At 42.2% G+C, this 144,179-nt stretch overlaps 1 protein-coding gene and 2 long non-coding RNA genes across 6 annotated transcripts in view; 1 reads left to right on the forward strand and 2 right to left on the reverse strand.

Moving 5' to 3' along the window:
- The first annotated feature begins 6,348 nt into the window (after positions 1 to 6,348).
- On the forward strand, positions 6,349 to 118,921 carry SEMA6A (semaphorin 6A). Of its 4 annotated transcripts, XM_015849990.2 has the most exons (20): positions 6,349 to 6,963; positions 56,951 to 57,088; positions 59,670 to 59,787; positions 63,981 to 64,041; positions 65,841 to 65,903; positions 66,732 to 66,833; positions 68,938 to 69,028; positions 71,768 to 71,887; positions 72,930 to 73,018; positions 73,912 to 74,129; positions 77,215 to 77,346; positions 80,003 to 80,158; positions 81,599 to 81,775; positions 82,476 to 82,616; positions 82,712 to 82,792; positions 84,880 to 84,938; positions 86,436 to 86,456; positions 86,605 to 86,655; positions 93,218 to 93,382; positions 113,226 to 118,921. In XM_015849990.2, exons 2-20 carry the CDS (start codon positions 56,989 to 56,991, stop codon positions 114,413 to 114,415), a joined length of 3,135 nt encoding a protein of 1,044 aa, XP_015705476.1. In that variant the 5' UTR covers positions 6,349 to 6,963; positions 56,951 to 56,988; the 3' UTR covers positions 114,416 to 118,921. The 4 variants fall into 4 exon arrangements, with proteins under 4 accessions (XP_015705476.1, XP_015705477.1, XP_032297445.1 ...); XM_015849991.2 differs by lacking the exon at positions 86,605 to 86,655; XM_032441554.1 differs by lacking the exon at positions 93,218 to 93,382 and having other exon boundaries at positions 6,350 to 6,963.
- Positions 94,144 to 103,450, reverse strand: LOC116652561. Its single transcript, XR_004305718.1, has 3 exons — positions 103,347 to 103,450; positions 99,785 to 99,993; positions 94,144 to 95,244 (listed from the first exon to the last, which is right to left on the reverse strand). It is a non-coding gene; the product is annotated as an uncharacterized LOC116652561 (long non-coding RNA).
- Positions 118,922 to 143,836: 24,915 nt separating the features above from the next.
- The window catches only part of LOC107306681, a 2,118-nt gene continuing 1,775 nt past the window's right edge, over positions 143,837 to 144,179 (reverse strand). Inside the window, exon 2 of the long non-coding RNA XR_001552235.2 lies at positions 143,837 to 144,179. This exon is cut by the window's right edge and continues 695 nt beyond it. This is a non-coding gene — a long non-coding RNA (uncharacterized LOC107306681).

Below are 144,179 nucleotides of genomic sequence, written 5' to 3' on the forward strand. Positions count from 1 at the left end.
ACACTGAAAGCAATGGTTTTGACTTATTAAACTAGCCACTTCTTATTATTTTAAATTGGATTTGCTTTCGGTGTGATCCTCTAAATGTATTTAAAACATTTTTATTTTAATACTGACTTCTTCCAGCACTGTCTTTTCACTTATGGTCATTTTACATTTTCCTTAGTTCCCCCACCTAGATCTGAAGCATTTGTTGATGCATTGGAAGCCGTGGCAGTGGTTCAATTTGCACCACATTCATCCACTGTAAGAACACAGGAAAAGCCAAAGTAAATCTCTTTTCTCACCATTTTCCTTAAGCTCTTGAACAAAAGCTCGATTCTATGGAGTCCTGATGAGAACAGACGATTTACCCCAGGAAAACAGTATGAATTTGGCTTAACTTTCCAATCAATACTCATTTTGCATGTTTTCAGGGAGTCCCTCTACACCTCTTTCCTTGCCCTGCAGACAGCTCAGTAGTTAAGAGTCCAACCTTAATCTTAATGAAGAGAAACAGCAGGTGAGAAATGTAGTTTACTCTGTTTGGTTCCTCACTGTACTCAGAATGGATGCAACGACTAAGTACAAAGGTGAAAAAGCCAGAGTATTAGAAGGCATTTATAAAAAATGGAATTAAATAAGGAGAGCACCAAACTTTGAACTAAACCACCACGAAGGAAGTGAGGATCATGCCACTTTCTCCTATAATGAAACTCAGGGGAAAGGTACCCTGGAAAGTCTTTTAAGACGCTTCCTTTGACAGTTTCTGATTAATTAACTTTCCTCTCAGAAACTCTATCTAGAATTGATGTGAGTTCATAGAATCATAGAATGAATGGCTTGGGTGGAAGGGACCATATAGCTCCTCTGGTTCCCTGGGCAGGGTTGCCACCCAGCAGATGAGGCTGCCTGGGACACCATACAACCTGCCTGGCCTTGAGTACCTCCAGGTATGGGACGCTCACAACTTCTCTAGGCAATGTCTGCTAGTGCCTCACTACCTTCTAAGTAAAGAATTTTGTCCTAACATCTAATTCAAATTTACCCTCTTTTAGTTTAAAGCCATTCCCCACCGTCCTATCACTATTACACTGGGGGCCCCAGGCCTGGACACAGTACTCCAGATGGGACCTCAGAAAGGCAGAGCATAGGGGGACATTCCCCTCCTTCTCCCTCCTTCCATGCCTCTGTTGATGCAGCCCAGGGTACCACTGGCCCTATGAGCTGATAGAGCACACTGCTGGCTCATGTCCAGCTTTACATCCATCAGGAACCCCAATCATCCACCAGGACTCCCACATCATCAACAGATCAATCCATTGTGTGAAGAAAGTGAGTCTCCCATTACGGAAAAGTCTGATAAAGTTCAATAGCAAATAATTTTTCCATCTATGGAATTCAACAGATCTGTTATATTCCTGTTATGAAGCACTGTAGGGTAGTTAAAAATTATCCTACAGTCCTTTCCCAGTGAGATTTGACAAAACAGATTGTAAGCAGGTGGAAATGATACGGATGCACTGACATTAATAGGATTATGTTAATTTACACCACAGGAGGATTTGACCTATATGTGTTAGAAGTAATTTGATAACAAATCTATATAAGTTTCCATTAGTTTTAACAGTGTTAAATTCTTCATCACTTTCCCATACTGATCTTCTAGGCTCAGTTATTTTGGTTTTTAATAAGGAACCACTCCATCACGTAGGTCACTACCCATGGTATTCTCTTCTAATTTTATGGTCACGTAACAGACTCTTCTGGGAACTAGAACATGACACAGCAACATGTGAAAAATGTTCAAGGTAAAAAATGAATTTCGGCTGACTTTTCTGGTATAAGGTAGCAGGGACTGACCAGTGCAGTCACAAGCTGGTTCAATTCCCAAAATTCCCATAGTTGCAAGCACCACCCTGCACCAACTGGCACAGAAGGACTCTCTTCAGTGGATTTCTAGTGAATATTCCAGACTACTTTTATGAATTTCACATACTTTGAGTGCCTCTACTGAGTATTTTCCCAGTCAGCCCATGGTCATCTCAGTATCTACGCTTTATTGGAAAAATGTGTGAACAGGTTAAGAAAAGTAAATCCATGCATCCTGTCCAACAGTACAAAAATCAGATACTTTTGTAAACAGCTTGAATACAGAACAATTTTTTGCAGGGATTCACAAACCATTAAAAATCATATCCACAGAATAAACTCATGGCCTACCTGGTCCTAATCTAATCTCGTTTTATTTGTCAACAGTGGTCTGGAAAACATTATAATCCTGAACTATGGCCCTGACCCTGCAGGAGCTGCCTGGGAGAAAGAGCCATTGTTCTCTTATGCTAAGAGACCAAGGAATGGGCCCGTGCTGTTTTTCTTTAACTGCGTGCCCAAGAACAGCTATGTGCAGACTAAAATACTGCCCACTTCCAACCACATTTTCAGAGTACAGCTGAGCTTAGTGAATTCCTCCGAAGCGATTAAAATAAAGATCTTTTCTGTGCGTAGGAGAAATTACTTTGCCAGGCTTTCAATAATGTTGCCTCTACAAAAATCATATTTACCATTTGATGAGCTTTCATTGTTGCTGTGAGATTAAAGTCAGCGCTTCTGTATGTTAAGATATATCTGCGCTCAGCATTTTATTTTTATTTCTGATAAGGTATAACCCCCCTGTAAAGGTATTTCCTACGTTGCTGGGAGAGGGAAAAAGGAGATCTTCCTAGCACTACATGCTTCAAGTGCCTCCTGGACATCAAAGCCATCTCCTACCTTCTTTGGAGCCACTCATGTTTCTCAGACTATGTAAAAATCCTCTGCTTCACCACTCTTGTGGGTTGTTTCTTGTCAGCGCAAAACTGTGCTGTACTTTGAATTTCTGAAATAGGGGCAAGAAGGAAATAAATTGAATCTAATCACAACAACTAATGCAAAAAGTGGAGAATGTGATATGGGAAAACAATGAATGTGGATGTGTTCAACAACTGCGGTGCATCGTTGCATCACTGTGACACACCAGATCCTCAGTACTTCCACAGAAATGACAGAGAAGAAAATGAGTGCATATTCAGCGTGGGGCTCATGCACTGCTTGGAACTGAACTTCACACAAGCCAGATAGATGAGGTAGCTGCCAGCAACCAAAGAGATTCAAGTGTCCTTCCCCAGCACAGTATGAGCATCCCAACAACATCAAGTCAACATATGTATAGAATCATAGAATGAATCACAGAATAGCCTGGGTTGAAAAGCACCACAATGATCATCCAGTTCCAACCCCTGCTATGTGCAGGGTCACCAACCACCAGCCCAGGCTGCCCAGAGCCACATCCAGCCTGGCCTTGAATGCCTGCAGGGATGGGGCATCCACAGCCTCCTTGGGCAGCATGTTCCAGTGCGTCACCACCCACTGAGAAGTGAAAAACTTCTTCCTAAGATCCAACCCAAACCTCCCCTGTCTCAGTTTAAAACCATTCCCCCTTCCTAAGATCCAACCCAAACCTCCCCTGTCTCAGTTTTAAACCATTCCCCCTTGTCCTATCACTATCTGCCCTCGTAAACAGCTGTTCCCCCTCCTGTTTAAATGCTCCCTTCAAGTACATACAGGCCACAATGAGGTCTCCCCAGAGCCTTCTCTTCTCCAAGCTAAACAATCTCAGTTCCTTAAGCCTTTCCTCACAGGAGAGGTGCTCCAGCCCTCTGACCATCTTAGTGTCACTCCTCTAGACCTGCTCCAAGAGCATCCAGGCCTGGACGCAGCACTGCAGATGGGGCCTCACAAGAGCTGAGTAGAGAGGGACAATCACCTCCCTCTCCCTGTTGGCCACTCCTATTTTTAATGCAGCCCAGAACTTTGTATTCTATGTGATTAGGTTGGAGCTTGATGATCCTTGAGATCCCTTCTAACCTAAGCCATTCTATAACTCTATGATTAGGAAGCAAAAGCAGAGGTAATATTTTCACATCAACTCAAATTAAATCTTTGATAGAGATCCTGTCCAAAGAGGAGCTGGAGAACTCTGCAGCTTGCACAAATCTTTCAGATAATGCACAGCTCCATGGATACCTCACCAAGAATCCCTAACCAGATGGAGACTGGAAAACCCACCAGTGCAGCTGCCAAAGAGCAGCCACTGAAAAAATATGCTCCCAAAAGTAAGAGTAATAATTCCCTTCCTCAGGCCAGTGTGAATAGCTCACAGTTTTTAACTAGTCTAGGCAAAAACAGATAAGGCTGTGCTGTGTTTTCAGAAAATCTGACAGCATGGAGAATTGAGACTGTTCCATAAAAACAGCCCGATATGACTTGGTGGGGGAGAAAACATGAGGAGAATAGTTTACCATTCTGGGTACAGAGAGCGAAAGGGGATGAGGAGACAGGTAAAAGAAAAGAGGGTTGTTTCTTTAAGCCATAACACTCATCTGATTTTGCAGAGTTATTTGAGTAAGTTAAGAGCAGAAGGAGCAGTAGGGGAATAAAGGACAGGAGAGCTGACAAAAGTTCTGGCAGAAGGATAAGTGAAAACGGTTGCAGTGTGTGTGTTTAAATGATGAAATAAATCAGTGCAGGCTTGGAAATTAAATACAGGGAAAGAAAGTGGATGAATGAAAAGCACTTTTGTAAAGAAACCTCAACAGAAACTTCTCACAACCGGTGCTGTAGCTCATACCAAGGTATGGAACACGGGATTTTTCACTGATTTCTGCTTCTTCCATAAACTAAAAATCTGGCACGTGTTTTTCAAAACCATAAATATAGGGGGAAAAAATGTTCTCTGTTAGAGAGCCTTTCTGATTAATGAGGAAATCCAAGTGTAAAACAAACTGCTCAGTACTGCAGAAATACTTTTGAAGCACATGAGTAGGGCTCGATTGAGATCTGCTTACAGTTTAAACCACAACAAAGTCAGTGGAAGTCCTGAGCACCTCAAAATGTATGTAGCAGTTGAGGATAGCATAATGATGGAAACTTCCCACAAAGCCAGACTATGTTATCTCTGTTCTCAATTCCTGACACAGGGAGATGCAGTAAGAGATGATCCAGAGCCTCCTCTGGGAAGATAAAGGGGTAGGGCTCTTGGCAAACCAAGGTCCATTCAGTCTGGTTTATTCTTCTGACACATGGTTGGGTACCCAGAAATTATTTGTACTAGTCCAATTCCTCTAATTGCTTTCAGATCTAGCATACGTTTGTTGAACTAAAATTTATCTCTTACCAGCAATTACTCTCTTCAGTGCAGAGCCCTCTTCTGTTTCAGATTTTCAGGGCAAGGAAGAAAATATATACGAAATCTTAGTTCATTTAGTTAGAAAATCATCCTAAGTATACATTCAGTATAAACTGTCTGAAAGAAGAAACTTTTCCCCAACACAGATGGATGTTTTCCCTTGTAATCTACCAACTAGAAACTGAATGAACACGCGTAATTTTAGACCCCAAATCAAATACTGAACCGAAACCAATGTCTCAGAGTCCTTTCATTATCTGAAAATAAAAGGCAAGGGAAAAACAGCTGCCATAAACAAGGAATTATTTTAATGTTAATGACACCCCTTTGTGGCCTGACAGTAAATCCCTTTGCTCTATCCCGTCGTTTCACTTATCTGGTTTGGAGGGGAAATAAATAAATAAATAGATAGATAGATAAATAAATAAATATCGTGTTGAAGCAATTGCACTTGTAAAGCGACTCCTGTTGTGGAGCAGATACCTCCACACGGAAACTCTCCTCTCAAACCTCACTCTAGTGAGAGCTACAGGATACAAAACGCTGTTAATCCCATGCTACGGCTGAGGAACGGCTCTGTCTGTCCCCGCACCCGGAGCCCCCAGAGGTCAGCGATAGGGGCCGGAGGGTCGGATCCACACCCGAGCGTGACAGCCGGGAGCGACCCGACCGGGTGCACGACCGCAGGGCTGGGGTGGGGGATTAACATATTAGCGCCGCTCTCTCCTGCCTCTCTCTGGATCGGCTCCGAGACGGGGATTAACGCAGCCAGCGGCCGCCGGGACGAGATTTGGGTGGAGGAACGATGGAAAAGGAAGAGATGAAGACGGCCGAGATGGGTGCCGGCGGCACCCCGCGGAACCGCAAAGCCGAGATGCTCCGGTCGCTCGCGGGCATCCCTGGGGCGGCGATGCGGCGCAGCGCGTGGATCATGCGGCGGCGGCGGGTGCCGACGGTGCCGACGGGGACTCCGCTCCCGCGGGGCTCAACGCCGCATCCACCCCTCCGGCGGCACCGCCCGCAGCACGGCGGGGCGGGACGGCTGGGCACGTGCCTGCGGGGCGGGGCGGGGCGGGGCGCGGCCGCACGGAGAGATCCAGTCCGGGCTTTGTCTCCGCCTCCGGAGCCGCGTCCCAGGGGTTGGGAGTGGGAGCCGGGCGGAGGCAGGGCAGCGGCGGCGGGCGAGAGGCTTCCAGTCCAATGCCCGACAGCCTGGGGCGAGCAGCGACTGCGCCTTCTTGCCGCGGCACGGCGAGCGCCGCACAGCCTCGGAGTTTTCCTGGAGCAGCTTTAGCACCGGGAGCACTTTTGGTAGAAGGGGAGCAGGACAAGACCCCGCAATGACTTACCTCCCGAGGCACGGCTGAAGGGGACTTACTGGAGTGGAATCGTAGTGGAATTTGGGTTCGGAGAGGAGTTGCGAACGCTTTTTTTTTTCTTCTTCTTCTTTTTTTCTTTTTCTTTTTTTGATATACATATATATTTTTTCACTCCTATTCCCTCTTTTTTTTTTTCTTTTTCTTTTTTCTTTTTTTTTTTTTCCGTCATTGGAAATGAACAAATTGCACTTGCAATTCAGAAAGTAGAAATATTAAAATATTCCATCCCCTGGGAAGCACATATGTAGTAATGACAAAGGATTGCAAAGGAGAGAGTGGCTCCAGTTTCCCAGAGAGATCCCCTTAAATGGATTACTAAATGGGACACACCATCAGCTAGTTCTGTCCTCTAGCTGCCCAGATAGATGCACCGAAAAGGTACAGTACTCCCCGTCCGTATCCGATGTGTTGGGTTGCGTGGAAGGAAGGCACCCGCCTCGCCCGGCCGGTCGAGAGCGGTGGGGACGGCGGGCGGCGGCTGCGGCTGCTTCGGCAGCGCCGATGGCATTAAGCGAGGAGCTGCCCGCAAGCGCACGCGTTGTGCTCGCCGCTGCCACTTTCCAGGCATCTCGTGGCTTCGTCTCTCTTTTCCTTTTTTCCTCTTTTCCTCTCCCCCGCCCCCAGGCTGCTGAACGCGCCGGCGCTCCCCGGCCCACCGGCACCGTTTGCATGCACGGTGCTCGAGCTCCTGTCCGCATTCTCCCGTCTCCCAGCCCCGCTCCCTGCCCGCTGCTGCGGGGGGTTTCGTGCGGGGCCGGATCAGCGCTGCCCGCGGTCACCGCGCGGGGCTGTGAGCTGCCGGGGTCTTTGTTACAGGCACAGTGCGGGAGCTTCGTGCAGAGGCGTAACCCACGGTTTCCTCTCTCAAGTGCGGGATTGTGGTGGTGTCTTCTATTTTGGTGGGCTTGGAGGTGTGTTTCGGGATTGGGGTTTTTGTTTGTTGGCATTATTTTATTTTATTAAATTTTCAAGGCTGAAAGAAGAGGCCGGCAACCGAGAAAACTTCGGTTTCCCCGGGTGCTACAGCGGCTTTGTTCGCGAGGGTGGGCTGAGGCCGTGGGCTCCCCTCCCCGCCGCACCGACCTCTGTCCCCGCAGAGGGGCTGCGGGCTGCTCGGCTGCCGCGGCAGGGAGAAGAGAGGCTCCCGGGCAGGGCCCCTTCCCCGCCCCCTTCTCGGCAGGGTGAGGGCTCTGCTCTTCGCTCGCTCTCCTGCCCGGGGAGCCGAGAAACGGCGGAGAAAGTTTTTCTAGGGGGAAGAGCGGGGCAATCCGGCACGAAGGAGCTGCTGCAGCCCCTCTCGGAGCTGGGCAGGCGGCTCCGAGCGGCCGGCAGCGGGCAGCTTCGTGCCGCTGTTGAAGAGAAGACGGTTTAGTTACCCTCAGCCCAGCCCGTGTAGGGACTGCGGGCGAGGCGTGCTAGGAACACACCGCTCCCCCGACCCGTGCTGCCCGGAATGAGGCAGGGGGTCAGCGCTGCCCCGGGTCCTGCCGGCGTCCCCGGGGAGGGTGGCAGAAAGTTTGGCTTTGCTTCGCGACGGAGAAAGTACCTGCAAGAGCTCGGCCGTCCCTCCGCCCCTCCTGCCCGAGGGAGGCGCTTCCTGGGGTGGCTGCAGGCGGGGGAGCGTTGCGAGCGCGGACCGTCGCGGAGGCGATGTCGTTCTGTCCGCTGGCACTGCGATGTCCTGGCAGCCCCTGGCCGGGTGAGTGCCGGGCTGAGCTCCGCGGACGGCTGTCTGTGTCTTTGCCAACAGCGACCGCTTGTTCGGAGGGAAATTTGCTCTCCTTCCACTCTTTAAGCAAATTGCTGCTTTGGAAGTTTGTAAACCTGTGCTCGTGTGCCCGAGGTCTGTGCAGCACACATCTTTGGTAGTTGTGGACGGGAAATTGTTCGACTAATAGACCTGCAGAAGCAAAGGCTTGAAGTGGCCCGTGGTAAAACACGTTAATTCTAGGCTTCGCTACAGGAACACTTGGTCCTCCAAAGGGGTGGACGCATGGGCTGTGCGTAGTAGTAAATAGTGAAGAGCTGAATCTCCACGACCATTTTCTGCCACAGAGCTGTGTGCAGTGGCTAACTGTCGTAGGTTGGGCTAACTTTTGTTCAGTATCATCTGGCACCTGTATTAATTATTAAGCTAACCTCGATGACAGTGGGGAAATCATGCCCCTTGCTATGCTGTCTTGGCAAACACTGTCTGTGTGCGATTCAGTGTTCTCATGTCAGTAAGCTTTACTTGCCGGGTAAATCAGCGTGAGGAAGTCCAGCTGAGCGAGGCTCTATCACAAAACTTGTGGAGATTCTGACAAGTCTGTGGCAGCTCTCTGAGAATAGGATTTATGCAGCCACTGTAATGTTCAGGGCTTGCTTTGCCATTTGTTTTCTGCAAGCTGACTGTGCTCTGGTTAACTTTGTTGGGTTTTCTGTTTGTTTTTGATGAGATTGATCTAGTGTGTTGTGGGGAAAAGTGGGTTTCCTACAGCAAACCCTTTCTTTCATGGAATTGCCTCATGTGGAGTACTGAAAGGAAATGTTGTAGAGTCAGTAAGATTGGGAAGGTTTGCCTCAAAAAAGTGCAGTTGCCAGAATGTTTCAATGTCTAGGGTATAATTTTGTCTGAAAGGATCCTGTTTTTCATGTGGTAGCTTATCCAAAGATATAATGCAAAGAGAAAATACACTAACTCTCTTTAAAGCCAAACAATTTCCTATGCATAAAAATGTTGATCTTGGTTCTCTCCCACTCTTCACTGAATAAAATCTCTGTCTTTGAAGTAATTTTATCTCAGGAGTGGAATGCCCAGAAGAAGTTTCTGCCTGAATGCAAAATGAATTTTAAAATAGCAATTAATACCATAAAGTATAATTGCACTGTTTGCTTTTCCTGTAGTGGGAATCAAGTGCTTGAAGCATGGATGAGTACTTAAAAGGAAAACGAATCATATGGTCGCAGATGTTCTTTGTATTCTGAATTAGCCTACATCAAAACTGTTACTCTGACTTCCAGTGGCAAAGCCAACCTTATGAGATAAACTTGTCATTCTTGAACAAAACAAAACAAAAAAATAGTTGGGTGCTAATGTCTGCAAGAAATATGTTGATCTATCATCTCCAGCTGCTTGAAGATGGAAGTGAGTATCAACCATAGTCTCCTTGTAATGTTTGCAAATTAGGGCATGCAGTTATTGCTGTTCAGCGTGAGGAAGGAGGTAGGTCAGGTTTGGGAGAAGGTGTTGTCCTTGCTCATTTATTATTATTATTATTTTGGAGGGAAGGGGGGAGGTGGGGTAAGAGTGAGAGAAAAAGGGAAATCAGAAGGATCAGATTAATGACCTGTGTTAAATCCAGAATAGAACTGTTTGCATTGAAAAGGAAGTAGGTTATTGTGAACTTGCTTGTGCGTGTTTTGTGAAGGGAAGGGGAAACTTGTCATCTTGTTTTGAAGAGCCATACATAAATACGCATGAAAAGAGTTCACATGGTTTGCAGCAGGAGAGACATAAAATGTTTTCGGATTAAATTGACCTGAGCTAATGTATGTCTTGCATCCAACTTGTTTGCAAGGACGCATTGTTACACTTCTCGGTCAAATGCTTTGTATCTGATTCCCATGCACTATTACCAGAGCACTGAAAAGAAACAACGTGGTAAATTCTGCTACATAAATATCTATTCTTTTAGGCACAGAATATGCTAGAGTAAAGTTGAACTATACTAGAACAGAAGTTTTCACTATCTTAATTTGATACAGATGCTGCAGTATTTTACCTCCTACTATTCATTTATTAAGGAGGTAGATCTTTAGCTCTTGTCCTTTCCAGTCTTGCTTGCCCAGCTCTGCTCTGCTTGTTGGAGTAATTGGATGAAAATAAAGGCAGTTGCTGAAATATTAGTCAATTAGGGCCATTCTTCCATAGCGTGGTTCCCCCTGCTTTCTGGTGGGAATCTATGCTTGATGAGGACGTGCAACCGTGGTCCTTTTGCTGTGAATCAACCTTCATTATTCAGGCAGACTTCTGTCCACATCTTCTGGAGCAATCAGCATTTAACACAGACCTACAGCAGACTGTGGCAAGCCTTGTCTGGGCTGGGAAAGAGAAGAAAGAGAGTAGTAAGCAATGCTTTCTTCTGCACTATAAATTCTGTGCATCAGACTACCCTGAGGTAGGTGAGGAGTGGGGTGGTAGGTAGTAAAGAGATCCAGCAGTGGTATCAGGTCCTGCAACATAGAGCAACCAGAAACAGGCTTTAGTGGCAAAAATAAGCAGCTGAGAGAAAACTCAGGCCTGAGTATAAAACCTCTACATATGAATGTGTTCATTTTGAGCCTGTTGCATCCATCAGTAAGGAAAGAGCTTGGACAGGCTCTGCAAAGGCAGAAGTGCGTGTCCTGGTTGAAGTGCAAACTGGACAGTCTGGAGTCTTTATTCCCTCTGTATGCTGTCTTCTGAGAGAATGAAGCCATGAAAATAGCTGAATGTTAGCATTTATACAGTGTAGAGGGTTGTTTAACTGGTCTCAGAAAATGAGTCTTTGAGCTTGGGTCTTGCCTGTAATGTGACAAGTATGGCAGCACAGCTCAAACACTGCTTTAGGATTTAAAGGGAAGAGTGCCACCTACTGTGTTGCAATTATACATATTGCATGTCCTGCATGTCCCCTGGAGTCCCTAAGGTGCCCACTTGCCACTCCTATTTTAGCAACTGGGTAGGAAAAGTTTCAAAATTCACAGTGATATGGGAACTGGAGAAAAAAAAATAGAGTATCTTGTAACATCAGAGTATTCAGAAAGTCTTGGAAATGGTTTATTGAAAGACATGCATAGCTGTATTTGCTATTTTTGTCACTTAAGACTTATTAAAGCTGCAGCCAGTTAATGGTGGGGGCACAAGAAATAGGGGAGAGGGTTGGAGTTCTAAGCCACCCCCCATGAATTTATCATATTCTCAGCTTTCATGAGCCAGGAGAACGTACACGAAGCTGCCAGATTTATGTCCTGTGGAATCTAAAGTTTAGGTCCACTGTAGTAGTTAAAAAAGAAAAAAGCAAGATTCCATCTTTTGCAAAATAGCTTCTAAAAATGATGAAGAAAATCTGTAAAAAAAGAACAAAAAACAAACCACCATGAGACATCTCATAATTCACTAGTAAAAAATGCTCCTGATAGTTAACTCTTTCCCAGTGTGGAACTGTAGTTATTTATCAGTAAGGAAAAGAGGTGTGTTATACTCTGTGTGAATACAGAACCATTTCTGCCTGGAAGGAATTTTCCCTCAGTCCCCAAAGTGTTTCTGTACTGGCTGAAACAGAGATGTAAAATGAAGAAGATAAACTAGCTATTAGCAGAACTGCCAGTTGATGTATCTCTGGAGTGAAGACATATGGTAACTCGCTGCATTCTGCAATGACCTTCTCTTTAAAAGTATTGTCGATAAAAGACATTTCTGTGTACAGTATTTATGACAGACCCTTGAAATTCATATGTTGCGGGCTACCCCATGCTTTTTTCTTTTTAACCACTGTGAAGTGCAAATGAGGGTCTTCACACAGAAGCAGTTTTACACCTTTCATGGCGTATTCATGGCATACGGAAGGTAAGCACCTCCAGGGCAGGTGCCCAGCATTGCATGCTTCTTGTATCCCTCCCTCCCTCCCCTAGTGAAACCATGCCTTGGCTGCAGGGTCGTACCCTTAGTGATAAGGGCAAAAAATGTATTCCTCTGCTTCTCTCATCTCAGTAGCCTTTATGTGGAAACTTAATGTTGATGCAATTGGAAATAAAGGATGTTCTTATTACATCATTTCGCCTTAATCTGAGACCATCTAGTGGATGGGGAGTATAATAGTGATTTATTTATTTTATTTTTTATTTTTTTCCTGTAGATAATAGTGGGAGTTTGATTATCTGCTTCTAAAAAAGCTATTCCTAACCTCTCACCAGTTTTGCCATGACCCCGACAGACTCATGGGGCCTTCTAGTAATGAAAATGCATAGATAACGTAATAGATGTAGTAGGGGATTCTGGCTCAGCAGATGGGGAATATATGCTCTTACATGAATCTCCAACACAATGGGAAAAACAGTGTCCAAATGTATTCCTGACTGCAGCAGATGTTATTTCTGCTTGATCTCCGTCTGCTCACCTTCACTCAGGTGTTCTGTATGTTCTATACTTTGAGCATTTTTACATACGACTTTGATAGTCTGCTGGAAATGTGCTGTGTTGGTTCCTTCACTGTTGCTGATGGACACTGACCCATTGCTTGCACTGGGGGCAGTCGTTCACTGACATGTTAATAAGAATTTGAACAGTTTATAGTTCCGTCAAATATTTTCTCTTAGAAGAAAAATAATGTGGTTTTGTTGATGCCTTTTGAAATCTACTTTTTATTGGTAGAATGCGATGGATTTTATGCTAATTCCTTTCACATTCCTGAAATATGGCCTAGCTAGGCACTGTCGCTGGGATCTTCATCTATTAATCATGGAAGCTGCTTTCTTATTCGGTTGCCATAGTTTCAGTGCCTCAGATAGTGTTGGGGTGCCTTGGGAAAGGCTTGAGATATACTTGGACTTGCAAGCCTTGCAGTTATTTTGGCAGTGGTAGAGCTCTGAAGGAACAGAGAACAGCATCCAGCATTATTCAGAGTTGGATTAAAAGAGGAAACTTCTGGATATGTCTCTCTGGACCTTGTTATATGAACATCCAGCTGATACTTACTCCCAAGATTTGCTTTCTGTTTTGTCTTGCTGGTAAAATCGTGCACTTCAGAGACTTAATGGCTGCCTTCATGCCCTGCGAGAGCAAGAAAGGCTTTTGATTAGTTCTACTGATAAATGGTTGGGTAAATTAAGGGATTTAGGGCTTCCTAAGCAGTCAAGGTAATTTGTTCTACATTCTCTTTTAACCTATCTTCATAAAACATGACATCATGTTTGAGACTGACTTAATGTGTATTGTTTCCATTGTTACCTTAAATTTAATAAAATGACAATGAGTACACTTTTGTTAGCCGGAGAACAGCTTGAATTACAAAGTAGAAAAGGGGAAATAAACTTCTGTCAGAGCTGGTGTTCTTTCAGCTCTGTGTTGACATTGGCAGTATTTTTTTAATTACGTTTCAGTATCTGTCTGCAAATTCGGCACTAAAACGCGTATTTTCAGAAACGCAGAGCTGTTAGTAGTTGAGAATGGCTTTTTTCTTTGACAAATGAGAAAAGTGGTAAAGTAGTAAATAGTTAGAATTAATCTAGCAAGAAAGTAGCTGGAAGACCGTGACTTTTCATCCTGTGCTAATCATTAGCAGTTGTGGTTGGCTGCAGATAGTATGGAAACGCAAACGTTGTTCACAAGGAAATCAGAGACCTTTTTCTTTTCCCATTGAGCACATAAAAATGAAACCCATCTCCTCCACAAGGCACATGTGTGAGTAGATATCTCAGATCCATTTTCATTCTGTTTTACATGATAATGTCTCCAGCATTAAGTGATTTCCCTCTAGTTTTAATGAAACTATTTGGTTCTTGCACAGATAAGCTTGACAGATATTTTCTGTTCACAAGAAAAGCCTTAAAATTTCACATCAAACAAGGAATCAACTTAAAAGCTGTGTAGTTTAACTTAAAGAATACAGTATAATTTGAACTAATCTTGAAAATTAGCCACTTTTAAAACTTTCAAATGGCTAGTTTGCCTTCAAAGACGAGTTTTAAAGCTTCATTCTGGGACTTCACTTCCCAGTCTTGTCAATTTTTCAAGTCAGATCAACAAGCAGATTGAGAACATGTGCCTATTATTTGTAATCCACCCTCAGGACTCCTACCAGCTGAGCAACTTTGAAGTCCAAAACTTTCGCATGAATTTTAATGATGACAAAGTTTGTTTGGTGGTGGATGTACAGAAAATCTGTATTTCCAGCTTTGAACTCTCACGTAGTTTCTCTTTTGCAGTCTGGCTTTTGCATACGCTGTCGTGTTTGCATATTTTAAACAAAATGAATCCCACATTTTTTCCTGTTAAACCCGGAATGGATTTGTATCTAGCAGACTGACAGTCTGATAGGGCAAAGTAATATGCCCTGGGCATTTTGGAGTTGCGTTTAGAAGGGAGCTTATGATTGCCTGAAAAATTCTGAGTACTGAGAAACATTGAGGTCAAAAGCTGTAGAAGCACAAATGCAGTTGTTGGGATTTGGGGATTCTTTCTTTTTTTTTCTTTCTTTGGATCCTTTTTTCCTCAAAGTTTATTACGCTTCGTCCATTTTCAGATTAGGCACAGGAATAGAAATTAATTTAAATGGATCTGTAATGTACTACTTTATGCTTATGAACATCAAAGATTTCTCACAGAATCATAGAATGGCCTGGGTTGAAAAGGACCACAATGATCATCCAGTTCCAACCCCTTGCTATGTGAAGGGTCACCAACCAGCAGACCAGGCTGCTCAGAGCCACATCCAGCCTGGCCTTGAATGCCTCCAGGGATGGGGCATCCACAACCTCCTTGGGCAACCTGTCCCAGTGAATCACCACCTTCTGAGTATATAGCTTAGCTTGTTTATTTTTTTGCCTCCGAAATATTGAGATATGAATGGCAAGTAATTGTGTTCTCAATATAGGGGCTCAGCCTTTTGCCTGTAAGAGAGTAAGAAAGAAATTCTACTGAATGCCTGAGCAGGAAACCCTTACTCTACTCACAGTCCAGCATAGCTCTATAAGTTTTGTTTTTGATTGGCCATAAGTGTTTCACATCTCTGAGTATCGATATACTGATCCCATTAAAGAACTAAGATTATTATTATTATTGGAAAAATGTTATATCTGTGTCCATCTCTAGGAATTTTTTAGAGTCTGTTTTGGAAATCTAGTATGCATTGAGTAGCATCTCAGTGCCTGAGTATTTCTGGAAGGCTAAGGCTTGATTTAGGTGGGGTAGTAGTGAAGGGACAAGATGGAGGAAAGGTCCTCCCCAGTGCAGCCACTGAGCTCCCCATTCCCCATTGTCTGAAGGCAACACACAGGTTGAGTTCCACAGGATCATATGTCTTTAGCAGTACTTAATTCCAAGAGCATGGCTAAATGCCTCCTGGTATTTAATTCAAAATGCCTTTTTTAGTACACAGGGAGGAACATGGGCTGCTTAACTGCTATCTTGGGCCTTGGGTCAAAGTCTGTATAGTAATGGCTTTTCATCATAGCCCTCTATTAAAAGAAGGTCACAATGTATCAAAATCAACTTTTGATTTTTATATCTATTTTTTTTTTTTTTTTGTACGAATAGGGTTTGATGCTATGTGTATAAACTTCCAGTAGGGTTCAACTCATTCTACTTCTGAATAATTTGTACTTGTTAATTACAAGCACTTGGCTTTTGCAATTGCAGCTTAGTAATCTGGGCAGCCTGGTCTGGTGGTTGGCACCCTGCACATAGCAGGTGGGGTAGAAATTAGATGATCACTCTAGTCCTTTTCAACCCAGGCCATTCTATGATTTTAACAAGCAGAGAAAAACGGCCTAAGTTAAAAAAATGATTTTTAAAATTCACTGTCATCTGTTATAGGGAGGCGATTATGTAACATGATTTTAAGGACTGTGTCCAACCAGTAAAGTTTTCCCTTATAGAAACAATTCAGGCATAAAATTTTCTGCTTGAAGAAGGAGCAGACAGGAGAGTAGTTTGGGGTTCTACAAAGAAGGAAGAGGACAAACATTTTTCTAATGCTTCTTTGGGTTGCTTTTTGTCTCACCTGGTGAAATTACTGTTGAATTTGAGTAGTAATATGTCTTTCTTTACAAAGAACACAAGAACTGAATCCTTAAAGAGCCATCGTGGGAAGAGGAAAGATTTTTGCATGAGCCACTATGCTTTTTTCATTTTTATCTGCAAGGTGTTTCCTTTTAATTTTGTTGTAGGGAAGTTCAGCATGTTCAGATAGGCTGATTAATTCCGTCACGAGACGTGTGTGTTGTAGGGTGGTGTCGTCTTTTTTGCTTTATCCTGTTATAAGCGTAAGTCCTAGAGATACTGCCAGAACGCTTCCTTTCCCAAGATTAAAAATAAATAAATAAAATAAATCCTGTTCCTGTTCAACAGCATGAGTAGTCCAAGAGGCATATATAGCCAACCTGGAGCGAGTAGTCTGAAGGGATGAGGTGAAGGCTAGTGACTATGAGCATAATGCAGTTTTGATTTGTTAGAATGTTTTTCTGTGTGCTATACAACAGTATTAATGTGTCTACCAAAGGAAAAATAAAAACTCTACAATAAAAAGCATTGTCCAATGGAGTAAAGTTCCCTGACACACAAGTTTTATATCTTTTTTTGTAGAATCATAGTTTGAATCACAGAATGGCCTGGGTTGAAAAGCACCACAATGATTATCCAGTTCCAACCTCTCTGCTTTGGGTAGGGTCACCAACAACCAGACCAGGCTGCCCAGAGTCACATCCAGCCTGGTCTTGAACGCCTGCAGGGATTTGGTGGCATTCTCTACAGCGTCCTTGGCAACCTTTCAGTTGCGTCACCACCCTCTGGGTGAAAAACTTCCTCCTAATATCCAACATAAACCTCCCCTGTCTCAGTTTTAAGCCATTACCCCTTTTCCTATCACCATCCACCCTCATAACAGCTGTTCCCCCTCCTATTCATACGCTCCCTTCAAGTACTGGAAGGCCACAATGAGTCTCCCTGGAGCCTTCTCTTCTCCAAGCTAAGCAGTCCCATTTCCCTCAACCTTTCCTTGTAGGAGAGGTGCTCCAGCTCTCTGATCATCTTAGTGTCCCTCCTCTGGACCCTCTCCAAGAGCTCCACGTCCTTCCTGCGCTCTGGGCCCCAGTCCTGGGCTCAGTACTGCAGATGGGGCCTCACAAGAGCTCACTTTTTGTGTGTAGTTTTTTTTTTTGTTTGTTTGTTTGTTTTAACTTCCTTTTCAGGTTTTTCACCAACTGCTTTCATTCGTGCTTATCTGTGTTGATGTTGTAAGCTCTCGCCTGTAGCCAAAATCAAGGCGGTAACATCATCTGCCCAAATCACCATTCACTCCCACCTCCAGTGCTCCGTTCGAGAGAAGCAGCTCAGCCTGGCCCTTCTGGTAACACGTTGCTGCCATAAGTGCTGGTGGTGTCCGGGGGGTGGAAGGTGTGGGCTGTTTAGTGTCAGAGTGAGACGTAAAGAGAATCTGTAAGAATGCTTGTATTTATTTACCTTCACTAGCAAATTGGTTCTTTAGATCATTTTCCCCCAGAGAAGTTCAGCAATCAACTTTCACTTGAAACAGGTAAATGTATCCACTGTTGTCACAGTGAAAGAACTTCAAGAACTTTTCAAAGCCTACCAGTCTGCTCCCACCTCGGGGGGGGGGGGGGGGGGGGTTAAGAGGACTAATCCAGATCTCCTCCTTTGTGCCATGCTCCCAAAATCTGAATATTTAGGTTCCTGCTGTAAGCTGTGTGTGGGTTTGTCATCAGAACCAATTGCATTACTCATATAAGAGAGTGTAGACAGGTTGGGCTGAGGCATAAAACTATGTCTTAGCAGGATGTAGCTTTTGAGCTGTCTGCATTACACAGGAGAGCAAGGACACAGTTTTGCTTCAGACACTGTCTGTGTTTGTGTCACTAGGCATGAGGCTTGTCTAAAAAGGCTGTGCTCCACCTCGTCCTAATGGTGGCATAACTCCTGCTGACTTCAGCAGCTGCTGTTAATTTCTGATATTTAAAATCGTAGTAGGGAAAGATGTGGACTCATGTTCGTGTTAATATTGGAATATCAATGAGGCATTGTTCTGCTGTGTAATGACACCTATATTGTAACTTTATAGAATCTGCTGCTGGAGGTTTTTTTCAGAAGCAGAGAGCCTTGCAGTCGCCAGGCTGTCCTGCTGCTCCACAGCTGTGCTTCCCAGACAACTGCTCATGTTAGCCTGCTGTAACAACTGTCTGCATTTAAAATAATACAGTCTTGTGTAAGATGGAACAAAAATCCATTTACGCAAAGAGGGGTGGTCCTTAAGGATTGCATGTGGCATTAACTTAGCCGTGTTTTCCTTGGATTGTAGGTTTGAAATACTGAAAAGTTGTCCTTGCTGTTGTACAGCAGCCTTAGAATTTGCTCCAGTTCTGAAGAGAAAAAGGCCTTTCAACTTTTGTCACCATTTCTAAATCCAGGGGCAAAGCTAACTGATAGCATACAGTCTGAAGAAACAGAATCTGGGCTTGGTCACATGCTTTTGTGCTGAAAGAGGGCAATGCTTGTCTTTTAAAGCTTTTCTGCAGCTTGTTCAGCTGGGCTGTTTCATTGTGAAAACTAACAGGAGACTACACTCTGCTTTTTCCTTTGCATGTACCCTGCCCTCTTGTGTTTTAAAATCTCAGTGCAGACACTTCAGGCATCCAGATGATAACTGGCGTAGTGAAAAACATTGAGCAATAACAGGAAGTGATGGACACAAGCCACGCTCTTCATGCTGTCTTGCTGTTTACAGCATAAGAAGCTGTATAGCTTTCAGCTTTCTCATGCAGACACAGAGGTGTTTGAAAGTGGGTTATCCAAACCGATGTGCAGAAAAGCTGTAGGAGTCATTTCACATCAGTGGGTAGAGGCCATAATGCATTTGATTAAAGCAAGGCACGCTGACTACACAAGTTGTTGCTAACAAGGTTCTTTCATGTTTTTCATGTCTTAACCCTGCTTTTACAGAAAATAAATTCATGTTTAGTTTCAGTGGTTGAACAATTCTGGTCAGATCTACGGGACAGATAAGATAATCAAACTATACAAGTGCAACCAGTTCAATGTAAAATAATACAATTTGTGCTGAGCAGAAACCGTGACTGAGAATATTAGCAAAACATTGTCCTGACTTAACATTCACTTGGTCTACCTTGTCCTCCTTCTGCTTAGCTTTTTAACGGCCACAGAGAAAGGTGACTGAAAGCACAGGTTGTGCTAAGCCAAATTAGCTGTATCTTTTAAAGAAGGAAAGATAGAAAGAGGTTCCATCTCCTTCAAGCTGTATTTTTTTTTTCTTTCTCCTGCTCAAACAAGAGGGTGGAATTTGCTCCAAGCTGTTAAATAGTTTCTGGCAGTAGTCCTTGCACTTCCCCTTATTCGTGTGAAGTATATTTTATGCTGCTTAAAAGAGTCTTTATATACTCTCATGTTTAAAGAGCCTCCAGAACTTAGAAATACATAAAAAGTCTTTGCAAGATGAAGAACAAACTGCAGCAACTTCATTCTGTGCCAGTGTTTAGAAGAAGCAGTAATTCATGTAATTCTTCATTTTTAGAAATCAGATAGAAATATGTGGACCAGACTTAACTAAGGGCATTTAATTTTCCATTCAATTTTTTAACTTTTTGAGAGAAGATGCACACTTGGAATTTACCTCAGGTCAGTCCAAGGACAATTCAGAGCTTGCTTCAAGCCCGTTTATTTCTCTATTGCTGAGATGCTGCATTTTTCAGCCTTCATCTTCTTAAAAATAGTCATACTGTGGATCCAGAGCAGGTAGAATGCACATTGCAGAAGGGATTTTTAGCCATCTTGCAGTGACTTCTGGCCTTATGGACTCAATCCCAAGTGCTCAAGTGTTAACAAATAGAACTTGGAGGGAATTAGATATGTTTTTTGTTTTTCTTTGCATTGTTTTGTTCAACTTCAAAGTAGCATATCCACAAAGGGAGTTTTGAGTGTTTTGAAATAATTCTGCTCTCACTCCTGCTGGAGATCTACACATACATAGAAATCAGCAGAAGGGTGCAGCCGACTGTCAAGTCACCTAAGTTCATGCTGGTTTGTGGGCTACCAACTTGCCCTCTGTCTTCACCCTCATGCTTCTACTGAGTCTGCTTTGCCTGTTATGGTCTCCTGGGTGGTACTCCAGTAATCCACAGAACTGGGTTGTCCATGGAGGAAGACCAGTTAGGAAAGGTGTTGTGTTAGCATCCACACACTACAATTTCTGTAAGGACAGATGATTCAGAGAAAACTTCTTGCTTTTCAGCCACATTCACACCTCTTCTTATCCTCAATCTGTGTTTCAGTAGTAGATCTGTGAGCCTGCATTCATTTCAGACAAAGTCCTGGGTAGAAAGCTGTTGTCAAGCAGCCGGCATTGTGTATGGAAAAAAGGGTATGCGTGCATAAAGAAGGCTCCCAGCTATTTGGTCTGGTCTGACTAGGTCTCACTTCTTAAAGAAGACTGAAAGCAGACAGTTTTTCCCACTATGCACCATAGACTTTGTTGGCAACTGTCCTAAGCTCATCTCAATAGACGCTGAATAGCCCGGGAAGTGGAGAGTGTGTGCTGGAAGGGACACTGGGTTTTCACTGAGACCAGTGCAAGGTGAGAAGGGCTCACAGATTCAGAGAATAAGAAAAGGTGGATTCTGTAACTGTGGTGCTCAGAAGAAACAGAGGAGCCACAAAGTGACATGGTGGTTAATTCTAACTGGATACTACTTTTTTAAGAACGAGATGGGGCATTCCATTAAAAGTAGTGCACTTGTGTTGGAACCTATGATTTCCCAGGAGCATATGCAGTACTTCCATTGACATCAGTGGATGTGAAACACTGACACAGTTTGGCTGTGGCTTGAAGAACAATAGGGCATCTTAAAGTCACTACTGTCATTCTTTGCTTTGAACTACACATTTTTTATTACAGTTTGAGATACAAAGGTATTAAATGTTTTTCTGATCATACAAGACAAAATGGAAAACTAAAGACAAGGTGTTTCCCTGGCCTGCAGAAAAATCCTTACATTTCATCACTTTAAATTAAATCCGCTAGAACTCAGTGCTGTTTGCATTAACTCAGCAGGTTAAAGGATGGGAAGCTGTGTTGTCCTGCTGAAGGATATGTTGGAGGAGAATAAATAATACAGAATTTATCTGCATCAATATTCGTGGTGTCTTTGAAGTGTTAATAATGCTTGGAAAAGTTTGTATGTCAGGTTAATGCCTGCTCTGAAAGCTTGTGGGAGAAACTGCAAGAAAGCTGTGAATAATTTCCAGAAAATTGATTTCTTTCTTTCTTCCATAGCAAAACAGCAGAAGTGGTCTAGATATTGCTATCTTGACCATATTTTTTTGGACTCAAGCTTTAGTCAAAATATTTTAACAAAAGAAGAGACTTCTAGAAACTGAGAGTCCAAGGGAACAATTGCAGGCATTTGTCTGCCCTGGTACAGAAGGACAGGGGGTAGCAAGGTAGAGGAGAGGGATGGAAATGCTTTAATTCATGACAGGCCTACAGTCTACAATGGAGTGATGCCTTTGTGATAGAGAGTCTCTGTTAAGGCTATATACGAAGCTAAGACTGAAAAAAGTGGATGGCACAGCAGAGATGAAAGGGACATTTTTTTTGTCTCTCCACACAATTTCATGTTCTTTCACATAGAGTTTGGTAGGTAATGGGGATAAAGCCCCAAGGGGGACTCTCCTGTGTCCCCATGCCCATTCCTTGCACTGGAAAGTCTCACAGTTCCTTTGACTTCTCTCTCAGACTGCTGGTAGAGGTAAGAAAAAAGGTTTCCATCACTGCCAAGCCTATCTGGTGATGAGCACCTGTGAGGCAGAGACTGGTGCGCAGTAATTATAATTAGTAAGAGGTAAAATGAGGTCTTGTAGTATGTGCATTCTGAGAAGAGTTGCTGAAGGGCTGTGTGGTTTTCTTGCTGCTGGGCCAATGTTGAGGTTAGGCAGCAGCAGCCTTGTGGGAAGGGCATTGGCATCACTCAGTGCGGCTGGCTGGTCAGCTGTGTGAAACAAGTTCATGGCTTCCATCCAGTTTCCACTGAACTAATAAAACTTCTTTAAAAAAAAAATAAAAATGCTGCACCAGGCACTGTTAGGGGAAACAGTCAGCAGCCTCAGTGGGGAGGCAGAAGCCTGGGTCAGCACAAAGGTTAAACTCCCACGGAGTTGAGATTATGATGTGTTATGCCTTTTTTGTTTTAAAATGTATCCCATGTTTTGAAGCTGGTGGCTCCGCAGGCAGCAGGTCCCGAGCACTGTTTGCTATCTATGGTGGACCTGAGCATCTCGCTGCAGTGCTTGTCCTAGGGCAGATGACAAGTATGGGATTGTGCTTGGTGGTGAGGTAAGGGCATCGTGGCCAGCATCATAACTTCAAGGCATAGCAATGTAAGTCCTGACGTGCCCAGATGAATGTACAGCCCAAAGCCTGTTCTCCAGCCCAGGTGCTTGAAGATCACAGCAGTTACACCTCTGGAGCCAGCCAGGAGTGCTGTGTGCCAGCAGTAGCAGGGCAGTCTGCATAGCTGCCTGCCTGTCTTGTGGCATACGTGAGCAATCTGGTATTTGTCACAGGTCTTAAAACTAAAACCAAGCATAAATAACACACCCTGATGCAAGTGAGTAAAATTTTTTTTAATAGCTGTTTCTAGGAATGAAACCAAACCTCAACCATGAGAGAAAATACTCTCTGCCCTATCCAAAGTTTGTGTACAGAACTTTTTCAAATAAATGCTTTGTAAAGATGATTTAACTCTGCTGTGATTGTGAACTTTCGCAAACATGCTGTTTCAGATTATCTTTAAAATAAATTTGATTTGTAACAGCTGTGCCTCCTCAGACCCATTAGGCTCCCTCCACCCCCACCCCCCCCCACACACAAACACAGTTTTACTTATTTATTTTGAGAGAAAAGAGCTCAATCCTCAAATTAATTTAAATGAAGATTTTGTTCTTATTTTAAGCTCAAATTTGCCCTAGCGTCCTGTTATTAATCAGATAAATGTTCTTGCAGTTGGATAGGCTGCAAAGAGCCTATCTTTAGTTCAGGCAGTTCAGGGAGCATCAGGAGAGTGTTGTTTGCTGTGTGTTGAAAACATACCACAATGTAGCTTACTTGTTAATGATGCAGCTGGGTGTCAGACAACTTGAACCAAGCTGCCGCCGCTGCATTGTGCGTTAAACCACATCTCATGCTTCACACGTATTTTCTGTTGGTGATGGGGTTTGGCTCACAGCTCAGCTGGCTTACTCACAGCACTGTGCAAGAAGGCAACTTTTGGACACTAAGGAGCAGGTTTGCAGGAGGCAGCCCTGGTTCAGTGTCCTCTGTGTTGTGGTTTCTGCAGCTTGGTTTTCCCCTGGAGGTGCCAAATCTCACTTGCTGAGGCAGTGCACTGCAGCGCTCCAGCTGGGTGAGGAGGACAGGTCTCCCCACTCCCAGTTCCCCCAAGCATATTTTGGCATGTGTGACTGCAGCCTCATTCACTGCAGTTCCTGACATGAGCAAGGGCTGCAGGCATGGTATGCTGCCATGCAGCTCTGCTAATGAGCTTGTCATTAGGGATGATCAAGGGATGCATTAAATAAAATACAAAGTTGGCAGTGCCTTTGATATTTGGTTTTCAGTGTGGCTCTTTTGACTTGTTTAGAGTTTCAGGGTGGTCCTGAGGGAAGAGGTTTGCTAAGCAATTTCTGAGTTTGTGTTATACATTATCAACACTGAAATAAAGTTTTTTAAATGCCCCTTTGTTCCGTCCAAGCCAAATAGTGCAATACAGTTTAAAGAAGTAAAGTTTCTTTAAACAAAGACCAAATCTACTACTTAGAAAAGAAAAAAAAGAAAAGTGAGGAAGTCCTCTTGTAGCATTTCTTAATGCTTTTGTATATGCCACGTGTTTGGAGACATTCACTATGACTGGCAAACACAAGTTAAATAGCCACCTTATGTATACTTCATTTAGTAATTCTCCCTCGAGGTTACTTTAACCATTTCAGTCTTCCCAACAGCTGCAGGTAGCTGCCATTTTCTCATAGGGGGAAAAAAAAGAAAGAAATGAAGCAACAAAACTCAAAATCAAAGCAGCTCTGGACAGTTTCAGATATGGGCGTTGGTCTGCAAAAGAGTTTCTTGAGAATGTTTTATGCAGATTGAATGGAAAAATAAAATCACTGTTGCTACTTTGGCTCTTTAACAGGATCAAGTCAACAAAATAGCAAAGGAAAGGCTGAGATAACAATGTGGCACTTTGGAAACTTGGTAGTTCCCAAGGACTTTTCGTTATGTCAGCCCTAGTGGCTTCCCCCAGTTACTTCACAGTGCTGATTTCAATCCCAAAAACTAAAGGACGGGATAGTTTTTTGAATCATTTAACACTTGAGAAAGTAGATACCCATGTAAGCTTTAGTTAATCCATACAAGTGTTGAATTTTGGGGTGGCTATCAGGCTGGAGGTTCATTTCAGTTGCATGCTTATGCCCATGTCTTTTAAATGAGAAAATAACAGGTTTAGAAATTGGTATTAGGAGCAGATTGTATATGAGATTATGAAAGTCTACAGATGTGAAAATTTGTACTGCAGAAAGGTGTTGAGGGATAGATGTGTTGTGCAGGATGAGCTCTCTGGTTGTTTCTTGATAGTTAATTAGCAGTCAGCATGTATGAGAACTAATTTAGACTCTGTAAAGTAAAATGGAGTTAGAACAAAGTAATTTTTCTTTGTGACATTATGTAGAAAAGGAATCTGCATTAGTTAACAGAGACCTGTATACATGCTATGCATGGGAGAGTTGGACTGGCAGGTAAAGCCTTGTGGGTTGTTTTCATGCTGCTTTCTTCAGTTATAGACAAAGATGGCTTGGGGCTAGTGGCTAAATACATGGTCTTAGTACCATGAAGTTCCCCCCCACTCCGCACCCCNCCCAAACCAAAAAACAAACAAACAAACAAGCAAACTTTTCTTGTAGAATTTTGAAGAGGTCTAATATAAGTTGCCCATTTTGTGTCTGTAGTAGAAAGGGTTCAAAGGTATCAGTTTTATTATTTTGCTTAATAATGTTTAAGGCTAAAGGGAATGTTTTGTTAGAGATGCATGTGATAATTTATGTGCTATTACAAATGATGAGATTTTTTATTTTACTTTCACCAGGGATTTGCTCCTACAGTTTAGCTTCGTTTGTATATATAAAGGTTTAAAGGAAATATCACCACTGTCAGAACTGTTGAATTTTCAAGACTTTGTGGTGAAATCTGGCAACTGAAGGTGCAGCAAGCTTCTGAAAGGCAGACCACTGATCTCTGCTTTTGCTTGCAAAGATAAGCAGCACAAGCCTGCCCTTAACAAGATCTTGCAGCTCTTGTTTATCTAGAATCTCTGTAGACCTCTGGAACTGGGGAGGAAGACTGTGGGATTGGCTGTTTTTGGACTGGGAGGAATATTAAAATAACAAAGGAGTAATCTTAGCCATTATCCTCTTTTTGCTCAAGAAAGACTCTATCAAGTGCAATTTTTCCAGACATCTAGACATGAAAGCAGGCAAGTGTATTTTTCCTGGTGTCCCTAGTATTATGAGATCAGTGTTGCCAGATTCCACTGTCCAGGTCTGCCATATGTTGAAACCATGAAACCTGTAAAGTGTTCAGAGGAATCACTGAGTTCCACTACTGCTGGAAGTTCACTTAATAACACAATTACAGGAGCCATAGCATCAAGGAAAATGTTGTCATCAGCCTTGAGATAAGAACTGCAGGAGCTACCAGCACTGGCACATAAGAAAACTTTACAGTAAAGACATAAATGTGTCCTATGGGAACTAGCAAGTGATCTGGTGATTCTGAAGTTACCTTGGAAAAGATGTCAGTTTTTGTCAGCTGTCAACACAAAGGATGATGCGATGAGCAAAGAAATAAAGACTTTTTAAACTTTGGTGTTATTGTTCATTCATTGTCAGCTATCTCAGAATAAGCAGGGAGACATTCTCTGTGAGCAAACAGAGCATGGAGCTGAGAACATGACTTCAGAGCCAAGCTTGTTTTGTGAGGGTTTTCTTGCAAATAAGCTACTGGATCTAAATCATGTTTTTAACATCTTTATTCATAGGCTGTGGGGCTGTAAAGCAAGGTCACTGCAGAATCTGTCCTCTGGCTATTAAAGCAGAAGTTGGAAAATGCAAACAAGCCCTTGGTACTTTGTTTAAAAGCAAAATGTAAGAAGAAAGAAAGCATCTGCATTTCTGTGTGTTACCTTGGGTGTGTCCATATAAGAGGCATCTGGGAACAGCTTTAAAAATGCGGGAGTGCTAGGGCGGTGTGAGAGGGAATTTGGGAAGAGCTCAGCTCTTGGCAGATAGCTTTTTTACAACTTGTGGAGCATCTGAAGGGCAGTAATTTAGGCTGTCGTCAGCAATCAGATTCTCTCTGGGAAGTATAATCTGCAGTGAACCCTCTTCTTTCTTTTAAAAGAGAAAGACAGCACAATCTTGAGAACTTGTGTCCAAATGTCAGCCCAATTATGTTTGAAAGTAGGAACCAAAGCTGCTAAATCAGGGCTGACCAAGAACAAAAAATAGGAGAAGGGAAGGTCACTCTGAGTGGGCTGTACAGTCACCACTACAGCTAGCAGTGGCCCTATTAAAAAGTATCTGCTAAAGAGCCAGAGATTTGTCCAGCAGATTCGCTGCCAATACTTTCACTGTCTGTTAAGTGGATTTGCAGCAGCTCTGTGCCCACAGCAACTAGGTGCTCTCGTAGAGCTAACTGACAAGGCACAGCGCCTTTAGCCCTGTGTGCGCAGGCACTGGAGTGCAGGCAGGAGTTGTCATGGCTCAGCATGCTGAAGTTCATCAATTTGCTCGCAGTGATTTGTACAAGTGCACTACAGCTCTGTTAGCACAGAGCTCTGCTGGGTTTTGTAAACACTTCTTTGTTTGGTGTAGACTCACCGATTTTTTACCTTATCAATCAATGTACATAAAGTTTTCATATATTTCATTACCAGGAATAGTAGCGTTCCTATGGAATACTGAAGGAAATTATCTCATTTACATGAGTTCTTCTGGATCAGCCTGAAAAGGAGTATAAAAACTGCAAACAGAAATATTTTTCCGGTGATGATCACAAACGAATCAGGCAGGCTTGTGGATGTTGGGGATAATTAACATTTTGCTCCTTCTTTCAAAAACAGTATATAGCCTTCCAATAAAGTAGATATATTAAATCGGTGCTAAGTGGAATCTCTCTTCATTATAGAACACTCTATGTGATAATTACTTGTCATTTTAAAAGTCCTACTTCTTCGCATTACATAGAAACCACATTTGCAGCCTGCTATTCTTGTATATGGACAATTCTGAAATAAAGTAAGTTAGCTGGAATGAATTTCTTAGCAGAAATCACAATCGGTTAGTAGCTATTATTGAATGTTTTCTCACACAAGTAATTGCAGCTCTTTGAGGTTCTTTGCTGTAGCAAAGTAACAGTATTGTAATTTTCATGACTTGAAAGGAAGGGGGAGAAAAAGCAACAGGTTGACTGTAGACTCTATACAGGATAGTTCCAGTTGCCTTCAGTACCTGGTAATGTTCCCAAGACTGGCAGAAACCTGTGGGAGTCTTGCTTGTGGCATTCAGAGCAGCCTCTGGTCACAGGATCCTAGCTGGGGATGTGCTAGGAAGAAGTGTGTGAGATCCATGTGGCAGCCAGAGGCTGGCTGTGCCATGCCTGGAAATCAGTAGGGTACAGAGATGTGTTGCTCACTGCTTCTTCCCTTTCTTTATTTCCCATACCATGATGGTCTGGGAAGCAATGGTTAAGGACACAGCCTGGCAATTCTGCATACAGTTCAGAAGGTTCCTTTTCAGAGAACGTCCTTTTGCAGCTCAGCTGTACAGGTCTGTGTCTGGTATGCCTTTGAAAGGTGAATAAGAGCACTGAAAGGGTCTGAACTAAAATACCATGTCCTGTGAGCTGGCCAAGGATGTACTAGCTGTGCTCATAGTTCAGAACCAGGAATAGTTCTCTATTGTGGAAAAAAAGAGGGTAAGATGTTTTGTGTGTGTGTGTCTTTTTTTCAACTCCTTTTAATTTGAGAACACATTTTTTTATTTTTGTTGCTCATTGAGCTCAAAATGCAAAACTGCCAGACTTCATCTGAAAACCAATTGCTGTAGACGTCAGCATTCTTACGTGCCTGCACTACCAAGAACTGGGCTCTTCACTGATATGACCAGAGGCATAACACATCAGGGTAAAGAAAGGCTCCAGACTTTGCTGAGTGGAAGCAGTTTCAATACTTGAAGGGAGCATATAAACAGGAGGAACAGCTGTTGACGAGGGAGGATAGTGATAGGACAAGGGGGAATGGTTTTAAACTGAGACAGCAGAGGTTTAGATTGGATATTAGGAGGAAATTTTTCAACCAGAGGGTGGTGATGCACTGGAACAGGTTGCCCAAGGAGGCTGTGGATGCCCCATCCCTGCAGGCATTCAAGGCCAGGTTGGATGTGGCTCTGGGCAGCCTGGTCTGCTGGTTGGAGACCCTGCACATAGCAGGGGTTTGAAACCAGATGATCATTGTGGTCCTTTTCAAATCAGGCTATTCTGTGATTCTGTGATCAGGCTGCGGTCTCTACTGGCTTTACCTGTATCAGTGTCCTCAACAAGAATTATTTGCAAAAAATTACTTCTGTTTTATTTGTTCAGGGAGCTTTTGTAGTTTTAGGGCTGAAAAAGATCTCAGGAAGCTTTTGAGATTTCCCTTGATCTGGAGGGAGCAAGGGAAGCAAACAGCTTGTGTGTGTAGATGTTAAATGGCAGCTGGAGAGGAAACAGCGGAACTCGCAAATGGCTGCTGGCAGGATTGGGGTGGGAGGCAGGTTTTTAAGTGAAGGAACTGCCCAGTGCGTGTCCTGCAGTCTTACCATCTCAGCTAAACTGTTAAATAACAGGAACAAGGAAGGTGGAATATCCTGTGCCCTTCCTTGAAATACTTTTGTTGCTTTCATTGTTTCCTGTAGTAGCACACAGGATATTGAGCTGATTAGCCACAGCAGACCTCATCATCTTCACAGGAACCTTGTAGGATGTGATCTCTTGCTGAAACTGCAGCAGAAACATTTTTACTGTTTGCCAGCAATGCCAAATGTTATTCCTACCAGGGAATATTTTGTAAAAACTAAGTACAGATGAGGATGTCAAAGATCTGGATTTTTTTTTTCCCCAAACCTCATTTTCTTGGGTCCCCACTTTTCACTGTACCTTTTATCTTTTCATATCTTTGTTTTTCTGTATCTGCTTGTTCTCAAGGACATAGACAGGATTCACAAACATGATTTAATTAGAATCCATTGAACCCTGTATGTGTGATCTTACTCTGAAGTGACCTCACCTCAGCTGAACTCTGCATGCTTTGGAAGATTAGTATATTTGAAGTATAAACTTCATTTTCATATCTTTCTTCAATTGTCTTCACTTTCCCATGGATCCCAGTGTTGACAAGCTCCTAATCTTCATTGCATTGCAACAAAATCCCTTCTTCCTCTGAAGAATTCTCATTTAAAGCCTTTATTCTTTCTTTTCTGTAATTGCAGCTGTCTTCCTTTCTCCATCTTGATTGCAGTGGTGCCTGCACCACTGTATTCTTCCTTCTTCTGCTTAGTTTCTGGCTCCTTTCTTCTTGTTATGTTGTCTGCTTGCCTTTGTCTTCCAGTATGTGACAACATCTCAGAGGTCTGATTTGCAGGCTCCTTGATGTGTTGCATAGACAGTCTTTGAGGAAAACCACCAACATCAGAGATCTAGGAGATTTCCAAAAAGCAGAGAAATTAATATTTGCTGGTTCCCACATTATCTTAATAAAAACATTTTCTTCATACATGATGAGCCTGGCATGAAGATGAGGCATTATTTTTGCATACGGTAGAAAAACATGGATAAGGTCCAGGAAGTGATCTGGAATCCCAATTCCAGCTGTTTCTCATTTTTTTCCAAGACAAAGCCAACTGTCATTAATTCATCCAAAAAGTTTTTGCGTTGAAGGAAGAGATTTGAACTCGTTTTTTCTGTATATTTGAAAATACTTTGGCCAGAATGCACTAATATCAAAACCAGAGCAGAGCCATTTTGGTGGTTTCATTCTTGGTGGTTTCTTCCTTTGCAGCTACTTCAGGTGTTAGCTATGATGTATGCCTGGCAATAAGCACACTAAGGAACCAGTTACTTGCAGGTCTTAGCTGCAAGACATGTACCTTTCTTTTATTTTAGGTTGTTAAGTAACTGCCTGTGTATAAAATAGGCAGAAATACCACCAAAAGCATCTTTGTCTTAAAAGAAGGCATGCTTTCCTGTTCTTTACCTCTAAAATTGTGTTCTTTCCTATTGGCACCAGCATCAGTCCTACATCAAGAGAAATACTTGCGCATGTGAGGTCAGTGGCAAAGCTCTTCTTGATTGCCACTTTGTCCCAGGATCTTGCTTAGCTGCTTGGAGCAGTATTGGTTTATCAGAGGATGAAACATTTTGGGTAGCAGACAGAGCTGCCTCTGGTGCAGACCCACCTCTGCTCACTCTCATCTATGTCAAGGCTGCTTTCTCTTCTCTTCTGAAACTTGGAAGTCAGAAAAAGTGCTGGTGCAGAGATGGGGTGCGTGCCTAAGAGCAGCACATGCTGCTTCTCCATCTGGAAAGGCTGTAGTGGTATCAGCATCTTTATATTAACTCCAATGCTTCAGTAACTCCCAGTTTGTTTTGTTGATTTTAATGAAGAACAAATTGGGAAGCGAATATGGAGTTAATCTTTTGACTGAAGATAAGTTCTCAAAAGGGAAAATGAAATGCAGGATGAGAAAAACTGGAAGAGCTGGATTACCTTTCATGCTCTGGATTCAGTTGGCAAGTGGTTCTCTGAGGCAGCCTGGTTGGAATCCCTAGTGACAGGGTTGTTTCAGTACTCTAACAAGGAATGTATCCAAGATACAGTTGCTCAGGTCTGGCCAGAAAAATAAATAAATAAATAAATAAATAAATGACGAGCACGCTCTCCTGCACTCTTTAAAGTTGCGCCAGTTGCAGCTGGCACTTAGTCAAGCCTGTCATCACCTTCACTGCATTTGAAAGAACATTTTGCTAAAAGGTGGCAGCGTATCCCTTTCCCGTTGTTTAATCTGCACAACTTTTTATAAACTTCAAGTAAGTAAAGGGCCTCTTAGAGGTTTGTAGTCACAGTGCTGTGATTTCTCAGACATCATAGAATGGCTTATGTTAGAAGGGACTTTAGCTGTCATCCATTTGCCTTGAACCCTTGCAGGGATGGGGCACCCACAGCTTCTCTGAGCACCAGTGCCAGTGCCTCACTGCCCTCCAAGTAAAGAATTTCTTAACATCTAAACCTACCCTCATTCATTTTAAAGCCATTTGTCCTAAAGCCATTCCCCTTTGTCCTGCCGCTATCAGACCACATAAAAAGTCGCTCCCATTCCTGCTTATAACCTTCTTTCAGGTACTGGAAGGCCACGGTGCCAACCCACAGGCTTCTGTAAACCACACAAGCCCAACTTCCTTAGCCTTTCTTCATAGGAGAGGTGCTCCAGCCCTCTGATCATCTTCACAACCCTCTTCTGGATCCTCTCCAACAGCTCTGCATCTTTCCTGTGCTGGGGACCCCAAACCTGGACGCACTACCCCAGCTGGGGCCATACAAGAGCAGAGCATAAGGAGGCAATCCCCTCCTGGACCCTGCTGGGCATCTCTTTTTTAATGCAGCTGAGAGTACTCTTGGCCTTCCAGGCTGCAATAGCACACTGCTGGCCCATTCCTTGATCTGAGAGGACCATAACTTCTATGTGTGTGCTTCTGGAAAAGAAGAAAACAATTATTTTCACTTAATTTTTGTACCTTATTCATTTGTAAACTATGCTCCCCTGCCATTAGACCAAGAGAAAAATAGCAAATAAAACGTAACATAGGGCTACAGATACACACATTATATTCGTTATTTATTATTTTTGGAGAAAAGGCCTCCAAAGCACTTCAGAGGCTAAAAACATATGCTTTGTAATGAGAACCTTAGAGGTTAACTGTCCATTGACTTCCAGTAAAAAGAAGGCTGTATCTCGTTTAGTTCTTACAGTGGGGGAAATTGGGAGTTGCAATGCTGAAACCAGCACCATTGTTGAGTATGAATCAAGCTGCTGGTGGGTGGGTAAGTATCCTTTGTTTCAGTGGGAGCTGAGGATGGAATTGTCCTGCAGAGCAAAATCTAAACAGCAGGAGCTCGCACCTTATCTTTGCTAACTACTAACACAATATTCTTCACTGCAACTCCCAGGGTGTATATTTGTCAGAAACCAGAAGCTTGAAGCTTCACCAAAAGCCACACAAAAGCAGACATCAGCCAGGATCACCTTCTGTTGCACACCAGTCTCAGGTCTGCTGTGCATCTTTGGATCCTGCAGTTCTTTAGATTAAAGGGGTTTTATGAAATCTGGCAGAGTAAAGCAGCTCAGTGAAGTAAGAAAATGCTAATTTAGTAATGGAGGTTACGCAAAACAGAAAGCATGCTAATAAGGGCATGATACAGTTACACTTGAGAATTCCTGTGTGGATAAATCAATCTTCTTTAAGGCTTACAGAACTTAGAGATTTTCATGTCACAGATATAGAGCCATGTGTAAGATGCCAGCAGTGTGCTATAACTGCTACTGTGCTTGAACCTCTAATGACAATATCGTGTTAAGTACTTGCAGACAAAAGCAATGTGGGTGGACTGTCACCTCAATATACTGTTATTAACCCTTTGCTGCCTCCACAGCAGTCTCTTTTTTAGCAGTTATTTTAACTGTGTTTTTAGTGCCCCTTCTATTCATTCAGAGCATCGCTGCTTTCAGATGAAATCTCTGCGGTTGTTCTTTTCCTTATCAAAATTGTTACAGGAGTGTTGGATGGAAGGGCTGCGCTGTTTGATTTTGCTTCCAATGTGTGTGGAATCTTTAGTATAATCTAATTCTTATTAATTAGCAGTTTGCTCTAGCAAGGCCAGCATGTAATTCAAGCTTTCCTCAACTTTTGGACCTTCTCTCACTAGATCCTGCACCTACCCTTCCCCCTGCTAATCTGTGCAAGTGTTCATGGGGAAATTGAGCTTTAAGTACGTATGGCACAAAACCAATTGCTGACCTTCAAACACTTAGTCTTCTTTTAGAGAGCTCTATAAAACGCTTTTGCAACAGGGATGAGAGAACTGGATTTTTATATTACTGACAGGATAACTTGTTATAATTCCCATAATTTACACTAAAAACTCAAACACTGACTCAACTGTGCTAGTGGAGATTTATTTGCAAAGAGTTTTTGCCTAAGTTTAGAGACTGAGCAATAAACTGTAGCTCAAGGGCTAAAAGAGATTAAAATTAAGCGGGAAGAGGGAGAATTGTGCCAACTAGGAAAAGGGGGAATTTCCAGGGAACAACAACAATAGCAAAGGCCTGCCTAGCATCCTTCATTTGATTATCTTGAAGTGTATTATGAGAATCATTGGAGCCTCCCTTGTAACTTCCTTGTGAGCAGGTACTGTGCACTGACACCGATTTGCAGGTGAATTAATAAAGGTCTCATGCAGTTGTGGGATTCACAGCAAACTCATCAATAGTCTCAAGCGAGGATAGGACAAACAACAGCTAACATGCTGTGGACTGGGATCTACCAATGTGGCACCCATGAGGTATCTTAATTCAGTATGATGCCTGACATCCCTCTTTTGGAGAAAGCTTGAGTGCAAAGAAGATGACATTAGAGCTCCTGAGAAGAATAAACTTGGTCACCAGATCTTTCCATTGGCTTCTGGCTTGCTACTATGAATAGCCAATTCTAGCTCTGCTCTGCCACAGTGCCATAGTCTCCTGAAAATTTTGTTTTTCCACCTTATTGTCACTTCAGCATAAGTGAAACGAATTAGAAGTAACCTACCTTTGCTCGCACAAGGTTTGATTCATTGCCCTATGTGGGATTTCACACCTCTCATTTATATGGCTATTATTTGTTCTATGGAGAGAAAAGATTGGGATCCGAAGTGGAAAACAAAAAGCATTTTCCAACCTCTAAGCAGTAAGCTGTAAGACTGCCATTTGATGACAGCTTCGTATCTCCCTTGTTTGCTCCCCCTGTGGAGCACACCTAGTGAGGGGACAGTGCTCTGCTTCTACCTCATCTTGTAGATCTTGCTTGAGATGTACTGTGACTGAAGTATTGATCTCTGTTTGCCAAAGTATTTACCTCCTAATTGACATGAAAACTGCTTCTGGCTTGGTATTGAGGTTGTAACACAGCTCCTAGAGCAAGGGTTGGTTTCCAGCATATTCTTTTCTCCCCTGCATGTTAATGCATTGTCCTTCTTCTTTCTTCTAATAGCCCATGAGATTTGAACTCCAAGTCAGCAAAGTAGAGGCTTTATGGAGCACAAAAGAGCACCAGGTTTTTATCACACCATGCCTCTATAAAGAGCTGTTCAACCATTCAGTTGCTGCTTGTATTGTGCAGCTGTTACTCAGCTGCTGAGAACATCTTGCTGTCGACACTGTTGTAGTACCTGATGGAAGCACTGGCACACTGAGCTTCTCAGGAGGAGCTAGCCAGGTCTGGGATTTGGCCAGATTCCTCTGTGGAGAGTTGAGGTATTTTCTCCCCCTGCGCCTTTCCCATTCTAAAATCCCTGTAAATTAGTAGCAATTTTTTTTGTCTGAACGCCAGCATCTGTTGCAGGATTTTTCTACAATGATGTCTTCCTGACATTGACAGCCAGCACTTGTTGTGTGCTCAGTCCACCTCCCCTCACTAAGCAGGGCTGCAGTAGCAATGGGCGTTGTGCTGCTGAGCTCCTGGGCTGTGCTCTTGCACAACAGCCCTTTCTTCACCAAGTGGCAGCCAGTATCTGGTCAGCTGCATCTATTTAAAGGCAGACAAGCAGGGACCCCAGAGCTCATGGAGGGGGCTCTTTGCTTACAACTTAACAGGAAACTCAACTGTTTCTCATTAAATGCAAACAACTGTGTGAGGACAGCATGAAGGAAGTATCTAAAGCCCACAGAACTGAGGGGATTCAGAGATAAGCTGAGACTCATTCAGTCTCCAGGGCTAAATTTGGCACTGAGCAGCAAGGGGTACAATTCCTGCTGTAGTTCAGGGCTGAAATTCTTCTGTGCAATTAATGCAAATGGCTGTATTTTTAGCATCCTAAGGAAAAAGGCTTCTGTGATCACTTTGTGCACGTGTGGCTATCAACTCTCCCACAGTAATTTTTGAGAGCTTGGATTGACTTAGCCCACAGTGCCAGCAAGATGGTGGTTTTTCAAGGTCCTGTGAGTTTCTTGGGGTCAGGAAGACAGTTAGAGGGTTAGAGGAGTGAGGCTTCCCTGGTTCCTCCAGAGAGGAGAAGGGAACATGGGGAGCTCTGCCCTTTTAAAGACATCAGCATCAAGACACAGATTCCTAGCACACTGGTTCCAGTGCTTGTTTAGTAGTAACGATTCCATATAAATAAACAGAGCATTCCTGCTGTAGGGTTGTGCGAGGCTGAATTTGGTACGTTGCATTTTGCAGTGCCCTACACATCCTATAATATAAACTAGCAGACTAGCTAGTGCGGGAATTAATTTTCTAAGGTCTGACTTTCTGGCTACACTCCCATTGATTTTATTAAATTAAATGGCAGTTGTGCCTGCCTACATTTTTCAGGATCCAGATTCAGGGATTGTGTATTTTGTAACAGTTTGAGTGCTTAGCTCCTCATCTTTGCTGTATGGTATATCAACCTTGTAAAGGAGATGTTACCCCATTAAACTGAGACAGTATTAGGGAAAAAAAAAATGCATGTAAAAATGTGTGGAAATCAATGAATGACCATATGCAAGCTATAGCAACGTGGTCTGTGACTGTGTGCCAGGTTAGTAAGCTGTGTACCAATGTCAAATATCTATTGTACATGTTTGGAGTTAGATACCCAAATCTTAAATGTTTGTGTATCATTTTTATTCACTTGATTGCTTTTTGAAAGAACAATTTCTAAAGCAATTTCTAAAGCCTGTATTTCTGATTGAGTCTTTTAAATCTGGTGGGTATGTTTCCATTGGCTGTACTGAGAACTGAAATGATCGCTAGCTTTAAAAGTTAACCTACGCTTTCTTTCACTGTGGAATAGTGTAGAAAGCATCTAAAACCCTTGAAAGTGCAATTTCAGGCTATAAAATGGAGTATTGTTGGTCCCCTTCTCATGTGGAATTGATTTAATGTCCGGGACTGCCAAATTCCAGTCTGATACAAATTGCAACAGCTGAGTTACAATTTTTAAATCAACCCTGAGGAATAGGGATTTATAATGGCTTCATGGGAAGGATGTTTATCTTTGCAGCTGTATGAATATGGAGGTCTATTATCTTTAGATTTATCTTCCTAGCTCTCATGAGGCAACTTAGGTGCATGGTGTGTTGGGCTTTCTATTCTTTTCCCCCTGATTTCTCCCAGGTTCCCTTCCCATTGTCTGTGCTCCTCCTCCATCACTGTCCTTCCATTCCACCTGGAGGATTAGCAGTCAATTCTCCTCCTCACGGGCTGTTTGTCAGTCCTCTCCTATGCTGCCTCAGTTGGGGGTGGATAATAGTGCTCTTTGGGAAGACATTTTCCTGTGCTTTTATAACAAGACCATGTGTTACAGGCAGCAGACACAATTACTATATAAACAAGCCACACATGGATACACAAGAGGAGCTGGGCTCAGACTCTGAATTCTTCATCTCTAAAACATGAGGGCAGTTCTCATCACAGGAGAAATTCCCTTGGCTCTGTAAGTCTCTGGCTTTTTTATATCTCACAAGGGTGAAATAGTTATTTGGTGGACAAACTGCCTTCCCAGTCATTATTTGAAAGCTGCTGTTACTTCTATGTATTGTCAAAATACAGCTGCAGTGATTGCTGATACGGAAAAGCACATCTGAGGAAGTGTTTAATATGCTTTCATGTATTTCTGTTGTTTAGAAGCTGATAAAAAGGAGTGGCAGTGACACAGGACCAGAGAGAAGCTGACAGAAACAATGAGAAAGTGCCTTTTGGTCCAGGCTTTGAACCTGTGTTTGTATGCAGCTATGGTGCTGGGACCTGTAGTCTGCCTGTGAACCAGCTGCAGGACTGCAGCATCCTGTCCTGTTTAATTTATGGCATCAGTCACCATGCAGAAGAGTGCCCCACGTCTGTCCCTCTCCTTTAATTATTTCTGTAAGATTAAAAAGTTGATTAGTTAGTAAGAGAACAAAACAGCTCGTGTTCGTGAGATCCGGTTTCTAAGCCAAAATCCCAAATGAAGATGAGTACAATGTATAACAGTAGAGCTAATGATTTTCTTTCTTTCTCTTTAATTTCTGCCCATCCAGCTGATGTTCTTCTCTTACTCCTCTTTTCTCATTAATTTCATCTGAATACTTTCCCTTTCTTTTCCCTCTGCCTGTAATTGCCTTCCTTCACTTCTAAAGATTTCTTTATACATATCTGCATCCGTCCATCTGCCTCTCAGCCTTTTTACAGCTATGTTCATTTAAAAATGTCCTTCTCATTTTTTTCCCCATCTCCCATTTGCATTACCAGTTGTTTCTCTCCCTCCACAATTGTGACATGACAGCCTTCCCTCCATAGCCTGCTCCAGCTGTTTGAACCTGCAGCTTAGCTTTCTTTTTTTCTGGTCCCCACTTCATGTACCCCGGTCTAACCACATTGTTTCACTTCAGCCTTGCTCTTCTCCATTTCTTTTCCATATTCTGCCATTCACGGTGTGCAAGTATACCTTCAGACACTTATGCTCTTCACTGTAGAAGCCTGAGGTTGGGATTTCATCTCAAGTATAAAATGCATCTAGGAGGTTGTGGTGGTGATTCATATCACCATCTCACATTAGACCAGCTCCTAGTGTTTACCTAAGAGTCTTAATAACTCTCTTTCACTGGAGAGCATTGGACATCAGTTCTTGTGTTGACATACATTGCTGGATCAGTACTGCCTTGAAAACATTACAGTATGAGGACAGATTAAGGCAGTGCAAGAAGTGAGATGTGGAGAGAAGCAGTTGTCATCAGCACAAAGGAGTGCTGGAGCTTGTAGTCCATCAACTTTCTGCATCTTCACACGCACTCAGGTATATTCATAGCTCTTCTGTGTACTGTCTTCACAGTAGTTTACACAAGGCCTGATAGTCCACAGGTCCATGCAGGAGCACTGCATCTCTCACTGCACCTACCACTGGGTATTGTATTGGCTTGTATGAATTCCTTACTGCCAGCTTCTGCAACTGCGCCCTGTAGCGAAGTTAATAGGTTTCCTGCATGCAAAACAACTGCCAAATTCCACTACTTTAGAGTGTAAAAGCTTCCCAGGAGTAGAAAGTGCATCCCTCTGTGTATGTACGGTGCTGAGCACACAGCTGGTGCTCAATAAATAATGTATGTATAGGCCTGGTATGATGTGACTGTTAATCTAATACAGCTGAGGTGAGCCATCTTTTTGTAGTAAGAGGCAGCGCTGGTCTGTTTTTATAGTTTAGGCTTTAAATAATGAAAGTATATTAGCCAGCAAGTTCAGGGGGTGCTCGTTTACACCGCCTTCACACAACATGTCCTATGTTTCACATGACAGTGAGGATAGCTAGTTCTCTACAACTGAATGCATAGTGATTAAACTGTCTAGGCATGAGCAGTAGGCAGCCATCTAACAGATCATTATTAAGATGGCTATAATTACAGAGTCAGAGCAGCCTCTTGCAGTGCACTGGTATGCTGCCTTCAAAACTGGAAGCACAAAGACCTATCTCTTTTATATGTTGTGGTCCAAACTGTGTAAAGTAGCAGCAAATTTCTGTGTTGCCTCAGTCATGTCTTAAGCAGTTAACTGCCTCTGTCTGCTGTTTGGAAGCTGGCCTGCTTTCCTGGCCAGGGGGATCTGAGATAGACCTAAGTGCTGAGTAAAGGGTTGTTCAGAAAGACAAGTATAGCTGTGACTCTTCTACACCATCTCTCATGGTATTGCTTTAGTCATTACCTGAGTGGATACTTGAGCTCAAATGGTATCAAGGGGACATACACAAAGTCATCTATTTCATTAAGCTAATTTGCGTGACTCAGCTTACCAAGAATCAAATTTTCATGTATTGTCCATCTTGCTGTCAGCAAAATAAAGGGAGAGGGAAGGGTAAATGGCAAGTAATGAAAGACCGAGATCAGGTGGTGTTCATTCCTTGCCTCTGAGATAGTTCTTTCGGAAGCTTTCGCTGCCTTTGGATATTGAAGACATAGATTAATATGCTCCAAAAAGCATATTTTTAGCAACATTTTGAATTTAGGAAAATACTTAGAGGTGAAACTTACTGAGCTGTATTAAGTGCAAGTCAAAGCAGTGAGTAGATGGGCTGTTAGCTGCTGCTATGGTTAGAGGAGAAGCTAAGTGTTGTTTATGGAGAAAGCAACTGGAGGATTAGAATTGTTAGCTAAAATAGACCTCCATCCTCCTTTGGTTCCTCAGAGACATCAATGAAGTGTTTTGTGTGTAACACTGCAGTCTCAAGGGAACTGCTGCTGCTGTTTATATTGTACAAGGTCTGGCTGCGACTTTAACTCAAAGCTCTAATATGCGTGACTGTATCTTTTCTTTTTGTCTGTGGTGTTTTCTTTAAACAACAAAGTATTGCTTAATACAGTCTCATTGCTGCTAGAACTGAAACTGAAAAATGAATGGCTGTTGATTGAAACCATGTTCTTTTAGCTCTGTCACCAGGTAACTGCATGTTCAACCTTCAGTTTGTCCTAGAATAGTGACTTGAGTTTTTCTTTTAAGTGTGAGTTTGTTATGATGTTTGGAGTATTGAGCCGTTGGAATCTCATAATGAAATGCAATTCAACATGATTGCTTGGGCAGAACAAAGGAAAACTTCAACAGGACAACTGAATAATGTGGGACACCGTTTCTCTTGTTACTGAACCCAGAATGGTGAATTGTGCAGTCCCAATCCCAGGCCCTGCCCAGGTTTTTTTTGTGCACCACTGATTCTGCAAACCGCTTTGAAGGAAAAAGAGGAGATTTAATAACAAGTCTTTTGCTACTTAGATACCTTCAGTGGCTATACCTAGAAAAAAACGGCAGCTGACTGATCTGCTGATAATGATACAAGCACTAAAGACACTGATTATGAGTTGAATATTGCCAGTGAGATTAATCCTGTCTGTGCTTTCTGAATTGGAAAATAGTGTTCCAAAGCCATGTTCCTGCCGAAACAGAAACTGCAAACAGTAGCTCATCTATCTTGAGGAACTCATCCATGTGTGTGCGTGAGTGGGTGGTTGAATTTTGAAGGACTTTGTCCTTTGTCTAGTGGATTGTAAACTTTTTCAAGGCAAGGCCTTTTTTATTTTTTTTTAATTTTATTTTATTTTATTTTATTTTATTTTATTTTATTTTATTTTATTTTATTTTATTTTATTTTATTTTATTTTATTTTATTTCATTAAATTTTGCACATTCCTGGTGTAAAACACACTCCCCAGTGAGGTTGTGGATACTCCATCCATCCCTGGAGGTGTTCAAGGCCAGGTTGGATGGGGTCCTGGGCAGCCTGGTCTGGTATTAAATGTGGTTGTTGGTGGCCTTGCCTGTGGCGGGGGCTTGGAGATTCATGAACCTTGAGGTCCCTTCCAGCCTGGGCCATTCTGTGATTCTGTGATTTCCATTGGAGCTGTATGTTCTTCCAGTGGAGAAGTATCTTTTTCTCTTTTTTTATCTGTTGGTAGCTGTGTGGATCACATTTTCTACTTTAATCCCCAGCAGTATTTTGCTATATGGGCTGTAGCCTCAGCTGTGATTTGTGATAGATAGAAACTGGGTTACAGCTTCTCTGCTGTAGTTGGATCCAGCCAGAAATAGCAACAATAGTTTGGACAGAACTGCAACAGGATTTTGTTCAGCTGACATGTGACATCAGTTGACTGTAGATGTTGTGCAGGTGGTTTGTGACAAAGTACCAATCAGTAATCAGATTCCTTTTGTAGGAAATCATCAATTCATCAATTGTATAGATTTTCAGAGTCAAAGAGGGAAGGGTATAAGAAGGAAGAAAGGTAGAAGAAAAGCCGATGAAAAGCCAAAATGAGGGGTTTCTTATTCTAGCATTCAAAACGGTGTTACCTCTGAAGTCAAATCTGTTTTTGCTAATTAGAGCAGCTTTGTTTCCGGCCTGTCATAAAACAGAGCATTCTTTTATGTCTGTGTTTACATTAGAGATAACTTGAAAGAGGCAAAGAGGCATATTGGAAAGGAAAATTTTTAAGAGAAGATGTGTCTGTTGGTTCATGCAGTACATTGAATCTTGTCTGAGAGAAACCTAGGCAGGAGAAGCCTATGGAGCATGCATTGGCTTAGCGTTCTTGTTCTAAGATGTTTGACCTTGTGCATTTCGAAGCATGCACGGCATGCTTAGAGAGAGCATGAGAGATCAGCTAAAGTTGTTATGAAAAGATTTTTATGACTATTTGCATTTCTAGTCAGGCAGAGTTCTTCTGGATTGCTGTGTCCTGCCCCAGAGAGTACACAGCAGGGTCTATGTTCTTGGTTCCTGGCAGAGGGAAATGATTATCCTTGTTGGACAGGTCAAGGGAAAGCAGAGTGCCCAACTCTAGTGATTGAGAAAGACCAACTGGCTTGCTCTATCTCCCATGATGGAAAAACAAGGAGCTTTCTGGAAGGAAGCAACTTCCTCTTCTTCTCCCTTACCCAACTGCATCTCTTCATCCCAGTTCTTCCCTGTCATACCTCCCTTCAGAGCTCCTTTCAGAAAAGAGAATGTCGTAAGGCAACTTTATCAAAATGGACATTAAAAATTGTTTTCCAAGGTTAATTATCCTTTGATCATCAAGAGCTGGGTAGGGGTTTTGTTGTTGTTGTTTGTTTTGTTTGTTTTTCATTTTGTTGTTTTTTTTTTTAAATATATTTATATTTGTGATCTTCTTACAGTTCTCCCAAAATAAAGAGGGAAGATACCATCTGTCCTCACGAGCTTGCAGCAGAAATAATGTTCTCAGTTTTTTGGGGAATGTAAGGGTGTGTGTGAGTAAGGGGAGTAATCTGTTCTGGTGTAAGGAAAGCCAAATCTGTTCTTCTGTGAGGAAAGCCAAGTTTTTTTACAAGAGAAAGTCCCTGCAAGTAACTGTGGTGAAGGAAGGCGATTGTGGAAAGCTTCTTGAGAGTAAGAAAGGAAGCGTGCAGTCATTTCTTGCAGCTTCATCCAGAGGCATCAGAGCTTTCACTCTCACAAATAAATTTTGTTCTTTACGAAAACATTTTAAATAGTGTTTTCAGTCATCAAACTAGTCTTGTTTAGCCACATGCTCCTGCGGCCTCTTACAACTACATGGTCCTCCAGGCAGCTCCTGTGCAGATTATTTCTTCTTGTTCATGAGGGACAAAGAATCCTTTAAACACAAGCAGGGGAAAAAAAAATGTACAATTATTTGCTGAGAAAAAAGGAAACAAAAGTGATTTCGTACTTCAAATTAAGGAAGAAAGTTGTGGTAGACCCCAGTATTGGATGAGGTGGTTTAGTAATTGACAACCTGTTGTTGTTTTTTTAACCTACTTTTGAAATGGGTAAGAATACAGTCAAAATTCATATTTTTCACTGTTGCTGTTCAAAATTATTGATCATCATGTTTAGTGAGTGCCACTGGTTCTGTACCTGGATTTGTTTCTGAGTCTAAAAGTAGGTAGCTTTACTGGTAAGTACACCAAATGCAGAGCTTCCTTTCTTGAAGTTTTTGAGAGTGAGGGGAAATTCTGGGCTATTCCTCCCACTGCTGTGCTCCTGTGATAGTTATTTAGGAAAAGCTGTTGCTGAGAGCCCTGAGGTGACAAAGATGTCAGGTAACAGAGCATCTCTGAGCTGCCAGTAGAGATTTTGTAGGTTAAGTCCTTTCTTTCAAACCAATTTATTATTATTATTTTTTTCCATCAGAAGAGGGCAAATGCCTGAAAGAGGTCCTTCATGTGGCTTGGGTGCCAAGACAGTGAGAGATCTTCCAAAAGCTGCTCCAAGAAGCTCCTATCCAGGCTGTTATTTTCTTGTATTTCACAGACATCTTTTTGGGTTTTTTTCCAGTGTCAGTGTTAAACTCTTCTGTAGTTGTGTGGCATGTACTGTGTTTGGATCTGAAAGCTTTTGTGCTGAGCCATCACGTACCATTTTGTAGGTGGTCCTGTTGTTCAGAAAACCAGAAATTGTCAACACACAACGGCCACAGATGCTGTGAAACTGAGTTTCTCACGAGCACGGGTTTAACTATAGGCACACGCATGTGCAAATAGTCCTTTAGTTGAAACTGATGTAGTGATGTTTACCACAGAAGAGTAATCCCCATGAAATTCTACTTTGAATCGCTCAAAGGCAAATTTTAATGAGAAGAGATGCAGTGTGTGATAAGACCAAAAGCATCTTATTGGTTACTCCAAGAAAACAATTACTCTTCTGACAGATTAAGGATAACCTCAAATTCCGCAGGAAACTTGGATGTGGTATTTCCATTTCCTCATTTTAGAGGAAAGACTTAGCCCAAAAGCCACAAAGTTAGCAATATGAAACTGAGTCTTTATCTAAGACTGTGTACTTTCATAAGCTTGTAAGTGTCCGTAAATTTCATCCTTTGTAGGCGTAAGGCTTATAAATGGTAAAGTAACATCACTCATGAGCTGACGTGGATGGCATGGGCTGAGCAGCAGCCACAGTTTTCTCTGAAATCCAGTGGGAATCACTTCCAATTGCTGCCCTCAATCCAGCAGACATCAAGGTCAGCATTACTAGCAGTATGAATAAAAACAAGTCAATGCCCTTTAATTGTAGCTGCTAACTGTGTGTTTCTGCTGCAAGCTGGAGAATTGCTGCTCTGTGGTACGAGGAAGCATAATCCCAGATGTAGGCAAGTCTTGAAGTAGGGTTTCCAGACTGGAGTCTACACCTTGATGGCAAACTGGATCTCTACAGACACAGTGTGTGTGTTCAGTCTCATTAGAAAATAATTTGATTTTCTGGTCTAATGTCTTTTTGTATTTTTTTTTTCTTTTCTCTCTACTGGCAGGAATTTGTGTCTTGGCTGCAGATCAGCTCCTGGCAGCTGATCAGCGGAATGTCCATGTTATTGAGGCCAACTCAAAGTTAGAGGAAACTCTCACTGCAGCATTTGATATAAATCACATAAGCAGCAGAACTGCAGAGTAAGAAATAACAACAGCAGCTTGCCAGCTATGCTGTCTTCCTCCCCATGCTACAGAGGAATTTTTGTTCTGTCAGGCAAAATATGAAGAATTCATCTGGGTTCACAAGCACCTGGCAGACCTGAAGAAAACCCATAACTGTGTGTGCCTCCTCATCAAGCAGTCTTGCTAAATTCACATCAGTGCACTCAGCTACTGAACTTTTGCTTTTCTTGTGTTCCCCATCTTTAAAGAGGGAAGTTCTAGGGGTAAGGGAGAAAAGAGCAGTTTGGGAGTAGATCTTGAGTTGCCCAGGCAAGCAGTGGTATTATAGGTAGAGACGGACTTCCTTCAGTGAATCCCAGGACGAGACACCTGCCCTGGTAACAGAGTTGTGTTTTTATCATGAGGATGGTGCCTACATTCTGTTTGTTGCACATGGTGAGTTTCTTCTTAAGCTCTACAAAACTCGCTGGGGTATCAGTAATGATGTTTTCAGCATCAGTCGTTAGCTGAGTGATGGTTCTGTGAAAGTGGCTTATCTTCCCATGTATCTCTTTATTTGCTGCTGGAATCTGAATGCAACCAATCATTCCTAAAATAGCTGTAGAAATCACAAGCAGTATTGAAATGTCTTTGTCTCAGTGCTGTGTTGCTGAGCCTGCCCTAGCAGAGGATCTGGAAACAGACTGCTGTCTCATGTGAGTGACAGTCCGGGTTGTCCTTTGCAAAAAACGCTGCATGTGGTTTTGAAAAGAGAGAGAATATTTCCTGGAGGAGAATGGCTTTGCTGTGCTCCACCAATGAGCCAGGGAACAGATTAGAGGCTTTTCCTACCTGCAAGGAAGCTCATCCATCACACCCTATTCAGGCAGTCATACTCAGTGGTCTTGTTCCCTCTTGCTACACTGAACCTCTTTCTCCACAGATTTTCCAGAGAAGCAAAGCACATAATAACAGAGCTATTGCTCTTGTAACTTGTAGTACAGGCATTTGTCAATGCTGCTTTGAACTCTCTTTTCTGTGCTGCTCTAATTCCCTCATGATGTGCCAAGAAGCAGGTGTGACTGAACGTGTAAGGATGCTGGTATTCTTCAGTATGTGAGTGAATGCGTGTTGGAAGAAGAGAGCAGTGTATCTGTGTGTGCAGGGGCTCAATCTGTGTCTAACTGATCTCTTTTTACTTTTTCTGACCCACAAGCCTCAATTTTAAGCTTGCCCTTGGAATCACATCATATAAGTCTCTACTTCCACTCAATAACAGACTCCCAGTAATTAAAGTGATCTCACGCTGTTCTATTAATCACAGGAATTGTAATTTTTATATTCTGAGGTTAATTGATGATATCTGCATACAGCATTTTCCCTTAAAATAAATTGAATTACAGTAATTAACCTTATGTCCGGGTCAACTGACAATATAGTTAGTCTCAGCAGTATCCTGAAAATAGGATATTCTTTAACTTATATGTTGGCTTCTTGCTTTGCCTTCTGTTTTCTTTTTCATAACCCTGTGATGCAGTGAAGAGATGAGCAAAGAATGTGTCATATTGCCCTGCTGAGGAGAGCTCTTTGCTCAAAAGGCACTCTTGAGGATAAGGTTCTTTGTTGCACTCACTTATCCTTAAAACTATTAGGATTATTTGTGATATAAAATTTGGGAATTGTTTGGGCACAAATGTAGGCAGAATAAAGCCCAGGGACTTCCACTTGCAGCCAGCAATTACTAGCAAACTGCAGGAACTGGATTAGCACAGGCATCATGGTCATCTGAGAGGAAAAGCAAACTAAATAGATTTTTGGTTGGGTTTTTGTGTTTTGTTTTGTTTTGTTTGTTTTTTTTTTGCCTCAAAGTCAGATTTATTTTATCTCTATAAGGTTTCCAAAACTATCAAAGAAAAAAAAACACTAAAACATTTGATGATGGAGAATAATCAGAAAAGACAGAGATCTGTGAAATTTCTCTTATGTTTTAATAAAGACTCTTTCTTGTGAAATATGAGTCTTTTAAATTCTGGAGACTGCCTGAGCATAAGGAGATGTGAATAGATGGGTGGATGTACAAGGGAGAAAGGCATTGCACGTTGTGTTGAATTATGGTATTCCCACCCAATTTGCTTAGTTCCTTGCACTAAGTAGTTTGTGGGTTTTGTTCCCCATAAACGTGTGCTTCTCCAACAGCTCTGTTAATTTTTTCCTCAGAGATAACACTTCTTTTCATGGACATTATTCATGTTTGCAGTAATCGCATGTTTTACTGAAAGGTGCAGAGAAACCTGAGAAAGCTGATTTCATAAACAAGTTGGGGGCTAAAGTTAAAAATATACACTGCAAGCTCCTTGCTTGCCTACAGTTCCTATCTGTCAGGGACAAACATTACTTATCAAGTTAAATTTGCCTGCCTTTCAAAGGGAAAAGCCTGATCGTTCTCTTTGCCTGTAAGAGTCAGCTTGCTGGCCACTGTGTTTGTGTTTCTTTGTGCTGAGTAGCCTTCACGGCAGGGGATGCTGAGGTCTGGCCTACACTGCGCTGTTGCCATGACTATACTGCTGCAATGCAGAGCAGTGTTGAGCTGACCAGAGCCTCCTCTTGAGCGAAGCACTATTGGGTAGAGCAGCACTGCTGCCGGAGCAATTAATCCATGGATGTCAATGTCCATTCTTAGCGTTTCTAGTGTTACAGTAGGATTCATTCACATTTTGAGGGCAGGGGAACAATCTGTTGTTATATCAAACTGCTTTGTACCCAGGTGGACTTGTGCCTGTTGGAAAATAGCCTGGCAGAACTTGCTATTTCACTCAGGGTAAGGGGAAGCGTGTTATTGAGTCAATTTCTGCAGAAATTCAGCTGTACTTACAGCTGATCCAAGTCCAGTTGTAAGAAAGCTAAGCAGTGTGGCCTGATTATTTAACAGCTGACTTACATGTGATGATCTGCATTTCTCTACTGTCCTGCTTCTTTAAAATGGTGCCCATTGCTTTCATTACAAATAAGTTACTTGAAGAGCACAGCTGGAGATCACGCTTGAAGAGTTAGCCTTGCATTTCTTGCTCTAAAAAAAAAAAAAAAACAACAAAAGCAATACAGAGGTTTCTGTTGTTGTGATAAGCAGCAATTAGATGCTTTAAGCCCAGCAATATGTTCTATGGGATCCTAACTTATTCTTCAGCGTTAACCTCTGCTCTTATATATCAATCTGATCTTTTACACGGACATAAGAGGATTTGTAATTTAAGCCTTCTTTCTCGTTAGAGGATGAAGAAGGGCTGGAATCCATTTAAGTACATACCAGCAGTGAAAGGAGGCAAATGCTGAGGAGCTGAGGAAACCTGTCCTGAAGAGCTGGCTGAGCTGGAAAAAGTGATTTAAGAGAACCGCGTGCCTCTAAAGTCACACTTACAGCAGGCACATGGCAGCTGGGACAGTGTCTGTGGGGCTGCATCAAAGTTTTAATCAGTGACAGTTGTCAGTATTGCTGTGAAAATATAGCAGGCTCCATGTTTCATCTTTATTATCCAAAGGGAAAGAAAACAAAAGGAGGCTGTGTTTCACTCCCATTGTAGCTTTGGGTCACCTACAGCTACGTAATTTCTGTTCCATCTATTAGCTGAGAGAATGGAAGATCAGCTGATGGGCACTGATGTTTCCCAGGCAAAGTGAGTGCTGGGGAAAGTAATGGTGTTGCTGGTAGTGTATCTGTTTTCTTTTAAATATGCTGAGATGAAACAGCAGATTATATGTTAGAGATGGTGTTTTCTCCTTTCAAAAGGCAGTGATTGCTACATTTAACCCTTAAATCTATTCCAAACCTTGACAGAAGTGTGCTGTAGTCCCACAAACAATCAACAGAGCAATATTTTGTCTCTTAAATGTGAGGCTTTTAAAAATAATAAGGACATCTTTGAAAAGACGAGCTAAGCTGTTTTAGCGTTAGGTCTGTTGCTGTATGTGCTTGGGGGTGGTGAGTGAGAAGGATTATTTAGGCATTGCCTTTGTTCCATTCTGCAGGTTTATAACCCCAAAATAAAATTGCAAATGTTTTTGGCAGTCATCTTCCAAGCACAGATGGCTTTCCTCCCAGTTTTGGCAAGCGTGATTTCAGTATAAAATTGAGCAATTATTAGAAAGTGAAATATTGCATGATATAATACTGCTACCACCACCATCAACATCATAACAAATGGTGTGTTTATTGTTTCTGGTGCTGCGTGAGAGAGCTTGTGCCACTGTTGTTACCCTTTCCTCTAAAACATGTACCATTGCTATTCCTGGTGATGCTTAGACAGAGGGACGGAAAAGAGCAGATGCTCCAGCAAGGAACCGTGGCCATTTTCTCATTTGCTTTGGCTCTATATTTCAATGCAAATATCACTGAACAGGTGGCTGATGAGGCCCCCGTGGACTGTTTACAGTGAAGGTTACAACCAAAATCGATAGTCCTGAGATGCTTCTAATTCCATCTGGGAGATGTTCATCTTCCATCTGACTGTTCCCTCTCTGAACAACAGCAACCTATTAACGCTGCATTCATCAGGGATGTCTTGCTCGGGTCAGCAGAAGATTTCTCCTATTTAGGCCTCCATTTGTTCTCTGTGTTTTCTTTTCATACTGCACTGGATCAGACAGTAACGTTGATCTTGACAAGACAGGTTGATAGCATTAGGCATGCTGAGTTTTGCCTACTGACTTGACACCTGCTACTACCATTCTGCAGGCCGAGGCTCATCAGTTCTGCCTGAGGGTTGTCCAAATCTTTTCAGCTTATCACTTACTGAGGCAGGAGGTAATGATGTTACATATCATAGCTGACATTACGGTGCTTGATATATGGCCTTGTAATGCTGCAAAAAGGGAGAGGAAAGCTGGTGAGAACTCATGATTGTGTAGACCTGAACAAAATAAGCAGATACTCCTGAAAATCACTGGAAAAAGTACTTGGCTTTGCATAAATCTGGCAGATCATAATGGGAAGTTCTGCATGGCCCCTGTGTCTGTTTCATCCAACTGGTAATAAAGTCTGTATTATTCTTTTTAATAAAGGTAAATGTTGATTGCTATATGAGGCAGAATCGCTCTCATTGGTGTCGTTCCCTTGGGCCTAATTGTCACATCTGGCGTGCAGCCCACAGCAGCTGGGCAATGAGTAAGCAGTGCTGAATCCAATTAAAATGGCAGTAAAGTAAGTATAACAGGGGGCACCCATGCATTCCTCTTACATCTGGGGAAAACTTTCTAATATGCAGAGAAAGTTATGGAGGATGTACTTCACTCATGTATGTAAGGGCCAAAAGGGATGTTGGAGGGGTAGGATCCAATAGGGATAGCAGGAGGGAATAGGAGGGGAGTAAACTCTTCGAAAGGGCTGATAATAGCAGGACTAGTGGAAATGGTTTTAAGTTGAAGGAGGGAAGATTTAGGTTGGATGTTAGGAGAAAGTTCTTTACTAGAAGAGTGGTTAGGTCCTGGAACAGGCTGCCCAGGGAGGTTGTGGATGCCCCGTCCTTGGAGGTGTTCAAGACCAGGTTGGACGGGGCCCTGGGCAACCTGATCTAGTAAAGGTGTATGTTTGGTGGCCCTGCCAGGCAGGGGGGTTGGAACTACATGATCCTTGAGGTCCCTTCCAACCCGGGTAATTCTGTGATTCTGTGATTCTGTGATCCTCCCTTGGGCTCTGCCTACTTCCCAGCATTCAAGAAAGGCCCTGAGCTACCATGTGGTGTGGTGATCATCCAATACGTTCACACACCAGCCTCCTTTGTATAAGGGCCAGATACCTGGAGTGCTAGAGTGCTTTTTTGGCCACATAAAATGAATGGCCAGCTGTAGAGACAACAGGAGTGGGACAGGAGAGGAAAGATGAATGATGGTGGCACTGCTGGTCACAAAAAGATGTTGGTAGTGGTGATGGGCACATTGTTGGCGTTAAGTCTCTGTGGCCATCTGCACCAGTATTCAGGTGGCTGAGCAGCAACGACTAGTTAGGGCCACAACAAGAGAAAATGAGTTGGCCAACCTGGCCATTGCCTTGCCATGTGCCAATTCAGTTATCATGTCTGGCACTCTGTGCTGTATCTTGCTGTTGGCCACTTGTCTCTCCTGTCTTCAGAGCTAAGCACTCGCTGAGCTTTTGTTCACTCACATCTGCCTGATCCCATGGTGCCGTTAAGTCTGGGCTTCTTGCACAGTCCTGTCTGTGGCCAGGTGCATCCACAGGAGGTGCTTGTGGGGCGGTCAGCCCACCACCCAAATTGGTGCAAACAACAAATGCACTCCAGAACAGCCCCACAGCACTGGCCTTGCTGCCCTTATTGTATGGAAGCTACAGCCCACAGGTTGTATTCCTGTCTTCTTACTGTTATTGCTGCTGTTGTTGTCACTGTTGTGTTGTTACTAATTCCTTTCCCTGACTTGTGCAGAACTCTTGTCTTTCACTTTGTAGGAACTGTAAAGTGGTAAATAGCAGTGAGAATGTGCTCCACTCTGATTTTCAAAGGCTTGGTAAGCCAGAGGAGGTAAAGGTTTGCTGTCAGCATCAGATGGCTAATCTGTACTTCAGTAGGGAATAGAATTCAGGTTGGGTGGCTGGTTTCTGCACCCTGCCTTCAGCATGGCACAGCATGTGTGCAAGTGTGAGGGTCAGAATGTGCTTTTTGTTATGAACAGGTAAATCTCTTTCAGTGAAACAGTGTCTGACTCACTCGCATGCTTTTAAAGCTCTTATTGCCTGAAAATCTCATTTATTTTTTACCTCTTACACAACTCACATAATTTTCTCTCCTACCATTTTTATTTTTATTTTTATTTTTTGGGGTGGTCATTTTGCTTTTCCTAGCGTAAGAGACGATGGATGTAATAAGATGGGCTATTTACTGAGTATTTTGTGACTCACAGATGCTGCTACTTTTTCTGGTCATCTGTTTTTTCTTAAGCAGTAGTTCAAATTCATTACTTTTTTTGTTTCCTTGCTGTTTGGTTAAGTACGATCCCTTTTTACTATACTTCTAGGCTGTAAGTTACTGCCACATGTTTGTGGAAATAAAAGATTTTAAGGCTGTCATGGTTTTTTATGGCCATTAAGTTTTCTGGTCTTGGTTCATGCCTAAAACAGGCCATTCTATTTTAACTGGTAATTCTCACATTAAGCCTAATAATTTGTGGATTGAAGTGCAGCTGTTCTGCGTGAACACATCCCATCAGAGTATAAAGAAAGTCTGTAAGAAATGAATATAACAAGATCTATCCATTACTGATCAGGCTTAGTGTGTCATGGGAAAGTTTTGACATGGTTACATACTCTGATTTGACTTGGGTTTTAACAGGAGTAGCAAAACATAGTGTGAGGCAAAGGCAGAAAGATGGGAGTTTTTCTAGCATGGAAGAGTGTCTCTTCTGGTAGTTATTTGTGGATATGTCATTGCTGTTGCTGCAGAATTTGTGCTTGAGATCAAATACGGCTGTGTACTTTCATAGAATACACCAGGGAGTCAGCACTTCCCTGTATGACTTTTTATGTGATGGATCTAACTTTGCTGGAGTCTAGTAGCTGCAAATACAATAGCCCTATTACAGGAGTAGCCTTGCAGTAGACATATATTCATTTCCTTGGCCAAGCAGTTACTGTATATCCATTTTCATGCAGATTGTTGTTTTCCAAATGCTGTGAAGTTCAAGTAGCAGAAAGCAGAGCTTATTGTATTGGCTTCTCGCTGGCACAGATAGTTAGAGATTCTGACAAGGAATATGGCTAATAAAAATGAGATTTTCTCTTTGAATTGGAATGATCACTACTTTCATGAAACTTCAGAAACTCCTTCACATCAGCAGGATGACTTTTACTGAATTAATACTGTTACACACATATGTTGGGAGACAGTGTAATACATTTATATTTATATATATATGTACACATGTATCTATACATACATTTGTAGATTCATATTTATGAGGAAGCTTTCAGGAAGGTTAAGCAAATGTAATAGCAACTGCGCTGTACTGGTATCCTACTCAGAGCTGACTGATTCCCTTTTGGGCTGCTCAGGAACAGGAAAACATATTATGGCTAAGAAAGCAAAATTTTTATTTCAATGTGAATTAAGACTTTATATAGTTTATTAATACTTGTGGCAAAAAGGAAGAAACACAGAATAACAAGAAAGTCATATTGCATAGATAACTGAAGTCACCAACTTCAGTAAGAGGAATCTGAGCTCTGAAGTATATTGCATGAAGTTGTACTTATATTCATCTTAAGAATGCAAAAAGAAGAAATCTGTTCTATACTATCAGTTTAAGAGTGACAGGTCATTTGTTAGACATAAACAATCTGCTGCTAGGATGTGTTCCAGGGGTCTGCTATGGAAAAAACAGTGTCACAACTCACTCTTCTTGTGACTACTAGCTTCCCTTACAGGAGCAATGAGCATATTTCGAACAGGAAGAATGGGGTTTCTGAGTCTATATATCTAATATATAATGGGGTTTCTCTCAGTCTATATGGCTTAGTGCAGGCATGTCCAACCCACAGACCACAGGGCATACACAGACCATCACAGCTCACAGTGCAGCTGACTCTGGCTCCAAAAGCAATGCCTCCTATTTTATCATGTTGACCCGCAAAATCAGAGGTGGATGTTGGTGGTATGGCAGTAGAAGTTGAACCTTCCCACCAGTATTCCATTACATTCTGTCGCAGTGTGACAGATGGACTTCTGATATGGAACTGCATATGAAGTAAAGGTGTGGGACTGAATTCCTCCATGCAGGAAAAGCGGCGACCATTGACATTCACTGACACTTGCTGAGGTTTTTATGGAGACCAACAGTGGTGGGTGGCACATTTCAGCAGTGGCAACAGTGTTTGTATTTCACCTCCCTGGAGCAGATTTTGATGAGTATGCCATGCAAGCCTCTTGTTCATCAGAAGCAAAAAGCACATAGCTAATGGTGGTGACTATATTGAAAAATAATGTTTTGTAGCTGAGAATGTGCTCTATCAAATAGTTGCTGTGCTGACTGTAACTGTAGTTTCCATGGAAATGAACAGGAGGCATTACTTTTGGAGCAGCCTACATATATGCAGCCCAAGACAATTCCTCTTCACTCAATGCAGCCCAGGCAAGCCAAAAGTTTGGACAGCCATGGCTTAGTGAAAGCCAAAATGAACTACAGTGGTTTGCACTGATTGAAGTTTTCTCCATGGACATCTACAAAATGTCTATTTTGAGATGGTACCTGTGCTCACTACCTATCTACACGTGCTTCTTCCACCTCTGTGCTTAGAAGCATTCTTGATTAGAAGTAGCTCCAGCACAGCTGCACTTGAGAACATTTGCATCACTCCCAAGAGCCCAACCAGAGTTGAGGACTTGCTGAAAAGGATGTTTGTCCTAAAAATAAGTGTAACCTTCTCAAATCAGCACTTTTCTGAAATTCCACTCTGACAGTGCAGATCTTTCCACCATTGTAAGAACAGCAAAAATAACACTACGCTTGAATTGCCTTGCAAAAACTTACCTTAGATGTAGCTTGTGTCCTATTCAACATTACTTCATTGGCATGGACATTGATACAGATTTGCAGTCTACTCCAAATGCGGACAGATAGAAGCAGGCATTTTGCATTGGTTTGTGTGAATTCCAACAAGGATGTTAATACTACAACAACAGGAAACTGCTCTTCTTTGTCTCTCTCTTCCCAACTTTTCCTCCGTAGGAATTACCCATAAGAGTGACAGGGAACTGCATATTCAGAACCTACAGATCTGATCTTTGTTAGAAGGTAACAAAAAGCTTATTTGTTAGCTAACTGTTTTCAGGCAAAAGAAAAAAAGATTTGGCCCAATGACTTGTACATGACAGTGTAAGTTTGTTGGATGCTGTTCATTTGCCTGTCGGCAGCCTCTGGTATATATTTATGTGAAACAGTAAGCATGTAAGTGGTGGTGTAAAATCACCCACCAGAAAAGTTTTTTAGGCTCTAAGGTGAAGTGGCAACAGTGTGTATACAGTACCTCAATACCTTCCTGGTCGGAACACGTAGATAACGGAGGATGTGCTGACAGAGAGTAGCAGCAAGCAGCTGTTCTTCTGCTCCAGAACCAGGTGGTCTGCATTGCCCTCCTGCAAGCTGATGCTGCAGGTGAATAATGCTCAAGAGGAAGAACTGGATTGCTTAATGGGTTTCTTCCTGCTAAATAAGCACATGATCATGTGCATTTCAGAATATAGTTTTGCACCAGACTGACAATTTCAGAAAAATAATTCACATTTATTTTTGTGTTAAGATTGAATTCCTTGTTTAGTCACTTTCCAGTGACAGAGTTTTAAAGGTGGCAAAATTACATTTCAGAGAATTGTGTGAAGAGAAAGAAATTAATCCACCTAATGTGGGCCTTAGCTCTAATTCAAACCTTTGGAAAGGAACTGTTTCAAAGTACCATATTTACTTCTCCTAGTTTCTACTTTGGGCATCCCCAGGGAGCTCAAATGAGGTTTCAGTAGGCATGGAACTGGAAAGAAACTTCCTGCACTGTAGTGCTAGCAGTAAAGGCAAAATGTAAGAGATGATTAAAGAGACAAATGGAGGAAGCAGGCAAAGAAAGCATCTACAGGCAGGTGTAGCTATGTCAGTAATCACACATAACTATCATCCTAACCAGTGCTGGATAGGGAGGCTTCTCTTGGGGCTTGTATGTGCTCCCACCATATGAGGTATAAAAGACAGACATTTCTGTATTGTGCTGTATTTATTGTTGCTGTTTTTATTCTTTGCCATCGCTCTGACTCTTTGCTCATGTCACTCGTTGCTGCACATTGGATTTTTTTTTCTTTAGTCTCAGCTTAACTCGGTCTCAGTTATTGTGTTAATAGAATCAGCTAAGTTTCCAATTTGTGTTTGAGTAATAGTCAAACACAGAGTACAATAAATCATTTGTCCTTAGGAACTATATTGCACTGCAACAGATTCTCTATTCCAGTGCAGCTAGAGGAGCAGAAAATTTACTTAAAAGCAAATATATAATAAGGGAAATTAATTATTGTGACATTTTGAATTGGATATGAGTCGAGAAATCAGCTACGTCTGTGAAATTGCAAATGAAAATGCAACACTGAAGACGTGCAAAACATTTTTTGTTTTTTGTGGTATTTTTTTTTTAATAGAGAAAGCAGACATAGTTATCTAATATTAAACAATGTTTCAGAAGGGCAAGTTAGCACATTGTTTTCCAAATTAAGTTTCAAAGACCATGTAGGTTATGGAGTTTGACTTTCCGCCCATAAATGTGGAGTGACTGACAGACTACTGTAAAAATGCCCTCAAAAGGAGTCTTTGGCAGATAGTATCTATCGTTTAAAACTCTGGAAGGGGTGAAAAGAAAACCCCACATCTACCACAGTTTCCCCTGCAGATCAATGCCTGTGTGAAATTTGCCTGGGAATTATGAGCTATTTACTGTATTATGCACTGTTTTCTTTCAGTGTATCTGAAGGCTCCTGTGGTTCTTTTCACATTCAAGATTTAGGGATATTTTTCTACATGCAATGTGAATGAATGAATGAATGCATTGGTGGAATGCAAGGGAAAAATGCTGGTTTTAGACAGTTCTGCTCTCCCTTATTTTATCACAAGTTGGAGTATTGGTTTTATGGCACCTAAATTTATGGGTACATATTTTTCTGCCAAAGCCCACTGACATGTTCTGCATGCTCCATCAAGCTCTTTCTGTGTTTCTTCACTTGATTCACTGCTCCACAGGGTATGAATCAGTCCTGAAGCATAACCCTTAATCTCTTCTTAACCAGAATAATGTAGTGTGTTTTTTATTTATTTATTGTGTATGTCATCATCTAATTACAAAGACCAAAGAGTGTACAGTCTCAGAATTTGCTATAAAACTCATGTCAGCTATTAATCAGTGCAGGGCATGAAGTTTCTCTGTTGCATATAAACAGCTGACACAGATACAGGCTGGCTGTCTTCAACCAAGAACCCACTGGAGCATGGGCTAGAGGGGAAATGGCTTGCTTGGACAATTTCTTCTTGGTCACTTGGTCTGTTTTCTCAGTTGACCAGTGATTGGACATGGGGAAACAGTCTTCTGTTGTACCAGGGGAGGTATAGATTGGACATTAGGAAGAATTTCTCACAGAGATAGTAGGCAAGCATTGGAACAGGCTTCTGGGGGAAAGGGTGGAATCCCAATCCCTGAAGGTATTTGAGAAATATTGGAGGTTGGACCTGATGATCTTGAAGGTCTCCATAATGATTCTACGATTCTCTTTTCTGTTGATGCTTTTTGCATTTCTGTGTGCACTGGTTGAAACCAAATCCCTTAAGCCTTTGTTTATTTTCCACAGTGTGAAGTGAAGAAGTAAAGTCTCCCAGCTGAACTACTATGAGGTCAGAAGCCTTGCTGCTATATTTCACACTGCTACACTTTGCTGGGGCTGGTTTCCCAGAAGATTCTGAGCCAATCAGTATTTCGCATGGCAACTGTAAGTATAAGAGGCCTTCATTTGCTTATAAGTAATCAGTAGACTTCAAATTGACAGTATTTTGTTATCCCTCATCCATCCCAGATCAACCAATTTACATTCTAGGATAATAATAACAAGAACTTCTTGACTTATGACAGCTGGACGGAGGGCTGTTTGATTCTCCAAAGCCATAGCCTTTTTTCCTCTTAAAACAGATCCTTTGATAGCATAATTAGACTACATATTTGTTTTATCCAGAAGCAGGTGAAGGAAACTTTCCCCCCTCCATTATCAAGTAGTTATTCACCTGACCTGTGAAACTGTAGGTCTGGATAACCAGTGGCTCATCTCAGAGTATCACCATAGCATAATAAAATAACAGAGCTTTAAAAATATAATTGGTTGTGCTAGTACAAATAACAAATCTTATTTCTTTGAGCTCTGCTGTATTCCACTTTAGCATTTGGCCTTTTTGGCTAGAAACGTAGATTCTTCTTTTTCTTTTAAATAAAACAAAGAATCTTTTGTAATAGAAACCCTCTTCTTTCTTACCAACACTAGTTGGCAAACTCTCCAAAATCAAGGGTTACACAGACAGCTGCAAGTCAGTACTGAGATTTGCTGACAAAACAGGTGGAGAGCTTTCTATGGATTTTACCATGCAAGCCAGACTTAATATAAGTGATTATTCACATTTACCACAGCTCAATTGCAGTTACTCCAGATAAAAGTATTCTGAAGTCCCAAAGTTTGATTTACTAACAAGTACTTAGCATGTGAGTGTGTAAATGTGTACTAAGGAATAGTTATTTAGCAATTATAACTTATATTTTAATCTGCTTTGGGCCAGGAATTTGATTTTGATATGAGTCTTTTGAGTGTCCTTGCTTATTATGTTTTCCATTGGCCTTGACACCCAGAAACCTGTTTGTCTTGGGGAACACTAAATTGGAAGACAGATCCTTCCAGGCAGTTGATGTGCTCCAACTGCTAGTAGATATCTGTGGTACTTGAGCAGGGCAGAATTACACCACAGAAAATCCTACTGAAACTTATTTATGGCGACCATTAGACTTTCAGCAGCAACATTTTCACCTTCCAAATGGTTGTGCTGATTGTTTCCCTGAAACACAGGATAAATTCTCTCCAGTGTGGTGTGCTGTAATGCATGTGAATGTGCAAGCCCCAACTTCCGTTAGATTAGTGACTTCCTATAGAGGAAACAGACCTGAATAGAGAAGAACCTGAAGGTTAGAAGTTGCCATTTTGCACGTAGGTCTTGGTCAGAAATATTAGACTTCTGAGCATAAATCCTGGCTGGTCTCTATTAATTTGCTTCCCCAAGCCTTCTCAGTGTCTGATTTATAGACCCTTTCACACACGACATTCTCAAGTGCTTTGCCAAAACTGTACTGTCAAAGTCAGTGCTTCAACCAATCTTGACAGAGAGAATACTTGTAGCTGAAAAACACCAATGAAGAAACTGAGTTTCTGAAGAATCAGGCTCCCTCAAATAGCTGCAGTTCTCTTGGAAAACAAATTGATGGGGAAAAGGCTTGAGTATGGCTCGATACTAGTCAGTTCTGTGTAATGACTAAGCAATACACAGGCTGCTCAGACAGTCTGTGGATTTTCCCTTCTTGTAGATGTTCAAAAGCTGCCTGGATGTGATCCTGGGCGACCAGTTCTGGTCATTCTGTTTGAGCAGGGAATTAAATCAAATGGCCTTCAGATGTCCTTCAGCCAGTCTGTAACTCTGTGAATATACACTTCTGTATTATGATGTTCACCAGAGATTTATTCTCTTCTTGTCTTTGCATTTACTTGTGTAGCTTCCTAGTTGGTGCACCTAGACATCCTGATCATGCATTCATCTGCAGTCTAACAGCAAAGTGGCTCTTGGTCAAAAATATTCATTATTGTGGTAGAGAAAGACTGAATGTTTGTGCTGATTGATAGAGAGGGAGAAGAAGCTGGCTTGATGATAGCACAAGATCAATAGAAGGCTTCCAGTCAGTATTGTTCAGTTTCGAGAAGAACTGCAGTATCAGACTGGTTGCCAAAATAATATGCAGTGACTTTCATTTTAAGAAGTTTGAGTGGTGGTTACCCACAGTTTCTCAGAAATCCCCGCAGCTGCTCTACAATATCAGTCCAATTCTGTAGGAAACCCACTGAGCTGACAATTTGAACCACTCAGAGCCAAGTCTTTTGCTTTAACCACTACTAATCCAGTCATTGTGATGATTGATGGGCTACTGTAAAACAGCTTTGTCCTGCTAGATACACTTTGGCAGCCAGGAGCCAGCATTTAAAGTCTGCAAGCCGTGAAAGAAAAACTGTGAGAAAGTGCCATGTACCTCTGTGCCAAGAGCTCTAGAGCAGCTTTACATTCTAAAGTAATTCACAGTTCTTGTATTCTAAAACATGACTTTCTCCTTTGCACCCTTAGCCCTCTGTGCTAGTACCTTCCTGCCCTAGGCTGTGATGCTGGGGGAGAAAAGAAACCACAGATTTCAGCCGTTTCCGTGTTAACATGTGATTTCCATTTTGTCTTCTGCTTTTTCTCTGGAACCTTGTTCTTCTTCACTTCCCACAGATACAAGACAGTATCCGGTGTTTGTGGGTCACAAGCCGGGACGGAACACCACGCAGAGGCACCGGCTGGACATCCAGCTGGTCACGGTCATGAACAGAACCCTCTACATTGCTGCTAGGTCAGTAATCCTCTGTTTCACCACTCCCCCCTTGCTGCAGGGGGGAGAAGAGGAAGGATATTTAGAGTTTAAACTACCAGTTTTGGTGGCACTACACTAATTTATACAGCTGCCCGCCTGGCACAGACCCAACAGTAAAGCTTCCTCTCCCTTCCTGATGTTCATAAAGGAGGCTGATAATCTCCAAGCGGGAACTACCTGATGGAAACAGGGTGAATTCAGGAAGGGCCAAGATTAGCAAGGGTCAGAAGCCTAGTTCAGGCGCTCTTGGACCCAGATCCTGTTTGGGAAGGCCGCCCCTCCAGGAGAAGCTTATTAGCCTGTCATTTTTCTGATCCTTGTGAAATATGCAACCTTCTGCAAGCTACAGAAGGCCAGGCTGTTTCTGCAGATGGGAGAGGTGGTGGGTGGGATGGCCAGGCAGGGAGGGAACAGCTGCTGAGCAGACAGCCCCTCACCCCTAGCATGTCCTCAGAGCCCTGGGTAAGGCTCCAGGAGCTGTCTATCTTTCATATCATGCAGTTCCTTCCCATTTTCTGGGCCATCAGATGCAGCCTGTGGTAGAGAGTTACTCCTGCTTTAGAGCAGCCAAGTCATTGGTGCTGTTTTTACATGGTTGTTTCTTTGGCTGCTTGAAAACTGCACTTGTAAGTGCTCACCTGTAGGCTAAGCACAACTTTGTCAGGCTTCTCACTTTAAATTTTATCCACATGGCAGATTTTGGGGCTCTGGCTTGATGCCACGTCCTGCTGTTTTTCTTGCAATTTACCCTACCATAGCATTTACTCCACAAAGCAATAGCAAGAGACAAGGACTTGAAACCAAAGTGTTGCAGAGCTTGGAGGAGGTGGGGGGTAGAATACCACAGCTGGCTGTAGGGCACAGAACTGTGGTTCCTCTCCTCTAGAGGGAATTGATGTTCACCTTGCAGTGGGATGCTGGCCCCACTGTGAGGCCCCAGCTCAGGGCATGGTGTTTCTGCTGCCTTCAGTGTGATAACAAGTGCACAAGGGCAGGGGGTGGGCTGAAAGTGTTTGGAAGGTGGTGGCAGGATTTCCTCCTTTTCAAGGCTGATTTCCCTTTGCTTTCCTTATTTGTTTTCCTTTAAATGGGGAAATCATTTGCAGGGAGAAGGTGATAAATCTGCTTTAGTGGATTTTGCCCTGCTGTACTCATATTTTGTTCCCAGAATGAAAGATTGACGCAGTTAGAGTTGCACTGCCCAACAACCAGTTCTACAACAAGAAAACCCACCTCATTGTTTTGGTGCAGTGAAACTGCAGAGCAGGTTATATGAAAACAAAATAAAATAGAAAATACATGGGGGAGAATATGTGTATTGGTGTACATTTATCCATTCATACATATTCTGTAGCTATGCCTTTGTATAACATGTTTTACCATAATGAGAATGCTCCTGTGCTCCTTGGGCCTACTGACCTACAAAACAATCATGAAGATGTAATCTCTTTTGTACTTACTCACACACAAAAAATCTTACATTTTTTTTCCTTTGGTACTCAGACACACTTTGGTACATTATATTCCCCTTTCCACATGCTACTGAATAAAATCCCTGCTGGGCTGAGAAACTCATGTGGTATAAAATTATAAGGTAATTTTTATCTGAAGTTACAAACTTCAGAAAATGAGTCATCTTTTCATAGCTTGAATGAAGGTTTACAACTGCGATACTGCATCCCTTTCAGAGGCAGTAATACACCTAGAGATTGCATACATACCAAGGTTGAAGCAAGCGTGTACACAATCAAAGGTGTTTCTCAAAGAGTTTGGTAGCAGGATAACTGCAACTAACATAAATCCCTTAGGTATCATATCAGGTGTTGCTTTCATACCATCTTTTCACTCATCAAAATATTTCTGTGTTGCCTACCATGAAGTGTAATAATTCTGTGTCTCTTTGGAAAGGCTTTATTTCATATTATCAGCTAGAGAAAAGTTAACGTGACTCAACCACAGGCCCTGAAATCATGTTGGTTTGCAGCTAGAATGCCTGAGGTACAGTCTGTAGACGAGAGGCTGTTTTCTTTTTTCTCATGGGAAGGCTAACATCTTGCCATCTCTCACACATTCACAAATACACACTTTTTTGCCACACCACCTCCTCCCTCTGGCTTGTGTGGTGGCTGCTTTTGTCCACTTTATCTGTCATCCTTCATGTGTATGTACGAAAGAGTTTGCTGAGCCCATGAAGCATTGGGACGGCTCCCTCCTCATTTGCTGTTACACACTTTCTGAGTGGCCAAGGGTCATGCACAGCCGGTGGCATTATTTAAATTCCCTTCCTCCACAAGTCCATGCCATGGCAACAAAACTCATTTCTGCTGACTGGAGGTGGGAAAAACGGAAGCTCTAGGATTAGGTCAATTTGTGTTAGAATAACTTAATTAGCAGCGAGCTGTACACATACCATAGCTAGTAGATAGCAGGATTTGGGCAGCAGTGGGAAAAAGAGAGTAAGGACAATCCCCTATTGTCTGTGGCTGGAGAACCTTCCCCACCATCTGACAGCACTTTGCTTCTCTGCTGGCATTGTCAGCAACTTCATTTCAAATGCAGCATGAGAAAGTGATATGTAATTTGCCTGATACTGACCCTCCCTTTGATGATCCCATAACTTAGCATATGATTTTCCTTTCAGCTGTTTCTTAAACCAGAAAGTAAACCCCCTGGGAGATGTTTTATGGAGCGTGAAGCAAAACAACTCAGGCCTCTTTTTGAATACCCCAACTGTATTTTTAATTGTCTGGTTTAAAAAGAAAAAGAAATCATACCCCATGTAAACTAAGACTGATCATTACAATCAAGAGCTGTGCTGGAAGAATGTTTTTAGAAATCCAGCAGCAGCTAATTTGCAATGCAAGGGACTTTCTTCCCACTTTCCTGTAGTAGGAGTAACAGCATCAGAGGTGTACATTAAAAGGGAGCTGTGTGCTGGTCTGTGAAGTTGATATCACACTAATAAGTAATTTTAGTCCAGACCTGACCAGGGCTATGCCAGTGAAATCAGGCCAATAATAAACTGAAGCATTAAACTCATCCTGAAAGAAAATGACAGTTCTGTTTTTTCAGAGTCTGGAGGAGAAGAAAACCCACAACTCCTCAGTTTGGCATCTTATGCAGCAAATAACTTCAAGTGTCATAACAGGCAGGAGGTTTTTAAAAGCAGGTTCCCTCCAACTATGCTGCCTCTTTTCTCCTTGCGAGGGAAGTGTTGCTAATTCTTGTTATGGCAGCGTTTTGCATTTGCTTTGCTTGAGAGAGAGCACTATTTACACAAAACCCAAAAAGAAGTGAAGCTAGGCTTAACGGCAGAAGCTTCTATAATGGAAGCATTCTGTATCCAGCTCTCCGCAGACTCCTATGTAGACCTCTCCAATGCCACAGATTATTCTCCATCTGCATAGCTTCCTGCATTTTGAAAAACAGTCATTGCTGTTTCTAACAGAACATGCTCAGTATTCTTCTCTCTTTGTTCCCAGTTAAGTGTGTCTGTTAGTATGGTGCTATGAGTTGGTGCTTTTTCTTAGGTTTCATACAGATAGGTCCATGTTCTCAAGTTAGCAGGAGAGAATGTTTAAAAATATCTCTCTACCTGAGTGACTGAGTCTATTTACTCTTGCCTAAGAGAAATTGGCAGCTTACAAGGAGAAGCAAGCTCTCAGGAAAACAGGAAAGTAAATGCAAGCAAGAAATGTGGATTTTGTTGAGGGGAGTATTTTACAGTTTGGTTTGGCTATTGGTGTGTGAAGAGAGGATTCCAGGGAAGAGCTGTGTGGCTGTCAGCCTTTTGGCTAGCATATTGTCAGCCAAATTATCACATCTGAAATTAGAAGGGGAAGAAAAAAAAAAAAAGAAAAAAAAAAAGGAAAAAACATTAACCTTTTTTTAACCCTGAATGGCTAAATATTGCACAGCGAGTGCTAGCCCAGAAGTGTGACAAAGGCTGTCACAGATTGCATCTGTTTTCAGATACGGAAAAACATCTGCATTCTGGCATTTGTTCTAAGTCCTATTGAGCAGAAATTATAAAACTGCATAAGGCTCATCTCCTGTCCAAAGACCTTTTTTGAAAGGATTGTGGATTATCTTGTCATACATAGGTCTACTCATGGAAAATGAGTGGTTTTACTGCACTGTCTGACTCTGCATTCATTTGCTTTTGTTTACAGGGACCATATTTATACTGTTGATATGGACACATCACATACAGAAGAAATTTATTTTAGCAAAGTAAGTAGCTTTTATAATCTCCCAGAAACAGGTTATGCTCCAAAAGTTATGCCTTCTATTTTGTCTTACTGGCCCACAGTGTCAAAGAGGGTTGTTGATGGTATAGCAGTAGAGGCTGGACTGCACCACCAATATTTCATTCCGTGTCATTGCTGTTTGACAAATGGCAGCAAAGAGGAACTCTGACAGAATGGCTTCTGATATGGAATTGTGCACACAGCAAGGGTGTGGAATTGAATTCCTCCATGCAGAAAAAAATAGTACCCATTGGCATTCATCAACACTTGCTGAGCATTAATGGGGACCAAACAGTGGATTGCAGCACAGTGAGGTGGTGGATGGTGTGTTTCAGCAGTGGCAAACAGTGACATGAAAGATAAACTATGTTCTAGATGGCCATGTGAAGCTGCCACATCACAATATGAAGAGCATCTTCTTCATCTAATTGATGTGAATCACTTATTGCTGATGACTGTTTTGAGAAAAAAAAAAACAAAACCATGTGTTTCATAGCAAAGAATTTGCTCTGTCAAACAGTGTCCCTTTGTATCTGTCATTTCCATGTAAAAAATAGGAGGCATTACTTTTGGAGCAACCATAACATAATGGTTATGCTATTCCAATTAAGCATACTGAAGCTCTCATCATAAAAAGCAAATGCTATCAACATGTTTGCACAGAAGTTTTATTCTCTTCTGCAAGTACTATGTAAATAAAATCTTACCATAGCAGCACTTTGTAGATGTATTCACATTATCTCCATGGCAAGCTGCATTCAAATTAAGAAGAGCTTTATCTGCATTACAGCGTCACATATTAACATAAACTTTCTAGAAATAATCTCCCTTCAGCTCCTCAACATTACACTCACGTTATGTATTAAGTGACAGACATAGCCTTTGGTCCAGCAGAAGACCATATCAGTTTGGCCAATGCATAGATTCCACTGTAGGGGAGGAGAATTTATCGATAAATATGTGAAACATGCTGAAGATTAGCTTATGTCTTGCTGCTCTTCAAAAAAGAGAGGTCACAGGCTTGTTGTGGAAATAAAAGCAATACTGTTTTTACATTAGTGCTCATTTATTCAGCTTGGGGCCTGTATGGAACAGAGGGTGATTCAGTGTACTACTGGGAACTGAGGTGTTACTACTATCTTAAGCCACATTTACATAAATATTTATTATAATCAACCAACCACATTAAACCATTTCTCAAACTCATTGAAACAAAACAAAACAAAACATTTGGCATTTACCTGAAAGTGTTCCAGAGAAAGAATGCTGATAGATGAAATCAGCAATATCTTGATAAACAGAGCACTGTCTCAAGACTGCTAGCTAACTTGAAATGATGAGAATCACCTACATTACAATTTCTTTGCTAATGTAAAATGTCCTGAAAGAGATACTCCACTTGGATTCCAGTCAGGGTGTTTAGTCCATAAATGTTTATTTTGATTTGTTTAATAATATCAAATTAAAAGAGCATCCACTGCTTTTAGAAAAGTAGTTACAAGTTTTAGCCTATTGCAAAATTCAGTTGCCTTAGGATTTAAAAGAAAGAAAGAAAAGAGAGGATAGTTTTCTGGTCTAATGAATACATAGCAACACAAAATTAAGTGAATGCTTTACATCACTGATCTTTCATTGTTACGGTGAATTAATCATGGAGAAAGGGTGCAGAATGCTTTTAATGAGTATATGTTCAACAGCTAGTCTCCCCCAGGGGACTTCTACTTCTGAAATCAAATGCAACAACCTCTGGGCTCTAATTGATTTCTTACTTGATCCTTGCAGAAATTGACGTGGAAATCTAGGCAAGCTGATGTAGACACATGCAGAATGAAGGGAAAACATAAGGTAGGCAATTTTCATTTCTTTTGCATCTGCCACTTTAGTTTAGTTGCTTCACTACTATCTCAGGCTGATGTCTGTGATGTGGAATGGATCATGCCATTCGCTTCTTTGCCTGTAATTGCTTTTTCCATCAGCCCACTGAAGGCTTTAATTTGCAAAAAAATAGTTTACTTTTAATGTGATAAAGCATTACAACAGGAGGCACAGCAACATCCTGAAAAGCTTAGAGTGCTGGAGGTTTTGAACGTAATGCCATGTGTACTATTTTTTGGTTAACATTGCCTCCAAAGCTAAGTGCCATTGTGCATCCTCCTGTAGGGGCTAACAGAGAAGTTTATATGACATGTTAGTGTGTACAGGTAAAGGATTGTTTCTCACACTAGTCTTCTCTTAGTATAACGCACTACTAATATGCATGAGGTCAGAGTTAGATGTTGATTCTGATTTTTTTATAGAGCTTCCCCTGCTCGTTACAGCTGCTTTATGTAAATACATTGAGACTGTTTTACAGCAGCACAGATGAGAAGATGATCAGATTTTTCACTCTTGAGGAAAGCAACGGCGTTCAAATAAAATCCTTAGTGAACAGCAAAATCTGAACTGTAACGTGAAAATCATATCCATATTCTTTGTAACCATTTTTAGCCACCAGCGTAGAAATAAATTGCATCTCACTCATTGTCAGTTAAACACAGTTGAAATAAAGCCCAGAATGTCGCAGTAACTACCAGCCAATTTCATTTTAGACTTGACAGTGAGAGATCAGACTGAGAAAATAAAACCAGACACCCAAGTAGAGTAGCTTAAATACTTTCTGTTGTTTTTCTTCAGGATGAATGTCATAATTTTATTAAGGTTCTCTTAAAAAGAAATGAAGATACGTTGTTTATCTGTGGGACAAATGCATTCAACCCTTCTTGCAGGAACTACAAGGTATGTGATTGGTTAGTGAGATTTCATTACCTTTCCTTCTCTTGATTTATTGTGACTGTGCTGGCACAGCATGCAGTGCGTTGTTCAGCAGTACATCATTCAACTCTGTAGCCCATCTATTCAAATATTTCCCATTTTTTTAGGCTTGCAGCAATCTTATGTCATACAACCCTCATCAGTGGATGTCTTTGGAGTAGCTGTGAAATTAGTTCAGTTAGGCCTTGGTATCTGGACTCTGCTTTTTCAGGCACTGCTGTGTCCCACAGGTTATTTCTTATCCTTCAGGAAAAAGAAAATTTAGCCTCACTAGTGCTGCTTCTGACAAAACCACGACAGAGAATTCTTATTCTCTTCAGTGCTGTCCAAGTGAAAACCAGTATAAAGACATTAACAGTGGGGAAAACAGCTTCCTTAGCGGTATTCACTGTGACTGCTGCTCCTTCTTGCTTTTTCTGCAGCTCTGATCTACTTTGTTTAGCCACTGTATTGTGTATAGTCTAGGAAATGCACTAGAGAAGTTCAGCATAGTCTTTTATTTCAGTCTCTGGAGGAAGAATCAGATTTATTCACATATGAGCTTGCATCGCACATCCTGGTACAGGTAGCTGTTGATCTTGTAATCTGTTTCTCCTCTTCTTCCTCTCCCTGCATCTTGCTCCTAGTGTACAACTAGCTTTCCTGGCTTCAGCGTGATATTCAGTACTCCAGCACCATTTTATTGCTTCATGGCCCGTGCTCCAGCCACCTTTGCTAGAAAGCTGCCTTTTAACACAAATGCAGATTTCCTTGGCATAAACGTCTCTCCTGACCCCTGCTGCAGGTGTTTCATTCCCCACGACATATGGCCCCTTCAGACTTATTCACCTGTCAGTGATCTGCCTTGTGCCCAGGCAGTCAGGGGAGGTCACCTTGACACCTCCTTAGACTTTTCCCCTATTACTGGGTTACAGAGAGAGATCATTAAAGTTGTGCCTAATGGAAAACAGGGTTATCCTTCCATGCTGCAAGGTGAAAGTGTAGACCAGCCTGCAGTGCGAGGCTCAGTATAGGGAAGGCTGCACAGAACAGCATTTCCCCTCCCTGTCATCTGTAGTGCTTTTCTGTCCTCAAGGAAGCGCAACTAATTCCCTTCACAATGGATTTGGACAGAAAAGGCACATGACAGAAAACGAATGCTGACAGATCATCCACCAGAGGACTTAGGTGCTGTAACATTCAACCTAGAAGCTGGTGGGAGTAGCTGATGCTGCCAGATGGGTTATTTTTCATGCTCTGTGAATCTGTGCTGTATGTGGTTCACATAGCGTGAGCTCCTCATGTTACTTGAGTATGCTAGGGAGATGCTTATTCCCAAAATACTGCTGTATAAGAATCTTAAGCAGGTAAGAGCTGTACCTTTCCCACAGATCTTGCTAAACCCTCTTGAACTTACTGTAAAGTTGATCTGTGTATCTGTATAATTACCAGTGCTCGGGGTGAATTTGTCTCCCAGGAGTTACACTTAAGCCTCAGATTTTACAATTTCTGTACAGATTAATTCTTGCCTGATTGTAAGAGGATTTCTCCATAACACAGCCTCAACTGATGCTTGCAGGGCATCCTTCTGAGTATGAAGAGACACTGCTTTTGTGACTACACCAGAAGGATCTCTGGACTATGGAGGGAGGGAGAAATGTGCACGTACATAATTGTCCTAGTGTTGTTTCTTCTGACTACTATGGCATGCAGTCTATTGCTGTGTATAAAAGCGCTTCTGTTGGATTGCTGTTGAGGATATATTTTGAATCCATGCCAGAACCACAGACCACGTAGCCTGCTGCAGTTCAACAGGAAACTTGTGTACAGATAAAATATTGACTCAAGACTTTTGTAAAATGTGTGTAAAAAGTAAGAGTGATTAGGCATGAAAGAGTGCCTGACTTACTACACATTTTTCAGCCTGATTTTATTTAACACTGTGTTTTCTGTCATGTTCTTCGTTCATAGCCAGGGGGGCAATTGCAGTAAGGGCTTTGCTCCTTGCCCAGAAATGAAGCTACCATTAGCCTGGTCCTGGGTAAGAAGTCTTGCTCCTGTATCTGAGGAGCTCCCTTTTGTTTTTCAGATGGATACACTGGAGTTCCTGGGAGATGAGTTCAGTGGAATGGCCAGGTGCCCCTACGATGCAAAGCATGCCAACGTTGCGTTGTTCGCGGGTAAAGAAGAATGACTGAAATAATCTATTTTGCTTTCCTTCCTGCAGCCCAGGCTTGCCACTGAGTCCAAATGCCAAGGTAGCAGAGGGAGTGGATAATAGCTAAAAATAAGGGCCATAAGGAAATCACACGCACAGGAAGCCTTGCCTTGTCTGGGACTGGCTTTACTACCACAAACAGCATCGCATGGAGCCTGAGTTTCTCGGTTCAATATTTCAGTGTTTCCTGGAGTCATAATAACACAATACCATACCAGAGTGAGGCAACATTTCTGGCTGCATCCTGCTCCTGCGAAGGGCAAGGGCAAAGCTTATGTGAACTTTGATGAGAAAGAGGCAGGATATGCTGTTAAGTTTTCATGCAGCGGAATACTCGATTCTGCTTTCTCTAATAGGTAAAATAGTGAGTGTTTACTAGTGGTGTTAGTTTGAGCTGCTGATCATGAAAAGGTATTTTGATATTTCCCTTTGTATGCTCCTAGTTAAATTGCTTCTTTATTGAACTTCAATTAGTGTGAACCATTCTGATCTCCTCTTACATTTGGCTGTAAAATTAGATGATAAAGATAATACAGAAGCCACCTGTGACAACGTCAGTCCTTTTCAGTAGCTGTACTGAAAGCAGGGCCTGGGTGTTTACCTGGAAGTTCTTTAGCAATTCATCCCAAGGTATAGAGGTATAGGAATTTGAACGTACTACAACTACTAAATATCATGGCCATGGCCAAAGTGCTGCATTGGCTGCTACTGCAATTGAGCTGGCATGGTCTGCTTTGCAAAGGAGAGATTTTATAGCTGGTTGTAAAAAAATTATTTGCTCCCTCTACAGTATACCAGTGGGTCCTTTTGTTTTAAAACAGTGGCCGTCATGACAATGGTGATAACTGTGTAATTTCTTAATTACAACCAAGAGATCATAAAACTAGAAATTCTTTGATCATAGCATGTAATTTGTAATCCACAGAGAAAGAGGCACACCTTCAAAAAAAGATGCATCCCAGTGTCTCAGATTGCTATCCTTGGGGCAGTCTGATTCAGCTGTCAGACATGCCTTATTCACTACACTGGCCAGAAAAGGCATTTATAACCAATTTAATGCAAACATTTATCTACATGCAGCTGAAATGGGTGAGATGAGTTCCATCCTGTGGCTGTAGAAGTCTTCATGTTATTTGAAAATAGTATTTTTTTATGGAAATAATTGCTCTATCTCTTGGGATGATTCAGTCTGAAAATGGTAGTGTCACAATAAATTCTTATTGAATATACCCTGTAAGTCTCCTAGGTTCATGAAATTAGTTTGACATGGCATACATACTGATCTCTGTGATGACTTTTCAGAGTGCAGTGAAATGCGGTTTCAGAGCAGTTTAGGGCACAAATCCAGCTCATCTGAGTCTGCTGGGAGCGCTTACAAGAATATGGCTCTTCTTGCAGCTTGTAGCTATTTTAGCTGATATGTGTGAATTGTAATTAGTCACATGGTCTTCTGCAACTTGGCAGGAAAAAAATAAATGTGTGATTGTATTAACATGAGTTCAGACATCCAATAGCTGAACAATTCAGCTTTTTATACTATTTTTGTTTTTAGTGTTGTTTCTAGTATCTGTTTTTATTTCCTTTTTTATTTTTTTTTTTTTCATGTTCTGATAAGGGAAAAAAAAAAAAAAAGAAAAAAAGAAAGAAAGAAAAAGAAAAGCCTGTTTTTAAATGATGATTGGAATTGCAGGGTTGAGAACAAGGAGAAAAGTCCTGCTAGCAAAAACCAGTCATAACTTCTAAATCCCAAGCTGAAATTAAACATTGTCTGTAGGCGCAATGCAAAGAACGTCTTATCACAAGAGTCTCTCTGCACTCACAGTAAGCACCATCAAGGCCCCAGATAACCTGTTATCTTAGATGCATGCTGTTCTGATATTTTGTAGACACAACAGAGATTCAAGCTGCCGGCTTCATGCCATGGCACTTGTGCTCCTAACAGCCGCCATGGATCCAAGGTCTGCCTTGTAAGGGAAATCAGTCCCAGGTTATCATGACCTGTGGACAGTTCTGACTGGCAGTATCAATTTAAGCTGCAGACAGAGCTCACGCATGTACCTTCAGATAGTTTTGCATCTTTTGACTGTCCTTGTGGTGCCAGCCTGTAGTCCCTTTCTTACTGTTAGTCCTCCAGCATTCTTTAAGAGAGAGAAATGGATAAATCATGCTGAAATGACCTAAACCACCATTTCAGATGAGAAAAGTGAATAAGCAGTCCTCCTTCATCTCATCACATCCCTGCTTTGCCTTGGCTCCCTGCACACTACTGAATTTTTAACTAGTGATCTTTGGCCCAGAAGTACTCACAGATAGACAAACTTGAATAAGTGCCAGTTAGCTGGCAGTCCCCAAGACCTGTCTGCTTTTCTCTCCTGCTTAAAACTAATATCTGTGGAGGCTTCTCCATATTTATTTTGCTCACGTGTGTAGGTGGAATTTATGAGCATTGAGCTAGAGACATTTGCGGACAAATTGGGGAGGACAGATTAGTATGACTTAGCTAATCTGGTGAAGAACTGCTTCATGAGATTTCTTCTCCCACAACATACCTCCATTTAAAAATTTATGTTCAGTCCCATTTACCTGTTTGGATTCTTTCACGTCAGTGTTCTTAAAGAAGATTCTCATTTGATTTTTGAGCAAAAATAATTACACTATTCCTGTCACTCCCCACCCTATTTCTTCTTTCCTTCCTCCCCAGAGGGAAAGCTGTATTCTGCCACAGTGACCGACTTCCTTGCAATAGATGCAGTCATATACCGGAGCCTTGGAGAAAGCCCAACTCTGCGGACAGTGAAACATGACTCAAAGTGGTTGAAAGGTAGATAAACAAACTAAGCAAGGAAAAGCTGCATCTCTGATGACAGCCCTGGATTCCTGACAGCCCTCTGTCATTTCATTTCTGCAATGGTTTCTAGCAAAAGAAGAGCTAAATAGCATCTCTTACACTGATCTGTTTATCTGTTTTTCCTCTTCTACCCCTCCCCTCCCCCTCCAAGCTACCAGACTTGACATAAAATGAAAGCGTAGTAGACCTGAATATATTCCAAAGAGCTTTCCAAGCTGAAGTCATCGATTTACAGCTGTTGGATGCAAAGGCTGGAATTTTCAGGGCTCAGTGTACTTTGTGTGCTCAGTCTGTGTCTGAAGCACTCCTTTCCCCGGCAGCGTGTTAGGTACCAGTCTGGGCTTTGTGAAGGACGAAGAACTTGTCCTGCAACATTAAGATTCATCAGTGAAAAATAAAATTATAGGAATATTGCACAAAGCCTTCATTTTATAGTCCCTAGGTACTGTGCAGCTGCCATTGAATTAGGCAATGTGTGTTCTAAATGCCCTCATTGTTAAGAATGGTGCTGTTTAGCTTCACGTAGGCGTTATGAATAGTTAACATTTGGAGTGATTTTAACAGTGAGTAAAGCCATACTTTGAAGGCTTTTTCTGCATGCAGAAATGTTTTGCCAGGTGTTGACATTAGCAGTCCCACTTTGCTTGTTGCTGCAGACATATATGAGCAGAAACACTAACATGGCTTGTTATTCCCTCTGCATAAAGCCTGCAGGCCATAAAGAGCTGTGTTTGAAGCCCTGAGCATGCACTGCACACTGCCTTTTCGCCTTTCTTTGTCCACCATGCTGTGCAGATGTGCAGTCGCAAACACTCCATAGGCTTGCAGGGGTTTTCTGCAGGCTGGCCCCCAGTGGTGTTGCATCCTAGGCAGGGGCTCCTCTCAGTTCTGCAAACTAGACAGGCTTGCCTCACATGGGGTTTAAATTTTCAGCACTTAGTGTGAATGCTTCTTTCTGCACATACAGTGCTTGCATGCTATATGCTGCACATGGAATGTCTTGTCTTTTTCCTAGAGCCATACTTTGTCCAGGCAGTGGACTACGGCAATTATATTTACTTCTTCTTCCGGGAAATAGCAGTGGAGTACAACAGCATGGGAAAGGTAAGGGCAAAAACATTGCCTCAGATGACTTAGTGACATTCAGGAGGAGAAAAACATATGCTATTCTTGGACTGGTGCTATTAGGAATGACCTTGAAATGAAAACCATAAATCATGATGACAAGGTCATCATCTTGAGAAGTTTCCTATCACTCAAGCCAAAAGGTGGGCTGGAGTGAAACATTCCACTGTCTTGAAAGGAAACAGGGTCATTTCTGACTGTGGCTACTTACGCTGGAATCTCATTTCCTAATCATAAAAACCACAAGGCAAATGTACTATGTTCAGTGTGCTAGACAGTACTTTAAAATGGCTTCTAAAGCAAGGCAGTATTTGTCTTTAAGAAATCTGAATTTGAGTAATCAAGGGGAGAAATTTTGTGCTCTGCCATTCTTTAAAGACTAATTAAACATTTGCTGCATTTTTGTGAATTTCACAATAGTTTTCTGACTAAGCAGTCAGAGAAACTGGCCAAGGTCAGAAAGGTGGAGGGCAGGAATAAAAGCCCAGCAAAATTTGCGTAGTTTTTAAGTGCTGAAAATACAAGAGTCAGAGCAGGCAGCGTGGGTTGCAGAGACTGTGAATATAAAAACGTGCTATTGTTTGGGGAAATAGAAAGCTAAGCAGTCTGTATGGAAATGGGTTTTATTTGGGTTGAGAACAGATCTCTTGAAGGATTTATGGCTGTGTATTAAATGCCACAGCCTTATCATCCATAACACACTGTTCCAAAGTTGATTTTTTCTCAGTTTCTTATTGTCACAGATTATGGAAACATGGGATTAAATGAAGCACCTAGATGTGTCGTTTCAAATGTTTTAAATGCAGAATTCCTATAGTCTTTGAGTTAAGTATTTCCTTTTTTTTCTAATATTCTTGCTATACTCCTTCCAGGTAGTTTTCCCAAGGGTGGCTCAGGTTTGCAAAAATGATATGGGAGGATCTCAGAGAGTTCTGGAAAAACAGTGGACTTCCTTCCTCAAGGCTCGTTTGAACTGCTCAGTTCCTGGCGATTCACACTTCTACTTCAACATACTGCAGGCAGTTACAGATGTTATCCATTTCAATGGCCGGGATGTTGTTTTAGCAACCTTCTCCACTCCATATAACAGGTAATAGATGCAATAATCTTTTGTTTCCTTTACATTTCGCTTTTCATTGCAGTTTCTACTTACTCTATAAAGATACAAGAAGTGATTTCTCATACAGTGTCATTATTATGTACCATGCATTTACCAATAGTTTGTGTTTCATTTTAAGATAACCTGGCATTGCTTGCTACATTTTATATCTGCTAATTTAGAACAGCTTTCAAACATTTACTATCTGGACATGTTCCTTGGACATTTTCTTTAGGTGAGAATAATTCAGACCAGCCGCCAATAAGTTTTGCAGAGTATAACCCTCAGAATGTTATTGCAAAGAGAAAATACAGTTTTTCTACTTGCAGAGAAAGGACTGAGTCTTTCCCATTTGCATCCTCCTTCCCTCTGTTACATGGACCTCTACTGACTCTTGTGCTCTCCCCTGAGAAAGCCATGGACCTCAGCCTTGTTGCAGGCTGCAGAGGAAGTTCTCCAGATCAAAACCAGAGGAGCAGAGGGGCTGAATAGAGCTTCACAGCTTTCCTGCCTTGTTCATTTATTTTCATAGAGGGATATAATGAACTGCTCACACTTAGCCAGCCAATCTTATGAGTTTTTACCTCCCTGGAGCTGCACCCATGATAATCATGATAATTTTTTTGTGAGCAAGAGGGAAAAGAGAGGCTCTGCTAAACAAAAAGACTCTTCCTTTTCCTGACCACATCAGCACGTCTTCATGCTGCAGAATCAACTCTCAGGAGTCTCAGTCTTGCTTAAGCAGAGCTGTAACACAGCAAAGAGGTGCCAGTAAGAGGAGTAATTCCAAGCACCTGTGTTTCATTGTACATGTGGTTTCCAAATGCATTGGTTCACATATTAAGAACCTATTGCTGTTATACATTATACGTGTTTCTCCAGAAGTTATTAAAATAGTAACTATTTTAATTATCAAGGTCTCATGGAGAAGTTAGAAAAGCATTCATAGTCTAATTAAAAGATATATTGCTGATTCACAGGGTAATGCTTGAGTTGAAAGGGCAATTTTATTGCTGAAATTCATCTCGTTTTACTGCACACTTGCCACCTTTTGTCAAAGCCTAGCCATAGTAAGATCATGCACAGAGCTGAATTGAAATAAGAGTAAGCCCAGCCCTCTATTGTTTAATCACTTCTTTTAACATCAAAACAATAGAAACTTCAATAGAGAAATTAAGTCACCAGGGAATAAAATTTTAAATTAGATGATATCTTCTTGTGCAGACTGTCCTAATAAAAACAAACAAATGGAGAATCATGGTCATCATGATACTGTATCTTGAGATTATCCATAAATTGAGATGTCTTTCTACTCTGCTATCTCTTCTGGTGTGTCATGAATAATCCTTTACTTTAAATCCTGCATTAAGTACTTGGTTATAAAATCAAAATCCTATTTATGGGGGCCATTCTTTTCCAAGCATTGGAGATGACAGAATGGCACGTAGCTTTGGGAACATCTCATAAGCAGACCTACCTCTGACATGGACACCTCTCTCTCTTTCCTCCTTCTCTGAGGAAAAGCTTCAACACATGTCTTTCATCCCTGGAACAAGAACATCCCACTAGAGTGATCTGCAAAAGATCCTGCAGTTCAATCTGATCTCATCCAGGGTGGGAGCTGGTGGTGGCTTGTAGTTAGTGCATGAGAGATTGCTTGGCTGTGACCTTCAGTCCTCCATCCACATTTTTTCATGGCACTGTGATTGCCATCCCACATAGGAAGGTATTTTGCAGCCTTCTTAGTAGTGGTCCCTCCATCACTGTGGAAACATGCTGAGGACAGTTCTCCTCACATCTAAATAGTAAGCCTGGAGATATTAGGGTTGTTTTTGATTTAGTGCTTAGTTCAGCAACATGCAAGACCTATCTGAAGTGGGAGTTGCTGTGCCTTATGATGTGGTTCTGTTTGCAACCAAGTACACCCCTGACTGACCCTTCCATCAAAATACGTGTGGCTGCCTCTCCTTATAACTATCACTGTGTAGTGTCTCGTTAATGTAAAGCTTTGAAGTAAGTTTACTTCCATATAAAAACCCAGCCTGCAGAGATCAAAGTTAGACTATTATTGTCTCTGTACTTGTTGTTTCCTTCAGTTAGAAGCATTTCAGAATCTTTTAATATCCAGACAATTATTTTCTTATCAATTTATGCACCCTTATAAGTTTAATTTTATTCTCTCAAATTACAGTATTACAGTTCCTACGTTTTCTCTTTGGTATGTAATAGCCTGCTAGCTAAAAACAGGATTGAAAGCCTTCAGCCAGTTAGGTTCATGCTATTTATCTGATAAAATCAAGCAGAGAAACCATACATGAATACAGTAGTTAATGTGTAAAAAGTGAGAGGTGGATAAATGAATAATTCATGCTTCCAAGTGAGTGACCATGGGAAAATCCTAAGCTTTTCAGAAAGTAAGTAGGTAAGGTTGTAATTATGTTTAGACAATGCTACCGTGCAATTGCTTGCAAATTTACAACTTTATCATCTAAAAATACAATTGCATTTGCTTCTACAAGCTCTTTACACCTCACTGAGTGATTGAGTTAAGCAAATTGCTGAGCATAGTTAACTTCTTTCCACTGGGAAAACCTGATGGAGATGAGGCTGCAGGAGGATGGAGTAATAATGTGCAAATGCAAATGGCACAGTGCGGTACACTTCCAGTTTGATCAGCTCCAACTTATGACCCCTCTACAATTCATACTGAGAAAACGTTGTGACTTACAAGAACTTAAATTTCCAAATAATGGGTTCTAAATGAGAGTGGCTGCTACTCCTCGTGCATTACCAGTCATACACAGAGTTTTCCAGATTCTGTTCCCTTTTCAAGATTATTGCAATTAGTTTTCTCTATAGAGGCTTTGAAACAAATTATGCTGGCAGGAACTGTTTGCTGGTTGGTACATTTCAGTCTTTTCCATGGAGCTGGTTTTTCCTGTCAATACTCAGAGGTTACAGAGTTCAGAATTGAGTAGCCTGTGACAGGAAGACTTCTATACAGTGTGTTTTTCACTCAAGATTTTATGCATAATTGCAGAGTGAGTAACAGTTTCTGGGAAATATCACTTTGCAGCATCCCTGGCTCTGCAGTCTGTGCCTATGACATGCTTGACATTGCCACTGTATTCACTGGGAGATTCAAAGAACAAAAGTCTCCAGACTCCACTTGGACACCGGTTCCTGATGAAAGAGTGCCCAAACCCAGGTATGCCTTATGTGTAGTACTGTCATTCTGCAGTTGCATGCAGAGTGTTTGACAATCTGAACAGCCTGTTTAGGTACAGATATGAATGAAGATACCAATTGTAGTAATGAAATATCAGTTAAATTGCATTTGTGCAGAAATGACAATTTTCCCACTTAAACCAGATTTGTGTAATGTAAAGCAAGCCAGACTTGGATCCACTTGGTCAGAATGAAAGCCAGTTGAATAGTAGTACACGTTACCTGTTGCATATTGGTTTAGTAATGAGTGTATCTCACAGCAAAGCCTGCACTAATTCTGTGCTAACATACAGCTTACTTGCCACAGAAGATGTATCTGGGTTGGGAGTAGGAGGAGCAGCATTCTATCAGAATGGAGACTTGTTTTATCTCATTCCTTCTGAGTTGTTTTTCCCACTTCTGTTTGCATGTAGATCCATTTTTGTACTCCCTTCATATTTCCTACATGCATCCATTTTGTTAGTTATTACTGACAGCCCTTTGTTAACACATTTTCACCAGTGACATTTTGCTCTGAGGATATGATGTAAACATAAATAGACTTATTCTAGTCTAGTGCTACCACTTTAATATATGTCTTGTATCATCTGTGATATCTTTCATAACTTTTAAAAAAATCTAAAGCTTTATGGCAGCAACTAGGCTTCTAGGTAAGTCCAGATTTGGCCCGTCATGTTGTAGAGATTTGCCAAGTATACTGTCCCTATGCTGTGTTTATTCTGAGGCTGTCATTCAGGAGAAGAACCTGGAATTGCCTGAAAAATCTCATCAGTTTTTGTGTCTATTTTTAGTCTGAGCCCTAGAAAGGCACCTGCCTGCATTGGCCCTGGATTTTCTTCTCCTTTTTGCCGTGTTTCAGCAACTCACTGACTTGATGAGCTGCTTTGGTAGACTAAGATGCCATGAGAGTTCTAAGGTCACTTATTTGAAAATGGTAGGCCTTCATGGAATATTGGCAGGGAAGAAGGACAAGGACAAAGAATAATGCTCCTTCTTGTCAGTGGGACGGGAGAAGAGAAAGTTTGTGAGACAGTCCAATGACATGCTAACAGCATGGGACAGGATAGTACTGCTTCTTCTAAATCAGTAGGAGGTAATGTGAACTGAATCAGTGAAATGTTTAATACAATGCTTGGCCATCAGTGTGCTAAATAAAATAATCATTACTTGTAACTTGAAATTTGTAAGAGATGCAAAAGATGACTTTGAAATAGGGTCATTTCTGCTTGGTTGTCTCAGGATGACGGAGAGACATTAGTGCTCTTGTTGTTCCTAACATTTCTCAGCGACATACTGGGACATTTCAGGGGCCTTGCTTCCCTTTTTTGCCAAGACAAAGAGGAGGGTTTACTCAATTTTGTGTTTACTCAACTGAGCCACTCTTAAGATACAAATAGGGTTGATCCAATCATGTGATTAGGATTTAGGAAGAAATAACCCTCTAGATTAGAGAAAGCCTGGGTACTGCGGTGCCAGAAAGCGTAGGCTGCTCCCTAGAGAATTTCACCTATTGAATCAGGGCCTTTGCAAGGACCTAGTGATGACCTTGATTTATCCTTTATTGCTAATTCTAGATGTAGTTACCAAACAATCAGAATATCTCGGATGTTGCAGGCACACAGAGCAGTGAAGGACTAAAGGCACTGACGCAGTTTGCCCCTTCCTACCCACATAGTACTTTGTTACCTAAGGTTTGAACGTTTATCTAAATCTGAGTCACAGATATTTTCAAGGTAGTATTACTCCATTGATGTCAGTAGCTCTACCCACCTTAGATCAGATGAAGATTGAACTCTGCAGAATGTTTATACATGAATGATACATCTTCTGTCTTTTCATCTCACAGTGTTTCAAGGGCTGAGGAACCATAATGGTCCAGGAAATTAGATCAGATGAAATGCTGGAGAAAATGATCCTTAGAATCTTAATAACAGGCAAAGAATTATGCTGCTTCCAGTGTAGTAGTTACCTGTTGAGGCAGGAAGGTTAAATTAACTCAAAGGAGAGGGCAGAATTTAGGAACGCAGTAAGTAGATTTGCATTTAAACTATCCAAAACGATGTCTCAGTAGAAGTCCTTTATGTGCTATAACACTTAAGTTCTCTTGTCCAGACCTTCTTAAAGGATAATACCAATGCTCAAATGGGTGCTTTCTGGATTTTCATCAAGTCCTCTTTCTACCAGACAGCGTTGAAAGCAACATCCTTCCACACATTTTATAAAAGCAGTTTTCCTCCTTATGATAAAGACTAATTTTATTTTAGGGAAGACTCTGGTAGGCAAGATGCAGATCAGAGAACATCTATACCAGTGAACAGCACCAAGTCAAATACAAGCTTACAGTAGCTAGGCTCCATGTGAGTGTTTAGACTAAAATCTACATGTTTCAAACTCTTCCTAAAGAAATGCATTTGTGCTTTTAGGTGGCAACATGGAAGTACCTTTGAGTGGTGGTTAGAGCAGACTTTGGTGTTTTCCTTAGGGTCTGAACAAGCCCAGTTTACTTTCCAGTCCTTTATTTAAACTCTTACAAAGCACTCCGGATTTCACTGAGGGTGTTGTGACAGTTGTTACAGAAAGGAGATATACACATGTATAAAGTAAGTGTTCTCGCTTTACATTCTTGATTTGTTTAGACCTGGTTGTTGTGCTGGCTCTACATCATTAGAAAAATATGCAACCTCTAGTGAGTTCCCAGATGATACTCTGAACTTCATCAAAACACACCCACTGATGGATGAGGCTGTACCTTCCATTGTCAATCGACCCTGGTTCCTGAGAACAATGGTCAGGTAAGTACCAACAAATGGGCTCTTCCTTGTTGTGGCTGTGGGTTGTGCTAACGATCTTGTTTACAATACTCTCAAATTCTGTAGACATCTATGGTATGCTGGACATGACTCCAGGTAGGAAAGATGGTAGTGCTGAGCAGATGCTGTAGAACTCCCTGATCAGGTTCCAAGACAGGAAAAAAAACTCAATCCTTTCCAACTACACTGTGCCGAAACTGGATTGTGGAGGAAATGCAGTGCAGGGAAGACTGACCTGCGTCTTGGCTTATGGGTCAGTGTTTGGACAGCTCTGCAGGAAACTTTGGGCAAGGATCAACAGATAGCCCATGGATACGTATACAGGATACAAACATTCCTGCCAGGATATGTTCACAGGATATGAAAATGTCTGTTCTGATATAGGCTGGTATGCATTACTGTTTAGAGAAGTGTGCAGTGAAAACAGACCACATAATCTATATCCTTTCTATTACAAGAGAAAAATAATGAAGAGGAGATTTGAACAAAGACTAATAAATCAGCAAGCCTCAAGTACTCTGTACTCTCTCTGTGTAAATATGTTCCCACTCTCATGTCATGCTGTGATCACCTCACCGCTTATCTACTCTTTGGTTGTAAATGGAATGATTTGAAAAATTTTGCTCTATTTTCCTCTCTTCCTCTGTATGAGGGTGGAAGACCCTGCTACTGAATTGGGGTTCACAAAGTCCTGGTTCAATATTACCCAGCTGCATTGCCATGCAATATTGCCATGTTGCATTTTAGTTATGTGTGTCTGGCCAAAGATGAGAGCAACATGCTCTGCACAGTGCTTTCTTTTGACCTCCAATACTGGGTAACCAATAGTATCAAATCACCAGCCCTCACTCCCAATAAATTCTGTGATCCCACAGTTTGATACCTTTTTGGCAGTACAATCGGTTAGTGGTTGCTATGTGATTATTTTTAGTCAAAGAAAATGGAATTTAGCTTTTCAGCATCTCACTAACACAACTTTTCCTGACAAATAGTTGAATGCAGATCCGTTATATTCTTAATGTGGTTGAGCTTGAAATTAAAAAACAAAAATCACAGTGCTTATTTCCTTTCCTTGCCTGTAGAAGTCATCAAGCTAGTACTTTGCTTTTGTTTGGAAGGATAATTCCTAGCTCGCCTCGGCCTCTCCAAAGTTCTTCAGCCTTCTGCTTGAGGTTTGCTGCTGCAGATATGTTTGCAAACTGACATCTGGACATGTACACAAGCACACGGAAATTCCCTGCCATTTCAGCAGACAAAGTGGTGCAGTCTGTTTTGACTTACAGGGTTATTCTGCTAGAAAAAGTGCTTAAATATGTTATATGATCTCCCAAAGGCTATCACACAGATATTTTAAGTGGAAAAAGTGATAAAATAAACAGCAGTCTAATCCGCATGATGCAAGATGCTGTATTGTTATTCCAGATACCGCCTGACCAAAATCGCTGTTGACTCTGCTGCTGGGCCATATAAGAACTACACTGTGGTTTTCTTGGGATCAGAGAAGGGAATCATCCTGAAGTTCTTGGCACGGACAGGAAACAGCGGTTTCCTAAATGACAGCCTTTTCCTGGAGGAGATGAACATTTACAACCCTGAAAAGTGTGTATCTGATTCTTTTTACTCGTGTATGGGTGACTTTTGACACTTCTGATTTCCCGGAGAGCAAGTTGTCCCATGGAAAGGGAAGTAGTTAGAGAAGCCAAGTTTTTCTTTTGAGTAGTTTTAAATTGTTTGGAGGGATGTCTGGTTATCAGCCTCTACACTGAAATAAAATATTTTTCAACCAGTATGCATAGACAATAGCCCATCCTATGCAGCAGTTGACGGATAATTAAAAGAAAATCTGCAGAGGAAGATTAATTTTCTAATCCTGTAAAAAGCGTGATTCCTTTCCCAGTAGCTCATCAACCAGTAAGATAATCTGCAAGAGAAATTTCTGGCATTTTAGCCTTCCTTATATATGCCTAAAGGGACACTGAAGTGGGCCACAAGAATGCAGAAATTCCAACTACTTTGAGTGCTGGAGAAGAATAAACATAAAATCTGAAGAGCTTTCAGAAAGCATGTCTGGTTTGCATTCTCTCTCCACCTTTCCTTCCCTTGAACCATGCACTTTTATTACTTGGTTGTACGTCTTTTTATCTGTGTTTTTAGTGGCTACTGTGTATTCTTTCACCTTGTCTTGTTGGGTTTTGTTTCTGTTGGTCCTTGTTTCCTTTTCAGACTGAGGAACCATTAGTTTTTCATCTGGTTTCCCAGCAGAACTCTTTTGTAACTGCTTCTCACTTTGTCAAACCAGGTGCAGTTACGATGGCATGGAAGACAAGCGTATTGTGGCCATGCAGCTTGACAAACCCAGCAGTGCCCTTTATGTTGCCTTCTCCACCTGTGTCATCAAGGTTCCCCTGGGGCGGTGTGAGCGTCATGGCAAATGCAAAAAGTAAGTACTTTGGCCAGCACTTGCTCTCTTGTCAGAAGCCTGACTGCCAGGCATGAGAGCATTCCAAAATGCTTCCTCTGCTCTTTTTTCTCAAGGGCCTGCATAGCATCCAGAGATCCCTACTGCGGCTGGGTGAAGGAGAGCGGGGCATGCACACAGCTGGTCCTTGGTGCTAAGTGAGTAATGACTCCTGCTGGACAAGTACAAGGCAGTGGCACTGGCGCCGGGGAGACTTGGACTGAGCTGTTTGAAACATGGGGCTCTCAGGGAAGAAAAATGTGTGAAGTGTTTGTTCCTGCCCGATTTGCATTCTCTGAAATTTCTCACAATTATATTTTTTTTTTTTTTTTTTTTTGTGGTGTGAACTCTCAGCTGACTGGTAACTGCTGAAAGAGGAGGAAAAAGAAAATGAAAGAGCTGTACTAAAGCCCACGTGTTGTTGAAAAGAGGGAACTGGATGGCTATGTCTGGACCAGCCCACACTGGAGCCATCACATCTGATTAAAGAGGCAATAGAATCCAAATTAGATTACTGTAGCAATTTGTCCACTGGAAACAAAACCAGTCCTTCTAATTTACTGTGCATTACTAAGAGGAATCACAGGGCACAGAAAGAGCTTAAAGTAGATTCAGAGAAGGGCTGGATTTTCCCTTGCTTAGCAGTAGAATTTAATTGCTTCATAATAATAGAAACTCTGTGAAGTTTCGTTTAAATGTGATTACCTAAGTCTCGTTATAGAGAGCAGATCTCTTTCAAACATCGTATTCACTGGCTACATCTGACACTCTGAGGTAAAGCTTGACCTCTAGTATAGTACAGACATCACACAACCACAGTACCCACACAGCCAATCCAGCTTAAACCTACTTCTGTACTGGTTGAGTTGTCATTCCTTTATTTATTCCATGGTCTTAATTAGCTATTTAAACTCCAATTGTTTTGTCCATTGTGGATATTGTAGCTTTGCCTGTCTGAATATGCTTTATCACAAAAGCAGGAACTGGTTGTTTTGTAGAATAACATTAAAGTGCACTTGTGTACATATAAGGGTTTGCGCTCTTGAAGTACTTGAGTTTTTTGCTCTCGGCCATGACTAGCTTTAGGGGACTTAAGCACCTTACCATCAAAAGTGGCTCTTCTGCTGATGTGAAGTTTTATCTGACCATGAGAGAAAAAACTTATTTGCTTTGAGGGTGAAAAAGCACTGTAACAGGCTGCACAGGGAGGTTATGGAGTCTCCTTCTCTGGAGGTATTCAAAAACCTGCCAGGACACTTCCCTCTGCAAGCTACTCTTGGGATCCTGCTCTATTGTGGAGTTGGACTAAATGATCTTCTGGGGTCCCCTCCAGCCCCTGCAACTCTGTGATTCTATGAGACAGAGGTAGTATAACTTGTAGTGGTGCAGTCTGCAGGGGTGCAAGGTGGGTCACTCTCTACCCAATGCATAGCACTTAGGAAGAAGATGCAGATCAACTTTCAGATGTCTGATGAACTTCTAAATTATCCAGCAGGATAACAGGTGCCTTCCTGGTGTAGGTGACAGTTGAACAGGAGTTTTAAGAACACAAGTCTGGGAATTAGGTGTATGCAAGGATAATTATACCTCAACAGCAGGATCCTAACTAGTGTAGACAAAGCTTGTACTGGAGGTTTTCCAAGGCTCTTATCACTCCTCTTTTACCATAATGGGAACTTTATAAAGCAGCTTCACAGAATTTCTGGCACAGGTTAAAAGCCTAAGTTGGGCATTCCAGTTAGGAAAACCTGTACATATTTATTAATCAAGGCCCTTAGATTCATTGTAATTCACTTTGTGATCTGGACCATATGACCTGCAACATCTTCCAATGCAATACTTAAATCATTTTGAAAATGCAGGTTGTTTTGCCCTAGCACGGTACCTAGCCCATAGGTTTGCTTCCTTCTTACATCAGAGTATTGGTGCACTTTAACTGCTGCATGGACAAGTCTAGATAGGATCATAATTGCTCCTGACTATGTCATTTTTTTCATAGTTAACAATTTAAAAATATATGAATGTTTGCCTCCCTTGACAAGAAGATACTTTCAAAGAAGAAGCCACGGAATCAATTCCTGATGACAAGTGATTTGAAGGCCAGTGTTTCAGTATTTTAGACACTTTAGGAAAGTTTCAAAGAAATGTCCACTTTCATGATGTGTCTTTATTTCAGTTGCAGTTTATTTATTTACTTTCTGTGACAGTTGTTACTCATGCTGTTATGTTTCTTTCTATTATTCAGGCTGGCGTTTGAGCAGGACGTAGAACATGGAAATACAGATGGCCTGGGTGACTGCCAAAGTAAGCAAAGCTTTTGCCTTCTTTTTACCATGTGTAACAGCATCTTTCTGAATGCCATAAAATCACCGTTACCTGTTGGACACTGTACACTCTTTTACAGCAATGTAAGCCACAACAGGGATTGCAATTGAAGTTAAAGATGAAGATGCAGATAAAGCTAATGATGACATAAACTGTTGTTAAGATGTATCTAAGGAACCCAGTTGGTGTGATTTCTTAAAACACTGGACTTTGTATAATGAGAAGACTTCCATTCTAGAGGATATTAATCACAACAATGAAATAATGAATTGGATGTTCATTGTCTTCATCAGTCACAGTATTTGAATTGTTTAGCTGTGAAGTAGGAGCTTGGCTTCTTGGTGTAGACTGTGACTTGAATTACACTCCTGTGCAGATCAGGGAGGCCATGAAATGTATCTTCAGCTTTTGTTCTGAATCAGTAAGTGGGATTTGCTGTGTTTGAAAATGTTAGTGAATTTTACACACAGGCTGGAAAACGTGTCAGTGTTACAAGTCAAGCACCACTGTTCCTGCCTAAGAAATTTTAGTTATAAACCTTACATACTGTCAGCATGAGCTGGAAGCTTAAACATTTACATTTTGCACCAAAATGCTTAAAATTACCAAACAAAGAACCAGTCCCTGTTCAGGCCTCACTTATTATTGTGATAATTATGCCCATGGGTGTACAGGGATTTCAGCCCCTGCATGCCTTTGTCTTAGCTGCATTTCCCTCTGCCTGTCCCATAAGATAGGGTCACTTATATTGTCTCTAAGCTTTTGAAGGAGAAATACATACAGTCCCTCCTGTCCTCCCTGTAAAACAGTATAGCACCAAAACTAGGTCATTTCCCAGCTGGGACAACCTAGCCCTTTTCAACTATCAACTTATTTCTGCTCTTCTTGGGCAAATAGGTTAGACAGGAGTGGAGTCATTGGATATCAGCTGCACATAAAAGGCGAAGAAGTGATTCAAAAAGGGCAGGCTGTGCTCATGGAGAAAGATCCCTGTGCAGCTAGCAACAAAACCAATACCCTGCTTAAACAGCTCTTTAGCTCTGAATGGTACACTGAACTTTGACACTGCACAGGGGTAGATGATAATCTGGCCAGTCTTATTGCTTCATGAGGTCTTGGATCATCTGTGTTTTGTCCTCATCAACTCTTGATACTGGCTGCATCATTTATTGTGCCTTACATTCAAATGGGACTTGACCTTGCAAAAAAAGAAAAATAATAATAATAAAATAAGCATGCCAGGGAGAAAGCTGGCCTTCCTATTTGGTATTACCTGCATGGGTACAGCCACGAACGCTTTTAAAGTCAGACATTGTTTTCAAGTATTTCTGAATATTTGTTTTTCATATGTTCTTAGCATAATAATCACATACATATAGGTATCAGCTGAAGCATAAAGGGTGGCTAGCAGTAAAGTACTAAAAAGGAAAAAATGAGAGAGAAGTAATGATTTTTCCCCTGTTGTTTGTCTTTCAGATTCCTTCGTTGCCCTGAATGGTAAGAAAGTTCATGGTTTTACAATTTACTGAGAGCAAAACCATTTTGGAGGAATCACTTTGTACTTAACTTTTAAGTATTTTCATATTTTTTGTCCTATTTAATGTTTTTATGTTCTTTTTTTTCCCCCAATTTATTTTGTTCATAGACATTTCAACTGCTTCACCTGATCATGAAATGTCTTACGACACAGTGTATGGTCAGTTTATGGGTGTTTTTTTTTTTAAAGTGTCTGTGGACCCTTGTGTTAACTAGTAGTTCCTCTAGTCAAAGATCCATTAACCTTTTATTATTTGTTTTGTCTTGCCTTTAAGGGCCTAATTCACTAATCACAAGTGAAAATAAGTACTGCCTCCTGATTTGCATTCCCTCTTTTCTAGTCCTCTCTCAAAACTGCTTAAGATGGTTTATTTTATTGGCATGTCAGCAGGCATGATTAAAAGCTTGCTTCATCTGAATACTCAGACAAAGGAAGACTTGGATACAGTGATGCATATTATCTGTTCCCTGGGAAAAGCAAGATAGCTCACATCCCACTCATGAGGTATCCAGGCTGGTATCATGACTCCTCCAACAGCTAGTCAACAATAGCTTTGGGAAAGGATCAGAACTGTCCCTGGGTGATAGAAAGACCTCTCTTAAGAAAAAGCAATCATAACCCATGTTAGCTGAGACTGGGTTACACCCTGAGTTCTGAAAGTTTTGTTCACTTCTGCAGTGAATCATTTATGTTATCCATTCTTGCAGTATCTCATACTCACATGGTGCTTGGTCTTTAAAAAATCGAATTTACACAACAAATTAGGTGATCAAAGCTGAAAAGAAGCATTTCTGCCAGCCTAGGATAGCTGTTTCCCTCCAGGCAGCTGTTAATCTGCACTTGCAGTACTTGCAACACTTTGTTCTTTGTTTGGAAGTGGATTACATTGGCACTGGGAGTGCAGAGTGTCTTCTGGAGGAATTACGGCAGAATAAATGATGACTTCAAATTCAAACCTAGATTTATATTGCAATAGCTTCTCCTTATTGGCAACCTGAAGAATGACAAGTGCTCACAAGGATATTGTGTGATATTGTTTGCAATGAAGCCAATGGTGAATTTCCATATGGGATGAGAACTTACTTGTGAAATTGCTTCCAGGCTATGCAAGACTAAAAGTTCATCAGAGCTGAGGCAAAATAAGTATACACTTATCTGAATGTAATTAGAAGTAGACTAGTCTGAAGTTGTGATGATGCAGATCAGATTGATCCCTTCACCTCATGCGTGCAAAATATGTGGGTACAAACAGAACCGATGATAACACAGTGTAGCAAAATGTAAATAACTGAAGGTACATCAGTGCTGTTCAGAATTTAAAATAAAGAAATAAATAAAATTTCCAGTGTTGTTTTTAAACAGGAAATGGAAACTATGCAAGTGAAACTTATTTGCAAGTATGATAATGAAAACCAATGAGGGAAAGATACAAAATCAAAGGCAAGCTGAGACTTCATAATGCATGAAAGGCTGATGGTTTCATCTGCAAATACAGCTTGCAGTTGAAATTGCTATATAACCAATGCACAGAACAGTAATTAAAGAATAAGTAGAAATAATAAAATCTACACTGCTGAATCTAAAGAAAAAGAAAATGGCCTTGAGCCCATTGCTAATATGCGAGAAGTGTCATAAGATTTTTGCTACTATCTTTGAAGGCTGCACAGTTAAAGCTGTAGGCTGCAAACCTGTATCCCATCAGCAACCATATCACTGCAGACTTCATCCAAAGCTGACATTTTAGTCTGACTGAGAAAGCAGGGAAAAAAAAAAAAAAAAAAAAGCTGTAGTCCTAGGGAACATAACATAGGTTACAAAAGGAGTCCAATCTACTGTCCTTTCGTGAATGAATCCAGCTCTTAAAATAGGATCCCACTGCCAAATGTGAGTGAAAAAATGATGACCCAACATGAGCATTGATTCCCATTCATAGTGTCTTTCGCAGGTTTTTTCACTGACTCTGCACAGGTAGATCCTGATACATGATCAGTAGGCAAGACAGTTCTTCCTTTTATGGGTTCAGTTGAAATACTTCTATTTTTGCAGTCAGTCTTTCTTTTCACCTATCAGAACAAAATACAAGAAGTGCTAGTCACTTCTATTGATCTTCCACATGAGGAGTGCAAACAGCTCCAGTGCTGGACAGTCAACCAGTCTTGGTAAGCACTCTCAGATTTGCTAAGTATTACATCTGCTCTGAGGGATTTTTTTTTTTTTTTTCTTGAGGAAACTACAATTTTATAAATGGTGCATCTTACTGTTAAATATGTAACTAAATGGCATTTCAGATTAAGCCTCAAAAATGCAATATATAGGGATGGCAATCAAATGAATGCTTAGAGTGCTTTTGCTGGGCTAAATATATCCACTGGCATTTGAAGCTCCAGGTGAAAAAAAAAAAAAAAAAAAATTAAGAAAAAAAGTCTTGATTACCCATTTCAGCTGATTCACACCACCAAAAATCACCACGGTTTGGTGGACTTATTGCCCATCTGCAGCAGTGTAACCAAAAGGAGAATCAAGCCCTTTATTGCTGTATTCCTGACATTAGCCTCCTTCTGAATTTGGCAGCTGGGATCCTTTTTCTAGGGAACTCTCCCGTGGTTGGTTGTAAACAAGGAACAAAGTGCAAAGCCCTCTCTTTGACTGTTGAGTTACATACATCCCCTTTGACACCCAAGGGAGGACAGAAAGCCTGAAGATCTGCTGCAGAAGGTCAGAGAAGAATGGTGAAAGAGATGCATGTTTAAAAGAAGAGATTAGCCTAGATTCTTCCATAAAATTGTAAGCAGCTTCAATTATCTTTGGAAACATCAGTTCTTAGTGAATTGGGCCCTTATCATTTCCCCTAGCCATATCCCTTTCTCTCTTTGTAGTATTGATTTAGCCTTTCCTACTAATTGTCTAATTAGGTTGCTATAGTTGTTAATAGGATAGTGTGCGGACGTCTTAACCTCTGAGATCCTAATGACTTGTGAACATTAGAACAACTATCAAATACGTATTGAATCCCTGTCTTTGTTTTAAAGCTGAAAAAATCTCTTTATATTTCACAAGTGCGCTTCCAAACAAGCTGTAGTTACAGAAGCACAACCCTTTTGAGTCATTACCTGTGCCTGTAGACCCTAGATGCTTTTACTCTGGTTCTACTACTTGGTTACAACCTAAACCAGATTTTTTTTATTTTTAAGTGTGTCTATTTTGAGTTTTGCACATTTTCTCTTAACAAAGAAGGCTGAAAGGGACTGGCTCTGCAGTTTTCAGATGGACCGTTTTAAAACAAAGGCGGGATTGTGGCTTTTAGATAACTAGATACATGAAAATCTAGCCAATGCTAACATAGAAATACTAGCCATAGAGGTGCTGGCAATAGAGGGAAAACCTCTTGAAATTGTAGCAAAACCAGTTTACACAGTCGGAATGGTAAAAAAGTCATGGTGGGGGGGAAAAAAATGGAGATCCATTCAGTGTTGCAAACTATACAGTACATTGTAAAGGTTTAACAGTGACTGAGTGTGAAAGGGCCAGGAGTACACTGCCTGCCACTTCAGTCTTTTCTCTGTTTACAAGAGAAGCTTAACTGCCTGGTACATTTGTGGTGCCGTTCGGTTCAAAGGTGAAATTCACCCAGTGGGACTGAGTGTTCAGCTGCTTACGAGATGCTGCTTATGGTATCTGGCATGATAGCACTGTCCGGTAGTAAATGTTTGCAGAATGCAGATCTTACACCAGTCAGGAAAGTTGTAAAGCTTAATCTGTTCTTCCCTGCTTCTACCAAACAGAAGAAAGTTGATCTTGATTTCACATGGGGGATTGTTTCTCAGTGTGTACTATACTCGCATATTAGTAACAGAGCAAAGAGACTGATTTCTCCGCTTGTGTGAAACCCTTCTCTACCTAACTACCATCTGGCACACATTAGTATCTTCACAAAGCTTTGGCTTTCCATTACTAGGAAATTCTCCGTGTATTTGCAGCATATGGCTGAGGATTTTTATTTTTTTTTTCAGAAAACGTGTCCCTTGGGCATGTATTTCCTCTAGATTGCTGTATTAAGAAATGTTTTTCTTTAACCATATTCATGGCTTTCTCATAAAATTGACCCTCAAACACATCTAATGGGCATAAAAATGCATATCAAAGACAGGTCTAAAATATGATTGCTACTTGGCAAGATTTTCTTCTACCTCTATGTCCAGCTCTGGTTAATGGCTTTCTTATGTTGAGTGCAGCATTATTTGTAGGTTGATCTAATATTGTACACATTATTGTGGTCATTTAACGGGGTATTAATTTGGGGATGTGGCTTAGTCCTTAGGAAAAAGAAGACAAGGAGATCTCATAACCGTTTCCTGGCCTGTTCCCTGTCCCATTGTTCCTCTTCTTTCTTGGGAATGAGCACAGGAACTGACAAGCGTGAAATGGTGTAGAAGTGAAAGCTTTCACGCTCCAGCGTTTCCTTGCTTCAAAAGGGCACGTGTTTTCAGCCCATGGGGCCTCTACCTGTCCTCTTGGAAACAGGCAGCCCTGCAAACTTTTGGTGATGCAAGCAGAAAGTTTGGATCACAGTCTATCATCTATCTAGCTGTGTTATCAGTGTTTCCAGCCATGCTGTGGTTTATAGGAACCTTTTAAAAGTGGACAGTATTTGGGTTTTCTTTCCTATTTAAGCAACATTAAAAGCTCTGTTTCAAACAAAAAACAGCCTCTAATTTGCTGTTAAAGAAAGGTGGCTAGAGAGACCACAGTTCCTACCATGAGAAATTAAAAGTAATACAATTTTCTTGTCAACATAAGCCTTCAGACTGAGGTCCAGTGATGAATTAATCATGTCTGTGATTAGCGATAGTATCTGAAGGTAGGCTCCATGGTAAGAATACTGAATCTGACTGACTTTCCCTGCAAAGCATACTGGTTACAGGAGTTTGTTCTGTCCATGCACATGAGCCTCTGAGAGCATGGGCCAGCATTGCTAAAGTACTGATGGGGAAGCTACCTGAAGCAGCCCTCTCAAGGTACAGCATCCTAAAGTTTTATGTGCGTCCAGTGATGACAGTGAAGCACAATCTCCTCACTTCCAACTCTGTAAATTTAACTCTAAACTTGGGCTCCTTGTGTAGCTATACTTCTGCTGCAGTGAACCTCAAATGATTTTTCTGAGAAGTATAATATCTGGGGAAGAAGAGGTGAAGAGTCCTTGCTGGAATAGTCAGTAGTCTGGTGGCTGACCTTCTCCCCGTGGGGAGGACTGAAATTTAAATTAGGTTGGTAGGTGGGAGAGTGGAGGACTGCTCTTAGCCTGTCCAGCATTATTTGAAAAGACATCATCTGCCTTTTTGTCTGAATGATCTGATTCTACTCTTTCAGGAAAGCAGGTAAGGGAAAATGGAGTCATTCCACATCAAGAACAGAAGTAGTTTGAGTCTTGCCGAAGATAAAGACATTTTGGTGCATGTAGTTAAAGGGAACTCTCAGAAGCAAGTGATTTTAAAGTAAAAATGTGGTGTGGGAGGAGTTTCAGTCCTTCTTTCCTGGGAGCCAAGGAGCAGACAAGCCACTGGGACATCCTTGTTGGAGGCAGAATTCAGAGACCATAAATTTCAAGCACACTGCATTTTGGGTGCTGTTGTACTTTTTGGGATCAAGTTTACAAAGATGCAAATATATTTACACCCCAGCCAAACCACTGTTCCAGGAGCATATGTCCTGTTAGTCTGCTATTTGTTAGGTTATATTCAAACAGCAAGGAGTTCCTCAGCCATTTTCAGCCATGACGACATATAGAGCAGCTGTAAAACTCATCATCACTGGACTGTAATCCTCTCTTCTGGTCTAGAGGTGTGTGCTGATCTACAGCAGTCTATGTGACAAATGCAAAGCAGATCACATCCTAAATTTTCTTCAGAATGAGCTTGCAGGCATTCAAAGGGGCCTACAGCAAGTGAGCAATGCCACACCTCTGTCCTAACCCGCCAAGTGAGATGTGGATAAGGTGGTAGTTATGGATTCTTTGCCAGTTTTACATAGTAAGGCCTTTTCTTCATTGTTGATTTGATCAGAAATAATGTGCAGCTTCACGATAGCAGTCCTTATGTCAGCACTGTTGTACAATACCAACTCAGACAAGATCAGTGGTGGTGGTGCAAGTGGGCATGAACCCAGCACATCTTCCATCCCCACCCAGAGTCTTATGCCACAGCATCAGTGTGCTTCTTCTGGGCAGCCTCTCATTCCCTTAGGGTATTGTAGCTATTCTGGCATTCCTCTCTAGTTTGGGCCATGCTAGAAGTTGTTCCATTTTATTGCTTAAGTTGCCTTTGAAGTTGCTTTTCTACCTAAGCCACTACCAGGCAGTGTGGGCTGACACTTTGGCATTGTTCAAGCTTCATGTGTTTGAACATCCATCCAAAGGATTTGTGACTCAAATGAAGCATCCTCGTGATGCTCTGCATACCTTTAACACTGCTGGGCAAAAACACAACCATGAACTAAGGTGCAGCCAACTGAATACGTGCAGTCATTGACATTATCATTGACTGGGCACTAGGGAAGTTCCAAATTCTGTGCTCCCTTGGGCAGTGCTTTGCAAGGCCTTTGAAACCTTGCTCAGCCTAAGAGGTTCATACATGAGGAAGAGCAAAGTTTGTGCTCCTGAGCATAAGGTGGCATGGTAAGTGACTAATGAGATTTGTCTTCCCTACCTGTATTTATAATGTAACAGGACATTCCAGTTCACTAGTTCCAAGCACCACCTCTTCCGACTCTTGGGCTCGACAGGGTTATGATGCTAGGGGACGCATGCTGGATTGGAAGGATCCGCTTGGTTCATCCGAAAATACAGATCCATATGTGGCAGTTTCATCCCATAATCATCAAGACAAGAAGGGTAAGGCCTTGGAAATGACTTCCTGTGGTGAGGAGGGAGGGGGGGAGGACTGAAGTGTAAGTGCTTCCAGCTGGCTCTGAGCAACATGTGATAAAACTCCTGTGCTATAATTAAAAGCTTATCGTAAAGTCTGAAACTAAACAGCCAATCTCAAACGCAGTCCTAGATAATTCACTGCCTGAGGAAACCACACAAAACAAATAGAAATGTGTGCCTTTGCTGTGTGCATTGTGCCTGTGTACGGGAAACAGTGGGGACTTAGCTTTCTTTAAACTTGATCTTCCTTACTGTCTGTCAGAGGGAGATTCATAGCTTGCCATTATTCTTAAGGGTGTATTTTCATACTGCCTTTTTTGCCTGAATTCCCAGGGAAGCACAGCAGGTCTCAGCTAATTTCACATTATTTCCATCTCTTTCTGGCCATCAGAGGTACGGAAGCTCCAAGGTCTGTGCTAGTTTAACTGGTGTAGGTATGCTGAAACTGGTCCTAGCCACTGGACCCATAGTCCCACTGTCTTCAGTGGGACCTGAGCAAGAAACACCTTTGAGATCATCATTAGTGATTTTCAAAAGATAGTTTAGGTAATTGCTCATGGAGAGCATTTATGTGTTGTGCTTTTAACACCCAAAAAGGTGCTTTGCTTTTGGTGCCATTATTCCATATTCAGCCCTGTGCTGAAGCACTGCCATGCCTGAGACAAGGGGCAGCCCTGTCATTTGGCCTCTAGTCCCACTTTGCTGTGCATATAAAGAATTAGGCAGACAGTTGCCTTAGCTTGCCACTTGAACCTGCTTAGAGAAGAAGAAGAAGCAGTTCTCCTGAGTGAGCATGGTGGTGCCTCATAATTCCATTGTGGCCCTCCATAATTCTTCCCACTGCTTCCCATTCCTATCTGAATGAGGTTAAAATGGTGCATTTGTAAATAGGGAGCTCAGGTTCAAATGTCTCCTCTACACAGAGAGATTTGAGTCTTTGTTATTCTTCTCCAGGGTGTTCTTAGATCTCTTCTTTCAATTTCTTCTCTGCTGAAGATGTTTCACTCTGTATGAACTAATTAAGTACTCAGTGGACCAGAAGGAGGATGGGTATAAGCAAAACTCACTTGCTGTGTGGTTAGGGCACTCACCAGGAGCAGGAGCACACATGAGCTTCAGGCCTTTCTACTATGAATACTTTATAAAAAACACTTAAAATATTAATTGAAATGTGGATTCCAGTCTCTATTGTTCATGCATTTTACATGAAAAACTCATTAGATGAAAGCATCAGCTGTTCCTGGAGAGGCTACTGGCATGCCAGACCTACTGCTTTGAATTGTCAGCCCAAACTAGTAGGTTACTAAATCATATTCCTTCCCTCTGTCTGACCCACTAAGTCTTGAGTTCTCTGCATTTGCAGAAACTTTCAGCAGGGGGTAATGAGCATGTTAACACTGGAAAACAGTTCAGTTTTCGGCAGGGCTGCAGGAACAGTTGGAGGTGGTCTGGACTGTGAACTCTGAGCATGGCATTCACAGCAGCCCTAGACACAGCATCACCCACAGTCCTGGGATGTCCTGGATGTCCATGGAACTCCATGTCCTGCCCATGGAACTTCTCATGGAGCTTTTGCAGCTCCTGGCCACGGGAGCATTGTGCATCAGCTGGCTGGCCCAGCAGAGACAAAGCCTGTAGCAGCTTTCCAGCTGAGGAGACTGGAAATTAGGCAGAAGGTGCAGTAAATTTTCCTGGGATGCCATGGTGTTCATTAATCTAGTAGCCGTGGTGTTTAGGATTGATGGCAGGAAATAGAACACAAATAGCTGAATTCCCTCAAGAAGATGACATTAACTTGTGTCCCAGCTTCCAGCAATTCACTTTTCCTGCAAAAAAAAAGACACAAGCTGCCATTTGCCCTTTTTCTTTCAGCTCAGTTTTTGAAGATCCCGGATTTTTTTCTGAGTTTGATCCTGTAGACATTCTGGGAGATTAACTCTGAATCTAAATTAAAAAAAAAAAAAAAGTGAATTTTTGAACCCAATCAGGTTTACCTGTAAGGTAAGCACAGAGCTTGTCTGCACCCTGCAGAGACTGCAGAGCCTCTGTAAAAGCAATGCAGCTGCCATTGCTCCAGCTCAAAACCATAGTATAAGGGAGGAGCGCCTGTGGGTGTTGAAGATGAAAGGTCAGATTCTAAATTCTTACTTAAATTCAGTTTGAGATGCTGTCCTCATATCTTTGAATCTGGACCCTATTCTTTAGCCCTGGCTTTTCAGCTGCAGAAGGGCAATTTAGAAAAAGTTATTTCTGGGTGTCAGGTATGTAGAAGAGAGAGGGCAGTACTTGACAACACGATCACAACAATCACTTACAACATGATTTACCTCCCTCTCTGTTCTGTCTGAGCAATAAATTAGCTATAATACCGATAGCCAGAGGAATAAAATTCTTCTTTTCTTTTTGCTTTTCCTCTGAGTAACACCTGGTATTCAAACTGCTTGAAGTGAGAGGATATTTCTTAGAAAATAGTGTTCTCTCTTAGAAAGTAAGTGGTGGTTTTCTCCTCCTCCCTGATATGTCATTAGGCAAACTTGCTGAGGAATGGAGGAAGGGATCCTTGCATCCAGCGCTTCTGCTGGTGTCAGTCAGGGGTTCTAGGTCAGAAACCAGCAATAGTGGAAGACGCAGTCCCTTACATACCCAGAAGAACACAGAGATGTGTATGCATTTTAATGCCACTATTTGTTATGTGTGGATTTTTACTTTACAAATCTTATGCAAAGCAGTGCTCAGAAGCTGGAAAGCTGTCACTTAAAAGCATCTCATATGCCAGCAGCAGCTTTCAGAGGAGCATGCAGTGAAAATATTAACAAAAGTACAACTGTTGAATTTGAGTAATATTTCTTCACTTCGCTGACTGATGAGATGGCTAAAATTCAGTAGTTCCCTCCTCAGGGAGTGATGGTTACCAAAGTGCTCTATTAGCTCTTGACAGGGTCATTTAAATACCGTGCCTTCTTTAGCACCTAATTATTAATGTTGACAAAGCTGGAAGCAGCCTACACTATCAAAACAATGGCGGCAGAGGTTACCGCATGGTTGTTTGCCATTTTACCATCTACTTGTGTGTTGTCACTCCTTGCCTTGCCCAGCCAAAGCTGGCTGGCTCTAAAATTACTATTGATTAGTTGTTTTCAAAGGGCAAAGGAAAGAGTTCTTGCACAAAATTAAATCAGAAAATGTTAAGCTTGCTATTCTTTTATCACGGTTTTGTTTTCACTTTTTCTGTTTTCCTTTATTTTTGCACATTCACAGAAAAAAAATTCTTTTTTTCTTTTTAACATTTTCTCTTCGTTTTGCAAGGTGCTTTGTGGTGTTCTTCATTGGTTCTGTCTAATCCTCCGGACAGTGTTTGCTTTCTTTTCCTGTACACATAATCGTTACCAATTGTACTAATAGTACAAAATCCACTTGCTGCTTTTTCTGTCTGTAACACGGGTGCTTTGATGATGTCACATCCATCCATATGCTTCACTTTTAATTCAGTGCAGGCATCTTGGGGAATATCCGTGGGGGCGTGAAGAGGGGGGGGTTCTTTAAAAGGGTTGACTCATGGGAATGTGACATTTGTGTGCCACAGCTTTAGTAGCTAAATATACTCTGGGATTGTTGTTTCTGAGCTACCTCACATTTCTTGCTAAGATGGAAATGTGTAGTGCAACCCGTAGAGTGGGAATTATGCATTGTTGTCCCACTGGCATTTTCACTGTGGCCATTAAGAAATCTGCTTTTCTCATTGCAAACAAACAAAAAAACACAACTCTGGTTGGGCAGATCGCACCCGCTTTTCTTTTCTCCATCTCCCCCATGAAAAAACAAGCAAACAAAAAACCCACAACAAAACAAAACAACCTATGTTCTAGAGTATGTTTATGTTTTGTTTCCTTTCTGGCTGTGTTTTAGTCTTGATTTAATTGCTTTGGTCTTGATTTAATTGTGTGTTTCTCACCTTTGTCGATAGAGTTTTCCTAACCTTGCAGTCTAACCTTCCCTTCTGCTGCCATTGTACTGAGCCTCCCTCCCACCCATGGCAGTCATGAAGCTCCTCCTGCGAAGAGCTCCAAGGCTTTACCTGTACACCCAGTAGTGCCCCAGTAGCTGTGTCTGTAGTCATTCTACTAACCATAGAGGACATACATAGGTGCATCGTACCTACTGCTGATGGAGAGGCCCATGTGAAGAAAACAAAGTAATTTTATCGTCACCCCACTGGCCCTTCTCTGCTGTCTCCTATCACTTTTGTCTCCCTTTAGGAATGCCTCATGCTTTTCCAGTCCCAGGTTTGATAGAACAAATATAGCTAACTTCTCAGTTTCCTAATTCATTCCCGAAATGTACAGAGCCTGCATTCGTTGACAATGTTCATAACTTGGTTTTAGATTTCACTTAATGATTTTTTTATACTATTTCTTTTCTGCAGCATTCAGGTGGACATGGTTTGCCTGGGCACTGAATCATAAAAGCATAGCATTATTTTTAGTAGGCTTAATGTTTGTATTCTCATTTGTGTCATTGCATGTTAAGTGAAGACTATGAGGTGGTATCTATTTTTCTTAACAAAAGCCAAACCTTTTTTTCAGAACCAGCATGCCAATGGTAAAAAAAACTTGTATAGAAGCAGGATATGATGCTCATAGCTTATACTGTTAATAGCTGCTGGTGTGTTTGGATGTCAAAAGTACTCCTCTAGATATAGTATCAGTGTCTATTACTTTACATCAAACAGTTAATAACTGCAGCCCTCAGGTGGTACAGAATTTGGCATCATTAGCACTAGTCAATAATTTGGAGAGGGCTGTATTATCAGGGAGCCCGGAGGCTGATCCTTTCAAAAACTGCCTCCAGATGATGTTCTTTATTGTACACAGGTGGCAGCATTACTAATTTTCACTGAGGTTATCACTACTTGAAAGATTTACTAAGTGCTGACAGTGCTATCTGGAGAGTCTGCAAATGTTAGGACAGACTCCACTCCAGGGAGACAGAATTGTATGAAATTTCAGGTACGGTTACAACAATAAGTGTAAAGTGCTGATTTAACAAGATCCTTTCAGTGTAGACTTGAAACGAGAAGGAAAACTCCATAGCAAAGCAAAGTTTTGGAGTCTTTTGGCATAAATTAATCTGCCATTGTCGGCTGTGGAAAGGCAGAGTTTTGCACCAGCTACTTCATTTGCAGAGATTTTCTTTTGCATGGAATGTTACTGTGTGCTGATATGCACAAGGAACTATAAGGTTCAAAACATGTCTTATCAGAGGAGGAAGGAAGAGCTCATTGTTACCTTGCCAGCACTTTGTATTAATTCAGAAGACAATTTAAAGCATCACAGAATTTGTCGCAAGTATATTTTGAGTCAGTGTTTGCAGGTCTGAGGGGGAGGGTTTGGATTTTCAAGGTGAAGCAAATGCTGTGTCTGTGTTTTGTCTGTGTCGCAGTTACACCAAGGTCAGAAGGAAATGGCTGCTTTTAAAAACGGGTTAGGCTGATCTGAGAAGGAACCGCACCATAGTCAGGTCAGCCCAGATGAGGCTCAGGAAGCCCTGTCTACACAGAACATATAGAGGAAGCTATACAAATGCTGCTATTCTTTCTCCTGTCTCAAACCATTGTCCACACAAACATAAAACAGACTGCAAGTACTCTGCCATTCACTAACACTTTCAAGTACTGAGGAAACAATGAAGATAAAATCAGATCTGATTCGTTACTTTCTGTACATTTACGTTTCCTCTCTGCAGTCTAGTAAGTGTTGTAAGAAAGGGAGCAGTGAATTTGTCCTGCCTGATTCGTTAGCGTTTGGCTGAGATTTGAAGTGAGGGCTTTGCTTACTTGGAACTGTCATGCTGCACAGAAGGATTGCATGTGCAGAAGACTTAAATGGACTCTGTCCATTTCTACACATTCACATCTTGATTAAAACCTGATTACTTTTTCCCTTAGGATTTAAAAAAGAGGCAGATTGTATGAGCACATACTAAACAAAGCCATATAGGTTTAATTTTTAAAATCTTTTTAGGTGAATTAGCATCAGCTTACTGTAAATATACCTGTTTCTAGAGGATGCCTGATTCATGTTTGTCACATATGATAGCTGCCTAGGTGAAATGCTAAAATATATATTAAAAGAAAAAAAAAACCAAAAACATGTTTGTCTAGCATGGCAATAATAAGCAACTTGTCCAGAATCTGTTTGTCTCAGGGAATAATCACAGCATGCCGGGCCCCTCTGCTGTAGGATTGCCACTGTAGCTCCTTACCAGATCATTAGCAGATAACTGCTGTTAACAGTTAAATGAAACCAGATTTCTCAGCAGAATTTTCAGTGGCAAGATATCTGTATCACAAGACCAAGCTAATATTACCTGTAAATATGCCAGAAGGTTGATAATCTCACCATGCTGGAGTTGCAGGTACCCTGTGACGTAGACTAGAGGAGGTCTATGCAGTCTGGATTAAGGGAGTGTACTCGACTTGTCCAGAGCAGTGACACTGATCCTTCCTCTGTTCCATTGTGCTCGCATGTGTCTGTCAGATCCAGAGCCAGAGGCAGCTAATCACCGTAGGTTGCATCCTCAAGTTCAGACACAGACAGGAGGAAAAAACAGCTCTAATTAATAAAATGTGAACTTTATATAAAGGCAATGAAAAATAATGCTGGAAGCAACATTTCTGACAACAGAAACTTTCCTCAAACCTGTTTCCTTCATGGTTTTTAAGTTTTCAGGAGAACAAGAGCAAGGGAATAGACTAAGCATGAGTGGGGGAAAAAAAGGACAGTAACTAAGTCCATCGGCAGAGCCATATCCTTAAGGCCAGTATAACTTAAAAAACGGGGTCGTAATATAATGCAGCACAGTGGTTCAGTATGCCTTCTCAATTGCTAGTTTTCATTTCAACTCTTACATAAAATAAAGCTTCAGCTCTTTGAGTCACAGGTTTTCTGTAGGACAGAAAGTGTAAGAAGAGAAGCACTTTACATCAATGTATTCCAGCACACGCCTGTGCCTGAGGAAATGACAATACCTTATCACTGTACCAAAGTTTTTCAGAAATCAAAATGGTTCTATGTTCCACTGAGAGTTTGGGTTTCAGATGATTTCAGATTTAACTTGCAGAAGTGTAAACACAGGCAGCAGGACTTGAACTGAGAGACAAGAGATATATAATTTATTTAGTAGCAAAGAAATGCCACCAACAAGAAGACATTATTGATAATAGGAGAGAAATGCAAATGTGAAACTCTGTTATGAAAACTATCATTTTTTCTTTGTGAATATATCTCCATGTCTGAACCCTCCAAATAAAAGAAGGGCAAGGTTTAAAATAGAGCTCATCAAATGTCAAATGTGGCTGTAGGAAACAGCAGGTATCCTTGACCTGTAATTGTCCACCTGCATAGATTTCAAATCAGGCTATCCATTTACAGGCTGCAATGAACAGTGGAAGCCTGTCTTGCTAAAACAGGGAAAACCTGCCCCAGAACCTTGATCTACTTTTTCAATAGAAGAGGCCATGTCTAATTTGTCAAGACAGCTGCTCAGGGTTTGGGGCAGTGGAGCTATTGTGTGATAGACAACATTCCCAGCTGCGTTCATCCACAGCCACCCGGTGAGGACAGCTTGGAGGAGGAACACAGACTGCCTGATGCTTTTGTTTAACTCTTGTAGCACTGACATATTTATCAAGGGCTGGGAATTCATTCCAGGCTATGCTTGCCCTACAGAGCCTCTAGTCTGTCTGGAAGCAGCAAGGAATAATTGATGGACAGGATGCTGAATAACACTGCATTCCATTTTGGGGACATATATGTTGAGTACAGGGAGGTGCTGGTCAATGCAAACATGCTTAATGGGCAGGAAAGAATTTAACTGTAAAGCAAGAGATTTCTGAAGGAGCTTTGAAATGCTGAAGGGATTTAATGGCAGAAAATCTTACCGTCAAAAGGAGCCTTAAAGTGCCTTTCGGTGTTAAATTAACGCCAATGTATAATTAAAATGTCAATATGCTCTTAAAGATATTTGAATAATTCATTTTTTCTTACATAGGATGTACATAACTTCAATAATTGTATTAATTAATAGTAAGGTGTCCTGTAGTAATTTTTCAACAACCTGAGCACCGACAGTCTTGGTTCAGAGCACTTCCAAGATAATCTGTGGACTGTGAGCTGTTTATTAATTACATGCTTCTGTAACAGAGCACCACATAATTTCTTCTCATATAGATAACCTCTCAGTGAACAGGTTCAGTATCCCTTTCTGTGTCTGGGATCCTGACTGCTTTTTGTTGGCTTTTTTTTTTTTTCCCATCAGAATAGGCTGGTGCTTACTGATTAATAGCATGCTGTTAATTAAAAAAGCCTGGAGAGGGCATAATTAGACATTGCCGTGTTAACCTTATTTAACATACAATACAGATAACAAATGTCGTCATATTTGGAAAGCTGTCTTTTCTATGAATATCCTTAGTTTGGCCAGGTGTTCAGACAAGTGTTACTTTGAGCTGTTTAATAGTGAGACAGCATAGTCTGTGGTCTCCAATTACTGTTGCTGTGGCTTTTGCTTCATTTCAATCATGTTCCAGTATTTTCTGTGCTGGTATCTCAGAGAGGGAAAATATGTGTTCTTATTCACATTTTATGAAAGAAGAGTCTTGCGGGCATTTTACTCAGAAGTTTTGAAGCAGATAAAGTAAATTTACTACTGTATCAAAAATGTGTGTACTGACAGCCCTGTGAGGAAGGAAAAAAACAGCTTTGCCAGCCAAGTTCTAAGCTATTGAAAAATCTCTGTTTGCTCATACCCAGAAGAGACTTGTCACAGTGTGGCTGCTAAATACGCAGATAACTCCATGTACACTGAATATCAGTGCTGCAATTGATAAGCAGTTTAGCCATCTAGCAGATAGTCTGACAGCTCTCCCTGCCCCAGCAGATCAGAATAAGTCAAAGTCTGTGCAGAAGTAGATTTTAACAGCTCCATTGACATTAGAAGAGCTTAGAGCAGTTCTTAGAGTAATTGCTCGGGGAGCGTTAGGGGCCGAATTTGGCACAGCTGTACAATACAGCAAACATTCGAAATGGCCAACAGCACATTTATCATCAGCTTTGTGTCAGCGAGGAAGAATACCTGCAGTGCTCTGAAACTGTGCATCCCTATGGATGGCCTCCAGATCAGCCCCAGCTTCCCACACCTACCAAAATGTTCAACCCTGGGTATTAAACTGTAGTTATTCCAACAACAACCAAAGACTGCTGTTTTTGGTGAAATAAAATATCAGGTTTAAGTACAACATTCGCCACAGAGCCTGCTCAGAGATTTGGGCAATCTCGGCTCATAATATAGAACATAAAGAGCCCTGCTCTTTTTTGCAGATAACATTCAGCTTTATCTCTTCAAAACAGTAGTCTCTATTCAGTGTCTTAAAGAGGTCTTACAGTCCTGCTGCACTTTGTGTGCTTTTTGTCTAAATATGACCAAGCTACAGGCAATGTCCCGAGGCACTGATCCAGTAAGACCCATTAATTTCCCCCATCCAGTTGTCCCCAGGGGTATTTGTGCAGTTTGGTGTGCGGCTGAACTAAACTTATATCAAAATCAGCAGGCACTTGCAAGTACCCAGCACCCAGACCTGGATGGACAATGTAGTTTCTCTCTGCTTACTCATGGCAAGACAGCTTGATGATATCAGCTGTGCTTCCCTCTAAGATTTGGGCTCAGCTATGCTGTTTTTAGGAAGGAAAGAAAGCATATATCACAGATAATGTGGTAAATTTTTTTACAGTCCCAAAGGTCTGAACAAAGAAATAAATAAAGTGCTAACTTCTCACATGGAAGTTGGTTTATCTCTGGATCGGTAAACACATCTAGAGAACTACTCTGCAGATAGGAGAAAAGCCAGTCAGCTCCTTGTTCTAGCACCTACCTTCATGATGATTAACTGGCTGTGCAAGCTGTCTGGTTTGCCTGCAGCAGTGGGAAATACTGTCTTATAAAAAGAGCACAAGCAGAAAATGAACAAACATTGCAGTAAATTCAGGGGGAAAGAAAAGGGTGGGGGGGAATTTGAAACAGTACCAGAATCAAGCGGAAGGCTGGGGGAGTATTTGTAATGCAGAAACATAGCTGCCTGTGAGATGTTCCATAAAGCAACGTATGCAACGTATCTACCTGCCTCTGTTGGCAGTTAGAAGGCATCTGGGTGCACTAGAGAGGAAATGGGTTTGGGCACACCTCTGTGTCAAGATTGCTGCTGGCACCAGGGCAGTTCTTGGAGCCAGGTCAGCACCAAACTGTACACTCTGAGATGGAGTTCCCTTCATCCAGCAGATTTGGCCAGAGTCGTCATTGCAGGCATTAAAACAATGCACAGATGGGAAGCATCAGTGATGTTATGGCATTGTAGTAAAAATGTACACTTGGTGTCTGTTAGATGGAGAGACAGCGTAAAAGTTGGGTTAAAAAAAATAAATGCAGAGAACTGTACATTTGACAGACAAAGGGAAAAATGCATGGAAGAAGCCAAGGCTGGAGATACAAAATTAAGTAAGAGATGACAGTAGCTGGACAAGACGTCCAGTAGGAAATGCTACCTGTTGCCCCAGCATGTAGATAACCATGCTTGCTTTACTGGAGATACTGCAGATTTGAAGTAACATAACTGAGAGGAAATAAGTCTTCTGATATATAGATTGGAAGAGTTGTGGCATACAGAAAAAGAGGTAAAACCAGTCTTGCTGACTGTTATAACCAGTGTTCCTAACTTGCTGCAATTTCACAGTCACTTGGCTTATTCAAATTCACATGAGGCTGTGGGGACTAAAACTCAGAGGACAAAGATAAGCCTAACACTAGACATGCACAAACTATTTTTTGCCTACAGCCTCAGCCCTGTAAATATTTCTAGAAAAAGCAGTCTTATCTTGAACTGACAATTGGGACCATGTTTTATTTCCTAACATTGCTAGCTTGGTCACCTAATTTTATGACTTGAACAATCTTTATCAAGAACCTCAGAGGATAGGACATATATATAGGGCATAATCTTAGTTAAATCTTAAATGTGTAATAGATGGCTCATTCGGTAGCTCAGCTGTGATGTGCTTAGTTACCCTAGAAGCTTAAAAGTAGCATTTCCATTTTAGTGTCTTGGGAGAAGATCAGAGCTGAAGCAGAAGCGATTTTTGGGTTTGTGTCATATATAGTGCTTGGAGATCAGCCCCAGTAAGGGGCTGCTTCACACTTCAGCCTACTGTTCAGAGCTGCTCTTGTTGACATTCAGCAAACTTCACTTCTCCCTGTTGTGCAGAAAGGTCATAGTTCAATACAGGCTGTAAGAAAGGAAAAGCAAAACCACAGAATGTCTCAGTGACAGCTTCTCTTTCCTTGACTCTGTACATTAAAAAAAAAAAACAAAAAAAAACCCTCCTTCCAGAAAGGCACTGGGCTGCCCAGAATGCATAATGCCTAGAAATGCATAATGCCCACCACCAATGCATAATGACCAGAAAAAAAGAAAAAAATAAAAAAATAAAAGAAAAAGTTGTTCTGTGCCCTCAGAGAAACTGCATGCAGTGAAATGGGAACTGCGGAGAAGAGAGATTCACTTTGCAGGCTACAACAACTTCTCTGGAGCCTTGAATTCATGCATATTCAGCCAAACATATGTAAATCTGGTTTAATCCAGCTGTGAAAAATCCCTGAAGTAAACTAATAAAGAGCAGCTGGGTATGTTTAAGCTCATCCCAGGCATAGGAGAAAGGTCCCAGAATGTGCACTTGAGCTTCTTTTACGTCATTAGAGGAAATACAGCAGACTTTAAAGGAAACTTGTGTTTTTAAGATGCAAAGCAGTATAAAGCTTGCCTCTGCTGAGACAAGCTACAAAAGAATTAATTTTCCTTGACATTTGGATTTTATACATCTTGTTTCATCTGCTGCAAATGCCTGTTTTACTGTTCTAAGGGACATGCTATATCTGCTTATTCTCCATCACAAAAGGATGAGAGGTGAGGGAAAGTACTGGAATCAGGAAAGTTCAAAATGATCAGCCATTGCATGCTGCCAGCCAGTGAAACTATGGTTTTCAGGCTCTTCCTAGTGCAAGAGCTGCCCTTCAGCCTATTGAGTGGGACAAATAACATTGGGCTGCCTTCAAGAGTGTAATGGCTCTCATCATTGCATTATAGATTCAGGAGGTTGTGTAACTCAGACCTGCTCTCATACAAGAAAGCTTAATAAATCATTTTATTTAGAGTTATTGCTTATAAGTAGCACAATTTTGTAAGTTCTAAGAGCTTGCTGCTTCAATCATTTTCAGTTCTGCCACCCCTTCATTTCAGTGGGTATGGAAGGTATCTGGACATGAAGTTGCTGGTTAAGTGCCTGTGATTTCCATCTATACTAATCGCTTTCAGTGAGGAACTGCTCTCTTTTAATTGCTGAAAATTCACATGTTTGACAAGGTATAGGTTTTGTCTGGCAACTGTGATGCATAGAAAAACTGTGTTGCAGACTAGTAAGAGCAGGCAGTCTTAAAGTCTTTTCAAAATACTTCAAGACTTGCATTTTCTCATATGGACATGGTGGAGTAATTTCACAGAGTTGTACAGTTGGAAGGCACCTCTGGAGATCACCTCCCTCCCCTTTATGCCTTGGTGTTCTTGGCCACAAAGGCACACTGCTGTCCATCAGGACACCCAAGTTACTCTCCACAGAGCTCACCTCTGGGAGGTCAGCCCCTAACCTCTACTGATGCATATGGTTATTTCTTTAACTTTTCCTGTGTATCTTATATAGCTTAAAAAATGCAGGAATTAAACTCTCCATTTTGCCATGGAGAAGTGAGACATACGTTATCTCCCCTTTTTTACTAAGTTGCAACTGTTGGGTTTTTTTGTTGTTGTTGTTCTATAGGGAGTCATGTTTACTTTATTCATCAGGTGTGAGAAGTACTGTAATTTGAAGCAGTTGAACAAAGAAATAAAACCATCCTTAGAGATCAATAGATGAAGCTGTCCTGGAGGGACTGCTTCTGAAATAAGTCTGCTTAAAGGCCAGAGCATACTGACAGAGGGCACTATGGCTGATTTGATTGCATAGATCCTTTTCAGGCTTGCTGTGTGTTAGTTGACTCATCTAAAGTCTTCTCAAAGCCCTGAAGCATACATTCTCTTCATACTTGTTGTGATCATTGGGCCACTTGCTTCTGTTTTTTTTTGGGGGGGTTTTTTTTTTGCTTAGTGTCTCAGCCAGCTTTAGGAAGCTGTCTTTGAGTTAGTAAAAAGATACTGGAGTCATAAGGAGATGGATATCTGTTCTCAGCAGTCATCCACACTTAACAGTTACAGAGCTTTGCAAATCAACAGCACAGATTTACTATGAGGGAAAGAAACGAACAAACAAAAAATTGCCAGCGGTTTTAATGATGAGTATTTCAGTTAATTCTGTTTCTGTCAGTTAACAATGACAGTCCAGAAAAAAATAAATAAATAAATAAATAAATAAATAAATAAAAGTAGGTAGGAAAAACGGATACCGGGTAGACCTGCACTGAGTCTGCAGAACAAGGCCTTGCAGCCAAAAGGTAGATAAAGAAGTCATTTGCCTTTTCCAGCAAAGCACTTTGGCTAACATCAAATCATTGGCCTTATGGTGTGGTTGGTTTATTTCAAACTGCAAAGTTACCTCTTTAAGATAAATAATATCTCAGAATGCTAAACTGTCAGCACGCTAAACTCTAGTTATCCGTGAACTTGCTATCACTTCAGTTCAGTGTCCAGTTTAACCTCATCTGTTGGCTTTTTTTTTTCAGTCCTGTTTCTGGTTAAAAAGGAAGAAAAAGGCTTGTTAATACCTGCAGGGAATTTCCAGGCTGAAATTGTCTTTTAGCAGCATGAGACTGTAAACACAGTTCTAACACCTGGAGACACATGTTGAAAACCTTTTCAGTGGCGTTTAAAAAAGACATTCAGAAGCCCATAAAAGCCTCCATCCATTAAGAGCCTATACCAGCATTCCTGCAAGTCTAAGCAGAGGGAGTCACACATCAGACAGAAAAGCTTACACTGAAGACAGAAATTAACTGCAAGGTTTTCTCCTTAAATAACAACAATAAAGAAGCCATTGTGCCTTTGTGGAACAATTACTTGCTCTGTGGAAACGCTCAAGTGATTTTGTAGGTGTTGGAGATGGAAGTGGGCTGATTCCTATTTAGGCAGAGAGGTGAAGTTTAAGTCACAAAGACACCCACTCTCTGACTTCTGTAAATGTGTGGTCTAGACTTAAATACTACCTTATTCCCTGGTAGTTATTCTCCCATTTCCTTGCCAAAACATCATTCTTCATTTCCCACCTCCACGTTTCAATTTCATGCATGCCACCATTTTGGGTTATTACATTACCATCTGTCAGTGACAGCGGTGGAAAACTTGACAATGACAGCTCCCTGCAGGGATGATCACAGAGCATTCTTGATGCACATGGCATGTGGTCACCTCATTGTCCAGTGTACACCTCTCAAGGCCATAAATCATTTCTGGAACAGAGGAGTCTTTGTATCCGTACTGCAGCTAACTGTAGTACTCAAACAGAAATGCATTATATTTAGTGACAGGTAATGAGGTTATTCACATACAGGAACCTATGGTTATGGAACCAGATATTGCTCTCTGCCCTGCTCCCGTTCTTGCTGATTTTAACTTGGTTGTAAAAGAAGGCAGCATCTGGCCTGTTGTATCACTAAAGCAGCCTCAAGTTAAGCTGTTCAAAAAAGGAAGTAGTTACTTGTTTTCATTCATCAAGCAGTTGTGAATGTTATAAAATTACTGTTTGTACTCACTGTAAAGCATAGACCATTACCCAGATTTGGAGTAAAAGGACAGTGGAGCTCTTCTTGAGGGTTTTATCATCTCAATTCCTCATCAGTGATGAGGAATGAAATAGTACAGTCAAAGACCTTTACCGCAGCTTAGCAAGGTTTCTTTAGATCTTCCTTTGTCTAAACAGAGAATCTTTTGGAGGACTTCTTACTTCATATCTCTTTTCAGGTAAACCTTTCATCAATACTTTCCAACTGCTTCTCTGCAGATTTTAGCTTACTTTCAAATTTGCTTTTGCTAAAATGTGCCAGAATGCATCATACTTTAAGTTTCCCCATAAAAAGTGAAGCATTTATCCCATCAAGGAAGGAAGTTTGGCTAGGCTAATGTAATTTATTCTTGACAAATTTATATTCACTTTTTTATACTTGATTATGGAACTGGTAGCTTAATCATTTGTTCTACTATCATACTTATTCTGAAAATTGGAGTGTCAGATCTCTCATTTGACAGGATCTCCTTGTCTCTCTCGTCTCTGTTTTGTATAGCACTGCACTGCCAGAATTTGTTATATTTCTGGTCAAAAATCACAGTTTTGGCTGAAATAGGAAGCAAGGAAAGGAGTAAATGCTTTAATATCCACATATTTCATTATTTGTCCTCCATTATTGAAATCTGCTGTATTGGCATTCATTATTCCCATTCCCTTATGCTCATGTCATGTATTCTTTAGGATGATGAACTATATTCCAATGTGATTACTTCATCCTAATTGCATTTCTGCCCTCAGAATATTTTTTCCTGTTAGAATTAGAACAACCAGAACATGCACAGAATAGTTACATCAGCATTTTGATGCAATGACATTCTCAGCAGTGTGCACATTTTGTACTGTTATTTAGCAGGTGTCCAGGTAGAGTCCTAACCCTTGAATACTTTTGTTAGCTGATGAAAAGAAGAAGATATTATTTTGTCAACTCTAGTCTTTTCTGTCTTATTTTCACCCACAGAAATTCAGCAAGTCATTTCAGAGCTGAAAGTCTATGGAATTTTGGAAACATTTTTCTTAGCATCCTCTTAATGCTCACTCATCTATTTGCAGTACTGTGTTCAGGCCTGGAGCCCCCACTACAAAAAAGACAGGGAGCTGTTGGAGAGGGTCCTGAGGAGGGCCACAAAGATGCTCAGGGGACTGCAGCACTACTTCTACAAAGAGGCTGAGGGAGCTGGGCTCATTCAGCCTGGAGAAAAGAAGGCTGCAGGGTGACCTCATTGCAGCCCTTCAGTGCCTAAAGGGCACATAAACAGGAGGGGAGTCAACTCTTTAGAAGGGTAGATAATGGCAGGACAAGGGGAAATGGTTTTAAGTTGAAGGAAGGATTTAGGTTGGATATCAGGAGAAGTTATTTACTATGAACAGCTGGAACAGTGGCTGTGGATGCCTCTTCTGTCCCGGGAGGTGTTCAAGGCCAGGTTGGGGCTCTGGGCAGCCTGGTCTGGCATGAAATGTGGAAGTTGGTGGACCTGCCTGCGGTGGGGGGTTTGGAGCTTCATAATACTTGAGATCTTCTCCAGCCCAAGCCATTCTGTGATTCTGTGATTAACCAACCAGCCAGCCAACCCTCTGTATCTTACCTACAAGCTCTGCTTGAAGTAGTGAATTATAGATCAGATCTCCTCTCTCGTTATATGAGTAAGAAGAAGTGATATTTTATGTTCCAGGTTGTGATAGTACAGGGTGTACTGAATATACTGAGGAAATGAATGGAGAATGTCTGAGGATGCAAAACAAAAGGACATGGGATGGAATTACAGAAAGTCAGGAGCAAAGGGAGGATCATGTTATTTGCAGGGATCATAATGGCCATGAAAAGTGGAGAATGTCAGGCAACCAGCCTGGCCCCCTTAGTAGCCATAACTACGTTTATCCCACATAGGAAGACCTGCAGTGTTAAACCCAGCTGTGAGATGGACAGATTTTAACCACAGTGGAAAATTTAAGGGAGGCAGTCAACCACTGCAATAGTCAGCCTATTTCACTCGCTGTGTAGTTCAGTAGGATGCTGAACATTCCTCATACTTTTTAATATTCGTTTCAGTTTAATAATCATTAATGCAGGTCAGATCTTGCCCATCCTAATCATTTCATTTGAAGTTGTAAGGAATACTTTCATAAGAAAAAAAAACCAAACAAACAAAAAAAAAAACACCTTGGATTTGATCTATCATAAAAAGTAAATTATCTCAATAACCTAAGTTTGTGTCCAGAGAAGAACCACCTGCCAACAGCAAAGCCAGTAAAGTTAAGTATCTTTTCCGCCTTGTATTGGAAACATAATAAGCTCTGGGAGGGCTTGAGCTCTAGAGGAAGTAGCAGGAATCAGGATGATCTAAAGCCATCCTAAATCTTTGCTTGTAAAACATCTGCAGAATGAGCTGCAGCATTTCAGCTACCCTTTTCTTGAACATGCACAGTCACTCAGGCTGAACTGTGCGATAATTTTGATGCATTCACTGTAATGATTTCATATCCATCATTAATATAAAACTGATGGCAAGAGTTCACGCTGCTTTAGTGTGCAGAGATTGTGATTTACAGTTGGCAGCAGAAAGTGCCAGGCATGGAGTACCCACGACGGTTACACTGGGCTCTGAGGAGAGCAGGTCAGCTTCCCCAGAGCAAATGGGTTTCTCCGCTGTAATTTCTTCCTGAAAGACCTATAACCATTTGTAGGAAACCTCCATCTCAGTGGCCAGGCATTTTTCCCCCCTTGTAGAGAGTAAAGTAACTTTCTAATACTGTGTGTCACATGAGTTCAAGTCCTTCTATGGAACCATCCAGAGAGGCTTGAGTACACAGTTCCCATCTTCCGTCTCCATGTCACTGCTGCAAATGATGGGCAAAGAGGCAGAAATTCTTAAGCTAACAAAAGTCTTGTCCATCCCCTAAGGACACGGATGATTTATGCTTCCAGACACAGCCAGGTTTAATGGCTGTAGGTACTTCTCTATTTCAGTAGGTGCTGAGCAGGTATTTTGAGCCTTGTTACTGTAAAAATGTTCAAGACTTCACAGCAGTGAAATGCTACTCCTACTGACAGTACTGTAAGTGCAGCACTGTGCCTCTGGGCTTTGTGCAGGAGCTCTGTATGTGAATTTAAACCACAGGGTTAGTCTCTACCAACTTTTGCTTAGTGCTCATGACAAAGGGTAGAAACATCGGACTATGGAAGAGCAGCTGTGCTTTAAAAGCATGTTCTCAGAAACATCTGATATGAAGATGATTCCTACTTATACATTGTTTACAGGGGTCTGTTTTCCTTCCCTTACTCCATGGCTATGGAGGCATTTGTATGATTGCAGAATCTAAGCTTAACGAGGGATCATCTGCTCCTTGAAATCACAGTCATCTGTGACAGCATAATAACTTCCATGGCAACTGCCTGTGATGTCACAAACAGGAATTTAAGATCCCAAGATCTGTATTAAATACAAAGTCCCTACCCTGTAATAAGTATCTCATGTCCAACTAAGCACAATAACTAAATGGGCGCAGAAAATACATACTGTAGTAATGGTACTCTGCCTAGCCAAAATGCTTATCAGAGGTTTCTGTGAGTTGCTGACAGCCTTTCAGTGCTTTTTTAGCATAGTTTGCTGAGAAGTATCTTGCATTTGAATCTAATTCTGGGCCACTGATATCTTGTCTGCCAAATATGTAAAAAGATGCTACTCTAGGAGGAGGTGATTTGTGACATGGAAGTTGCAAGGACTCAGGAGTGCCTTGGAGATAATTTTGCTGTCTTGCTGTAATAAAGACATGGCTGGTATTTCCTTAGAGCATGTGGAGTTTTTTAACACCCTGGTGTTTGTACTCCTTCTGGAGAAAGAGTTTGGAGAGCTCCTTGTAACTTCAGCTCCTTGTAACTTCAGCTCCTTGTAAGGCAGCGGCTGCACCTTGTAAAGCACAAAGAACAAAACCAGAAATTAGAAAGCAAACTGGAGGCTCTGTGCTTGTGTTTCATCGCTGCTGCTGGCTTGGTGCCCAACTATGTCAGAAAAAAAGAAAGAAAAAAAAAAACAGTTTCTTTCTTTAGAAATTCAGGGCATTGATTAATGCTGTGTTAGCGTCTTCAGAATGAGGAGTGACACTCTGCCATAGATGCCCTGTCTGGCAGCAAGGGCTTGGAGGGCTAAGTAAGATTTGATAACAATCTCTGACCAAAGCACAGGGCCATAAAAAAGGGGCCCTCAAAGTCAGAGCTTTCAGCAGAAAAAGCGTAAGCTTCAGCACAGAGGTAAGCCTATTCATGTGTCCAGAACAAGGGAGAGCTTTAAAAAGGAAAATAGCAAGGACAGTCCTCTAGAAGGCTCAATACATTCCCGCAGTGCTCTGTCTTTCATACTTATTTAAGCATCCTCCTGAAGCTCAGGCATGTGACACTGACTTTTAAAACATATGACAAAGACAAAAGAATGACACGCAAAGAAAGAAACCTGAAACAATGTGGGATACACTTCTTTGGTATTTGCAGAGCTTCTCTCCTCTCTTCTCCTTTTACAGGATTTTCAATGTGAATAATTTTATAAAAATAAGTAATAAAAACAAGGTGGTATTAGCCGAACAGAGATTGAGTGGAGGGAAGGGAGGAATAAGCAGTATGTCAAAGGAGGAAAAGTAATAGCTCTGACTTCTCAAAGTGAGTGTGTATTTGCCTGGGGCATGGATCTCAAACTGACTCCACATGCCCTGCAAGTGAATGCTCTCTGCCCTCCTGGACTTTGTACCGTTTGTCTCCAGAACTGAAAGCCCAAGACTGCTCGTGTAAGAAGTAATTGGCAGGTACAGTATATCTCTAAATTTTGGCAAGCTGATCAAAAATCATTTGCAGAACATGAACAAACCTCCTTCAAATAAAGTAGTTAAAGTTAAGTGACTTTTCCCTCTCCTTGGTTTGCTTAACCACTGTATGCTGTTTATTGCAGGAGTGATTCGTGAGAGTTACCTGAAGGGTCATGATCAGCTGGTGCCGGTCACCCTGTTGGCCATTGCAGTAATTCTAGCTTTTATAATGGGGGCCGTCTTTTCGGGCATCGTAGTGTACTGTATCTGTGACCATCGCCGCAGAGATGTGGCTGTTGTGCAGAGAAAGGAGAAGGAACTGACCCACTCCCGCCGCGGCTCCATGAGCAGTGTTACCAAGCTCAGTGGCCTCTTTGGAGATGCTCAGTCCAAAGAACCAAAGCCTGAAGCTATCCTCACACCCTTGATGCACAATGGCAAACTGGCTACACCAGGCAGCACTACCAAGATGCTAATCAAGGCTGACCAGCACCATCTGGACCTGGCCGCCCTGCCAACCCCGGAGTCCACCCCAACCCTGCAGCAGAAAAGGAAGCCCAGCCGTGGCAGTAGAGAGTGGGAAAGAAACCAGAACCTCATCAATGCCTGCACAAAAGATATCCCCCCAATGGCTTCACCCGTCATCCCTACTGACCTGCCACTCAGGGCTTCTCCTAGCCACATTCCCAGTGTCATGGTTCTGCCCATTGCCCAGCAAGGCTACCAACACGAGTATGTTGACCAGCCAAAAATGAGTGATGGGGCTCAGATGTCTGTGGAGGACCAGAATGCCACCCTTGAGTACAAAACCATCAAGGACCATCTCAGTAACAAAAGCCCCAGCCATGGGGTTAACCTGGTGGAAAACCTTGACAGCATGCCACCAAAGGTACCTCAGCGGGAAGCCTCACTCGGGCCCCCGAGCACCTCCCTGTCTCAGAGTGGTCTGAGCAAGCGGCTAGACATGCATTCTTCTGCTTACAACGTGGACTACAAGAGAAACTACCCTACAAACTCACTCACAAGAAGTCACCAGGCGTCAACCCTCAAAAGAAACAACACCAACTCCTCTAACTCATCACACCTCTCTCGAAATCAGAGCTTCGGCAGGGGTGACAACCCACCGCCAGCTCCGCAGCGGGTGGACTCCATACAAGTCCACGCTGCACAGGCACAGGCCATGACTGTATCTCGACAGCCGAGTCTCACCACGTACAATTCTCTGACCAGGTCAGGGTTGAAACGCACGCCCTCGCTAAAGCCAGATGTACCTCCCAAACCTTCCTTTGCTCCACTCTCTACGTCCATGAAGCCCAATGACGCGTGTACATAATCACAGTGGGGTGGGTGGGGGGAGAACAGCAGTTAAGCAGAAGTTGCCCTTGAAAGCCAGTGTTCTGCAACTGCTCCTCTGAGAAGAAGGTTGTTGCAAGCTGAGGACGTGTTGTTTCTGCTCTCTGGGAAAAGTGGAATATTTTTTTAACCCGAGCCATATGACCTATGGTTGAAGGTTTGCAATTGCAGGACTCGCCCCCACAGCCCTTACAGTTCTTTGCTCAAAGGACTAGCTCTCCATCACAAACATTGAGCCAAAAGCACACAGGTGAAAGATGACTGTGACATTTCACCCTCCCCCCCACCCCCCAAACTGCACAGTGCATTCCTGAACTGGGAAAGAGTGCTCTGGAAAACAAAACCAGTAATTAAAAACATAATAAAAATAGGAAAAAAAAAAGGAAAAGAAAAAAAAAGGAAAAAGAAAAAAAGAGAAAAAAAAAAGGAAAAGAAAGAAAAAGAAAGAAAAAAGAATCCATTGATAAAGCTAACTCTGACTTAACAATGGCAGAAGTTTACTAAATGCAGGTACTGTGAAATGCCCATCAGTGTTACAGCCATTTGGTTAAAGCAGTTATAATGCCATGCTGGGCAAACTGTGTCATAGATTTCTGCTACCTTTCTCTTTTAATGAATAACGTGACTGTTAACGCAAGTAACTCCTCTTATTTATTGTTCAACTTTTGTTTTTCCTAAGGAAATGACTTCCACATATCATCCTGTGAGCAGTTCTTCAGAGAAGTACCTTGAAAGTTATACCTATTTAACGTGAAACCCGTTAACTGGAGTAATTAAAACTTTTATTTTTCCAATAAATTCACTGAGTTAATTAAGTTGGAGCTGGAATTCTGAACTTTGTGCCTGGACTGTCTGATTAGCTGAAAAAAACGGGGATATCTATTTAAGTCTCTCAGCTAATTAGCTGGCTTGGCCTCTGACCTAAGACAGCGACAAACAAATACCACAGGTTCATAACTTGTAACTCAACTGCAAGAGAAACTCTTTAAAAGCTGCACATTTGTGCACCATTGCTATCAGCATAGCTTTGTCAGTAGCTAATGCTTTCCGTGACGGCACCAGCTTGTGATGTGCCATCTCATTTCACCTTGCATGTGAGACGGCAAACAAAATCCTCAAACAGTGTGAACTAATTAATATGCCGGCTGTTACCATGCATAAATTATGGTCTTATCACACGGGTTTTTCGTGGGAATATATCTGTGAATAGCCTGTTTTCTTCCACATGTAAATTTGTGCCTTACACCCTCAGTTGTGTATAATTGTGAGCTGTAGTATGTAAAAAAAACCTTTTTCTTTTTCCCCTTGGAGTAATGCAAATATTTATTGGTCCTCCCTCCTTCGCGCCTACTCGAGAACTGGAGCAAAGAAGAATGTGGTGGCTTTCAGCATCACCCCACAGCCTTTGCTAGACCAAGGCCAGTGCCATCCCCTCTGGGTCGGTTCCGCTTTCCAGCCGTGCCAAGCCCTCTCCCCAGAGCACTCTCCCTCCGCGCTGCCTTGCAGCTCCGTACCTCCCCCCACCCAGCGACCGCTCTCCTGGCAGCAGAGGAGATGCCAACACCTTGTCCTTGGGGACGGCATGTCCTCCATCTGCAGATGGCCATCAGGGCAAGAGGGGCCGTGCCCTGCAGCCAGCCTGGCAGCACACCCTGCAGCACGTTGGGCACGCGGAGCTAGGCCAGGTAGGCAGGCTCCTGCTGCAGCAACCTGCTGCTTCTGGAGGATGCTGCATGTACTCCCCTGGGGAAAAAAAGAAGCAAAACAAAACACATTTTTGTTTCTGTTTTTGTTTTTTTTTTCCCTTTGTTTCCTTGGTGCGACTGTGCATGTAGCTAGCGTGGGAGCGTGCGCACAGGTGTGTGCGTGTGTGTGCGCGCGCAGGCGTGTAAGTCCCTTTTTCACTCTTATCAGTTTATGCAAAAACAAAAAACAAAAGAAAACAAAAAAAAACAACAAAACAAAAAAAAACAAAACAAAAAAAAAAACAAAACAAAATACCACCCCGTAGATGTGTTTTTAATTTGTTACGATAACTGTGTCAACATACTGTAGACAAATGATGGGGATCGCTTCTAAGCTTTTTATATATATATATATATATATATCTACTGAACAGTATGTTTGAGTAAGGTGGTTGTTTCTGTTCCAGTTTGTTTTTTAAAATTTTATACTCCCATTTGCTTTCCAGGATTTTGGTTTTGTTTCTGAATGACTGAAAAGCCAGATTTCAAGTCCATTAGCTTAATAGATGGTATATATAAAGTCTGGATGGTTTAGACCAAAGTGTGTAACAAGGGTGCTTGCATGTGATTTCATTTCATCATGGTTTCTTTTACAACACGGTTTTGTTCACCCTTAGTGAACTATGCAGACTGGAGTAGATAGATCTGTATCCAAAGCAATGTTGTTGATTTAATAAAAGCAAACAGAAAAGAAGAACTTTGAAAACCACAGGTAGCAAGGTCATTTTTGGAAAGAACTGACTTGCAGCCTTTTCACCAGGCTCCAAAACCCCCTGAGTACCAAATGCACGGGTCCATCGCTATGACTTGGCAGAGTGTTCTGTCAAAACACAGAAATGAATAATCACAGCAACAGCTCATATGGTGATCTGCCTTTGTAACATGCATTGCATCCGCTGCTGGTTTGACCTTGAAATGCCCATTTTGTACTCAGTGGATCTTCTGTTCTCATTCTCCCTTCCACCCTTTCTTTCGAGGGGTTCATAAACCTATATGTGTGCCTTTGCTTTCCACCCTTGCTATACACTGTTAGATGCAACAGATTCAGACTCTCATTTGCTGTAAAGTTGTAGAGTGTTGTGATGTCACCAGTTTCCCCTTCATTTCCACATCCCCATAACATCAGATTCACACCTTAATGTACGTTGTAAAAAGGAAAAAGGAAAAAAAAAAAAAAAAAAGAAAGAAAGAAAAAAGAAAATTAAAAGAAAAGAAAAAAAAAAGAGAGAGAGAGAGAGAAAGGAAGGAAAGAAGACAAAGAAAAGGGGAAACAAAAGCTCTTGATTACATATGGTAATAAAACCGGACTGTTCTACCTTACTTCTTGTGCCCTAGTTCCTTTGTTTCTGTGAGGATCCATCATTTCTGTTAAATGGTTAAAGAGAGAAAACTTGTTTTCAGTCTCAAACAGAAAATAACTTGATTTAGAGTAAGAGGTGGTAATTAAAAATTGAATCACACGTTTTCTTTCCCTCTATTGATATCCCACAATCTATTAGCTTGTTCATCATCAAATATTTATGGCAGACTTGGTGGTTTAACAGGTCAAGGAGGGGATTTAAGCACACGTGGCTCACCAAAATAGATCATCCTATAGATGTGACTTCATCTCCAGGTTTTGCACATTAATAATGGGAGAGCCTGTGTTTTCTTCTAGCGGGCATAGATCTATTGTGCTTTATGGGCCTAATTTAGAGGATGTTGCCTGAGACTTTATGTCTGCAAGATGTTAGTAAGCAGTGTGCATACTATCTCTCCAGTCCTGGGAGCAATTAAAACGTACCTATATTCTCTGAGCTGATTTTGTGCACGTGTGGACTGCTTACACACAGCAGCTGAACACTCAGCTATGTCAGTGGCTGGCCTTGGTGATTTTGGTTTGGGACAGAAGCTTTCTGGGATCACCTAGAAACAAGGGATTGGACTGAAAGATTTACCACCTATTCTACGAGGTCACACACAGGCCAGGGCAGTCCTTGCTCATAAATGCCTTCACCCATCACACACTGCAGATGGTGTGACACAGGCTCAGCAGAAAGTGGTGAAGTACGAACACTCCTCATGGAGCAGGAAGAGCTCCCACAAAGCCTTGGCACATTCTCTCAGCAGTGACAATGAGGAGGCCCTTGACAGTTCCATCTCACCAATATTTTTCAGTACTTCACCCACAGACATCTCTAATTCCAGCTCAGGTGTAGCTTTCCTTCTAGCAGAGGTTTCCAGTCATACTGGCATGCAGAGGCACGTGGAGATGATGTTCCCCAAGACATAGCCCTTAATCTGGAGACCAAGGGCACTACATATGGCTCACAGTGCTCCTCAGGCACACAAGAGGCTTGTATGCTGCAGACAGGAAAGAGAAAGCTCTCCAGATGCTCTTCAGCCCACAGCTGTCCCCTTTGATACTACTTTGTCCAGCTAGTTTTGAAACATATCACCCAAGCAGCATTTAGGGGATTATTCAGTGACATTACCACAGTACTACTATTATTAAAGTTTCTCTATAAGCAGTTGTAGATTGATGCTTTATTGCTCGCAGTTCCTTTTCATGTTTTTCTAAGCTTAGTACTCCCTGGTAGTGCTGAAGGTGCTGGCCAGCTGTCTGCTTTGTTGCCAGAAGGCCTCAGTTGTTCCCATAGATTGTGCCAGGATTAATGGGAGTCACCAAGTTGGCCTCCAGCAGTGGCACTGGCTGTCTCTCTTGCAAGGCTCATCCCTCTGCATCTGGTAAAAGAGAGAAGTCATGTCAAAGCACAGACATGAAGGAAAGAGTGCAGGACAGGGATGAAGGAAGGACACAGGGTGTCATATCTCACTGCCCTAGTGGGACCATGGCCTGCAAAGCAGCAGGAGGCTGCCAAGGATGGATCCCTCTGCTAAGCACCAACAGCTTTTCCAGGAGAGAAGTGTCTCAGCACCCCAGATGATCCAGTGCTTTGGCTTTTTGCAGGGGAAGAAAATCCCCTGTGTTAAATGGATGCTGAGATCCATCCCTTGCAGGACCCATTTGTGCAACCCTACAGAAATTCACTGTGTTTGGCTTGACCAAAGAAGAAAATAGCCAGGAGGAGCAGGTGTGCTTCGAGCAAATCAAACAGGCTAATGTCACCATATCCATCACGGTAATGGTACTCATCTTGATCTCATTTAACATCTAATTGAGGGTGCACAGAAGTTCTTTACCATCAGATTTAATTTGGACAAATCTTTTTACACAAAATGTAGCCTAGCTGAATTACTCAAAAGCCATAGGTCTACGCAAAGAAATCCTGCCTCCTCCCCACTGTCCCTCCAATAGAGACACTTTTTAACACTACCAGAGTGTAGTTTAAAAGACAACTTTAAAAGTCCTGCCCCATCGTAGCTTCAATAGCTATGGGAATATTCTGCAACTGAAAGATCCTCAGGTGAAACAAAGTAGGTAGAGCTCTGCTCCTAACCCACAAAAACCACAGGCAGTTCAGTGCCATTTATTACCAGAAGAATGGATGATTTTATATGCAAAGTGGTGCCACAGCAGTGATGCACCAACACAGGGGAAAGTGCAGTGGTTTGGCCAATAGGCCCAATCTGGGATGTGACTCTGGTTCATTCCTCTTGTCACAAAGTCAGCCAGAGCAGGATGGGCCTGCACTTTCTCACAGAGCTGGATGTGGATTCCTGCTCCACAAAACTTGTTTGTAAATGTCATGTAGAGCAATGCAGATGACCCCAAGCAGCAGTGGTGTCCACCCCACCTGCATTAAAGCAGGACCAACCAAAGCTTACCCATTTTTGGCAGCCATTCATCCAGCCCTACCCCATGAATGCAGTCTACTCTGGGAAGAAGCAAACGCCACCCAAGGGAGCAGCATCAGAATTTGCAGAATATCTAGAGAAAATAATAAGCTAAGACAAGCGTGTTGGGCCAGCTTAGTGAAGGCCAGTTTTCTGTTTATCCAATTAAAGTTAATTTCCCAGAAGTATGGCACCTGCTCTAACCAACAAGTGTTAGAGGAACACATTGTGCAAGTAATATGCATATGCTTCCTGCTAATGTGTGTGCCTGCTAACGAGTCTCCAAGTGGTCTTTTTATTACTTTCCCCCTCCTCCCCCCCTTTATTTAAGGAATGGAGATGCTTTTGTTTTTCAGAATAAACACTGAAACCATCATCCAGTGGGTTGTGCAGGAAAACGATGTGTTAGACTTCCTTGCATGAATAGAAGCAGGTAAATAGTCGTCTGTCCCCTGACTTTGTAATTTAAACAGTGTAAGCTGGTAGGGAAAGGCTATAATTGGAGTCAGAGTAACTGAGGTGAAAATTGCTAGGTGGCAGTGCCATCTGCGTCTTGTTTTAATTAGCCAAGTTTATTATCAGAATGTAAAACTTTCTGGTGCTCAAATCCTTGGCTTATTTCAGCCATCGGTCCAAAGCAGTTGCCACATGTCCAGGTAAGCACAGTTATAGATCAGTAAAGGAGAATTATCCTCCCCACTGATCTGGCTAACAGTTACCACGTCTGGGAGCAGGGACAAAAATATGACTAACCAAGATCATTGTCACATCTGCTTAGTGTTTCATGACAAACTCTATTAAGGCTAACAGCAGCACTGTTAATTCAATTAGATCAGTGTTTTCTTTTGCTGGCCATGATGCTTTTGGAAGGGCAGCAACTGTAGGCAGAATGTGGCTGGCAGTCCGCTGCAAGGAATAATAGCATCATAAATAATATATTAAGATGAAGAAAAATCTAGCAGGCTGCAGTAAAAGCACATCAGCCATAGAGCTGAACCCTGCAGTATCGCAAGGGGGGAGGAAAAGAGCAGCTATGACAGGAAATTATGACAACTACAAATGACAAGGACTGAGCGAGGGAACCAAACTCACTGGTGAAGCAAGGTGCAAGGGAGCACAGGGAGCCAGCAGCTGCGTGCCCTGGTGCACACACTCCATGGAAGGAAGGGAGGAGGCCATGAGCTGGGTTTGAGGGAAGGGATCTGACAGGGGCAAGCTCCCAGCTCACCCTCTGCAAGCTCTGCCTCATGCTGGCCAGGGCATAGAGCATGCTTATGGGGACACTAGTCCAGCCTCTTCTGTGGTCAAGGTGGAAAAAATGAGGCAACGTGAAGTGTAAAGACCCTCTCTGATCTTTTCTTAACATTGCCTTGCTGTGCAGAGAAAGACACTCAGCACTGCAGGGGAAGGAAAAAAAAGAAAGAAAAAAAAAAGAGAGAGAGAGAGAGAGAATAAAAGAAAAAAAAAATGATAAAAGAAAGCAAAATTTTATTTCTCTGACTTTTAGAAATGATGACATAATCTTATCAATTCTCAACAAATACAAGCCAAAGTATTCAGGCTGCTGATAAAGGCACTGCCTCAGTTGGTGCAGAAAACTGCAGATTGAGCTTTTTTTGTAACGCTGCTTCTACGGCGTGCGAAGCAGCCTTTTGTGAGATATGGTGGTTCAAACAGTTTTGCAAAGAGGAGACAAAGAGTTCATTTTACACTAAACTAGTTTCCTAGGAAACACTGCAAAATGTAACACCCCATCCCTTTGTGGAAGTTCAAAGACGTGTGTGTTCGTGTGTGTGCTTCTCTTCTGGTGTTTGGTATTGCTGGCCAACTTTACCTTTTGATGGCGTTGACAAGAATAGCACAGCTCCATACTACAGCAACCCACAATCTCAAGGACATTTTTCTCTTTGATAATCAAATAATTTCTCTGAACAGAAAAATGTTAATCCAAACCAAGACTCTAAGGAGGAGAAAAGCAATGATTCTCAGTCCACAAAGCCAAATTTCAGTCTTCAGACAGTCCCCGTACCTAGTCCAACATTTTTTTTCTTATCTCTGTGCTACACAACACAGAGGGAAGGAGCACCCAGCAATGCTGATCCGGGACCTGAACATGTGTGCTTCTAGAAGGGTAGGCTATAAAGACCACAGCAGCTATCCTGGGTCTCCTCGGCTGCCCCCAGCTGGCTGCAGGTTGTCTCTGAGGAGCAAGCTGAGCTGGAGCACTGAGCAGCCAGGCTGCTCTCAGTGCTGCCTTCCCACCTCCTTTGTCCTGATAGCAGGGCTGGGAACAGCAGTAAACTGGAGCACACATAGTGGCATGCCCAGGTTCTGGAAAAGGTCTCTGACACACATCCTGCCATTGGCCAACAGGGGAAGAAGTCTTATCTCCTCCAGTGTCAGCTTGCCTTAATAAGGCCAGCAGAGCCCAAGCAGCTGGCAAATTAAGGGTTAACATTTGCTGCCACTGCAGAAATTTGGACTTTAGGGAACTAGACATGGCAGAGTGTCTGGGCAGAGAACAGAGCATCTTGGCATGGATTCCAGTCAGCAGCATAACTGGGCACTGATCCCAGGGAGCACTGACCTTTTAGGCACAGTTTCATTTACTGAACTCCAGGCTGTAAAACTGGGCCCAAACATCTGCTGTTCTGCACAGGGTTCTGCCTAAATAAAGCTTCCTAACCACATGGAAACCATGCTGAGGTTCCCCCAAACCAACCTAGGACAGACAACCACAGATCCTGCAAGAGAACAGCCCCCATTCCAGGATGGAATCCACCAGGAGCTGCCCAGCAGAGCTGCAGGACTCACTTCCATCACCCTTGCAGATGTGCTACTTGCCTTGCATGGCTGCACTGACTTCCCAGTGGCACTTACTGACCATCTTCATCAGCGTGATGGAAGCACTGAGGATGGAGGAATGGGATCTGCTGCATCCTGTGGCAGGATGCAGCCTGTGCGCTGGCTCTGATCTACTAGCAGGATTTAAATGCCTTCCCTAATACTGGAAATGTGAAGTGCATTAGGCTGGCTGGTAGGAGGCCAAAGAGTGTCCAGATTATTTGATTTTAAATGGACATGCCATTCTGCATAACAAACGCAACTCAAAATTCTTTGTTGTAGTTTTTCAACAAAAGCAAGCCAAATAAGTTTATCTGGAGATCAAACTACTAGCTACAGTGCCAAGAAGGACACTCATAATTGACCTAAGAGCAATAGCAAACGTGTCTTTGGATTCTGTGACTACATCCTGTTGAAGTTAAAGCAGGAGATATGAGGAAAAGGGACAAACCCTACCATAAAGTTCTACATGGCCATTTCCTGTTCCTACAAAACAGGTGAAAGGCTGTTGGGCATCACCAGTCACTCAGGCAGCACTCAGGTAGTCTTCACTGCTGTCAGAACCCTGCAGCACTAAAGTAATCACTGACAGTATTTGGCACTTGGGACCTTCACTTGCAACCCCATGGGTTGGGGAATCTGCCTGTTGGGCCAGCTCTGCAAAACAAGAGTTTAGCTCTGGTTGTAATACCAGCCCTGGAGTCTGTGGTCCTCATTTCTGGTGGCAATGGTACAGGAGAATTGGCTGGACAGCCCATTCTGTGAGCAGGCAAAATGAGGACTGAAGCCAGCTTGTTGCCAGACACCTGCAGATCATGGAGACAAGGGCAGCCACAGGACTCTTGTCTACCGTCACTTATGTCCATCAGGAGCTGCCCTTTCCTCCCCAGTGCCTGGTTTAATGAACAGCTTTAAGGGAAGGTGCAGTCCCAGAACCTGCAGTATCAGAAGGCAGAAACAGAGGAAAAAAGGGTTTTCAAAGGAAAAGAATGGTCTTTTGTGAAGAATTTCCAAATAGGGCAGGCTTGCAGGTAAGTCTGGTCTCCAGCAAAAGGAACAAAAGATGTCCCTTCCCTTGGGGTAGAAGCAGAACAAAGAAGAAGCCCATTCAAGTCTGAGAACAAGAGAGGGAGACCATGTGCCCAAGGGAGAGGTCTCAGCCCTTCACCCCCTGCATTCCCACAGCCACGAGAAACAGGAAAAAAAATACATAGCAGGAGCAAACAAAAACTCTCAGCTTGAGGCTGGACTGCAAATTAACTGCATACATTTGGTTCTTGGTGCAGCATGTGGTACTCAGAAGTATTTTTTCTGGAAGTTCATTACTTAAGAGTTGACCATCACCAGTCTTTCCCCCTTCCTCCCTAGGCCCTTCAAAAATGAAGTTTTCTAGTGGTGGAGGAATCTGGTGCAAAGCAGTCCTTTGGTCCTATCATAGATTCACATGGCTCTGTCAGCAAAGCCAAGAGCTGCTTGGGTGCCCCCCCCCCCCAGGGCCCACCATTGCCTCCAGGGCTTGGATACAGGTGGCAGTGCCCTGAGATGTGAAGTGTGCAGGCATCCAGCATCACGGATCACAAAGGAAGCAATGCTGTAGTGGGGCAGGAGGGTAGGAGTAGATGGGGCTAAGAATGTCTCTCTTCCCAAAAACGAGACTTTATGAGGCTGGAATTTAAGTCATTAAAGAGACAGAATGATCTTACTCATGCAGCTAATTAGAGGTTGCTTCACATAAAGGGAAAAAAAAGAACCCATAACATTTACAACAGTAAAAATGATGAGTGATTTGTTTCCAAATTGTGCCAAAGAGAAAAACCTAGAGAGCCAGCAAAGTTTTTCTCCTTCTCCTTAGAGGCTGGAAAACTGCAGGCAGCCAGCTGCCTCCTGCCTGGGGGGCTAGCACTAGCCAGGAGCAATTAGATGCTAGATTATAATTGGGCTTCGGTGAGCCACCTCCCTAATCAGCCATCAGCTGCTCTGCTGCTGTAAAAGCAGCTATGACAGTCCACCCCTAGCCTTTCTATCTACTTGTTTACAGAGGGTTTTGTAGTTCTGAGCTGGGAGAGAATAGGAAATGTCCTGCAGGTTTCCCATTTCAGACACCAGCTGGACACAGCCACCAAGGGACAGCCTCCCTTCACCTGCCCATTGGGCCACTTGTTGAGGGGGCATGGAAAGTCCCAGTAGCTTGGATCTCAACCACATCCATCTATCTTCCTCTTTCCTCTCATCTCAGTATGGTTTTGGTCCTTGCTGTGACCCTGACTGAGCCTGAACTGAAGCTGGACTTGCCAGGCAGTGAATGGGTTTGCAGAGAGGAGCAGAGGAACCCAAACTAGTTTTGGCATCATTGCTCTTCACTGTATTTTTATGCATGTTACAGAAACCAAATGTGTTGGCATAACATACAGTCCAGTCACCTTCCCCAGCAGCATCCCAGGACCATCTTCCCCCAGATGCCCAGGACCATACCCAGGTGGGTTCTGAGTATCTCCATGGGTGATGCTACCCCCTCCATGGGTGACTGATTCCATCAGACATAGAATACAGAATGAAATCTTGTGTTAAAACCAAATTTTCTGTGTTCCTGTGCGTGCCCATTGCCTCTTGTCCTGCCACTAGAGAGAACTGAGAAGAGCCTGGCTCCCTCCCATCAGGTATTTGTATATTTATATGTATTCCTAGTACTGTATATTTAATAGAAAAATAAAAGAGGATTTCTGTAACTAAAACAAGAAGTGATCTGAATAACACATTGAGGAAGAGAGGCAAGCAACCAGGAAAGCAAAAAAGGAATGCAAAGCTACATGGTAAAATACAAGGTTAGCCTGTCTGCATGTGAGAGAACCAATTTTTTTTTTTTTTTGTCAGATGCTAAGAAGTTTCCTTCTAATTATGTATCTCCTGAATTGTGTGTTTAAGTAAGAGTCAAAAGGATTTTCACCATTCTAATCCTCCAGTACACTATAGCAAAGCATCTCTGAAACTTCAAAATGGGATTTGCGAAGGGTTTTCAGATGGGACGAGGAGAAAATGTCTCACTGTGGCTGCCCAGACCATTCTGCTCCCTGTCCCCCCAGGCCCAGGTCCCTGAGTTTCCAATGGACAGTGCCCGGTAATACTGCAAACAACAGCAAGCAGCTTGTTGCAGTGGAAAATGTTGAACAGCCTTAAGTAGAAGCACATACTCACCCACATCCCACCACATCCATTAATGCAGGTAACGTTGCTACAATTAAAAACCATGCATTTCCTAAGGAGGTCCAAGAAACCACACTTAACCCACCTACTTAGAATAGTTCATCAGTATAACATATCAGGTGCCACTATGTGGTAAGGACTGGCAAATAACAGTGTTTTAAGTACTTCATCTACCATTCTTACTTGAAGACCTTTGTGCATTAAGGCAGTTTCCTTCTGAGTAGTTTTCCATTTAATTTCTGCATTTTCAATCACTTTGATGCAGAGTAGAAATACTCACAAGGCAGATTCAGGTGCATTTATTTAGGGCATAGGATTACAGCATAACGCTCTCCAAATAGACCTGAAGGTCATAACAATTTTTCAGACCTTTTCTGAATCCACCTCCACATTACCACGTGGTGACTGTTGTTATCACCTGCCATAAGCCATGTCTATAGGATTCCCTATGAATGAGCCCAGTTCCTCTGGGTAGCTTTCCTCCCTCTGCATTGCTTTCTGCCTTACTAAAGCATTAATTCCTGTCAGTCAGCAGAAAAGCCTATCAGAAATTTTGGCTTTAGTTAAAAACCTCGAACACTTGCCCAGATAGTCTGAAGACAGTGGGAAACAATATTTGGCAGAATGAGGATACCAGTGGCTCTGGTGTTCATGGCCAGCTATCACCCATTTTGCATTTGCAGGAGGAAGATTTCATAGTCAGTATCGCACTTACTGGTAACATACAGAAGAAAATAACTGCAGATGAGTCCAATCACAGAGATGGAGGCAGTTGTTAGAGAGATGTAGTCTTTCTGTTGGCAGGCTACCGAGCAGGAGGGTAAACATAATTACGTGTAGGAGGCCTTACAAGCTCTGCAAATAATAAATGCCAGTCAGACAGGTATTTTTGGTAATAGTTCTTTGGCCTAAAGCTATGAATTTTCTCAAAAATCTCACAAGGAGAAGCTGGAAATAAAGATTTCCTTATTTATGTCCCTTTTTATTACAGGCTTCCTTTTTGGTTATAGACACACAATTCATCTTTCCAGGAATGCATTTTCCTCATGTTTACAGACAAGCAAAATATCTTTATTATAACACAAAGTTATTATGTTTGTATCATTTATTGATGTTTCTGAAGTATTCTAAGGACCATGGATTAACAGTGCTATAGGAGTACCAAGCACTCAATATGTTATTAAGCTTGTCCTCAGAATCTGTTTATTTGGTCTTCATTTCTTCTGATGGCACAGACTTCAGAGCAAGACACAAGGAAGGCATTTCCATAACCTTTTCCCTCTCATACCTATGTGGGATGAGCAGACCCAGAATGTGTGCCATCTTCTGCAAGGTGCGGTGACAGCACTTCACAGGCAATCTGAAGTCACCCTGTACCCAAGAAAGAAAGAGAAAAGAGAGAAATGCATAAGCTGATTATTTGCATTAGTTTCTTTCAGCTCATCCCTATAAGGAAGGGATGGTGAGGGCAGTGCTGTTCAAAGCAGGCAGCTTTGAGCCCTGCCTTGTCGCTGCAAACAGCCAAGCCTGGGTAAAGCAAATTATGCGGCTGCTGCTGGGCATTTAAAATGTATATGAACAAGCTGTCACTCTTCGATCTGAAACTTATTCAGTTATTCAAACTAATTCAATTCCATCACCCAGCCCTGACACCCTGGTGCCTCCCACAGACTGTTTTAATGGGAAGTGATATGTAAGTGCAAACACCTCAGAGGCGGGTGGCAGGGGGACATTTCTGATTCAACAGTCATCGCTGTGGCTGTTAACAGCAACAGCATTTATGCTATCCTAATTACGCTGTGAGCGCGAGACACACCAGGAAGGCCCATGCTCCTCCTCCTGCCCCTCTGGCACTGCCTGTGGCCATCCCTACATGTCCAGTGCTGCTCCACCTACCATTGAACCATACCCCACCTGCTCTGCCTGCTGATATGAGCAGCATGCGGGCTTTCAGTGTCCCCAGCAGGGCTTACATCAGCCTTCAGCATCTCCTCCTCAGCTGGGCTGGCTTGAAAGAAAATGGTTGACTGCAAAAACAAACAAACAAACAAAAAAAACACAAAAAAAACACAAAAACAAAACAAAAAAATAAACAACATGAGATAAAACAACACTAGCAGTAGTGAATGCTCCTCCCTGTGAGTCCATCTTCATTTAACCACAACTCAGATTGCTGTAACTGTGAGCATCCCTGATGGAAACACTGCCTACATTGACACTTGTATAACTGTAAGAGCAAAAAGAGAATAAAGAAAGGTTTTGCCTTGAAACTGTGCTCTCATTTATGCTGAAGTTCCTATCAACAGACACTGTTGTCCAAGACTTTCAAACACCAGCAATGCCTAGTCATGGATGTTTTGGTTTCAAAACAGTCTTGAGTTATCTGTGAAAGAAAACAAACAATAAAGAGCCTATCTGCTGAATTCAGCACAAACGAGATCCAATCCAACAGGGTTCTCCCACAGGACAAGGACTTTGTCTGTCATTATTTGGTTTTTAATCAGTATTCCAAAGAAAGTATGAAGTCTTTGACATCAGCACCTGCAGAAGCTGTAAGGGTCACCCAGCACCAGCTGGCAAGCAGATCAGATCCCACTGAATGCCATTTTTCAACCATTACTGGGGACTCAAGATCTTGCTATCCCAGGGAGGATGCAGGGATAGCTCATCCCTACCAAGACTGCTGGCAGCAGGATGCACCAGGAGCCACCAGGCAGATTAACAGCCTGTGATTTACAGGGCCAGGCAAGGATTGCTTGGTATTCACATCCCACTTAAAACTGTGGCCATGGCTCTGGTGAGATGCTACTGCTGCCATCAAAGCTGTTTCAGGTCAGAAATCTGAGAAGGTGAAATGCATAATGGAGATTAAGAGCCTTAGCTCAGGTTTTACATCCCGTTAATGGCTGAGCTGAAGGGAGACCCTGCTTCCTCAGACTGGCACCCAAGCAAGAGGCTTCTGCAGACACAAGGGCTGAAGATATGATCCCGCCTGTAATCACAGCATTCCTTTCATCCTCCCAGGCATGAGTAGGCTCCAATGGCCCAGCACAGCCTTGCTGCTCCTTGCTCAGGCCAGGCATGATCCCATACCTCTGAGAGCACTCACTGGAGAGGCCAGGAGTGCAGCTGGGCACTTCAGACCCAAAGGAGCCATGTCATGTATGCCTCCCCTGCCATAAACTTGCACCTGGGCAAAAAGAATGCATTTTTAGGAGAAGTGATACACAGGCTAACTCTGGATTTGGTTTCATTACACAACCACAAGGCAATAAACTGCACAGTTATGCAAACACCAGTCTACACCAGTCTCCTCTGCTTTTGTTGTGTACATTTCCTCCATGGGCAGCAGTGCCAAGAGAATCCCAGAGTGGGATGGCCGCATCTTTCTGACACACCAACACATTGTCACACAACACTGGCATCACGAGATGAAGAGAACTCAGAGCAGAAGCCATTTGAAACCAGAAGGCTGCAGTGCTCTTGACTTTATTTCATGTTGTGCACACATACAGTGGCCGTGGCTGAAAGATCAGATACTAAAGACCCCTCATCAGGAGTTTTGCTGATAATAAATGACTTTACTTTGGAGTAAATAAATGACTTTCCTGTACAGCAAAGACCAACCAGTTATCAGAACCGACAAAAAGTGTCAGTGCTTTCAAAACAACAGCACCTTCACTTATCATTAATGTCTTGTAGATATGCAAAATATGTAATAAACATGACTCTAGGAACCTGTATGTTGTGTTTGCTCATCTTATCTTTCAGAGGGAAAGTATTTACATACCTAAAATATATTCACAGTAATTTGTCAGTCACTGAAAAGAGCAGGATTCACTGCAAATGTTGAAGTAATTTTCTCACCATAAAAGCTTTGTTTGCTTAGTTTTGTAAATGACTGTGTTGCATGTAATAAGAGGCGTACACATCATTAATTTTATATTATTACTGTTTAAAATGCATACTGCAACAGGACATGAGAACTCCCAAAATGTCAACATGGGCACTTTGGCAGTGCAAAGCACACAGCAAGCTCATGATTCCCAGTACAGGTGTGTGTAGGAGCAGCCAACAAGAGGCATTGGGGCCAGCTGTTTTCTTCTTCATCATCTTCTACCCATGGCCTGCATATCCCAGGTACATCTATGGGAGGGCAATGTCCCCGCACCTCTTTTCTCTTAGCCAGTCTGCAAAGAAAGCCTTGAATTTCAATTTGGTGCTCAGCAAGAGCACTGTGCACCAATACATGAGCACAATAACACCATTTGATAGAGCCCATTCTCAGCTACAAAACACTGTTTCTCAACACACTAGCTATGCACTTTCACCAGTGATGAACAACAGCATGCACCCACCACCTCACTGCACTCACATTTACTGTTTGGTCCCCATAAACATTCAGCAAGCATCAGTGAATGTCAGTGGGTGCCATTTTTTCTTCACAGAGGAATTCAGTTCAACACCTTTGCTTCATCTGCACTTCCATGCCAGATGCCATCATGTCAGACTGCCCCTCTGCTGCCATCTGTCACATAGCAACACCATGAAATGTGATATTGGTAGGAAGGTTCAACCTCTACTGTTTTACCAGCAACATCTGCCTCTAACATTATGAGCCAATACGACAAAATAAGAGGTGTTACATTCAGTGCACAACACTTTCCCAGTATGCACACAGACAAGGAGTTAAATCCCAGGTTTGTGTTTCATACTACTTCAGAGAAGGGAGGGAAAATGCAGGTTCTGGTCACAAATGTCATTGAATAGCTGGTAACAGCAGAGTTTCACTTAAAATAGCAGTAGGTCACACTCACACGATGCTTTTTTAAGAGGGTAAGGTCTGGTGCTAGCTGTAAATGGGGAAAGCAGCGTGTGGGAAGCAGCTCAATTGACAGGCAAGGACCTGAGAGGTCACGTAATAGGGTTCAATCTCTGTTTAACCATACAAAGCTGAGCTGGGAAAGTGCATGTTAAAGCAGTGGATTGGTGAGGAAAGTCTCTCTGCCAGGACTGCATCCCTCCCAGATCCAGCCCCACAGAGAGGCTGAGCCTGGGGTCCTGCCGCTCTGGCAGGCAGCACTCTGTGCCCCTCGCAGAGTGGTGGGGAGGGGGCACAGCAGTGGAGCATCACCTGCCCCAGGGAAGTGGCTTGGAGGGAATCATACCCCGGGCAATCCCTTGGAGGGCGGAATGTCTGAGCTGACTGCAGGCAAAATCTGCAGTTCAACCAGGCATAAATACAGACAGCTTTTAGCCTGAAACAGCACACAGGCAAACCAGGCAACAAGAGCAGTTCAAAGACACCTCATTTACTTAGAAGCACGAGCCTCGTTCATTCAGAGAAGACACAAAGTGGAAAACCTAGAGGATGGAGATGTTTAAAGCAGAAATTCCAAGCTAGTCCTGAAATACTTCAGCCAGCGTACACATAAATTTGAACAGAAGGAAGAAAAAAATATTTGTGCCTTCAGAACTTCTGTGGAATAGCCTGACTTCAGTTCTTGGTGCACTACGCTTCACACCTATTCTGAACTAGCTCTGAAACTGAGTTGTGTCTGATAGGTCAGAACTGTGAGTAACAGCAATAGGAAGGAAGGAAGGGAAGAAGGGAGAAAGAGAGGAAGGGAGGGAGGAAGGGAGAGGGAGGGCTTTTCTGGGGACCACTGCCAGTGCTGAGAATGTACCCTAGGGAAAGGAGAGACTCCTCAGAAGGAAAAGTTCTACCCTACTTTGCAACTCTTCAATGCATCTATTTTATACCCTACTCTGCTCTGAAATCTCTTAAGCTGCTGCTGGTCCTGTGCAATCCCAGGGTGTAGGTACTGTAGGACATCTGCACACAGTATTGCATGGGATGCCAGACAATCAGTTCTAGTAGCTGGTGAAATCTTTATGGAGCACAGATTCCTTTAAGAAGAGTAAAGAATACATTTACATGCTCCATTGACTCCCCTTCTCTTATCAAATCTCATCTGAAAACAAGTATTTTATTCTTCACTTGTACCTATTAATATCTCACTCCCTTAGATATTAATTATTGTTCTGCTTTGCAGATGCTCTATTTAAAGATTACAGAAATTTCTAATTGTAGTTTGGGCAGGCGATTATATGCAAAATAAACCATTATCATGAAGGTTACTCTAGGCTGTCTTATTAAAGATGAGCACATGAAATACAGCTGCACATACACTGAAAGCCAACTCAGTCACACCCATTCTTTGCTCTTGTGAGGAGCAATGTCCTATAGCACATCTGGATTGGTGAACATCTTGGGAGGGCAGCTGGGCCCTGGCTGCAATGCTGTCTCTGGCCTGGGGATGCAGCCTTGTTCTCTCTGTGGGTGAAAGGACAATCTTTTGGTTTTCCACCCAGTCACTGCCAGCAGCAGCTTCTGCATCCTTCCTTATACTGATCTAATTGTAGCCAAACATAAACAGGGTGTGACATAGCTCAAGAAAAGCTCAATTAGGTGTTCAGCAAACAACACACAAAACATTAATGGGGGGGAAGGAAAAAAAAAAAGAAAACAGCATATTTTAATTAAAGAAAAAGGTGGAGTGGCTAATTATCCAGATGCTCTGGTTTCCTTGGGGTTATACTTCACAAATATTTGTTTCCCATGTTAATCTGGGAGCTATGTATGTGACTCTCTTATAAATATTAATTGCATACTATAAGCGAAAATATCCTTACTCCTCACCGTGCAGAAACCAAGTTATAGCTCACTCTCTGACACCCAGCAATGACCTCTAACAGATTAATGTCAGAAAATTAAGTGGTTTTTCCCTTGTGATGCCTGGTCACTTCACGGTCCTAATGGAGTGACCCTCAGCAACAGCCTCTGAAGCAGGAAAATGCTGCTCCGCTGCACAGCTTGGGAGAAAGAAGGAGCAGCAGTGCTGAGGGGGCTGCAGGCAGGATTCTGGGTTTTCCTACTGCCAATGAAATGTGCTGAGCTAACAGAGATACAGGGATGGAGAAGGATCTGCCTCGTGCATGCATTAGGTAATGTGGCCAGCAGCACTTGGCACTCCTCTGCTGGCTGCAGCAGTGCTCTGTCAGCTTACATCCACTGTAGCTACATTTGAACAGTATATATTTCATCTACCTTTGATAGTCCTTGTAACAAAATACTGTAAAGTGCATTGCTGGAATTGAATCTGCCATAGCAGGACACCAGAGTGGAAAACTTAAGATTTCCTTCTGTCTCTCTGATAACTACACTCACTCACAAACACAGTAACACACACCACTAAATGCTTTTTGCATACCTATGCATTTCTCTGAAGGACAGGAATATTTTGCAGCTCATTTATATTACTACTATTCATTACGCTATTCAATTACACTAAGTGCCCTAATTACTTATTTACAAGGGGTTCGTAACTCTGTACTTTTTACCCAATGTGTGCACAGCACCCTGTTGCTGTACACTCCCCTGCCCACAGGGCCATAGAGGGCAGCAGGCTGCAGGGTACCACACCATTCACCCCCACCTGCTCCCCCCAAGGCCTAGCCCTGTGGCATTGAGACCTTCTTGCCTTTGCCAAAACATCTAGAGCACACTGTCCCTCCACAGAAAGCCTTGTTTTGTGTTCCAAGGCTATCCTATCTTCAGTTGGGCTTTTCTTCTCCAGTTGAGGAAGCATAGTTTGTACAAGATTGCAAGTTTTCTTGTCTACTCTACTATCCACACTGAGTATAATCATATCAGCAAACCCATTTCTGAGGTGCAGCCTCCAGAACTGAATGCCCCAGCTCAAGGACCTGCCTGTTGGGCAAAGCAGAAAGTGTGCTTCCCTGCCTTGCTGCTTCATGGTCCTGTGTACATCCTGTAGGCGGGTGGTTTGCAGCTTGCACCATGTCTGAGTGCAGCTGTTTATTTCTGTTTAAAGTCATATTGAGCCAAATTTTCCTCTGCCCTTGCTTGTGCAGCTGGTGTTTTCTTCATTTGTTATACCTCACATTCATCCCGAATGAGCTGCACCTTCTTTTTTTCAGTCCATAACTCTAATTTGTCAGTGTTAAGTGGGATGCTAATCCAGGCTTACAACCTTCTTGTAAAAACACTGATAAGCATGATCACTACCCTTGCATTCAGGTAATTAGCAGCTTGCTGAAACAGTCCCAGTGTTAGGGGCTGATGAACTGGTTGCTGACTGCTGCCACTGTGTCCCTGGGTTCACTCCACAGCAAGGATAATCATTATCTTCCCAATAGGCACACATCAGTGCTGGCTTGCCAGGCTCCATGCTGCCTGCACATATGCACACAGCACTGGAAGTTCGCAGTGGAAGTGTATGAATGCATCCTGTCCATGCACAGCCCTGTGACCATGCTGGGAGTCCTGCAGCCATCACTCACCTGGCACAATAACATTCATGCAGAGCCACTTCCCTTGAGTGAGGATTGCACTGACCAGCACTTTTACCCATCAAGAACAAAACCCACCCCACAGTTCACACCAGGTCTCCTGGACCTCACAAAGGCCTGCACAGACCCAGGGACAGTCAAATCTGGAAGTAACCAAGAGTGTGCTATCTCCATCCCACAGCCTGTGGGAGAGACACTGGCATGATGAAGGCCCAGGGGTCTACCAGACTTGGCTGTTCTGGGAGTGCCAGCCCAGGAAACACAAAGCTCCTGTCCTGGGGAAAGGCTCTGTGGGCAAATGATGCCATGATGGGGCGTGAATGTGGCAGGAGGTGTGTCAAAGCCATCATGGATGAGGAAAGCCTTTCTTCACTCCTTTTGACTGGGTATCAATCAAAGCCACATATGCAGAAGCTGGTTACCAGCTACTGTGTTCCAGTAGAGATTTGGCAGCACATCTGGACATCTATGGATGACATCTTGTTGTCCGGCTATTCTCAAACCACCTCTTAAAAAAGCTTCATCAGCACAGAAACATTTGATCTCTACGTTCAAGTCACATAAAGCAATTAATTATTTTGGAAGACGTGAAAAACAATTACAAAATATGCTTAACACACAGCAAGTAAAACATGAAAGGTTTCTTTCTCCCCCTTTCCTGGCCTTTCTCTGCTACTGGTTTGATAGCACTTGGGCTTGGCAGAGCCCCTGGCTTATCTGCTGCAAAGGAGCTCAGTCTTCCCTTTGAAATGTCTGTGCTCTTACCCTCCTCCCCCTGAAGCATGTTCCTGAGATACTCCTGCACTTATCAACCAAAACAAACATTGACCTGCTCTTCGGAGGGCAAACCCTGCTTTGTAATGCCAAGCACTGCCTTCTGGCCTTGGCCACTCAACCAGCAATTCCTGGAAGGAAAAAAGTGGGCATGCTCTGTCCCCAACACCTCCACCTTTTAGCAGGAGGAGTCTCCCTCCAATTGCACCTCAAATTTGAAGCTAGTCTGAGTGCAAGCAGGTGCAGCTGGACACTGACATCCCTATGGAATGGACATGTGAAGCAGAACTCTGATCTTTGCTCATGCTTGTGCAAGCTGACCCTCCCACAGCAGCTTGCCTTGGGCCACACTGAGGTGAGAAGATGAGTGAGTGGCAGTGATTCTGTGGCATCACTGTGCAGGAAGCTCAAGGAGCTCCAATGGAGCTTTGAATTTAAAGGAGAAAATGCTGAGGGGAAGAGCTCAGTCTGTCCTCATGCACGTGGCGGTGGTGGCTGCGGTTTTTACATCTCTGTAAATATTGCTCTCAACAGAAACTCAGTTTACCTCCATGAGCACAAGCTGCTTTCATGTTATTACCCAGCGTGTGGTACGTGAGCTGAGCATACAGTTCCTATTGCGTAAAGTTCCCTAAAACAATAGCCTGTGGGAGGAAGAAGAGAGATCATGGAAAATAAGGGGACAAATGGCAACACTTACACACAGCAGAAATATACAGACATTCTGGAAGAGTTGCTAATGCTAAATTCAGCACAGGCTTTCTGAAACTCCAGTTATTTCTTTATCTGGTTTTATACCGCAAGGAGGATTTGATTGGTGAGAGAATTGCTTTAAAGTGCATTTAAACCCTGTAAACAGAGCAAAGCCCTGGTGAGTTACAACCTATCTAATTTAAATGAAAAGACATCTCCCCAGTAGTGTCCACATATGCCAAAATACATACCACAAGCTAGAAAAAATCCTCAGAACCATCTAAATTTTACTTGCTGATAATAAATCCATGCAAATGGACACAGTGGTGTACACCTAAATGTACGATACAACCATCTTAGTTATAAATATTAACGAAATTTCAATTCATATGCAATGCAACAGAAAATGCTAATTTGAGAAATGTCTGCTACCAGATTACAACATACTTAAAAGGCCTCTGCTTCAACATGCACTGGAGAGGTGTGGAAAATTCAGAGCAAACTGACAACATGTTTGATTTATTTTTCAGAAATCTCTGGGGCTCTGTCAACTTATCACAATTAATTCCAAATGCAAAAAATAGCTTAATATTGCGTGTGAAGCAGGAATTGGATGCTATCTCTGACTGCCTTCTGACAGGAGAGAAAGACTACTTCATGCAACCGTGTGAGGCATTTCAGTTTCATTCCTCTGTTGTGACAGGGTAGGACAGAAAAAGAATCCTGGGGTGGTGGGTTGGCTTGTTTTATACCACCACCAGAGTGAAAATGAAATTACAAATATTTCTGCCTTCTCACCGTCAATAGTGACAGCTTAAGGGAAATAAGAGCAACTCCTCCCGAAGCTCTGTGCACCATTACTCCATCATACTGGCAGGCTCACGCACGTACAGGCTCAGAGCTCACTCATGCTGCACGACACACTCGTGCATTCTTGAATAATTTAGATAAAATATGTAGAGACACTGGGGTTCTCACTGTAATTATTCGATGCTGATGTTATCCTTTCCAGAAATCTCAGAAACGTTGGTGAGGAATACTGAGGGTCTGAGTGAAGCAAAAACCTAAATAAAGGAATTGGCCCCAAGAAGTTGCTCATACTTGCATTAAACAAATTGCCTGCATCCTTTGTGGGCAGAGAACATCCTGGATGTATAAAATAAAGTGGTCAATATATTTAGCTTGCCTGACTGGCACTCAGATAGCGGATCACTGCAGACCTTGACAGTACAGCAGAGGTCATTAAGAAATAGAAAGGAAGATGAAATGTATCTTGAGTGTATTCAACACAAGCAAGCACTTTGTTTTTACAGAGCGGGCAGGTAGGTCAGCCTTTCCTGCTCACGTTTTCCAACAGCAGAGCTATGTTGTGCGCACAGTGGGGAGAGGTTCAGGATTTGCCAGTATGCTGAGATTTATCCCATGGTGCGCAGGGCAGTGAGAGAGCTCAGAGTGATGCTCCTGTCCCTTTCAAGACTGTAGTCCCCTGCTGTTACATACCATGCCACTCACACTGCACTGCAGCCATGGGAAGGATCACCATTGATTATCTCCATCTTCATGCAGGAAACCATATTATTATTTTGTTGAGTGTCCTCTTGGGAGGGAAGTGGCCCCAGCAGCAGATGGTGAGGCAGTAGCAGCTTCCCGAAAATCAAAGGTGGAAGTTTTGCATGACTAAAATTCTTAGAGAGATTTTTAGCCGGCGCTTCTCCTACAAAATGCAAATCATCCCCATTGCTGGGCTTGTATCTCCACTGCAAAGCACACCCAGGGGAAGAGGAGGCAGCAGAGGGTCCAGTACATATGGGGCCTTGTCCTACACTTGGTGCGGATGGGGAATGGTCAATCAGCTGCATGGTGCACAAAGCCTCCTCCATGGTCGTTTTGCTGCGGGACAGCAGACATGTGTCTGCTTCTAAAGTCCTGCCCTGGAGATTCTGTCCAACAGCATGTCCCCTACAACGCTCTGCCTTGCCCTCCCTGTGTGCCTGTTCATACACAACTGCGGCCCTGCAGCACCAGAGACCAGGATTATGCGATTAAGCTAACCACCTGAATATGTATTTCTTTACACAACAGCTAAGCAGACTCTTCACACCTCCCTAAGCAGTCAGCAGAGATGTAGATCTCAACATTAATGCAGATTAATCTCGGAGCACCGCAGAAAACGTCTCATAATTGGTACAAATCAACTGGTTTCAATAGCAATCATCTGCGGCCCACCAAGTACAAAGAAGCTGTGAAATGGATTATCTGAGACAAGAGAGGAGGGGGAGAGAAAGAGATAGGAACAAACACCAGCAGAGACCAAACAGGAAGAAAAGCTGAGGGAGTACAGATGTGTTTTCAAGGGTGCCGTGTCCGCTCCAGCAGCAGTTATTGCCTTCTCCTATAATGAGCTGTTATCTGGGAGAGCAAACAAAGCAGCACAGCTCACTTGCTGTCAGCAGTGGATATCAGCAGCATGGCCCGGTGACCCACCGAGTGCTTGCACTCTGTTTCTGGCTGTGCCCAGCACGGAGATTGGCCCATGGTAAAGCTGTCTTGCCAAGGGTGCCTTGGGGGCTTTATAAGACTGGCTAAGCCTGTGAAAACAAAATAAAGGGCCTGCAACAACAACAACGAATTAACGCCTTACACTGCTAAGAGATACTGCTTTGAATTTATGCATAATTTCTAACTGCAGAGGAGAAATACTATGTGATCACGCTGGCTTATGTAATGTGTCCAAAAAGCCTGTATGTTATGGGGGTCTCAAAACATCATGATTCCCAAAGGAGAAAAGCATCTGCTGCTGCAGTACGAACACATCATTATGGCTTTTATTCAAATATGAGGCAACGGGTAAGAGAGCTGCTGAGCTGTCATGTCTTGAAACAGAGGGATGGGGCTGGGGCTGGGAGGTGGGGTCTGATGTGATACAGAAGATGCAGAAGAGATGGAGAGAGGGACAGGGGCTCTCTGGGAAGGAAAGAGAGCCCTGCCTGGAGAAGGCAGAAAGGCAGAGTTACAGTATACAGCACGCATCAGACTAATTCAAGCCTTGGCCTTCCTGCCCTGCTGGGGCACTGGCATGGGGGAATTCTTAGAAGCAATCACATGCAGCACAAGCACTATCATCACCTCCAAATAGAAAATTGAGTTTGCTTAGAATCAGAGAATTTGCATACAATTTAGCAGTGGAGAGGATAAAGCACTAAAACGCATTCTTCCAACAAGCACTCCTCAGGCTATTGATAGCTGCCAGAAAATTAAAACACCCACAAGGGCTTTTTCTTCAAAGAGTATTAATTTGAATTAAACACATAGAATGCAGCCTAGTAAAATACATGTATTAAAATACATTGGAGAGCATGACACGCTATGGACATCTGTAGATGATGTGATCTCACTGTCCCGCTGAGCAGAAGCACAACATTCCAAGGAGATTTTTGAAGAGACAAAGAAGAGTGAAAAAAAGGGAGAGATAGAAAAAATAAAAAAAAAAAAAAAAGAAGAAGAAGAAGAATGCAACTGAAAAAAAAAGGAAAGCCTGAAGAAGTCTACCATGAGTCAGAAAGCAAGTTGTCTTTATTGTCTATATTTGCTTTTCACTTCAGTATTTGCATAACACTACTCTCAGAACTACAATGCCGTGCTAGAGGAATGACAGATCCCTGAAAACACCCTATTGAAAAGCATCTGGACACCAGAAAATAATCGTGTAACAAAAAGAAAGGAGAAAAGGCAATTTTCTTGGTGATATGAAGTTACTAATCTGCCACGAGGGGCTACAGCATCACAGGTGCCTGAAGTCATGCATAGTAAAGTGACACAGGACTTCTGCCTTTGGATGAATCTGGTTACTTAATCAATGGGAAAAATGTTGTCCACCAGACACAGGAACTGAATGCAACGTTTCCACGGAGTGTTCCATGCTGTACATAAAATATGGCTACAAAACAAAATGAAAATGCCTACCAGAGGGAACTGAAAGAGCAGGTGAAGTGGAAGGACACCTGCAGAACACCAGCGTGACGTGCAGTGATGGTGGAATGACAGATGCGTGTTTTCCGTCCACTTAATGGAGCTTGTGAAGGAAATGAAAGGAAGGAAGTGACATCATTGCTGGCACAGTTTGCGATAAACACAGGCAAGAGCAGTCTAGCTCCTCTGACTGGGGCAAGCTCGATACTACTTTGTTCTTCAGATTCCCAAGGAAGGATACCAACACCAGGCAAGGTAGCCCACAGGGAAGGGCTGCTCGGCAGAGCCAGAGCCAGAGCCAGTGCAGCTCCAGAGGGACTGCTTGCCAGCCTGTTTGCAATTTGATCCCACTTAGCACAAGCAAATATCAAAATATGTTGTTTCTACACAGAAGACTGAAGACTATTATGCAAATCATTCTTATCCTAATGCACAGGCAAATGACTGAATTAGAGCAATAGGATTAAATGTTAATTTGTCAATATGATCGTTCAATTTAGAATTTTTTTTCTTTTTTCTTTTTTCTTTTAAAGCTGAGACAAGACTTTCTGTTCCATCAGTCAAATGTTTCAAGGGATGACGTCTTTTCTTTCTCGAGAAAACTATCCCTAGAGGAAAGTAATGGACTAATTAAGGCAATTAATGGTGAAGGCATCAGGTGCTTCCCTCCAAATCACTGTGCAAAAGTCACATCCCTGAGCCCATGCTGCCTGTGATGTGAGCTGGGCTCCATCCCTGTAAGCATTCATCCCTGATGGGCGGGTTGATTGTTGCCTCCTATCTCAGGGGGGAATGTGCTCCCACATGTGTTGGAGCTGGTGCAGAGACCATATACAGACATGACATTTCTACCAAGCTAACACCACCTTAAGTCCATAGTCTGTATTTCTAGCCAGGATCCACAGCTGGCTTTTCCAAACCTACTTTCTATGGTGGTGTTGCACCATGAAACCTGTGCTTCTCCCCAGCTCCAAGGTGCAGCCATTCACCAGGCAGTCCTGTCTGATTTTATTGTCTCTGGCTGCAGAGAAAGCCCAATCTGCTGCTTCACCTCCGGCAGGGAAAGATGAGTGGAAGTGCCTGACTGTGTAAAGTACAGTACAAGTAGCACTAGGCTCTGATATAGCAATTCCTGTCTGAGACAATTTACCTTTTGCTAACTATGCAGATATCACAAGCAGTTTTAGAAGTGAGGTGTTTGATGCTTAATCTTGCACCTGTCCTAAGGACTGAGCTGGGCTTTTCTTAGCCTGGATCACACTGCACAGAGCTGCACAGACAGAACATTTCAAATGTCAAATAGATGCAAATCCTTTGCTTGCTCTTGTGATAAAAAGGAAAAGTCACCAGGATAAAAACAATAAGCTATTGCAACCAACACACTCTTATTAATGGCATCATTCTTTACGTTATTGATAATAAGGCAATAAATAATATACATAATAATAGGAAAAAAGTAGTTATACATTGTTGATCTTTTTCTGTTCTTTGTTTTGTCTTATCTTGGTGTACAGTTTTATTTTTCACGTGGATAATACAAGGACAGTATAAGCCTCTTCTTCAGGGAGCAGAGTGGTAATACACTTAGATAAGGAAGGGAAGAAGCTCAGATAGAGCTCCCTGCAGGGCAACTGATCCAGTTTCAAGTCCCAGCATGTAAAACAAGCACAGGCAGAGACAAAACATCTAGGAGCTGTCTGGGTACATCTTCTGCTCCCTCAGCCACAGAAATAAGCCATGGCAGGCATCCCAGTACCCGCCATCAGCTTGCTTGTATTCTCCTTGGTGTAGAAATGACTGGCCCCTGAAAATAACGGTCTGAATATACTGAATGGTCTCAATATAGCAGGGGGTTAGAAATTAGATGAGCATTGTGGTCCTTTTCAACCCATGCCATTCTGTCGTCTCTCTTGGGGGCAGTCTCTGTGTCATAATAGATGTGGGTCGTCAGTAGCCTTTCTCACTTCTTGCACGTTGACTTGAAAGCTACGTAGCCCAAACAAATGCAACCACTAAATCCTTCAGAGAGTTCTTTTGGCTGTCAGGGCTGATCTTTGCCTCAACACCCACGTCCCTTCTCAGACCTGCAACCATGTCTTCACAGTCCATGATCTCCCAGGTTCACTGCTGTTCAAAGCATTTCCACCCCAATCTCTCTCATACCTGAGCTGAATGTTGTGCCAGATGACGCACAGTTTGCAATGCAGAAATTTCTTATTTGTGGTGAGTGCTGAGTTTTTCTTTTTCTTTCTTTTTCTTTTTTTTTTTTTTTTTTTTTTTTTTCAGGACTCCTGGATAAACACCATCTGGTGCTAAGAATTTGTTAATGTTTTGTTTTATCAATTATTTATTTTAACATGCCTTTTTGCAATGCCTCCATTAGAGGTGGCTGTGTGGTCTCACTCCCTGCTCACAGTGTCTCCATGAGGAGCACCAAGGCAAAGCCTCTCTCATCTCTTTGGTGATGTCCTTGCTCTCTGACAGTGGATCTTCTCACACAGGGTTCACTGACTGGCCCCACCAATTCCTGTACAGCTCTGTGAACTTTGGGCTCATATTGCACAGCAACACTAATCCTGTTAATATTTACATATCAAGATAGATTTAGAATGGATTTTAACTTTAAATGCACGATGCTAAGTTTACTACGAAAATTTCAGATGGAAAACACCAAATGTGATCTTGGTACACATCCAAACACAAATGTGAATTCTTTTGAATATTTCCCAAACCGGAGCAATTTTTATCATAGGGATCTACCCAAACTAAATGATAATCAGCCGACGAGCACATCATATGCGCTTCAGTCACATCCAGCTTCTGCACTGGCTGATGTAAACAGAATCATTTTTATTCTTAAACGTTGCATTCAATCCATGAAAGTACTCAACAGGAGAAAGAGAAACAAAACATGAGATGACCCGTGTGCCCAGCCAGGCGTAGTGTTTTTACAGCCCCTGTTCCTCTAAGAGTTGTTAAGAAGATTTATATGCAGTCGCTCATGAAAATGCATAACTAGTGTTTCAGTACTGCGAGGTAAAATATTTATTAAAAACAGTGGGTTGAAGAGAAAAGCTCATCCCTGTGGTCAACTCATCACATACACAATAAGCAGTAATTGTGAGTGCCCAGCTTTCACTTAGGACCCCAATGTAAGCCCTTGGAAAAGGAGAACTGGGAGATAAAGACAGCAGTTTCCCCATCACTGAAAGAGGAAAGGTGGCTCCAGCACAAATGAGATGAGGAACATGATTAATCAGTGTGATGATTAATCTTTCTCTTTATGTGAGAGCAGGCATGGGCATTTGATTAAATATCCAAGGTAGGAGAGCAACATCTAATAACATAAAATCCTCTTTTGCAACTGCTTCCAAGCTCTCATTCCTTCTTCCCTGAAAGTGATTGAAATTTCAGAATAGTGAGGGCTTGACTTTCTTGGTTGTTTTGTTTTGTTTTTCCCCCTAAATTAATGCCGATGTCTTTGGAATAAATGTAATTGTAAAGGTGTGGAATGGACAGACTTTCATTTGCTAACTAGCATGGCTTCTCTGTCTTCTTGTCTTCTGGTTCAGGGGGCAAGGAAAGCAATCACAGCAGTGGAGAAAAGGCTCTTGGTCCCGGGGCAAAAGACCGTAAGAGGCAAATTAATCGGGATGCTCTTTGGAGCTGAAATATATCACTGTGTATTCATCAGCATTGGGCATGACGACACATAAGGTACATTACTCACACAGACGTGGCTGGTATAATAAACTGGCAAGCCATACCTGGGAACATAAAGCAGCCTTGGAAGGTTCACCTGTTGTGCTTCTCTGGCACATGGGAGAGGGGAGGAAGAGGGTGAGGAGGCACAGCACAGCCCTGAGACCCTGCCTGCCTACTGGGGCTGCTGGGCTTTGCAGAGGAGTGTGGGTGAACTTCCACATACTCCTAGGAATTGCACCTCACCCAGTAATTCCTGCATGAGATTTGCTTGTACATTTGCAAACGATGTTGACCTCAATAGTATAATGCAATCTGCGTAAGACAAGCAAAACACAGCTCTTTATTTATGAAAGCTTACTCTGTGGTGCAAATCAATTTATTTTTTACTAATACATTCACACTTCCTTCTCACACATCTCAAGATCACATAAAGGGCAAACAAAGGTTTAATTTAAAATGTAAGTGATTTCCTGTGTTCTGCAACTATAGCAAGAAATAAATAATAAAAGACCCAGACCAGACCTCCTTTTCCTGAGCTCTCTCCTGGCCCTGTTGTTTCTCCGTGCCTGATAAAGGCTGGCTTACTGCTGGTCACCCTTTTTTCCTTTTTTCCCCTGTCTCCATCCTCATTCCCCCACTAAAGTCCCACTGCGCAGCAGC

This window comes from Coturnix japonica, chromosome Z (assembly GCF_001577835.2).
Source record: "Coturnix japonica isolate 7356 chromosome Z, Coturnix japonica 2.1, whole genome shotgun sequence".
Lineage (NCBI taxonomy): Eukaryota > Metazoa > Chordata > Aves > Galliformes > Phasianidae > Coturnix > Coturnix japonica.

Excerpts from the sequence above, each read along its gene's own strand:
- SEMA6A (XM_015849990.2), top strand. The coding sequence starts at position 56,989 with ATGAGGTCAGAAGCCTTGCTGCTATATTTCACACTGCTACACTTTGCT. Across the intron at positions 59,788-63,980 it reads ACCCTCTACATTGCTGCTAG|GGACCATATTTATACTGTTG; the intron begins GTCAGTAATCCT and ends TTTTGTTTACAG. Across the intron at positions 93,383-113,225 it reads TAATCATCAAGACAAGAAGG|GAGTGATTCGTGAGAGTTAC; the intron begins GTAAGGCCTTGG and ends TGTTTATTGCAG.